The sequence below is a fragment of the Nannobrachium achirus genome (assembly GCF_963921795.1).
Source record: "Nannobrachium achirus genome assembly, chromosome: 2".
NCBI classification, from domain to species: domain Eukaryota; kingdom Metazoa; phylum Chordata; class Actinopteri; order Myctophiformes; family Myctophidae; genus Nannobrachium; species Nannobrachium achirus.
This window is the reverse complement of record NC_137811.1, coordinates 66,037,902-66,171,214: the sequence shown is the minus strand read 5'-3', so window position 1 is coordinate 66,171,214 and position 133,313 is coordinate 66,037,902. Positions and strand designations below refer to the sequence as shown.

The 133,313-nt window shown below is 42.8% G+C and overlaps 5 protein-coding genes across 5 annotated transcripts in view; 3 read left to right on the top strand and 2 right to left on the bottom strand.

Moving 5' to 3' along the window:
* Positions 1 to 15,799: 15,799 nt before the first annotated feature.
* Positions 15,800 to 22,576, top strand: josd2 (Josephin domain containing 2). Its single transcript, XM_080748821.1, has 5 exons — positions 15,800 to 15,933; positions 16,074 to 16,205; positions 18,090 to 18,215; positions 19,539 to 19,733; positions 20,392 to 22,576. The coding sequence occupies exons 2-5, from the start codon at positions 16,084 to 16,086 to the stop codon at positions 20,501 to 20,503; spliced, it is 555 nt and encodes a 184-aa protein (XP_080604947.1). The 5' UTR covers positions 15,800 to 15,933; positions 16,074 to 16,083; the 3' UTR covers positions 20,504 to 22,576.
* A 2,378-nt stretch (positions 22,577 to 24,954) lies between these two features.
* Positions 24,955 to 66,869, bottom strand: ttyh1 (tweety family member 1; the record flags this gene model as incomplete). Its single annotated transcript, XM_080744774.1, has 14 exons — positions 24,955 to 26,152; positions 27,907 to 27,985; positions 30,699 to 30,866; positions 33,897 to 34,036; positions 35,926 to 36,018; positions 36,583 to 36,675; positions 37,192 to 37,247; positions 37,827 to 37,902; positions 45,300 to 45,372; positions 46,528 to 46,623; positions 48,066 to 48,412; positions 52,233 to 52,344; positions 59,573 to 59,802; positions 66,735 to 66,869. The coding sequence occupies 14 exons, from the start codon at positions 66,867 to 66,869 to the stop codon at positions 26,066 to 26,068; spliced, it is 1,785 nt and encodes a 594-aa protein (XP_080600900.1). The 3' UTR covers positions 24,955 to 26,065.
* A 16,438-nt stretch (positions 66,870 to 83,307) lies between these two features.
* On the bottom strand, positions 83,308 to 98,876 carry leng9 (leukocyte receptor cluster (LRC) member 9). Its single transcript, XM_080744785.1, has 8 exons — positions 98,816 to 98,876; positions 97,955 to 98,099; positions 92,007 to 92,100; positions 91,294 to 91,430; positions 90,225 to 90,566; positions 89,232 to 89,412; positions 86,387 to 86,513; positions 83,308 to 85,612 (listed from the first exon to the last, which is right to left on the bottom strand). Exons 2-8 carry the CDS (start codon positions 98,079 to 98,081, stop codon positions 84,965 to 84,967), a joined length of 1,656 nt encoding a protein of 551 aa, XP_080600911.1. The 5' UTR covers positions 98,082 to 98,099; positions 98,816 to 98,876; the 3' UTR covers positions 83,308 to 84,964.
* A 617-nt stretch (positions 98,877 to 99,493) lies between these two features.
* Positions 99,494 to 128,970, top strand: flcn (folliculin). The gene is made up of 12 exons (XM_080747463.1): positions 99,494 to 99,731; positions 101,102 to 101,311; positions 102,493 to 102,639; positions 103,418 to 103,639; positions 106,515 to 106,681; positions 115,976 to 116,067; positions 120,927 to 121,090; positions 121,888 to 122,001; positions 124,580 to 124,703; positions 125,092 to 125,220; positions 126,314 to 126,416; positions 126,663 to 128,970. The coding sequence occupies exons 2-12, from the start codon at positions 101,102 to 101,104 to the stop codon at positions 126,868 to 126,870; spliced, it is 1,680 nt and encodes a 559-aa protein (XP_080603589.1). The 5' UTR covers positions 99,494 to 99,731; the 3' UTR covers positions 126,871 to 128,970.
* Positions 128,971 to 131,837: 2,867 nt separating this feature from the next.
* LOC308302315 (uncharacterized protein) overlaps positions 131,838 to 133,313 on the top strand; it is a 3,659-nt gene continuing 2,183 nt past the window's right edge. The window contains exons 1-3 of the mRNA XM_080746571.1: positions 131,838 to 131,939; positions 132,222 to 132,290; positions 132,900 to 133,049. Coding sequence (XP_080602697.1) covers positions 131,904 to 131,939; positions 132,222 to 132,290; positions 132,900 to 133,049 — 255 coding nt within the window. The 5' untranslated portion in view covers positions 131,838 to 131,903. The remainder of the gene's footprint in view (positions 131,940 to 132,221; positions 132,291 to 132,899; positions 133,050 to 133,313) is intronic.

The window sequence follows — 133,313 nt, the reverse complement described above, 5'->3', positions numbered from 1 at the left end:
CCCCATCATTTTGAGGGTCTCTGGTCTGAAAACATTGAAGACCCCTGTTCTATAGTTAGGGTTACCAACCGTCCCGTAAAATACGGGATCGTCCCTTTTTTGGAAACTAAAAGACGTGTCCCGTATTGAACTGAAACGGGACGCTCTTTGTCCCGTATTTTAAGGTTGGGGGATAAATATGAATGACGGGATGATTTAATTGAGAAATGACAGCGATTCTGCCTGTCAGAGAGCTTCCACTTCCACTCTGCTCTCTCTCCTCTGAGACAAGTGCTGCATCCCATTGCTGTGAGAGGCACTGCGCTGTTTGTAAGCAGCTGATTGGCTTATTAACATACGGCTCTGAGTGTTGCTAAGACACAGTCTCCGCCCCCTACACACTCCCTTCCCAAGCATGGGCTGTAGGTTCACTCCACACAAGTTGCCTGCGAGAGACGAAACGAGTGCGTGCGAGCGACCATACGACAGTGCTCGGCTCAGAACATTGTTTAATGTCTTAAAAAAACGTGTGACAGAAGATTGTGTACAAACATATTAGACATGAATTCATGATAGGTGATAGGCTAAACAAAAAGGTGAAAAAGCAGGCAAGCAACAGAAAATAAGCCATGGATATTGGTATTCCTGGGAACACTACAGTAATCTTGTCTGCCAACTAAAGCGACCCCAGACAGGCTGGTATGTGAAATAACATAAGCATGCGTTGATTTTGTTTTTAAAACCTAATGGTTATTGTTGTATGCCAATATGATTAAACTAGTGTTGGGTAACCAGAGAGTGGGCACATAAGGACCAGGTAGACCTAGGCGATATGTTTTGGAAAATTGAGAGACACCCGAATTAATATTGTGAAAGGAAAAATATGATTTAATAGAGGAAAATACACATTTTAGCCAACTTTATAACCGAAAATATCCTATTTTTCGGCCCAAAGACACCCGAATTAATATTGTGAAAGGAAAAATATGATTTAATATAGGAAAATGCCCGTTTTAGCCAACTTTATAACTGAAAATATGCGATTTTTCGGCGCCGCCTTTGGCGGCGCATGTTTCCTTAGAAAGTGTCCCGTATTTGAAACTCTGGGAGTTGGCAACCCTATCTATAGTGTAGTTGCTTATTTGGGCTTTTAATTTTTTAACCAGTGCATGGTTCTTCTCAGTGGTGGTACCAATGATTTTTACTTGAGTAAAAGTATCAATATACAGTATCAATTTTCGATCAATTGAGTAGGCCTACAAATGACCCCATGGAAACAAACCATACTTAGGTTTTCTTGGAAAAAATATTTTTAGCAGACCGTGTATTGTACTTCTCCATACCTGTCAATTTATAATCTTGCAAGTTAAGATCAGGATTTTTTGAGCGGTAGGCACACTCAACACTCTCTCCCTCTCTCTCACACACACACACGCACGCACCCACGCACGCACGCACGCACGCACGCACGCACGCACGCACGCACGCACGCACGCACACTCTCTCTCACACACACACACACACACACACACACACACACACACACACACACACACACACACACACACACACACACACAACCTCAATTATCAACATTCTTCATTCTTAAATCAACAAGTCACGAAAGTCCCTCTGCCACTTGCAGTCTTGCAGAGAACAGCACGTTTTTTCCCCTGAGCAGCAAGTAGGCATAGGCCTACCACAGATGCTTTTGCTGACACAAAGAGGTAATGTATGGTAATTAGGCTACTTTATCATCAATCATAACAAGTTGGCGAAAACTTAGTAGCCTATCTTATAGTTAGCAGGTCGACTCGAGTGCTTTCAATCATTAGTCTATATTCGAGTTTCTTGAGGCAGGTCGAGTGCTTTTTCACATGTCTGTAGGTGATGTAGGCCTAATCTGTTACAACAAGTAGAAGTTTTCACATATCAAAATAATAATAAACAAATAATCCTTCGAAAATAGAGGATCTACAAGCTCACAATCCGTCCACCCGTCCAGCATTAGCCTATATTCGAGTTTCTTAAAGCAGGTCAAAATAATAATAAACAAAATATAGCTGCAAGCAGCGATAAAGTGGCCAAGCCAGAAAAAGCAAGAAAGCAAAAAAGCAGCAAGGGAAAAGTGGGAAAAGAAATCAAAGAAAAAACTAGAAGCAGTGCTCTTCAGAGCACTATAACATGCAATTTAAATAGTCTGCATGAGGTGAGACTTGAACCGGTGACCATCGGCTTTAAAGACACAAAAACACTGACTGGAACCTGTAAAATAACCTCGCTAAAATATCTTGTGCAAATTACGTTTACAGGAGGAAAAATACCTTAATAGTGAGAGTACCACTTTTTTTTATGTAAACCTGACAGTGCTTAGCAAGTATCGGCAATTTATTTTATGTTCTTATTGCTTTCATAATACAATAAACGTAGGCAGATCAAGCTACAGGGGAACAGGGGGAACAGGTGTGTGTGTGTGTGTGTGTGTGTGTGTGTGTGTGTGTGTGTGTGTGTGTGTGTGTGTGTGTGTGTGTGTGTGTGTGTGTGTGTGTGTGTGTGTGTGTGTGTGTGTGTGTGTGTGTGTGTGTGTGTGTGTGATTAACGGTTTCCAAAGTGTATGCACGCATACACACAACCTTGAAATGCATGGACACCACCGCTCAGTTCACACTGGTGTGATTTTTTTATCTTGGTGAGGAGGTGGTGGTGGGGAGCCCATATCAAGAGGTTTCCTCACTATCCTGTTTACCAGTGTTGCCAGGTATGCTTATAACACCCCCCATTAATACAGTGTTTTTATCTACTTGACGCCTAAATACCCGTTCAAAGATATGAGCTCCGAAATTATGTGCAGTGTGTGGGTTATGGGGTGTGCACTGTGCACACAGTATATGAGGGATGGAAAGTAACTTTAACTGGTGCTTGCATGATAATATGTAGGAGCATCAAAGTAAGAAATACCCTTTTCGTTTAATGGCTACAGAGATACTGTGTACCGATCTGCATGATTTTTGGACAACATCTGTAACAGGGCCAGACAACCCCCCCGCCTGCGCACACACACACACACACACACACACACACACACACACACACACACACACACACACACACACACACACACACACACACACACACACACACACACACACACAGCTGGTTAAACATGTTGCCTCGTGCTAGATGTAGAATAGATATGCAGAATAGATAGTAGATAGTAGATAGTAGTACCATAAAAATGCTAATATACAACATATGATTTGTGAAAGTGACAAACGGGCTTCACAGTTATGTCAGGTGTGTTCATATGCTAATGGTGATGCGATTTCAGATCAATTGCTCCAGCCACTGAGGAGAAACGCTCGGACAGACACTCAGACAGACAGACATACACTCAGACATTTGGAAAATTATATGTTTGATGTGTCCTCTGCATTTACCCATCCTATAACTACCAGGAGCAGTGAGCAGCCATTGTGTGGAACTCCGGGAGTCTTGCTCAGGGACACATCACTGGCCTGGAATTGAACCTGTGACAACCAGGGCCTCTGGCTGCCCCGGCAGGCTCACTGACCACTCAGCTATGGCCTTGCCTACATTCAAAAGTAAGTAGTTTGATCCCACAGGAACTCCCCTTCCCATATAGGGCATAGCAGTGGTGGCCATTTTATGGCACCACAGATAGAAAACCCATTCATTATTTCCATAGAACTTTCTGAAATATTGATATAAGTTATTTTAAGTCTGGAAGCTTGCCATCCAAGCCAGGCACCTGGTGAATCATGACCATAAAACATTTGATTAGTTATCAGTTACATTAGTAATTTAATTAAGCATCCTTTGAAGCTTCGGCAATGAGCCAAGTGTGGGACATACATACATAATTATATACATGCATAAGCTACTGTACATACGTAGCCAGATGTAGGAGCGGCTAGCATTACTCAAAAATGGACACAGAATCAAATGTTTTATAGTCATGATTCACCTTGAGCCTGGATGGCTTGGTTCCAGGCTTAACATAATTCATATCAATATTTTCAGAAATCTCTATGTGAAAAATGAATGCGTTTGCTATGTGTGGCACCAAAAAATGGCCTCCTCCGGCTTTGGGGTGTTGGTAAAAAAGGACTGTCATTTTTTAAGGCAAGCTTATCCGGAATTATGAAGGATTCTTCCGCGTGTGTCACGGAAGGGGACGTTTGGTAGGCCAATCGGCCTCCCTCTTTCCCAGAGGCACTTGCTTTGGCAATGTAAACGTTTGTCTCCTCATGCAAATAAAGCTCATTTTAATTGAAAGTAAGACCTGGAAAAGACACTCTGTGATTGGTCAGTAGTCACTTTGAGTGGCAGAGTGCCTTCCACACTTCTGCCAGTCCTTTTTTACCAGTCGTGCCAATGAACTGCAGCGGTGGATGAGGTATCTATCTTTTTATATCTGTGTATACTATACTGTCGCTGCCTGCTCTAGGCTCCCAGATCCTGCCCACATAGACTCACCCACAACTTATGTTCATTCCACTTAGCTCGAGCGAAACACTTCGTTGACCAACACCGGCGATCTCTTATTGACAATGTGAAATGTGTCGATGGCATCACGGATCTGCTCCTTGAGGGGGGTTTCATCACCCCAGAGGGCTACTCTAATGTGAGAACATACAAAACCAATGAGGACCAGATGAGGGAACTCTATAGACTCCTGAACTCAATAAGGGCCAAAGACATGTTCTACCAAGGTCTTGAGGAATATGAGCCGTGTCTTCTTGATGAATTAATGATGTAAGTAATGTACATTTAAATTCATGTTAAGGCTGATCATTGTATTAGTAAAAGAGAATGCACTTCTTCAGGCCATTATACTTTTAGTGTCATGTATGACGTATCCTCTTTCTGTTTCCTCATGTTTCTCCTCCTCCACCACTCAGTGTAACACAACCCAAAGGAGCTGCTGCGTCTGACCCAGGTGAGTGCTTCAAAGACAAACGTTGATTGACATCACAAACAAGTTCATATATTGATATATTATACAGGCATCAGTCTGAAGTCATGTAAATGGAACACAGTCCAATATTTTTCATTACTATTCTTCTATTTATTCTGCTGTTTCTCATATTCTGCTAATGTACATAATGACTTGACTCTGTTTCTGTGAAAAGTTGACATTCATCAACAGTTTTAACTCATTGACCGGACCACCCGAGCAACCCGAAAGTTTTGCTATGTCTTTCACTGCCTGGCTTCTCTTACCTTTTAACGTGGGCGCTAGAGTTTCCATCGTGCGCGATCGGACACGGACTATGCATCGTGTGTGTGCAACTACACAGTTGCCAATTTCCCCCACGATGCACCCGGATTCACCCACAATTCACCGGAATTCAGCTACTTCTGCATGCTTCAAAACGCCACTGAGCATTGAAATGAATTGCTGGGGGCGGGGCTATCCGCTACCATCCTACCATCCGGTTTTGGCCTCAAATGTTAATCGGTCCGTCTCCATAATGGGTCCGTGTTGAAACCGATTGTGAAGGATTAATTCCGGCCTATTTTAGTTTCGCTGCGTCTTTCCTTTCTTAAAGTGCAGGTGCCATGATTTTCCCCTCTATAAAACATGATTATCTACTATTATGATTATACTAGGAGGAAGAATTTTTCCAAAAAGGTGTACAGAAAATGATGTTTTTATGTGGCCACACCCACCAGTTCATTGGTATGCGTGGTTGTCATGGTGGGTGGTGACCCAGCTGAAGTTATAGCCACACCCACATGTGTTGGGTGAATGGTAATTAGGGGAGGGGTTGATTCTATGATGTAATAAGTATGGGTGTTTTTGGAACGGCACGTCTGACCCAGCAGGTGGCATCCTCCAGCTAAAAACCCAAATAAAATAGAGAATGCATAATTTCTCATAACAACCACACCAGGGGGTCTAATGAAGTACTGTCAGTCAACCTCCTAGACACATGAAAACCAGAAAAAGTACAAAACTATGGCACCACCTCTTTAAGTCTTTCCATTTTATCTTCTCTTTTTCAGTGTCTGGTTCTGGAAGAGGCAGATTCTGCACATGGATCATACTGCTTTTAGTGCTTGGGATGTGCTTTGTGGCGTTGATAGTCGCAGTTTACTGTGAGTAATGTTATAGATACATTATGCAAAAGGAAATATTGCAATATTAGAATGTGTATGCACAGTTGCACACCAGATGGGGATGTGGACCTACAGTAGGTGCCTAACATTGATCAAAGGTGGGGTATTGGTCCCCTTCCTTACTTTCTTCACAAGTGTTGCCAATTATACTGATTTAAGCTCCATTCTGGTCAAACAGAGTCAGGGTGCTGATATTGTGCATGTTTGATTGAAACGTCAAAGAGTGGTCTAGGGACCCTCATGGTTCCTTGAGGGGGTAGCAAATGCCCCCTCATGGTTGTGTAACTCTCAGAGTGTACAAGTACACTCTCAGAGCTATAAGTAAGGGCCCTTGAAATTAACACGTTTGGGAACCACTGCTACACTAAACGAACTGATGTGAAGGGAGTAAGGAAGGGGCCCATGCTTGATCCAATATGGCTGCTGTGTGTGTGTGTGTGTGGGTGTGTGTGTGTGTGTGTGTGTGTGTGTGTGTGTGTGTGTGTGTGTGTGTGTGTGTGTGTGTGTGTGTGTGTGTGTGTGTGCGTGCGTGCGTGCGTGCGTGCGTGCGTGCGTGCGTGCGTGCGTGCGCGTGTGTGTGTGTGTGCGCGCATGTACGGGAGCTGGGACATTGATTACCCCCACAGATCTCATATCCTCTGTTGCCAAATACTAGCCACAATGATGAGTCTCTGGAACAGGTTGCTGGGTTTTCCACCCAACAGGGTGGCTAGCCAAATGTTTTGTATCTGTCTGTTGAAGGGGAATGGGTCTCAGAAATCTTTGATTTATTACCGGAATGTAGTCCGGAAGAACATTATTTCCAAAGAACAACTGTTAACGTGGAGGAGTATAAAAACATTAGTTGTGCTAAATGCATACAAGCTTGGGCAGAAGACATTTGGGAAAAAGCTCAAATTAAGAACTTATTGTTTATTTGTTAAAAAGTGAAACAAATGTGAAAAGATATACAGTATTTTGTATAATTTGGTCAGAGGTCACTTTGTGAGCAGATAATATGTGACATTCTTCTATTACATATCGAAAAAGGAAGATACTGAGGAGGATAGAACATGTGAATGCTGTGATCTTAGTGATGTGAAGAATGAAATCCATTTTATTTTATTTTATTTTGTCCTTTGTATCATGATCTGAGAGAAATAAAGTCCACACCCCGATCTAAACCTGATTATGAGAAAGGTGCTTTAATTAAATTTCTTAAAAGTCATATTTTAGCATTTTCTGAATATCAGTGGATATTGGATAGTGGATAGGAGGAGAAAGGTGACTTTAGACTATCATTTTGATTAACTTTATATATTTATGCAAAGGTCTACCTTCGTACATACTGTACATACATTCTGTACGTACATTCTGTTCATATAGACTTTATGAATGTGTACTCTATGTGTTTTGCTCAAAATCAGGTTGTATTGTGAGTTGCTGGCTGAGTTTACACTGCAATGTTTGTTTTGTTTTTTTATTTCATTGATGTGTCTGATAATCCCATGTGGGATGTGTCAAGAAATTGTCCGGATACAGAAATAAAATCTCCATTCATTCACAGTTCAACTGAGGGAGAGTGAACTGGGTCAGAAAGATGAAGACCTGAGGAGGATAAGGAAGGAGTTCAATGATCTTGGTGAGATTCTGTTGACATTTTTTTGTTGACATTGTTACATTTACATGATGTAGGCTATTTTATTCAGAGTGATTCACCAACAGCAGATTAAACACTTGCTTTCTGGCAGTGAGCACACACTCGTTCTGGGGGGCGCTCTCCATTCCGACATGTCGCCACTCCGACAGTGACTTCTTATTGTCGGAGTGGCAATACTTCCATAGAGGTTAGGTTTAGGGTTAGGTATAGGGTTAGTGTCGGAAAGGAGACATGACGGAATGGAGAGATGCACTCGCTTGTTCTTATGGTGTGGCTCAGTAGGAGGCTAGATCAAAGGTCGCGCAAGAATTGTAAAATGCGGTCACAGTGTCCGGAATGATTACAATGTATCAGACATCTGATCAAAATAATGGACGTAATCATTTTTAATGCATGGATGATACGCAGGTATATAAACGTAGCCAATGGCAACAATTAAAGCATTGTATTGGGGACTGATTTGGCGATTTGAATGTAACAGAGTAAACAATAGAAAACATTTTACAGCTTCATCTTGCATTATCTATGGTTCCAATTGCAGAGTTTGTAGTCGTGGCTGCATGCGCAATGATTCTTAAAGTGTTGCATTCGTTTCATGGTCTTCAGAATAATGAGCAATAGCCTAAAAGTCAGGTCCACACAAATCTTGCATAAGGTTGATTGATTCATCTGGCCTGGCAAGCCAGCAATGAATCAAAATATAGGCTATATTATATGTCAGGATTGTGTCCATGCATCTGTTAGATCCAATACCCTACCCCCAAAACAAAAACAAAAAACAAAAACAAAAAAAGACCTACAAATATCGAATGAAAAGGTTAAATGCTCTTTAAAATCAAGCCAAAGCTGTCAACACTAATATGTTAGGCACATTTTAGAATGTTAATGTCACTGCTTTCATGCTTTTCATTTGAGAATGTTATTGCTTTTGTACTTCTTTAGATTTAGAGCTCCATGCATGTCCTTTTCGTAATAGATTTTTTAGTAGGTAGATAATTGTATTGAAAGGCCTTACCAGGGACTGGGGTCGCCAATTAGCCTCAGCTATAAACCCCATATACAATGCAACAGTTTCATGTTTTTATAACTTGATACATTGTTTTTTGTATTGTCCCCTTGTACAGTCTCACAGCAACAGCAACAGAAACTGACTCAGGACCTGAACAACCAACTAGAGAAGCTCACAGTTCAACTGAAGGAGAGAGAGAGTGAACTGGAGCAGACAAGGAAGGAGTTCGATGGTCTTGGTGAAATTCTATTGACATTTATTTTTTTACATTGTTTTTGAGCAGTGCTAACCGCTCCTACAAGTATTCTGGTGTTAGTGCCATTCATAGTAAACCTACTGATCATAAAAGCATACAAAGGTATTCCATCATTAGAATGTCAAAAACAGCATGTTAAAGGGATAGTTCACCCCCAAAATGACTTATTTTCTTTCAATTACAGACTTGAATTCATGGATTTCTTTTCTTCTTTCACATCCCTTAGACAAATAATTTGAGGAAACTCTTTGTATTTCCATAGGCAAACACTGCTTGTCATCAAATTATTGGCTGAGGAATGCGATATACCGGTATATAAACTGTGCACAATAAATAAGGAAACTTGACTTCGCTCCGTTGTATCTCCCCAATTGGTATTGTGTTTTATATCATTTTTATTAGTCACTAGCATCGGGCATTCGTGGAATGAGCAACACAGCCAAATGTGTGGGTAGCGCCGACCCAAAATTTGCCAAAATGGCCTGTAATACTGTTCTGTTGGTGTTCACCTTTGTTGCTTGAAGCATTGAAGATTGCACTCTACCACAGTAATAAGGAAAATAAAATAAAAACAGTGTTCGCATATTGTATGTATACACTTTATTAATTTTACACTCAGTGTCTGTCAGGGACCCCAGTAGCACGTGGAATGTCCATACGCAGCCACAACAGCTTGACACCTCCTCATGCTGGTCAACAACCTAGACACATTTTGCAAGTCATCCAACGTGGTTCTGATGGGTCCACGTCAATATGCAGACGGGCCGGTATGCTGTACAGTATGACGACCTAAACAACCTAACGACCTATGACGACCTAAACCTAACCTTAACCCTAACCTCAGTAAAACTAACGCTGCTGAATGCTAACCTGGTGAAATCTAACCTGCCGACGCTGGTGAGTAGCTAACCTGCCGACACTGGTGAGTAGCTAACCTGCCGACGCTGGTGAGTAGCTAACCTGCCGAAGCTGGTGAGTAGCTAACCTGCCGACGCTGGTGAGTAGCTAACCTGCCGAAGCTGGTGAGTAGCTAACCTGCCGACGCTGGTCAATGCTAACCTGGTCAATGCTAACCTACTCGGACCAACGGACCCTCGGACTAATGAGTTCCCACCCAGTTTTGTTGGTCACTCTAGCACGTACAGCTCACCCAAGCTGATCCCACTAGTGTTCAATTGGGTTGAGATCTGGACTCACGGCAAGTCATTCTATCCTCTCCACTCCCAAATTGTGTGGGGGCGAGCGTTGTCATCCTGGAGGATAGCATTAGGTCCCAAATTCTGGCAGAACCCATGCTCAGGTGTTAGGCACACACCTGTGACTGGCACACATCTGCAAGCACTTGGAGACCAAGCCAAGTAGAACAGTATTACAGGCCATTTTGGCAAGTTTTTGGTCGGCGCTACCCACACGTTTGACTGTGTTGCTCATTCCACGAATGCACAATGCTTACATGCTGTACCTTGTTGTAAAGGTGACTAATCAATGATAAAAAATATAAAACACATATAATGGACCAAATTCAATCCATCCATGAATGGGGGGGGGGGCTTTTTTATTTATTTATTTCCATACAACTCCTCTAAGGTATATATATTAATGGCAATGACATAGTTCAGTATTGAAAATGGGTGTTCTTCCACTTTAATGGAAATGTTACATCCAGTCAACATATTGATATACAATCTGTAACTATGTAATTGACAGGTCCTGATGGTTTGAAGGTGAAGAGGCCTTTGACGATAACATCAGATGCAGTTTGCAAGCCTGGTCTATACATCGTTCAAAGAGGTTAGTCTGCTTCTATTGGGTTTAAATTTAAATGAGGACACAATTTAATAGGCCATTGTGATGCAGGATCATAATTAGGATTTAAAAAGCAAAAAAAAAAAAAAAAAAGAGATCTGCCACAATGAGCTTCTAGGTCTGCTATTTTCAAATATTGGCCTATTATTACATGCACAGAATAGTGAAGCTATGATTCATGTGTTAGCATGTTCCTTTGCAAATATGAACTGAAATATTAATAAGTATAGGCCTATATTAATAAGTGTTTTCCTTGTATCTTGTGTTGTGACTCTGTTTTGTTTTCATTATAGGAACATACTATACAAATACAGTGTGTGATGCCTGTACTGGTGATACATATTCAGATGGTACATTCACAACTTGTCAACCACACACAGAGTAAGTGACATTTACAGAAACATCATTATAAAAATAAAAATAAAAAAAACATAAAATTAACACTAATTAAAATTATTCCAGCTGTGAATCCATTGGGCTTCATCTGATAACACCAGGAGATCATTCAAGAGATTCTACATGTGGAGAGATTCCGTCTTCAGCCTTTTTTGTTTGTGTAATTTGTCCTGGTACTTGCTTCCTGTTGTACTTTTCTTTGGACTTCATTATTAAGAAGTGTGGTTTTGATGGTGGTTATGTTGTGTTATTTGGTGTTTGTGGTGTTGTATTCGGTTGTGCTGCTGGTTGGGGTGTTGACGTTGTCCTTGGTGTTGCTGTTTTTTGCGCCGTTGTTGGTGTTCTTAAAGGTCTGGATTTTCTTGATGATCGTTTTGGTGATGATGTGACATATGTTATTGTTGTTGGTCTGTGGAGTGTCGTTAGCGGTGGCGTGGTTGCTGCTGTCGGTGGTGGTGTTATTGGTCTTATTGCCGTTGTTGTTGTTGTTTTTGTTCTCGGCGTTTTACCAATGTACTTTGTTCGTACAAAGAGATCTGTTTGGGGTTTTATGGCGTCATGTGTTGTTGGTGGTGCTGTTGCTGGTGTTGGTGTTGGTGTTATTGGTGTTGTTGTTGTTGTTGGTTCTGTTGTTGGCGGTGGTGTTGTAGTTTGGCGTCGTTCTGATAAATACTCTTCTGATAGATTTGACAATGTCTTTATCTGGGGGTTTTGTGTTGTCGGTGGTTTCGCTTTTGGTGTTGTTGGCATCAATTTTTGTATTGTGTTGGGTTTGGCTTTGGCTTTCATGTCCCTCTCTGACAGAGGGAGCCAAAGCATTTATTATTATTATTTATTATTTGTATATGAATTATTATTACAGTCCTACATACAGAGAGTCTCTGTATATTACAACAAGCTGATAACACAACCCATTAAGACAATTATGGGTAAATTCTCCTTCTACAACACTGCTGCCATCCAGGTGTGGAATTCCTTGACTGCTGCACTGGCCTCCTTCAAAACTGCCCTGAAAACTCACCTTCCAGGAGGCAAGAGGCGGAGATGCTTGCCATCTTTTTCTGCCCCGCCCCCCGTAGCCCCCGCTAGCCCCCGCCTACCCGTAGCCCCCGCTAGCCCCTGCCTAGCTGTAGCCCCTAGCCCCCGCCTCCCTGTAGCCTCCGCTAGCCCCCCCCTCCCCGCTCTCCAAGCGAAACCGCACACAGGACTCAGGAGAACTTCGGAACGTTGCAGGAAGAGAACGGAGAGGGGAACGAACGCATCACACGATCACACAATATGAAAATAGCAGATCTACAAGCTCACAACGCGTCGCATCCCGGCCAAAAGTGATTATGGCTGCCTGAAGTGTTTTGTAATAATAATTAAAATCTTCAAATGTGGTGGCTGTGGCTCAGGAGGTAGAGCAGGTTGGCCAATGATCCATGGGTCGGCGGAGACGGCGGTTCAAATCCCGGCTCCTCCTGTCTACATGTCGAAGTGTCCTTGGGCAAGACACTGAACCCTGAGTTGCTCCTGGTGCTTTGCGTTGTTTCCACCGCCACCGGTGTATGAATGTGTGTGTGCAAACACAGCAGCAAGAATCGTGAGCTGCTGTGATAGGAGAAGGATATCAAATGGAACCCAACCACCTTAAAAACTATTGTATATATCCCTGCTCTACCTGCAAGTAACCGTGATGCATGAAAACTGTTTTCACCTGTACATATTTTGTTCTGATTGTATTGTATTTGTTGTATTGTGTAGCCTATTGGCAATGTAAACATATGTTTTCTAATGCCAATAAAGCCCTTTGAATTGAATTGAATTGAATTCTCCCCTTTGCAAATCCCGCCCCATTCTGCCCTGTTACTATGGTGGTACAGATGACCCTGGGCAGATTGTTTTTATAGTGGCAGTGAATGGGGGGAGAGGGTATTTTCATTGCCTCATTATTGCAATTTAAAGTACCAAAGGAAAAACATCTAGGTGATATTAATAAAAAGGGAAGACAAAGGTACAGTAGTTACATTGCAAAACAGGGGGTTTCCCCGAAAATATATGTTTTAATTTGTTTAATCCCAGTGGGACAGAATCACCATTGCAGATTCTTTTATAGTGGAAGTGGATGGGATTTTTCTTTTTTTCATAGCCTCATTACAGCTATATAAAGTACCCAAAAAAACACATCTACGTGATATTAATAAAAAGGGAAGAAAAGGGTACAGTAATTACATAGCAAAACAGTAGTTTTCCCCCGAAAATATATGTTTTAATTAGTTTAATCCTCTGGATCAGAGAGAGAATAGAAATAGAAAGAGAAAGCGCAGTGCATCTTGGGTAGGAAGATGACAGCCAGATTATAGTTCTCCTCACATAATAGGCTGGCTTTCGTAATTCTGCCCATTTAAAATATATGTACCCAATCGTAACTCTTAGTTATATTGATAAGGTCCATGTGAACTAGTTTGTTGAAGCTTATTCATTATATAGATCGAAATCGCGATCACCTCGCGTGGCCGTACTAGACGCACGCCGTGTCGCGCAGTGCGGACCGTTGTTGAAAGACTGAAGCAACATTCTCCACTGCACAAACTCCACCCCCGATAGCAAAAAGTGAATGTTTTTTTCTGGTTGGCCAGTCAGGGAGTCTCAGGGACCAATCAGAAGGCTGACAAACGGTGGATTGAATTGAATTGAGTTGAATGGGTGCACATTGTAAAGTGCTTTGGATGAAAGTGCTATATAAATGCACCATTTACCATTTACAAAGTAACTAACTAAAGTGTTCAAATATTTTAATCCGATATGGGGGCGAGCATGTGCGAGTAGAGGACAGAGACTGCTTGGAGGGTGAACGGGGAGGCGGGGCAGAAAAAGGTGACAAGCGGCGGAGGTACCGGTAGTTATCACTTCCCCCTCTTACCTTAGCCCACCCCCTTGTTTCCCCTATCTTTATATAGCGTTTTTTATAACTCTGATGATTTTTGAATGTTTTCTTTTTTTTGCTTGCTATTTGTTTTGTTCGCTGATAACATCAGCTTTCCTGGTCTCGAGCGAGGACAAAATGCAAGTTGAGGAAGCTCTCAGTTATGAACTCAGTATAATCCGACGATGTCCGTTACTTAGGCTACTTGGCTTTCCGATAACAAACTGCCATTACTCATCATCATTCCTTGGCAAAACAGAATCCATTCTTTTTGGGTCCAAAAATATTATAGTATCCTAATCTAAATGCAAACTAGAACTGCACTCTGTCGAGGCGCCTACTTGCGCCTAGTGCACAAGTAGGCCATGTATGGCCTCCTTGTGTGCCAGCAGAGCGCGCCATAAGGTGCACTCACCACTGGCATCACTAGGAATGCTGGTCCCTCATTGGCTGTTAATGATGACGTTGCCAGAAATGCTGGTCCCTGATTGGACTACGGGCTTAAACACACACAGCTTCCTACCAAATACGCAGGCGAACGCACTGCAGTACTTGCGCACTCTGCTGGCACAAGTAATAATTTCAAGATATAGCCTAGTAATCTCAAGCAAAGAAGAGGTTACCTATTTGGGCTGTGTTCTTGACAGCGAACTGACAGGTGAAAAAATTGCATCAAAAGTGATCAAAAAAGTCAACAAGAGTTTGGGGAATAATTTCTTCCCCAAACTTCTTCTTTTGTCAACAAAAGTGCTCTCAAGACTCTTGCTGGAGCCCCCATTCAATGCCACTTTGACTATGCTTGCACCTCGACTCTCCAACATCTCAATGCCACTAAAAACTAAGCTTCAGACCTCAAAAAACAAACTGAATCGACTACTTCTTGGCCTATAGCCTACCTAATTCCAAAACATTTTGCTAATCTGGGATGGCAATTCAAAATGGGATTGTTTTTTAGAGTCAAATGGGAATTGCTCTCAATGCCCTCAATGCCCGCATATACCTGACTAACTCATAGAGTGTAGAAAATAGGGCTAACTACTTCTCCAAATTGAGTGACACCCACAGCCATACTATCTGGTATATTGCAGTGCCACCCATCATGATCTATAGAACAAACATGGGGAAATTCTCTCCTTCTACTACTCTGCCACCAAACAAAAAATATGGATCACTGGCTTCTTTCAAAAGAAACCTATCTTTCAGGATACAACAAGCCACAAGGGGAGGTAAACTCATTTTCTCCATAGAGAGGCGGCATTGACTGCCGACCCCCACCCGCCTATTCAGTCAGACAGACAGACAGACAGACAGACAGACAGACAGACAGACAGACAGACAGACAGACAGACAGACAGTCAGTCAGTCAGTCAGTCAGTCAGTCAGTCAGTCAGTCAGTCAGTCAGTCAGTCAGTCAGTCAGTCAGTCAATCAATCAATGATTCAATCTATCTATCAATCAATAAACTGTAATTGCCTGCCAACCAACCAAACTGGCCAATCACAACGCGGTACGTCCTTCTGGGCTATGGGATGTGTACTCTGTGACCGTGGCACATATGGGGCGTGGCGGCCGCACACAACAACAACAGCTCTACTTCCGGTGTGTCTGTCAGTGCAGCTGCATCTTTTCAAAACACATCGCTTTGTCAGCAGCTTTAAAAACACTAGATTCATCTCTCTGGCTGCAGCCAGCGGTTGATTTTACCACCTTGTTGTGGATTTGGAAGCGTGAGGTTATAGCCGTTATTAATAATAATAACCGTTGTATTCATTCACCCACGGACAGCTTCCATAACGGTAAGCAAATGGCTTGTACAACTTTTAGTGAAAGCAATGCAAGCTGTGAATTCACTTCACGATTGTTTTAGTGGGGTTGTTTGAGAGTTTTTGTGTGCAACTGAGCGGTACAGTGTTGACTTGTTGTGGTGTGCATGTAGGTCTAGTACTATGAGCGAAGGGGAGGTGTTCCATGAGAAACAGAGACTGGAGCTGTGTGCCATCCATGCCTTGAACAACGTGCTGCAGGAGCGAGTGTTCACCAAGGAGACAGCCGATGACATCTGCAAACGGTGAGCTGACTGACTGACATCTATTGAAGAAATGCATGAACACATCATGTACATGTCTGTTACAGTTTAGGCCAGGGGTCTTCAACGTTTTCAGGACAATAGTTGAGAGAGAGAGAGATGAAGCAGGGACCCCCACAACCTTTTCATAGTTTTCATATAGTTTCATTGCTTGATAGCACAATCATCAGTGTATTTTGGATTCATGTCAATTTGTGTTTTCAGATATTTAACCACTTGAGCCGTCTTTACCTAATAAACTTGACCTTTTACTGTAATTAGTCTGCTCTTTTTCCCCCTCTACACCAAACCTCTTTGCCAAAAATAGCCAATCTACTGCGAGGCGTTGTGAGCTTGTAGATCAGCTATTTTTGGCTAAGGTTTTCTGAATAAGGACACTAAGATTCAAGTGGTTGATATAAAAAAAGGAGAAAAAAACTTTCTATCACTCAAAGGTTTGGAGGACCCCCTGTAGTACTCTGAGGACCCCCTAGGAGTCCTGGACCCCTTGTTGAAGACCCATGGTTTAGGCATTTAGTAGACTTTTAATCCAGAGCGATTTACAATAAGCAAGGTAATCGATACATCAACACAATAAGCAAGTCATCAATACATCAAATGCATAGAAATATCAATCTAGAAAAAATAATGTAGGCAGACCAAGTACATAATCAGTAAAACCTAAGAATGCTATCTAGTTAAAAGGATAAAACACGATAAAGCTTGAGGGTTTTATTGGATTGTGGTCCTCTTTACACACACACACACACACACACACACACACACACACACACACACACTGTTACTTGATTAATAGGCATCTTTATTGACAAGAATGCGTATACAACTTGTGTTAGTGACATTATGGTGGTGACCTGTCCTGATAATGATGACCAACACATTTACTAGACTGGGTCAGTGCAGGACAATACAATAGACAATAGACTCTATATATCAGTCATCTCTAAATGCGTTCAACAGTGACTGTCATTAGCTTCCATACACAGTTGAGAAGAAGAGCAAATATCTGTGCATTTCTAGACGAGTAATAGTGCACATGTTTTTTGTTGTTGTAGTTGTTAACGTTCAAGTTTTGATCCACGTATTCCCGGTTGGCTTTAAGGATTTCTCTAGATCTTAGCATTGCTTCCTATGAGGGGGTGGCATTGGCTCAGGGGTAGAGAAACCGTCATTAGAACACGGAGGGGTGGAAGTGTCCTTGAGCAAGACTCTGAACCCCTAGTTCAGGGTTCCCCAATAGGCGGCCTGCTGGCCATTTGCAGCCCGCGGGGGGCTACTGTCAGGCCCCCACCAACCCCAGTAATAATGGTGGTATAAGAGCAGCAACAACACTAGTATATCGTCGTTGTCAGGTGGAAACCTCGTATCTCCAAATTTGGTAAAGCCCTGCTTCATCATTCAAGGCCGTCTCACAAAAGTAGTGAAAACACCAGATCTACAAGCACACAACGCCTCGCGGTGCGAGGCGTTGTGTGCTTGTAGATCGGCTGTTTTCACTAGTTTAAATCATTTTTAAAATGATAAATGCCAAACGAACGGTTTTGGACAAACAAGATTTTCACCCGACAACGACGATATCTAAACTGTCGCTGGAGTAGCGGGAACGCCACCGTCGCCCCCTGCAATGTTGTGGCCCTCGGCTTGGTACCCTAGACATAATTCGGCCCTTGGGGAAAACTAATTGGGGAACCCTGCCCTAGTTGCTCCCTGGCGCCCTGCATGGTTTCCTCTGCCATCGGTGTATGAATGTGTGTGAATGGGTGAATGTAAATATGTAATGCACATTATTTACAATCTATGTAAAGCGCCTTGGATAAAGGCGCTATATAAATGCAGCATTTACCATTTATGATTGTGCTCCTGCAGGCTAGCTCCACAGTGTGTGGTGAACCCACACCGCTCTGTGCTGGGAACAGGGAACTATGACGTGAACGTCATCATGGCAGCGTTGCAGAGCAGAGAACTGGCAGCAGTGTGGTGGGACAAGCGCAGGTGAGTCTACACATGTAGGCCCGTCACAAATTACATGATCGTCTAATCGCAGTTATTTGACATAATCGCAATTATTTTGTCATAATCGTCGTAATCGTTTCCATGTTGAAAAATGTTCAACATCTACAAGCTCACAACGCGCCGCGTTGTGAGCTTGTAGAATGTAGATCGTCTATTTCCACCATCAATGTTCTTTTTTGTTAAGTATAAAGTTGTCAAATATGTCAGTCATGTCTTTGTATATTTAGGTTATGTGTCATATCTGCCATGTGCATCTTCAAAGCCTACTAGCCAAACAGAAATGTAATTGTCAAAAAAGACAAAAAACACAATTAAATTGTTAATCGCAATTATTTGAGTGACAATTAATCAGCATGTAAAATGTCATAATCGTGACAGCCCTATACACATGATGGGCTGACAACCATAGTTTCACAACGTGGGGTCAAGACCGGCAACATAGACTACTTTCAACAACATTCCAACACAATCTACATCCAGTATACATTTCTATCCCGGATTTTGTAACACATTTTTCACCCGGTGCCAATTGCCTAAGCTACTGTAATCCTGGGCACTACTCTCCCTCTGCCAACCTGGGTTGAGCCCCGAACTGAGCTCATGCTTCCTTCAATGCATGAGTGAACGGGCCGCTGCATATCACCTGACATGCAAACTCCACACAGAAATGCCCTTTTGCCAATTCCACTATAGGGTATGGGCAGTTGGGCACTGATGGCAAGAACACGCTACCCCAGCGTCGCCGGCGGGTATCGAACCCAGGACCTTCTAGCTGTGAAGCTAGAAGGTTGAGTTCATATTTCATGGTCAATATAACATTTGGGTCTCAACCTAATTAGCAAGTTGAGACACTTGGCCTACATATTGGATATCTCTGTTTGTGAGTCTTGACCAGAACGTCCCCAGTTAAACCCATTTTGGATGGGAACCCCTTTTGGGGTTCTTGCTACAGTACTATGTACAGCATACAGTATATCGTCGTTGTCTGGTGGAAACCTAGTATGTCAAAACCGTGTTTCGTTATTTTAACGGGGTGGGCGATTTTAAAGTAGTGAAAACAGCCGATCTACAAGTACACAACGTCTTGCATCGCGAGGGGTTGTGTGCTTGTAGATATGCTATTTTCTCTACTTTTGTGCTACACTTTTGTATGATGAAGTAGGGATTCATTTTACGAAAAAAAAAAAAAACATACAAATTTGAAACTTCAAGGTTTCTGCCTGTCAAAAAAAATTGAAAGATAAAGAAGTTGCGTTGGATGTTAACCCCCAGACCGTCTCTCTGCCTTGTGTTGTCATCCAGGACCGTACAGAGTCTTTGCATGTCGAAGGTTCAGGGCTTCATACTCAATGTTCCGTCGCGCGTGTCGCTGGGGATTGTGTCCCTCCCGCTAAGACGACGCCACTGGCTGGCGGTGCGACAGGTTAATGGGCAGTACTACAACCTGGACTCCAAACTAAAGAATCCCGTCAACATCGGAGGAGAAGCAGAGTTACGGTAAGAAGTCTGTACTACAAGCATAAATACTTTCACGTCCACTGCTTATTTCAACAAAGTAATCCACCTAAATCAACTCATCTAGCTTCCCATTTAACCTGTGTTATTCAGAAGTAAGACTCAAGGAAGTGCTAATAGGGAGAAACAGTGATATGCAATGACATGACATTTTTGACGATGTATAGCATTGTCAGTTAAACTCTTATTATACTTAGTTGACCGGGTCCTCTCAGGGCTCTGTACTAGGTCTGTACTAGAGGCCTACTATAAGACAGAGTACTACTATAGCAGTCGTAAACAAAACATTGTGAGGTAAGCCTCATGTGACGACCCATATGGGATGAGTCACTATGAGACACAGGCCATGAGGCCATACATCACACCACAGCCTGCTCTAGCTCTGCCATCAGCCTCAACTCAACTGCACACACACACTCCTTCTAGGGCAGGCTTTTATTCCCTAACCCCATTAACTGTGCATAGGGATAGGGACCTAGTGAATTTTTTTTTTCACAGTTTTTAATCATTTTTAAAATGATAAATGCAAAACGAACGGTTTTGGACATACAAGGTTTCCACCCGACAGCAACGATGTATTTGTATTTCTCTCTCTCTCTCTCTCTCTCTCTCTCTCTCTCTCTCTCTCTCTCTCTGTCAGTGCGTTCCTCAGTGAGCAGCTTTCTCAGGACGTAGCAGAGATGCTTCTGGTGGTTCCACGGGACGTAGAAGAGGACGGTTCATGGCTGAACTCGGACGACACCCCCAAGTGATTTTAGTTTTATTTTTCTGTTTTTTTGGTTTGGAACAATGCCATTACCGGTACACATGACATGGGACATAACCTCCTACTCTGGGAGACAAAACAAAAAACAAAATGCTTCTTGACAAATTCTTCAGGGAATGCACTACAACTACAATATTGACATGCTATGCTCACCAGTGCGCGCACACACACACACACACACACACACACACACACACACACACACACACACACACACACACACACACACACACACACACACACACACACAAAGGTTCCAAAGAGAATTGAAGACGGGGTTTTTTTCCCCCTGAAATGAAGGATTGCTTTGATTGTACCATGGTAGCTCACTTCACTTTCTTTTGCTCCGAGATGACATTGGAGCCAAAATGTCTCTCTGTGCATTTTGTTTGACACTAGGAACCCAGTTGTAAAAGTATGCGGTAAGACTTGAGTTGTTGTGACATACGACTGACCCTTCTTTGACCTCTTTATGGAGAAATTGCGAACTTTGTACATGCATGAAACATAATCCATTTTGGTGCCAGCCTGCTCTTAACGTTACTGAAAAAAGTCCTCAAGCGTGAAGTGCAACCCGCTTCAGCCAAGGTTTAAGTGGAAGGGTTTTTGTGCTCAACGGTAAAGTACAGCATATAAGCAAAAACACTTTACAAATCCGACAAATAATTAACAGGCCAGCCTATAGGCCAGGGTCTTTGCGAGGGCGGAGCTTTGCCTGCACGTTAAGTGTGTTTTGGGGGTGTGTTTTTTAAAGTGGATTTACTTAAAATAGCCTACACAAATTAAGTCAGTGGAGATGTATTGACAGGCGTCTTAGTTCCTCAGTGTCAAGCTACTTGTCGAAACGTCAGTCAGTGATAGATTTAACCTCTTATACACTTCAGTGACCAGTGTACAATAGCCAATTTACAAGCTTGTAGATCTGCTATTTTAAGCAAATGCCTTTGCCTTTTATGACATGCTTATTATGGGATGCTAGTGCTCCAGTGTCACATTTGGGTAGCCTGTGGTAAGTGCCCATGTAAAAGGTTTTTGCTTAGCTACTAAAAACACAATATGCTTCAAGAGAAAATGGTTGAATTATCTTATCCGTTTAGGAATTCATTGGGTCTGACATATGCCAAATCACCATGTACAGTACATACGAGTTGATTAGGGTTTTAGCTTGAGTAGCACCTGAATACACTCTTAACTAGGGGTGGGCGATATGGAAAAAATACGCTATCACGATATCCTTCCAAGCTGTATCACAATACACAATCTTATCAAGATTCTTTTTCATGTTGGTTTTTATGGTTATTTTTCAAGTTACTTAACAGCACAGCCACCTACAAGGTAACAACAACTAAAAAGAAAAAGGAGTAACAGACTATTTAGACCAGTGGTCCTCAAAGTGGGGTCCAGGGACTCTCTGGGTTCCTTTTGGGAGGTCTAAATTGACCCTTACAAGAATGTATGGGTCCATTTGCTTTCATTTGTATACTGTCAGAGTTAAGGGGAGACCTTGACATTTTAAAGTTTGAGAACTACTTATTTAGACCAAAATGCAGGTTTAAATGAATTTTCTGTATTAACAATTCAACAGGATTTGAATGCTCCCTCTGTATCACATTATATACGATATCTCTGAAAAGGCATATTGTGGAGACATTGTATCGTCTCAACGATATTTATCACCATATCGCCCACCCCTACTCTTAACCCTTGTTCTCTTTTACTCATCTATGCACTACAGAGGTTAGACTGCTTTAGGACCGGTTGTCTTCCTGATGGTCTATGCACACAGGTACTATGTACAGTAAGCACTGGCTGCTGGATATGTTCATTGTATGTTAGTTCCTGTTATGTTGTTTTCTGTCCTTTCCCCTCTCCTATTAATCTATGCATATCTAAGTCTTTATCATCACTGTCGGGCAGAAACCTTGTACGTCTAAGACTGTTACTCTTCTGGAAATGGGGGAAAAAAGAACCTGTGTTCCAATGGATCCAATGTAGTTAACATTTACTCACAAGCTAACTACTTTTCATTGGTTGAATATTTATTAAAACTGGTTAAATATTAATAAAAACCATAAGACGCACCGAACCACTTTCACTTTAAACAATTTTAAAAAAGTAGCCTCTAAAACATCCACAAGCTCACAATCCGTCGCGATGCGGCGCATTATGAGATTGTAGATCGTTAAATATTTGCATGACCGTGTCATACAGTACGATGAGTTGGGGCATTCATTAATGAAAAGGGGGGGGGGGGTTGGCTATGAGGTTTCTGGCCGACTAGGATGTTACGTTGCAGACTACAGACTGGAAACACACCCAACCAAACTCAAGAGGTTCATCGTGATACTGAAAGCATATTTATATTAAAGGTTTGATCTGTTGTTTTAAATGGGTTATTATTATTACATTGATTAAAGTTCTCAGTCGCCACGACTGATTTCAGTCATTTGGATTCCTATGGCAGTGGTTTTCAACCTGTGGGACGGCACCCCCAGGGGGGTCCCCAAATTATGGGGGGGGGGGGGGGGGCAGATGATTAACTTAAAGGAGCTATAGTCAACTTTTTCATTGTAGGTGTACATCCTAGTCTACAGACTAGGATGTAAACAAAGTACGGGCCCTGTAAATGTAAACAAAGGGCCAAAATGATTATTTTATCATTATTTTACGCTTTTTGTGGTCATTTTTTAATTGAAACACATATATGAAGCTTATTTTTTTATAAAATATTTTCGAAACATTATTTTTATTTTAGCATCCGTTTTTCAAGAAAAAGTTGACTATAGCTCCTTTAATGTGCAACATTGGGTATATAGTATGCACATTTCTAAAGTGACAATTTAAGGACTTTGATGACAAATAAATTCCCCAGTTAAAATATGATTAATTTGGGGGTTGCGGCCTGAAAAGGTTGAGAAACACTGATCTATGGAAGCTTGTTGTGCATGGAAAATAACAGATGTATAAGCTCACAACGTGCTTGTGACATGTTGTGGGCTTGTAGTTCGGGTATTTGAAGTGTTTAAACTAGCAATATAATACATGTTTTCTTCATGAAAGCCTCAATCTGTGATTTCTTCAAGTGGTTGGCTGTATGTAAAACGGCAAGAACATTAGGTTAAGAATGGCTGATACCTAAACATTTTACATACCGTTGATTGTTTAGCACAGTGGTTCTCAACCTAAAGTGACGATTTAAGGACCTTTAAGACCTTTTTATTACGTCAAAAAGAAAGAAAAGTAAAAGGCTATTAGTGCATCAAAAGTAATCCAAGTATACTGTAAACACTGGTCAAACAATGGCCAAATTGTCAAATAATATAAGAAAGAGGCAAAAGAGCTTGTAGATAGACTATTTTCACAATATTTATCTTAGAACTGAACGCCTGAAAACTTCTACACTCCAAGTATTATTATTATTTTGGGGGGGTCATGGCCTGAAAAGGTTGAGAACCACTGGTTTAGTGATATTGTGTGTGCGCCCCTTTTTAAAAAAACAGAATTGGCCTAACAGTCATGAGATTTTATTTTGCTTTATTGGGTTACATTGGAGTGTTTGGTAGAGCAGTGGTTCTCAAACTTTTCAGGCCGCGACCCCCAAAATAATCATATTTTAACTGGGGACCCCCTCACCCTGACGACCACTAAGAGTTGAGGAATCACATTTAACAGTGTTATAAAAATATATATATATAAAATAGCAGATCTACATGCTCACAATGTTGTGAGCATGTCAATCTGCTATTTTCAAAATGTTCTGCCTCTAATATTTGACAATTTGGCCAATGTTTAATTTGTCATTTTAGAAGAAGTCCTTCAATTGTCACTTTAGACATGTGTAGATACCCTCTATGCACTTAAACTTTATGTTGGTTTGTTTACTGTTGAGTGAGAAAACAACGTTGCACAATAAGTTAAAGACGGGGTGAAATCAAAAACATGTTTTTCACACTTTTAGAGCATATCTGTAGTGATAATATGGCCATACCTAACACTAGATACCAAAAAAATAGAGAATAAACTATTTTTGTGTATATTTATATCAAAGGTCCCTAAATAGGCCATTCTTAATTACTTCCTGTGAACAGAAATTCAAAAAGTGATGACATAGAGTTTTTGAATATAAATGAACCTTTGATTACATTCACCTGTTTGTTTCCCATTGCTGGCTCCCATTACTCCCATTACTCAGATTTTACATCCCATCGCCTGAAGGGCTGGTCCCTTCTCATTGGTTCAGAAACACACAGGCTTCCTTTTCAGACTGAAACTTCAAAATAAAATACCCAAAATAGTCATTTCATTGGGTCTTTAATGACCTGGGGGACCCCCCAAAATAATTCGGGGACCCCCCGACCCACAGGTTGAGAACCACTGTGGTAGAGTGCGGGCATGAAGAGGACCAGTCGTCGTTGAGGTTATGGTAGTTATTTTTATTATTTATATTAGACTCTTGAAGTGTAAAAGGATGCCATTCAAAAGGAGCATTGATATAATACCTTACAAACTCAATTTCAGGGGTTACCAAGGTCAGTAGGCAAGGAGGGGGATTCAATGAAATCTCCGACATACCATTACCATAATATATACACAAAAACAGCCCATAGAGATCTCAGAAACCCACTGCTATACAATAGTTATTATTGCTAGTTACGGCAGGGCTACTGCAGCACCAGTAGCAGGAAGTCGTATTGCTAATGTACCTGCTGTCCAGTCGCATGGGAATTGTAGTTCTTCCACTCACGAGACCGACTGGGGAAATTGTAGTCCCTCTTGTTTGGTCTTCGTTAAGGGGGCTCGATGGCCCCTCGAGTATTGTTTTGTATTTTAAGAGCAAAGGTTTATTCAGGTATTATATAGACAGTGAAATGTACAGTAGAATAATATCAGAAGATATAATATCCAGAAGGTAATACAAGGGAAATACAGAATTGCCACCTATAAAAAGTAAAAAAAACAAAACATTTGTAATACCAAGTGAGGGAGCTGCATATCCATTCACAGAAAAGAAAAAGTGTCTTGTTGCTACGTGCCAGTGTTCTTTTTTTCTACAACAATAGTTTTTTTTTCTCCTTTTTTTAATATAAAAACTCGAAAATAAATTGGTGATACAGATACATTTAAGAATATAAAACTACAACGCAAGTAACGTCAATACCATTTTTGGCTCGGCCTCACAGTTAAAACACAGACTTTGGACAGATAAAAGTGGAACAAAGGGGGGTTACTTTGACTGACGGATACTCGGTGCGTACCTTTTGCATAACCACACACGACCCTATGTGCCATGATAGTCGAACGTGAGTCCCCCATAACGGTGCTTGCTTCTTAGCTTCTTTTCAAGTGCTTCTAATCACAATAATTGTCAATGGTACTGACGTTACACGCCTTGATTTCACGCCTAGCATTCCGTTTTTTATTTATATTAGTTCTTTTTTTTTTCTCTCTCTCCATCTCAGTAAAGTGTCCATTCATAAGAAAATGTATCTTTTTTTTATTTATTTTCCCTCTACGTTTTTTTTTTCTTTTTTTTCCTAACAAAAAATAATCAACGTGAATACAGGTTCCTTGAATGGGAGGAGGGGTTGGGGTGCGATTGACTTCCCCCGTAACCAGTCAGCATGCTGGGAGAGTACTGTACTTTCACAAAACCCATGTGTGATTCGTCAAGACGGGACATTGTTGGTGAAGGTCCGAAGGTGTGGTGTAGAGTAGACAGAAAAGAACAGGGAAAAATAAGACAAGAAAATACAGTTATTCATCCAAGTCACAGAGATCAACAAAAAAATTGGAATGTACATGCTGGTCACTGTGTAGCCAATTGGCCATCATCCAAGATGAATGATTAATAAACTACATTAGGGCAAGGAAGATTCTGAATTTGAATCACTATAATCAACCATATCGTCGTTGTCGGGTGAAAACCTTGTATGTCCAAAACCGTTTGTTTTGTTTTTATCATTTTTAAAATGATTTAAACTAGTGAAAGCAGCCGATCTACAAGCACACAACGCCTCGCGGTGCGAGGCGTTGTGTGCTTGTAGATCTGCTGTTTTCACTACTTTTGTGCGACAGCCTTGTCTGATGGCTTTACTTTGCAGAAAAACTTACAAATTTGAAACCTGGAGAAACAAGGTTTTGGCCCGACAGTGACGATATACAGCCCTGTTTCCCAAACACTGGGTCGGGACCCATTTGTGGGTCACAGACCGATTTCTATGGGTCACGACTCGAATCCCGTTTTCTTTTCCTACATTTAAAAAATATATATATCAAAAGATCCCCCCTCCCCTTTTCTTTTAGAACATCTTTTTCATACATTCAACAAACAGAGACATCTAAAAAATTCCATAAATGTAAGAAAATAATAATGAAGAAGTAGGGAAAATAGCCAGATCTACAAGCTCACAACGTGGCGCGAAGCAGCACGTTGTGATCTTGTAGATATGCTATTTTCCAGGGCAAACGTCTGATGTCTCTTTTGGGTCTTGAGCTAAAAGGTTTGGGAACCACTGCTATACAGTATGTTGTTGACTGGGCTCTACAATTGCCTCCCTCCATTATTGCCTCTACATCAAGTTTCCTCAGTGAAAATAGCCAATCTACAAGCTCACAACGCATAGCAAAGTGACATGTTGTGAGTTTGTAGATCTTCGACGAGCCACTTAGAGATAACTGAGGATATGCTTTTGTTAATGACAGAGTTAATCGTTGCATTCATGCCAAGTGGGAAATGCTTCCTACATCAGAGCGCTCAAGTGTTTGAGGTTGGAAACAAACCAGACACCTGTGAGTCTGTCTTGAAAGTCTGTCTACTGTCTTGTTCAAAACTTTCACTAATAACATCTTCATGTTGCTACTGGGGTTTATATGATGCCAGAGAAGTCTCTGACATCATGAGAAAGCCCTGAGAGTTACCGACCAGGAATTCAGAGTTGGAGGAACGTTCATGTAAATTTTCCTACTGGGAAGCCGGACGTTTCCCAGTTTCCGACTCGGCATGAAAGCACCCTTAACCACTTAAACCGTGTCTCCCAGGGATCTGTACTTGGTCCCCACCTGTTTTCCCTCTACACCAAATCTCTTAGACAAAAAATATATCTACAAGCTCACAACGCGTTGCAACGTAGATATGGTATTTTCACAGAACGTTCACCTGTTGTTGGGATGATAGGGTTTAAGTGTGAGCAGATGAAGAAATAGTGATGCCAACAAGAAAGAAAATAAAAAATAAACAGGCCAGCCTACAGGGTCTTTGCGAGGTTGGAGCTTTGCCTCCACGTTGAGTTTTGTTTTGGGGGTGATTTTGGTTTTACGGATTTAAAATGGGCATCGTTGTACACTAACAGTAATGATCGATGGTTATGTGACAAGTACAGAGGAACTCACAGAAGGGGGTGGGGACTGTCTTTCAGTCAAGGGCAGGCTCTCATAGCCAGGGTTGCCATTGGAGGAAACGTTTGGAGTCCTGCATAGAGACAGAGAGAGATAAAGGAGAGAGGGAAGGGGAGGAATGGAGGAATGAACGAGAAGAAAGGGGGGAAAACGGGTGAGACACGTCGAGAAAGACAGGGTTGAGAGAGAAAGGAGGGGCCGGACGGTGGACAAGAGGCCGAGGAGAGGTAAGAAGAGAGAAGAAGGAAGAGTGATTAGAGAAATGATGTGGAGTGATATATATATGTATATTACAGAGTGATATATAAATGTATATTACAGAGCTAAATGAATATACAGTCATCTGCAGATGCACTTTAAAGTCAGGACTGCAACTCACCAAATTCCATTTTGGAATCGTACTTATTCTCAATTAGTCTAAATACCTGCATGCGAAAGCACAGCAAGCACTTGAACAACGCCAAGCCATTCCTTTTAAGAGGAGCTGACTGTAAGTGTAGTGTTGGTTTGATTTCAAAGACTTTGGTATCTCTGTAAAGCGGTCTTAATGGCGGATGTGGGAGCAGTCAGGGTGTTAAATAATATCGAGTTATAGGCTTTCTAGAGCAGTGGTTCTCAAACGACTTTCATTCGAGGATGAAAGGTGTACAAAGCCTATAATGGATCCTGTAAGGGTCCATTTGGTTCTATTTGTACGCTCTCAAGAGTTGCAGACCTGTAAGGGTCCATTTGGAACCCCCCACAATGAACCCTGGGGGTCCCTGGACGACCCCCACGTTGAGAACCACTGTCCTAGAGTGTGTGAGCTAAACTCCGAAACTCCAAGGAGAGACAGGGGGAAAGAGTTGCAGAAGTGTGTGGTCGGCGTGAAAATGGGGAAAGCAAAGTGAAATGGAGAAAAAGCAAAGCGAGCAGAGGAACAAGGCATGACTAAAGGAAGAAGTAGAGACCGAAACAGAAAGGAGAGGACAAGTCCAGAGGAACAAACTGGAGAGATCTTGATCACGTACAGTATGACGATGACAAGGACTTTGGACGCCATGATGGTGCAGATGAGGAGATGAGAGTGATGATGAAGGTGGCTGGACGGGCGGAGGAGGGGTTGGGGTGGGCTGGGGGGGGCGACAACCTGCGCCTCACATCACCGAGAGAGGGAGGGGGTTTAACGAGCGCAACCTCGTCACTGACACCTCCCCCAACGCCCTCTTAGTCGACGTAGCAGTAGGAGGAGCGGTCGCGGTGGTCTTACTACCGTCGAAGTCGTTCGAAACATGGACCAGATCTGTGGGCAAACGTTTCGAGCGGAAGGAAGGGATTGGGGAGGGGGGGAGGGGAGGAGGGGTCGGGGCGGGGAGGGGGGCTACGTCCGTCGTCTGTCTCGGAAATCGCTCGACAGACGGACCCATGGGTCCGACAGACGGACCCATAGACAGACACACAGACAGACAGACCTCGGGTAATTGTGTCTGTTTCTCCCCCTGCCTGCCTATACGCTGTTTGCAGTCCACATTGACCTGTCTGTGTGTCTGTCTGCGTTTGCATGTGATTGTGACCCTGGCAGCTTGCTGGCTTTTTGCTCTGTCCCTGCCATGTGTTCTATGTAACAGTAAAAGAACAGTATGTGATCCTAGTTAGCTCTTAGACCACCCTCGCCTCTCTCTATAGCCACAGTAGTTCTCCAACCTTGCCTACACTGACCTTACTGTACTTAAGTTAGGGTGTGTGTGAGGCTATGTTCAAAATCGTGTAGTTACTGTATTTGTCTTCGATGCTGATGTGTAAGTGCTGCCAAGCTAACATGTTAGCGGCTATTATGTCACTTATTTCAGCCAAGCCAAAGTGTCTGCTGCATTACTGTTATCCGTACTGCGCGTTGCCATACTGCATGCTGTTCCTAGCCGTATAATCCTTGCTCTGCGGGGGTGGATCTACATATATATGGATATTTCACCTTAGCTAACTGATCTAGCATCAGCTGAATACAGTATGTCTCCAAGCATGAATGTGAGTAGCCCTGAAACATGACGGTCGCTGATAACATGACGTACGACCATCATGGATGAGGATTGGTTTGCGGAGGGGAATTCGTCAGCCTATACAAACTACACAAACATTCAGATTTCACAAACAAAGTGCTTTATAAAGTCTCAAACCTGTCTAAATACTGGCCGGCATTGTATAATTACCCGGGTACTCTGTGTTCTATAATAAGAAGCCTTTTTATCAGATATCTTTCTGTTTTCCCATGTATTTCCAGACCCATTTTTGCAAGGCCACGCCCCACATCTCAGTGTTCAATAGATGGGGTTGGTGCGCATGGGGAACAACAGAATAAAAAGGCAACAGGATAAAAAAGGCTTCTTATTAAAGAACACGGAGGACCCGGGTAATTATACAATGCCGGCCAGTATTTAGAGAGAGTGTGAGACTTAATAAAGCACTATGTTTGTGAAATCTGAAAGTTTGTGTAGTTTGTATAGGCTGACGATTCACCTCCACAAACTCAGGTAAATCCTCACCCATGACGGTCATACGTCATGTTAACAGCGACTGTCATGTCTCAGGGCTAGAATGTGAGATGCAGGGAGACCAAAACACAGAACTGATGTCAGAACAGTGTCTAAAAAGCATCATTTATACTTCATCGTACGACCGGTATCGGCAGTGTCGCGTACGACAGCGTATAAATTAGGCTTCAGTCTTCCTATCTTGGGGGGGGGTTGTGTGGTTCGGGGTGCACTCTGCCTGTCTGTCTGTCTGCGTGTCTGCGTGTCGGTGTTACTCACGGGAGCGGCGGCGCGCTAGAAAAGGGGGGTGTCCAGCCGGCCCCCGGGTAATTATAGAAGGGGGGCAAGGCCCCTCGCTGAGACCCCGTGGCCGTCTGTCTACGTGCCTGATGGGTGGTGAAGGGGTCCTCGCTCTCGCTGTCCGAGTCTTCGTACTCCTCCGAATCGCTGTCGCCGCCGATAACAAATATAGAGAGAGAGAAGGAGACAGACATGTGAGTAGAGGAATAATAGCGAAGCACTGCCGTTCACACCCTGCAGCAAAGTAACTGCATATTATATTATGTTTTAATCCCTTGTTTACAGTTAATGTTAATTGTAGTTACATTATAATTTTGGTCAACAAAAGATTTAGTGTACAATTATAGGGCTGGCTTGTAAAGTCATAGACTTGTGGACTAAGAGACTAATACATTTTTTTCTTTTTCTTTTTTTAAAGGAGAGAAAAAATCTGCGAAGAGAAAAGCCTGGTGAAAATATGAGGCAGAGACCGTTCTAGGAGGTGGGGCTGAATTTTCCCGGAAGTTGTATTTTTTGTATTGCGGTGTACGCACCGCATGACGAAACTTCCGTTAAACGCAGCACTTCCGCTAGAAATCTTGAAACCAACCGGAAGGCATATTGTGGCCAGGGTGGGTGGTGTGTGGGAGGGTTGGGTGGTATTTTATGAATTGTGAAAGCAATGAATACTTTTAAAGAATATTTATGTTGTGAGTCTGGCGTAGAGGATCTTGTCCTGTGCCAGAATTATTTTTAATAAATTACACAGTGTACAAAATGGAAACTAGGTGGGAAGTACAGGTATAGCCACCAAGATTAATGACAATACTGTTCAAGTTTGTTCTCGTAACGTGGTCCCTATTTTGGCCGTGTCACATTATAGGCAAAGCGTTTGCAAATCTTTCACAATTTGTTAAAGGTTTTCAAGATCGAAAGAATTTTATACATGGAAAATAGACTATGCACAAGCTCACAACGCAACATTTTGTGAGCCTACGTATAAAATAGGGCTTAAGTAATGAATTAACTCTTCAGGGAAGCCTACTGCCCTGAAGAGTTTGTTACTGTTTGCTAACAAACAAACTCACACGCACGCACGCACGCACGCACGCACGCACACACACACACACAGGCAACAACGATTAAAATACCCGAAGACCGTCCTGCTGACTCATCCACAGCGCACATACCACATAGATTAGAAACACAAACGCACTTGTAAAGTCATAGGTTTGTGTTCATACTATGGCCTAAATCGAACACTTTTTACCTCACTGTCTTGTCCAATAGGCTGTATGCCTTTAACCACTTATAGGTCCTTTGTACCGTAAAGCCCGTATCAGAGTGTACGGTGGAGACCTATCCACCGCAAATTTGAGGTGGAAAGCTTTCCACCTCAAGTCAGAAAATAAGTGCAGGCCATCATAGTCACGGCCCACGGTGAAGTCCTTCACCCTGTCTAGACCGGTTCAGGTCGACCAATCAGTGAACGGGGTGTAGAGCCTGTCTGTCTGATAGTAAAAACAGAGAGATGTGTTGGGACTCACGGTGGAAAGCTCTCCACCGTGAGGAATGATGTAACGTTGTAGTTTCATGACTCAAAAAGACTCGAAAAGACTACACCGCGGTGTAAAGCCTTCCACCGCGGACCCGACTATGATACGGGCATAAGTGGTACAGTATACTGACAGTAATCGTTGCTAGGAGTGTTTTGGTCTCCCTGTCTCTACAGCTCTTTAATAAACAGATAATAGATTTTCAGGTTGGGACACCAATTTGATCCAATCGAGAGAGAGAGAACTCACACCAATCAGGAGAGAACTCGTATAAGATACAGTATAGACAAGTGAAATTGGAAGTGACTGGTTGGGTAAAATTGGTATCCATATTCCTGACCAGAACATTTTCTGTTTCCTGAAGCGCTGAAGAGATAGAAGACCCCTGCCAATATACTTTGTTGCATGACAAATAGCAAAAATAGCAATCCATATATATATATATATATATATATATATATATATATATATATATATATATACTTTTTTTAAATTATTATTATTATTCTTTTTAGACAATTGCATGTGTATCGATTTCTTTCCCCCCATGTTTGAAAAACAGTTGACATGACGCGTGTGTCTTCATACTATAGCAGTCTAGCTAGTTTCCGTTTTAGTGCTACTGTCAATGCAGAATGCAGATACACTGCAATGGGATAGGGCTATTCACAGACAGATTAAAACAAATTAAATACCCTTCTTGATCCTCTCTTAAGCGTTTGCTGCATGACTTTAAGCAGCTGTCTGTGATACAAAAAAACTGCAGGGGGGGAAAAAACACTGTCACAAACCTGCGGTTTCGGAAATAATAAGCCGACAATATAAAGGGTCATTCCTGCAAAATATACGATAACTAAAAAATCACCCCATATTTATACTAGCAAAACATGCATGGCTTTCTCATCAGTTTCACTGTCTTCCTCAGTTGTTCCTGTCCGTGAGAGATACGGTAAATGAAACCATGTGAAAAGGACATTCATTGTGCGCTGGCTATTATACCTCACTTTCACGATATTATTGAGCCGTGCGCCGTAAGACTTTAATTTGATCTGGAGTGTTGCGTGCCTTCTGTTTTGCAGTCGTTTCTCTCAATTGAAAACAGACTGCACTAGTACTGCCATTCACGTGCAGCACGCACGCACGCGCACACACACACACACACACACACAAGAAATTCGTTCTCCTGCTATACCACTAAAATGTGGAACGCCTTAAAGGAGTGCCAATCCCTAACATCCTTTAAAACCGCCCTGAAAAACAACTTACAGGCGGCAGCTGCTCGAAACTGGAAACAACAGACCTAGCCTAACCTTACCCTCCCCCCTGACACTCTTATTGTAAATAACTTTTATTTTGCACTGTTTTTATTTAATTTTTATTTATTTTTCAATTATCTTTTGTTTACAAGTGCTTTTCTGATAAACATCTACTGCATAGTACTGTGTTTTATCCGTCTGTCATTCAATGTTATATGAGTTAAAGAGAAGGATCTCAATGGAAATAAGCTTTGCCTTACCTGAGCTTCCTTTTCGTTGACCTTGCTTGTATCAGTGAACTATGTCATGAAACTGTACCTTTCCTATGCAAAACTTCTAATAAATACTTCAATCAATCAATAAATCTATCTATCAATCAAACACACCTGGGGAAGCTCCTCCAGGCCCCGGGCAGGGAGCAGAGGAGGGCGGTGAAGGCCAGAGCAGACAGGAAGGAGTAGAGGGAGAGGTACAGCAGCCCTTCCATTCCATCGTAGCACAGACCTTTCAGTGAATCTATGTAGTCCTAAGAGCAAGAGGGGCGGGAAGTACTTAAAAACCAGTGTAGTGTAGGTTCTCAAACTAATTTTATTTTATTTCAAGAACCCCCAGTTTGGTAGACATTGGAACCACAGACCCCCCCCATAACTCCGACCAGTGTACATTGTACACTGGGGGTCCTCAGAGTTACAACAGGGTGTCCTCCAAATCTTTGTGTGATTGTTTCTACTTTTTTATATTAACCACTTGAACCTTAGCGTCCATATTCTGAGAACTTTATCCAAAAATAGCAGATCTACAAGCTCACACCGCCTTGCGCTGCAAGGCGTTGTGATCTTGTAGAACGGCCATTTTTGGCAAAGAGCTTTGGCGTAGAGGGGAAAAAGAGCAGACAAAGTACTAAGTATAGGTAGAGTGAAAGGTCAAGTTTATTAAGTATTGACAGCTCAAGTGGTTAAATATCTGAAAACACAAATTGACATGAATCCAAAAAACTGATGATTGTGCTGTCAAAATTTGAAACTATATGGAATCTATTAACAGGTTGTGGGGGAGTGGGGGTCCTTGCTTCATCTCTCTCAACTAAGGGGTCCTTAGACTGAAAATGTTGAAGACCCCTGGTGTACAAATGGAACAATGTGGTTCCATATGTACACTCTCAGAGTTACAGACTTGAAAAGATTCTGTTTGGTTCCTAACTACAGTAGCAGGTAGGGGACCCCCTGGAACACCCTCAAGGATGGCCAGGGGTCTCCAGACACAACTTTGAGAACCACAGACGGAAAGGGACACCATCACGCTTCTGATGTGCATTTCAGTCAACTGTTGATGATGCCCATAGTCTGCCGGTGTCTCTGTCCGTCTGTCTGTCTGTCTGTCTGTCTGTCTGTCTGGCACGCAGACATGCCCATAGATGGGCGTATTTGCGCTGATGTCAGACTTGTCTGACGTCAGTGCAAATTGCCGTTGTTAGGCAGCAGTGTTTTGTGTGATGTCGGACACGCGAGAGAGAGAGATGGAGAGAGAGAGAGAGAGAGAGAGAGAGATGGAGAAGATGAGAGACGCACACACAATAACCCAGCCAATACTTAAGTGTGATTCTCAGGTACATTTTCACACTGCATGTTATGAACCACACTAGTCATTACTGTTCATACAGTCTATGCACTCGTTCCTCGAATTCTTGTGCAGATATATAGCCAGAAAACAAACGCTTATCTTATTTTTTGTTTATCTTTGGCTCGGTTCTTGATTCTTACTCTTACCTGTGCCTCTCCTGTGTTTCATGTCTTACTGCTGTTGCTGCTATGATGATGACTCCTGAATTTGACTTTGGGGATCAATAAAGTTTTATCTTATGTAAAGCAGCATGTAGTCTGTATAATCTGTCATGTGTTGCTGGAAGTCATGGACAACGGGAGGTTGCCAGGTGACAAGGTCATTGGTACACATAAATGTGTTATTAATATATGCATTAGTTTTATACAGTTGTGAAGGAGGAGGTGCCGGCTTCTTCCCTTCCTCGCACAGTAACTTGTTTTCTTTGGTATGTATTGTTTCTTTTTTGAATATATATAATAAAGTGCTAAATAAACTAAACTAAAGTAGGATGACTTATAAAAAATACTGCAGTGCATACGTACAATTTATCCTCAAAAATAGCATGGTGCGATTTTAGTTTACACAATTAAGAAATGCAGAATATTCCCTCATGAGCCAAACCACAGTGGAACTGAAGTTGGAGAAAATATATTTATTTCCTAAATAATTGAGCTAGTAATGGACAGAGTAATCACACTATCGATATAAAATAATCATAACGATTGCCTATGTCATCATCATAATCACATATTATAATATTAGTCCAGTCCAGTCAGTGTGAGCATGCCCTACAGTAGCCTAGACTAGAGTTACCTTGTTGAGACCTCGGCAGTTCAGTAGCGCCACCAGCTGGTGGAAGTTGCTCTCAGTGGAGTTGAGTATCTGCTGGACCTCCCTGAGAGATTTCTACATTGACAGACGTCATGTCATTTGCACAGTGCACGATATCAGAATGATTCATACATGTCATTGAGCATTAGGGATGGGACGATATGAACATTTCATGTCACGTTTATTGTGACCAAAGAATTTGCGATTTACGATATTAACGCGATAATAAAAATATCCCCAACATCCATTATCCTGGGGCAGAACATTTGCCAAAAAAATAGCAGATATACAAGCTCACAACGCGTCGCTGTGATGCAAAAAAAAAAAGCAGACAAAAATAGCAGGTCTACAAGCTCACAACGCACCGCGTTGTGAGCTTGTAGATCAGCTATTTTTTGAGTGAAAAAGTGAAAAAAAAATATATAATTACAGGTCTGTTTTACTAATTATAGAGGGTTTAAGTGGTACCAGATAATATGCAGCTCGACAAATAAAAGGTGAATTGATCCCAGTGCATGAAGAAGGACGATTTCACAATAAATGAAATCTCCACGACGCAATTATCATGAGGGTTTTTTTATCACGATAAAGGATATTATCGTCCCATCCCTACTGAGCGTGCAGACAGGGTTACTGTACCTCAGCTTTGGGGAACTGTGGGAGAGCGTTTCTGTCCAGACTGGAGAGCTGTGTGTGCATGTTGGACAGAGCCCTCTGTGACTGCGTCAGCAGCTAGACAGACAACACATCGCTGGGATTAGACTTCCTATCACATTTTGTAAAAGAAAGCTTTCTCAAAAATAGATTCTTATGATGTGTTGCTAAAAAGAATTGGGGCCCGGTCGGTAATCAGTTATGTTATGTGCCATGCTGATGTTTTGCTATATTTATGTGTATTTTGATTTGGAGTCCATGTAATTTCTTCAGTGTTGTATATTATTATTATTTTAATGCAGATCTAAAAAAATTAAAGATGCAGATCTACTGTAAGAGCTTCTAGTTGGGCCATTTTTGAATAGCCGGAGTATAACAGTATATTATCACAGCAGTGGTTAAACCTAACTGATGCTAACAACCAGATAAAAAAAATATATCGTACATAGCAAAATATTAAAGAAAAGACTGCAAAAAACAAAAATACTGCTGTGTCTCCTTGTATTTTCTCAAGAGATTCTCATTTTAGAATAATATCTAATTAAATTTTTATCAGCTTACAGGAACAGATGGTGTTCCTACAGGCTACTGTACCTGTTGGAAGGGACTGTTCATGCGTCTGTTGCAGGTCAAGTAGTAGTCCAACACATCTGTATGCACACAAACAAACACACCAGCAGAGAGCTACTTGGATGCACATGGAACAAAAGGAAGAGTAACCAATGCTGCAATTTGGAAGTGAGGTTTTCAAAGGAATACAACATTAAAAAATAGGAAAAAAAGAAAGAAAGAAAAGAAAGAAAGGGGGTTTATTCAGGGGTTTCATCATCTCGGGTTGGGATACCAATTACCAATTTTATCCAATCAGGTGAGAGAACTCATACAGGATACAGGATAAACAAGTGAAATTGGAAGTGATGAAGAAAGAAAATAGCAGACAAAAAAACATCCCAAAACAAATGTAATAAATAAAATAGGGAGACCAGGGTTAAAGTGGGTAACAAATGTATTATTAAATAGTGCTATTATCAAATATATCAGACAGACAGTCATGTTTTTACTTCAGTGTGACCAGAAGCAGGGATAAAACGTATCCCCACCGGCCATAAAAATGAATGAAGTGTAGAGGCAGAGGCTAGCAAATGGAGCCATGACTTCACGGCTGGACTAAAAAGATGAGACACTTCACTCTCATCACTTTGTGTCATGAGTGTGCTACAGTACTTTACCTGCGCTGGTCCCAGAGTTGAAGTTGGTGGAATTGAGAACGAACGTGTTAGGATCCGAGCAGAAGTCACTCAGAGCCTGGTGATGAAGAGAGTGTGTGAGGGAATGAGAGAGAGGGAGGGAGGGAGGGATGGAGAGAGAGGGCAGAAGAATATGGTTAGACCAGGTGGTACGGAGAGAGACGCATCAAAATCACATTTAATTTTACATTTGGGACTGCTCTCTTTTTCAATTTTGGCTCTCGAGCTGAAAATGCTTAGGAACCTACTGTAGAGCAGCAACAGGGGGCCATGAGAGTTACTATGGGGGGTCCTCCAAATCTTTGTGTGATAGTTCAAGTTAACCACTTGAACCCTATAGTGTCCTTATTCTGAGTACTTTAGCCAAAAATAGCAGATCTAGAATAGTAGAATAGAATAGTAGATCGGCTATTTTTGGCAAAGAGGTTTGGCGTAGAGGGGAAAGAGAGCAGACTAAGTACATAGTGAAAGGTCAACTTTAATAAGTATTGACGGTTCAAGTGGTTAAATATCTGAAAACACAAATTGACATGAATCCAAAATACACTGATGATTGTGCTGTCAAACAATGAAACTATATGGAATCTACGAAAAGGTTGTGGGGGTCCCTGCTTCATCTCTCTCTCAACTAAGGGGTCCTTGGCCTGATAACGTTGAAGACCCCTTACTGTAGAGTGTTACAAAAATGACGAACAGAAAGTTAACACACATGAAAGGTCAGCTTTGTCGATTGTTTCTCATCTGAATCCTTTCGTTTCCACTTGTGAGGACACGCGAAATCTGACACAACGGTTCACAGTCGTCTCTCTCTCTGCACTGGAAAATCACCGCCGGCCTACCTACCTACGTAAAACAATATTCCCACTGAACGAATTAGAAATCAATTTAAATGCACTCATTGGGGTCAGGAGAGTGGAAAAAGGAAAGCGATCGCATGCGAGGAGTGAGCGGTGGCACACTGACCAGCTGACACACTTTGTACTGTACTACATCATCTGACTGCCGGCGGTGGCTGAGCTGCTATCGATCAATCTGCTGACTGACGCATGGAGCTCTTCCAGCCCAGATTAGACTCTGCCACTCTGAGCGCCAAAACATCACCGCTGTCCAGGTGGCGTCACAAGGGGGAGAAAAACGGGACTGAGTTACTAGGGCCAAAGGTACTTTAGCTATTGAAAAATAGCAGATATACAAGCTGCGAGCTTGTAGATTTTCTATTTTTGAAAAGTCGTGAACATGTGTTAAAATTTTGCTTCTGGGGTGTCCCTGGAACTAAATATTTTGAGATGGGGGTCCGTGGCCAAATACATATCATTTTGGGGGTCCTTCACATGGAAAAGTTTGAGCACCACTGACATAGAGACATAGGTTTTTCAAAAAATAATCAAAATGTTCTCGATTTTTCAAAAATAGCAGATCTACAAGCTCGCAGCGCGGCACCTGGCACTGTCTCTCAGAGAAGAGCGGCCCACCACTCCTGAACCTTCTCCATGTGTGCAGACAGTGTTGTTGTTTACCATGTATGTATGGTATATAGGGCGGCCATAGCTTAGTGGGCAGAGAGGCAGCCTGGTGGTAATCACCATGTCACCGGTTTGATCCCCAGGCCTCCCCCAGTGTACGTGTCCAAGGCTCCCTGAGCCACCAGCAGCTGGGTTTAAAGCTGAACCTTTAATATCACCCGGCGGGATTAATAAAGGTCTACCTTCATCATTCAAAACGCGTAACCTCTGCTCCCTGAATCGTTCCATTCATTGGATCATTTTAGCACAGCGTTGCTGATGTGCATTTTCGATAAATCTATCTATAAATCGAGTTCAGGATGGTTCCTGAACTGTTTTGTGCCATGGAAATGGGGCCCTAAATCAGGGGTCTTCAACAGGGGGTCCTCAGAGTTACTACAGGGGGTCCTCCAAATCTTTGTGTGATAGAAACCTTTTCTATTTTTCTTTTTGTATATTAACCACTTGAACCCCAGCGTCCATATTCTGAGAACTTGAGCCAAAAATAGCAGATCTACAAGCTCACAACGGTGAGCTATCGGCTATTTTCGGCAAAGAGGTTTGGTGTAAAGGGGAAAAAGAGCAGACTAAGTACAGTGTGTACTAAGTTCAAGTGGTTAAATATCTGAAAACACAAATTGACATGAATCCAAAATACACTGATTGTGCTGTCAAATAATGGAACTACTGTATATGGAATCTATGAACAGGTTGTCCCTGCTTCATCTCTCTCTCTCTCTCTCAACTAAGGGGGTCCTTGGCCTGAAAACCTTGAAGACCCCTGCCCTAAATAATATACAGCACACAAATCTCAGTCAGCATGAGGTGGCCCCCCACCAGAAGAGGGAGTGAGAGCCACACAGACAGAGCAGTCAGCCAGGGAACAGAGGACCAGAAGAGGAGGAGGGGAGAGGACAGAGACAGGGGTGTCGCACCAAACTCTGGGCCCTGGGTACAGGGATTCACTGCGTTATTTTGTGCTTTAACTATTGAAAAATAGCAGATATACAAGCTCACAGCGCGGCACAGAGTGCCGCGCTGCGAGCTTGTAGATCTGCTATTTCTGGGAAAAAAAATTGAAAATCTGTTGAAAATGTTTCTATGTCAGTGGTGCTCAAACTTTTTCATGTCAAGGACCCCCAAAATGATATGTATTTGGCCACGGACCCCCATCTCATAATATTTAGTTCCTGGAACCCCCCCCCCCCCCCCCCAGAAGCAACATTTGAGTTTCAAATATTCGCTTCAAAAATACATATATTCAAAGATTTGCGCACATTTTCACGACTTTTAAAAAATAGCAGATCTGCAAGCACGCAGCGCGGCACTCGGTGCCAGATATTTCTCATGTGAATATCTGCTATTTTTCAATAGCTAAAATATAAAATAATGAAGCCCCCTCCACCTTGGGCCCTATAGTAACTCAGTCCCACTTTTCCCCCCCTTGTGACGCCCCAGAGGACAGAAAGCCCAGCCAGGACAGCAGAAAGCGGGGCAGAGTGAGGGCCTACAGCTGGCCCATTGTTCCACTGTCAGTAAGCACGGACAGAGCCGCTCTGTTTTGGGGTGCACACACACACATAAAGGCCTTGGGACATCTCCCAGAGGCTCCACATGACACAGGAGGACACTTTAAACCAAGCCAACACCCACTAGTCAGAAGCAAAACACCCCTAATATGGAGACACTTGTCACTTTTGGCAAATAGGTTAAAGTTTCTGCCCTGTGTGTTTTGTTGCACCTTATGTCTAATCACACACATACCTGCTGCTGCAGCAGCATGCGAACGAATGTGTTAGCAACTTACAGTATGCTTAACCTCATGTCATGTACATACAGTATCCTATCTGCTGGTGCTATGTACATTATGTATACAGGGGTGTCTCATCAAATTCTGGGCCCTGGCCCCTGGGTACAAGGATTCACTGCAGGCCGGGCCCCCCATGAATGTTCTTCATAGGGAGAGGGGGTTTTAACCCATTTAGACTGGGAATGCATTATGTTGTGCTTTAACCATTGAAAAATAGCAGATATACAAGCTCACAGCGCGGCAAGCTCGTAGATCTGCTATTTTTGAAAAATCTATAAAATCTTTTTCATGTGAAGGACCCCCAAAATGATATGTATTTGGCCACGGACCCCCATCTCAAAATATTTCGTTCCAGGGACCCCCCAGAAGCAAAATTTGAGTTACAAATGTTCGCTTAAAAAATACATATATTTAAAAAAAAATAATAATACATATATTCCAAGATTTGCACACATTTTCACGACTTTTCAAAAATAGCAGATCTACAACCTTGGGCCCTAGTAACTCAGTCCCAGTTTTCCCCCCCTTGTGACGCCCCTGTATGTATATGCAGGTGTAGGCCTATATATCACTGTCTTGACCAGAAATGCAGCATAATATGCTGCATTCGAATTTTCTGGTCAAGACAGTGATATATGAATTTATGAATACACGAGACAATTTATGATCACACCGCAAACGAGAATGCACGAGGCGTACCGGTAGGACAATTAGCTTACAATAATGTGCGACGGGGCGTCCCAGGCCAGGGTAGGAAAACAACTTAGGATGATAATGTATGACAGGGTGTCCTCGGAGAGGAACTCCACAACAACAAGCCCCCTCCATCCTGCTGCCCCATCTCCAAAAACAGTCACCCTTTGCCTCTGACCAAAACAATACCCGCCTTCAAATACAGTGATCCTTATACCAGAGCTATCTGTTCCTTCACTGCCAGGGAAGGGAACTGTGAACTGTGGCCTGGGGCCATGAGCTCTGATTGAAGAGGCAACATCATGAAAAGTTCCCTATCTTCATTGTGTGCTCTGACAAAAATGTCAGCGTACAGAGAGAGATGGAGGGTGGGGTGGGTGGGGGACATTATTGCCAATGAGAAAAGGCGACACACTGGTGGCGTTATTTTGGTGTTGAAAGCATCTTTCAGCGAGGGCCTCTCGGGCTGAACACGCTACAACAGTGGTCTTCAACAGGGGGTCCGGGACCCCAAGGGGGTCCTCAGAGGTACTACAGGGGGTCTCCGAATCTTCCAATCCTTTTATCCAATCCTGCTGCGAGGCGTTGTGAACTTGTAGATCTGCTATTTTCAGCAAAGAGGTTTGGTGTAGAGGGGAAAAAGAACAGACTAAGTACAGAGTAAAATATCAAGTTTATTAGCTCAAGCGGTTAAATATCTGAAAACACAAATTGACATGAATCCAAAATACACGACGATTGTGCTGTCAAACGATGAAACTATATGGAATCTATGACAAGGTTGTGGGGGTCCCTGCTTCATCTCTCTCTCTACTAAGGGGTCCTTGGCCTGAAAATGTTGAAGACCCCTGCGCTACAACATCCGTGCTACTAGTCGCGTTGCAGAGATTTAGCTTTTTACTACCTTTCACTCTGTCACACACCACTTAGCTATGCCCCCTTCCATCCCCGTCCCCATCCCCATACAGCCTTATTCTTTCTAAACCTCTCTCTGTCTCTGTGACGGTCCCCCCAGGGCCCTGCAGGCTTCCACCACCTCAACATTAAAGCCTCTCCCTGGATGAGTTGTTCATTTACCCTCACTCACTTGCTTTTGCTGCCTTCTCTCTCTCTCCCTCTCTCTCTCTCTCTCTCCCTCTCCCTCTCTCTCTCTCTCTCTCTGCCACTCTCTATCCCCGTCAGCTCCCTGTTCTTTCTTTTCATTCACTCCCCCTCTCTCTTGCACGCCCTTCTTTCTCCCATTCAATTCTTTCATTTTCTTCCCCCTCCTTCGGTTGACTTGCTTGTCTTTTTCTTTCACCCCGTTCGCTCAAATTCCGTTTCTCTCTCTCCCTGCAAATTTCTCTCTCTCTCTCTCTCCTTTATATCAACAGTCTCTCTCCAGTTTCGCCCCTTCCCTTTTTATATTTATTTCTATTCCATTTAATCCTGTCTCTCATTTTCAACATCTCCCTCTTCCTCCTCCCGTTCCCATGCACTTGTGTTCTTCTCTCTGTTTCAGCCTCATCTCTCTCTCTCTCTCTCTCTCTCTGTCTCTCTCTCGCTGATGTTGAAGCGAGTTCCCATTTAAAGCACTCGAGTCGTCGTGTTCCATCTTCCATCTTTGCTTCCCGGAGCTGAACACCCACACACATACACACGCAACGCACTTAGATAGATACACAAACACACAGTGCTCTGATGATGCACCAGTGCACTTTTCCACTCGCAAACACACACAGAACAGAACCACACACAAACACACACACACATTGCATCTTTAATCTCTGCCCCATTTTCCTGCCTGTTTGGTGATTTGCCACGACTGCAGAGTTCCCTGGGAGGCTCCAGCTCTTTTCACAGTTTAGCACAATGAGCACATTAACGCACACGCGCGCACACACACACACACACACACGCACACGCACACGCACACACACACACACACACACACACACACACACACACACACACACACACGCACACACACACACACACACACACACGCACACACACACAGAGTGCAGTGTGTTCTGGATTCCCAGCATCCTCTTGGCCTGCCATGGAGGGTCAGACCCCTGAAGGTCTCTTCTCTTCCTGCAACCGCAGTCAGCCAAAATCCCCCCTGTTTGGTCCCCCCATTCACTTTCCTTTTGTTGGAACCCCCCCCCCCCCTCTCTCATCCCCACATCTCTGTTACCCCGCACCCCATCCCCTCATTTCTCCTCCCCCCCCCCATTAGAGCATTAGTATTGGGGTTAGAGTAGTTTGGAAGTTTAGAGCAGTGGTTCTCAACCTTTTTCAGGCCACGACCCCCAAAATAATCATATTTTAACTGGGAACCCCCTCACACCCTGACAAGCTCTAAGAGTTGAGGCATTACATTTTGTATAACACGGTTCTATTGTGAAAATAGCCAATCTACTATCGGCTATTTTCACATCGGCTATATATATATGTAGTTGTGAGCAATCTGAGCATGTTGTATTGGTGTGTTGTGTTGTACAGTAGTTCTGTGTGTGGCATGACAAGTACTGTAAATAAGATAATACATCAATTTAAAAGCATTTGACTGTAAGGGAGGAGAAGAACCTTGACAGGAAGTGTCTATTTGTCTACCACGGACAGCGGAAACCAAGACTGCAGACTGCCCATTAACCACACACACGCTGTATAAGTGCGTGTGCGTGTGTGTGTGTGTGTGTGTGTGTGTGTCCGACAGAGACTGACACCTGAGAGAGTATGGTGATGAAAGGCAGAACATCTGTGCAGCTGCACAGTCAAATCTGGTCTGGTCCCATCAGCCCTGAATGTTTATAGATGCGTCTGGGAAATGGGAAGTCCAACCCTAGGCTAGCCCAGTCTACGTGTTTAAGAGGCCCCTTTAGCAAGGCCCTTAACCCCTTAACGGCTGCCCCCCTATCTACCGCAGCGATTCCCAACCTGTGGGCCGTGAGGATGTTGCAAGTGGGACCACAAGATCACAAGCCCAACGACTGCCTTGTTGAGTGGGCAGCTTTTGAGATTCTGCAAGTGGGCCTTGGTCCAGGTAAAAAAAAAAAAGGTCGGATCCCACTGATGTAGATGTGGATTAATGCATAAACCCATGAAGACCGGGAACGCATCTGTGTCACATAACCACTTTAACCATTATTTTGAATTATTTGGCTATTCAAAAATAGCAGATATACAAGCTCATAGCGCGGCAATCTATGCTTGTAGATCTGCTATTTAAAAAAAAAAAAAAAAAAACTTTGCTTCTGGGGGACCCTGGAACAAAATGAGATGGGGGTCCACAGTCAAATACATATAATTCTTAGGGGTTCTTGACATTGAGCACCACAGATAAAGAAACATACGTTTTTCAAAGAAAAACAAAAAATAAATAAATAAAAAATACATTGTTAGGATTTAGAAGACATTTTTTGGGTATTTTCAGAAGTAATTTCCCTTTCCCCCTGTATTACTCACCACCACGGTGGCTGTCTCCAGACCCAGGGAGCCCCAGCTCAGGAACAGAGCCAGCCAAGCCAACACTGTCATCCTGGGGAAAGCAGCACACATTTTAATTCTTTATTTGAATCCACAAATTACAATTAATTTACAAGGAAACACATTTAACGGGGTTGATAGTTCATGTACACTAAGGATACACATAGCACCATCTCCTCCACACAGACAAACTGCCCATAATTGCTGAGACAGGGCAACATTTAGCGAGTTGTTTGGCCTTTCACTTTGTCATGCCAGCGATTGTTAGGCCACGTACGCACGCACGCACGCACGCACGCACGCACGCACGCACGCACGCACACACGCACACACGCACACACACACACACACACACACACATACATACGCACACGTCAGTCAAGAGGCCGCTTTGATGCGCCGTCCAATACCGTGTCTGGTCTGTCCTTTTTATTGTTATTCTAAATGTCTGATTTATGTTGCGCTGAAAAGGAAGTGGATAATGCACCTTGCAGTGTGTGTGTGTGTGTGTGTGTGTGTGTGTGTGTGTGTGTGTGTGTGTGTGTGTGTGTGTGTGTGTGTGTGTCACAGGGAATTCGCACATGTAGGTCGTGAATCTTGGTCCTTTTTCGGGCGTGCGGCCAATTTCCTTCAGCACTTTCTATTTTTATTGAGGCATTTTATATGGGCGTATAGTGGAGAGTGGAAACCAACGGTGTAGGAGAGCAGATAACGCACCGCTGGGGTTCCCCCGCGTCACCAAACTACTGTACGCGCTTACAACATCTCCCTGTACAATGCGTACAATTTCATTGTGCTTTTGTCGTTGACAATTACATTTGTGTTTGGCTTGTAGTAGGCTTTAAAGTTGCACATGGCAGATATGGCACATAACCTTAATATACAAAGAAATTACCGAAATATTTGACAACTTTATACTTGGATAGTGGGAATAGCCGATCTACAAGCTCACAATGCGTCGCATCACAATTCTTTTTACATGTTTGAAAATATATGAACATTTTTCAACATGGAAACGATTATGGCGATTATGACAAAATAATTTAATTGTGATTAGACGATGATGTAATAATTGTGACAGGCCTGTGTGTGTGTGTGTGTGTGTGTGTGTGTGTGCGTGCGTGCGTGCGTGCGTGCGTGCGTGCGTGCGTGCGTGCGTGCGTGCGTGCGTGTGTGTGTGCGCGTGCGTGCGTGTGTGTGCACTCACAGTATGAGCAACCAGCGTGCTTGCTTGGCCAGTCCCAGCAGGATGAACAGCATTATGATCAGGTCCAGCAGCAGCAGCAGTACATAGGACAGCCACCTGCAATTTACAATGTAGGCATTTAGCTGACGCTTTTAATCCAAAGCCATCCTGCAATAAGCAGGTAATACATCAATATAATAAGCAAGATAGTACATCAACAACAATACAACAAATGCATAGGAATATTAAAAAAAAACAATAACATAGGTGAACACGCACCTGATCAGTAAAAAAAAAAGATTCCTAAAACCTAAAAATGGTATCTCGTATCTCCAAATTTGCACGCTCTTTCCCAAATCATACAAGGCCGTCGCACAAAAGTAGTGAAAACAGCAGATCTACAAGTACACAACGCCTCGCGTTGTGTGCTTGTAGATCGGCTGTTTTCACTAGTTTAAATCATTTTTAAAATGATAAATGCAAAATGAACGGTTTTGGACATACAAGATTTTCACCCGACAACGACGATATCTGAACTGTCACTGGAGTAGCGGGAACGCCACCGTCGTCCCCTGCAATGCTGTGGCCCTCAGCTTGGTACCCTAGACATAATTCGGCCCGTGGGGAAAACTAATTGGGGAATTTTATCTGCACTGTAGCACTTTGAGGTTTGCTGTCAAATGTAAAGTGTGTTACAAATAAAATGTATTATTATTATTATTATTATTAACCCTGCTGTATACAACAATACAACTGCTTGTTAGAATAATTATTACACAATCAATGAAAGCATGTTGCGATTGCCGCAGATAGCTTCTCACTCAGCAGCATGGGCTGTGGCTACTATAGGCCTGCTCTGGTGTCGAAAAGGATGCAACCTACATTTGTCGTTTCCTTGCAACCAAATGTCTGACATGATAAATCAAACGTCCCTGCATGCCTTTTGTGATTATACCTAAGCAATTCCACGAACGAAACCCAGGCTTTCGTAGCCAAACGCTACTCTTGCAGACGAGTGAAGTAACCAAAGATGCGTCTATGCTAGGTCTTTACTCTGTATTATTGTGGTTTGGATTTCGATGAAACCTGCCGTGCATCTCAAATACAGGCGCGTGTGGTTGAAACCACACAGAGGTACTGTAAGTCGAAGGCTGAAGAATATGCGACCATTGTTTTCATTTCCTTTAAGAGTCTGTCATTCGCTTGTATATGCCTTGTGTTGTGCATATCTCTGCTTTCGTGCAGAGACCAGCATATATTAACCTTTCACAAAATGTTTTTTAAGAACAACACTACTGCCTCATAAAAGTTGGATATACAGGCTGCGAGCTTGTAGATTTGCTATTTTTGAAAAGTCATTTGAAAATGTGAGCAAATCTTTGAATATACCGGTATGTATTTTTAAATACGTTTTTAAATGTAACTCTCATTTTTTTTTCTGGGGGTCCCTGGAACTAAATATTTTAAGATGCGGGTCCGTGGCCAAATACATATCCTTTTGGGGATCCTTGACATGAAAAAGTACCTGTACAGTATGTCCAGCTCACAGCCTCTCTCACCTGTAGTCTTCGTTGACCATCAGCGTGTTGGCTGCCCAGCCAGGAGAGAAGGGGCTGGGCATGAGGCCGCCGGTGGGCACCACCGCCGTGGGCGCCATGGAGGGGGGCACCGGGGTGAGGGCGTTGATGGGAGACACGCTGCTGTCGTTCCCAAAGCCTCCGTCGGCTCCCTGGCCCGCGCTGGCCCGGGCCAGCGAGATGGAGGACAGCAGGTTGATGATGTTGTCGGACAGCCTGCGGCAGTTCCTGGTGGACACCAGGAAGGGCTTACTGCCCATGAACAGCTCCTCCATGGAGGTCAGAGGGCCCGAGATGGACAGCTGCAGCCCAGAGACGGTGTCTGAAATCTGGGGGCAGAGAGAGAGACATGCAGCGAGAGGAGAGGGGAGTCTTTTAGTTCCCCTAGGGGCGGCAGTGGCTCAGGGGAAGATAAACCATCTTTGAACACGGAGGGTTCCCAAAGGGTTCCCAGTTCGATCCCGGGCTCCCCCAGAGTTAGTGTCGTAGAGTCCTTGAGCAAGACTCTGAACCCCTAGTTGCTCCTGGTGAGCAGGTTGGTGCCTTGCATGGTTTCCTCTGCCATCGGTGTATGAATGTGTGTGTGAATGGGTGAATGTAATGCACAATTAAATCTATGTAAAGAGCCTTGGATAAAGGTGCTATATGAATGCACCATTTACCATTTTAGTTCCAGTTAGGGATGGACGATATGGAAAAATACAATATCTCGATATTTTTTCCAAGCTGTATCACAATCTTATCACGATTTCTTTTTCATGTTGTTTTTTTATGGTTATTTTTCAAGTTACTTAACAGTAAAACCACAAAAGCTAAAATAAAAAGGATTAACAGACCATTTAGACCAGTGGGCCACAAAATGGGGTCCAGGGACTCTCTGGGTTCCTTTTGGGAGGTCTAAATTGACCCTTACAAGTATGTAACTCTGACAGTATACAAATGAAACCAAATGGACCCTTACGGGTCCATTTGGTTTCATTTGTTCATTGTTTCATTTTGGTTTCACACTGTCAGAGTTAAGGGGAGATCTTGACATTTTAAAGTTTGAGAACTACTGATTTAGACCAAAATGCAGGTTTAAATTAATTCTGCATTGAATCTCTGTATTAACAATTCAACAGGATTTTTTACAAGGCATATACGATATCTCTGAAAAGGAATATCGTGGAGACATTGTATCGTCTCAGCGATATTTATCACATTATCGCCCACCCCTCCAGTGTTGGAAATCTATTCAAGTACTGCACTTAAAGGAGTAGTTCACCAAAATTACTTATAGATGAAAAGGACCAAAATTATTTTCTACCAATTGCACACCCCATGAAGTCTTGTATTCATGGATTAGTTTTTGTTTTGTTGCATCCCTGAGCCAATCATTTGACGACCGGGTGTATTTCCGTTAGGAGACACAAAGAGTCTACTGCTAAATATCTGCTAACTATTTGTTGTGTTCTATTATTATTATTAGTATTATTTGTTTCTCCCAGCTGTAGCTGTGTCACCTTTTCTATCTGTCTCACCTTTTCTGTATCTGTCCCTGTGTAGGCCTGTCACAATTATGACATAATCGCCCAATCGCAATTATTAGGGATAATCAGTTTATATGGTAATTATTAGTGATAATCGCAATTCCTTTTAGCATAATCGTCACAAATGATTTCCATGTTAGAAATGTTCATATATTTTAAAAAAAAATATGAAATGTTAAATAGTGGAAATAGCACATCTACAAGCACAAAATGCATCGCGCTTAGAGCTTCTAGATCGCCATGTCCACAATTAATGTGTTTATTTTTTTTAAAGATATATTTTTGGTTTGTTCTGCCTTTATTGATAGTGAACAGGTGAATAGTCTGACAGGAAATGGGAGGTGACACACAGCAAAGGCCGTCGGGAGTCGAATCCAGTGGAGCGCATTAGCAGCCTACCGTAGGTGCCTGGAGCACTAGACTAGTCGCCCGCCCAGGCCTAATGTTTATTTTTAAGTATAAAGCAGTGATGTCATTACGTGCGCATCCCGCATCAAAAACTCATTCAAGTCACCCAGGGACTCATTCATGTCATGGTCCTGGGGTCCCGGGGATGCGCCTCCATTGGAGTCCATGTTAAAATAATTTACCGCATCGCGGTAAAAAAAAAAAAAAAAAGAAATTCCACAGACACCACCATTGTTCATGGGTGAAAGCATCCTACTTTACCCTATGTTAACACAAATAAAATCCACGTAGAAAGTCTTAAACAGGCGATAGAAACGTCAATGTTTTGATTCCACCGACGTCCGACGCCATTTTGCGCGCGTAAACTTTATATTGAGGACTCATAAAACTTTTCTGGGACCCATTTGAATGACCACCTGTGGGTCCCGGGACCCATTACATTGAAAACCTAGTAACATCACTGATAAAGAAATATGTGCTATTTGTCATATCTGCCCAGCGCACCTTTTGTTTCCAAGCCTAAAAAGCCAAAACAGAAATGTAATTTCTATTCGTAAACGTTCGACAACAGAAACGCAATTAAATCCTTAATCGCAATTATTTGAGTGACACATTCATTGTCAAGTTAAACGTCATAATAAATGGTGACAGACAGCCCTATACGTATAGTCCTGTGTTTCATAACTGACGTGAAGCCAAGACAACTGAATGAACCCCAAGGGATCAATGAAGGTCTATCTGTCTTTATTATCTGTGTATTGATGAATACATGAATAAATACATAAATACATGAGTGTCTGTGCAGGACATCTGTCAGCGGGACACAGATCAGTGTCTGACCACAGCTATTCACAGTGGATCAATACACCATGCAACACTTCATCCTCATTGTTGGACAGAAACCTCGTATCTCATTAGGGCTGTCACAATTATTACATAATCGTCTAATCGGGATTATTTGACATTATCGCAATTATTTTGTCATAATCGTCATAATCGTGAATGTTGAAAAATGTCAGAAATAGTGGAAATAGCAGATCTACAAGCTCACAACGCGTCGCATCGCGATGCGTTGTGAGCTTGTAGATCAGCTATTTCCACTATCAATGTTATTTTTTAAGTAGTAAGTTGTCAAAAATGTCAATATGTTAATTGTAGGAAAGGATAGTAATAGGATAGTAATGTATTTGTATGTGTCATATCTACCATATGCAACTTCAAAGCCTAAAAGCCAAACAGAAATGTAATTATCAACGACAAATACACAATTAAATCGTTAATCGACAATTATTTGAGTGACAATTAATCGTCATGTAAAATGTCATATCGTGACAGCCCTATATCTCATCATACAAGAGTAGGGGGGTCTACTCTTATCTACAAGCACAAGCACACAACGCCTCGCAATGTGAGGCGGTATAATCTTTTACTATATAATCTTTTAATAACTAGCGACCTCGCCCTACGCGCCAATTCTTGGCTATCTGGCCAGTGATGTATATCGGACCAGTTACCCAATCTCAACAGTGCCTGTTGAGATTGGCAGAACATGTCCATATATGGGCATTACCAAATATGGGCATTCCCAGATGCGCCCTTAATATTGATGACATCGGGACAGGGGCATAGAACAGACAAGGACGTAATTAATTTGCAAGTGTGATCTGGGAATGTCCATATATGGGCATATCAGAACAACATATCCCAGATATGCCCTTAATATTGATGACACTGGGACAGGGATCTCCATATATGGGCATAAAACGGACAAGGATGTAATTAATTTGCAAGTGTGATCTGGGAATACCCATATACGGTTTTGGACATACAAGGTTTCCACACGACAGCGTCATTATACAACACACTTCTGTGTGTGCATGTGTGTGTGTGTGTGTGTGTGTGTGCGCGTGCGTGCGTGCGCGTGTGTGTGTGTGTGTGTGTGTGTGTGTGTATGTGTGTGTCTCTCTCTCTCTCTCTCTCTCTTAATGACACACATGTACAGTACAAGAGCAAGCACACGAAAGTGCACACGCATGCACACACACAGAGGTACAGGTATATGTACACTGAACACAATGCTTGCATGGACACACACACACGTCACACACGTCTCACACACACACACACACACACACACACACACACACACACACACACACACACACAGAGTGCGTGCGTGTGACATGTGGTATCCAGAGAGAACAGGGCTCACCAGCAGATCGATGGAAGCCAGCGTATAATTGGCAGTGAGGAGAGACGAGGTCAGCTGATACATCCCATCATTAGCCTCGCTGTTGCCATAGAAACCAACACCTATGGCAACACTGCAAAAGACATGGGGGAAAAGAGAGAGAGAGAGACAGAGAGAGAGAGAGAATGCAAGATGAGATGGGAGAAGCATAAAGGTAATGTTTTATTCAGTGTGTATATGTACATATAAAATGGATTTTATATACATAGATAGAGCAGGGCTTCTCAAAAAAAAAAGTCTTCTAGATCTCAATAGTTCTCTTAGAACAGACAAGGACAAAATCTATGTTTCTCTGCTAGTGGTTCTCAAACTTTTTTTATGCCAAGGACCCCCTAGAATTATATGTATTTGACCACGGACCCCCATCTGAAAATATTTAGTTCCAGGGACCAAGAGAAAGAGGGATTTGCGTTACAAATGTCTGCTTTAAAAACATATATACGTTGAAAGATTTGCACACATTTTCAAGATTTTTCGAACATAGCAGATCTACAAGCTCGCATCACGGCACTCGGTGCCGACTTGAGTTACAACTGTACCCAACACATTTTTATTTAAATGTCCCCTAAGCTTCCTAAATTTTGTAGGAAATGTATTATTACTTACAAAATATTTTCAAATATTTCCTAAAAAAGATCTGCACACGCACGCACACACACACACACACACACACACACACACACACACACACACACACACACACACACACACACACACACACACACACACACACACACACACACACACACACACACACACACACACACACACACACACAGAGAGAGAGGACAGAGTCCGGTTGCCAGATTCTGTGATTGAAACAAGCGACCAGGTCTATGAAATACTGCATCCCCCGCTGCACCCACCCAGTAGTGCTGTTTTGCGCAGCCTCCACGACCACCACTCAGTTCACACGGGTGTGATTCTTTTCCCCACTGGTTTGGGCGGGAACTGGAAAGACATAACATTTGTCTTTTGGGACTCGAGCTATACAAGTTTGGGAAGCACCGCTTTAGGATGTTGAAAGGGTCCCCAGCAGAAATATATTTGAATACGTTTGAACATCTTATGGGGGTCCTTCCCTGGCAAGAGAATCCTTTCAGATGGGGGTCTGCGACCAAATAAATGCATTCAATGGGTCCTCCTCGACATGAAAATGTTTTAGAACCACTGACTGAGATAGAGAGCTGGTGAGGATGAGAGAGGATGTGCAGCGGGCGAGCGAACCAACCAACGGGAGCAAAGGAAAGAGCGGGGGGGTGGGAGGGTGCTTCGGCGAGACTGAGCCTGAGGCGTGCCAACCTCTGTGGGCTTCGAGCGGGCGAAGGTAGAACGTCAGAGGAAACGTTGCGTACATACCATCATATTTACACATCTTTCCGTTTATTCACAATATTCAGATTAAGGCCCCGGCACAGATGTTCGCCAAATCCCCTCATGCAGTCCCCCTTGAATGGGAATGGTACGACCCAATCTCCCACAAAGTATGTGACCCAGATTAGACCGCAGAGGGGGAAAAAGCGAGGTGTGTGTGTGTGTGTGTGTGTGTGTGTGTGTGTGTGTGTGTGTGTGTGTGTGTGTGTGTGTGTGTGTGTACATCCATGCCTCTACAGTACACGGTCCCTGGCTTTCTGTTGCAGAGCTGCCTAATGTACACAATCCATAATGACTGTGCTGTGGCTGCATTTCAACACACGCACACGCACGCACACGCCCACGCACGCACGCACACACACACAGAGCTGGGGGGGGGGGAGTCACATAAAATGTATTTCAAGAGGTAAACTAGATCATTCTTCTACTCGCTCCATCTCATCCAACAATGAGCAGAGATGCAACACATGAATTATGAGGTGATATTATCAGGCATCCGTCATTGCAGAGTTTATTGTGTTGTAATGCTCAGAACACACTACATACTAAAACCTTCTAGTCTTGTTCTCTCCTCCGTGTCATCAGCGCCCACACTCTAGTTGGCAAAAGGGCCTTCTGCAAAAGGGCCTTCTGTGTGGAGTTTGCATGTTCTCTCCGAGTCTCCTAGGGTAGATACCCTTTTTATTCGTCGTCAACACTAAGTCGCATCGCAACACTTTATGAGCTTGTAGATCAGCTATTTTCAAATGGACAAAATTATGGCTGAAGTGGTTAGTGTATGTTTTGTAATAATAATAATCAAAATCTACAAAGTAACTAGTAACTACCTTAGTCAAATAATTGTACTTACTAGAGTAAAAATGCCTGAGAAATGCCTGTGAAATGTAGTGGAGTAGAAGTAGAAGTACTGAAAATTGGAAATACTCCAGTAAATTACGAATACCTCAAACTTGTACTTAAGTAAATCTACTTAGTTACTTTACACCACTGCCTGTTACTGTAGCATGAGGCAACCACTGGACACCATACTAGTATGTGGCAGTGATTTTATGACATTTTATTATTTTGCTTTTTAACCCTATTTCTCGCCAATGTAGCGCAGGGACTTACCCCCCAATTCAGCCCTTAAAAGAAGAAATGTCAGGCATTAGAATTTGACAACTCCGTTTACACCTATGAATGAAGTACAATGGAATCAGATTCAATACTCTTATCATTACAATATGAAAACGTGTGAATGGATTTGAAAATGACACACATGCATAATGGCAGTGTTGAAGCTACAGTAGCTGTCCTACTCCTGTTAAACTGAACCGCTATTTGACACGTCATTGTGGCTTGCAGTTGTGATAAAGTAAGATGGTATCGCCTGCAAGTCAAAATCACATCTGGTCCTGATTATTGAGAACATCAAAGCTAGCGCTGAGAAATAATGTTCCTGGATATAAACATTGAAAGCCAGCCTTAATGCCAGTCTTAATGCTGGCCAACTTAAATGCCTATAATATGCTTTGAAATATTGGTTTACAAAGCAATATGGCATTAACTGGGTATCCAAACGCCAGACAGTGGGTGCAGCGATATGAAAAACTAATCGTGGGAAGGGGGAGGGGTTGAATGAATGGAATGGAAATATAATAACATAACTGACAGGGCAGAAGTCTTAATGCCACTAGACTGTGGATACACGTTGCAATTTTACATATCGATTTACAGTTCTGGAAGTTGCTGACGTGGCTGCGGCCAGGACATCCACTCAGTCACTCTGCTCACACCGACCGGGGGTCCGAATGGACCCCCTTTTTTCTTATTTAACAACTCCTAGGTATATTAATGACATAGTTCAATGTTGAAAATGGGTGGTATATCCCTTTAAGTATAGTTGTTGAGTAAATGTACTGAGCTTTACACCACAGAGGGAGGGTGTGTAACAAATTGACCATACATTACAGCCGACAACATTATTTTATGATCGCCGTCCCAACGATAAAAATTCATTTGTACACTCCAAGAGTTACAGAGCGTAAAGGATGGACCCTCACACGGTCTGTAACTCATGAGAGTTATGGAGGCCGGGTCAGTGGTCGCAATGCTTATGAAAATGGGGGTCCCTGGCGGGGCCCCAGACCACACATTGAGAAACAGTGGCATTGATTCAGTGGTTCTCAACCTTTTCAGGCCGCGAACCCCCAAATAATCATATTTTAACTGGGGACCAACCACACTGACGAGCACTAAGAGCTTGAGGCATTACATTTTGTATAACACGGTTCGATTGTGAAAATAGCAGATCTACATGCTCACAAGCTTGTGAGCATGTAGATCGGCTATTTTCACAATTTCTGCCTCTAATACTTGACGATTTGGCCAATGTTTAATTTGTCATTTTAGAGGTATTAAAAGTCCTTAAATTGTCACTTTAGAAATGTAAAGATAGGCTAGCCTCTATACACTTGTTTACTGTTGAGTGAGAAAACAACATTGCACATTAAGTTAATCACCCCCGGCCGGACCCCCGCAAAATAATCTGGGGATCCCCCTGGGGGTCCCGACCCACAGGTTGAGAAACAGTGGCCTTGCAAACCACACGCTGTTGAACAGACGTCAAGTGGCGTTTCTTTTACGTAGCTCAGTGACCTGACTGCATGACTGCACGGTCACCCGCTCTGCAGTGACCCCGAAGAGAGAGAATGACGGACTGTAGGTGGGTCATCATAAACACTGCCCCCCCCCCCCACACACACACACACACACTCTCCATCTCCCTGTCCACTCATGTCATGGACCTGTGGTCAGTGACACACTGTGACCACTAGCAGTCATCTGGTCTTGTGACAGTGTCACTCCCCTGCTAGTGGTACTCACACGCTCACACGCACGCACACACACACACACACACACACACACACACACACACACACACACACACACACACACACACACACACACACACACACACACACACACACACACACACACACACACACACACACACACACACACACACACACACACACACACACACACACACACACACACAAGACATCCCACCTCTCCCGGAAGTTCCGGGAGTCTCCCGGGAATTAGCGTCCGTTCCCTGACACCCGTGAGCGATCATAAATCTCCCACAAATGCTGACCTCAGGGAGAAAAACTAAAAACATAATACAGTATGCCAATATATGCAGAATATATGCTGCATATATGCCACATTCAGGTTCATATACAGTATGTGCATATATGCGGATTTATAGGAAATATAGGTGTTCATATATTTTCAGACCTCCCTGAAATGAAGGGTGGGATGTCTGCACGCGTGCACTTGCGCACGTGTAAGGTCCTCATATAAGGTATATCAAATAATCAGATGCAGATATGTTTTGATATTTTCTTTTTCAAATCTTTCATTAATCAAAATCAGGGCAAAAGTTTGAAATAACGGTGATATTGATTTGTACGGTTTAATATCAAAAAGTGCACAGTACACCATATCAGGTGCCAGCCAACGGAACAAACACTAAACAATAAAAGAGTATAGCCGCACACTCGTTGCTGCCGATGCAAACGTTTTGTTTGAACACAGAGAGGACCAACGTTTCGCACAGACACGCTGCCTTCTTCTGTGTTCAAATAAAAGGTTTGCATCGGCAGCTATACTGTACGAGTGTGCGGCTATACTCTTTTATAGTTTGATATTGATTTGTAGTCATGTCTCCCAGCCTAACCTAACCTTCTACAGCTCTCCTCCGCTCCTGTCTCGTATTTCCTGTCCTTCCATGATCATTGTGTGATCGTGAAATTGACTACTGCTCTCTGCGCTTTACAAGCGGTCGTTTGTCATCTTGTGGGATGTTAAGCTTAGGGTGTCACTGCCCACGTGGTGGGATGCTGAGGAAAACAGCATCACATAAATGACTGAAATAGTGAAAGTGTAAATGGATTTGGATCCTGAAAGAATGACTAAAATGCTAAATGTAAAAGACTGTATAATGTTACACGTACAAATCAGTGTCCTCTCTTGAATGAGAAGTGGCTGATACATGTACCAGTTCACTTTGATGTCTAATGTGTCATATAATCCCATATGGGATGGGCCAAATTGTGGCATGACACGTACATACAAATGTCATTCATTCATTGTACCTCTCTAGCCTACCTGCTTTTCCATTTGTCTCTCAGCTTTCCTATTGTCTGTCTCTCCTACACTATATATATAGATTTTTATTTTTCCATGTCCATTGCTGCTAAGAAGCAAGCGAAACATGCTTAGATGATTTTGATTCATATTAGGATACATTTGCGCGACTGTAAAGAGATGAAACGGAAACGGGGAGGAGGTTTCACATGCGCTTTATCGCCTGATCGTTTTCAGAGCTTCCGTTGCTCCAGACTGTATGAAAACTGTGGGAGGCAACAGTCTGGCTCATGAGACGACCTCTACTCTCTCTCGCTCTCTCTCTCAGCTCTCCTCCCGTCTGTCTCTCCTACACCGTCTCCCTTTGGGCTTTCCTAAACTGTCTGTATCCCTCTCAGACTCTCTACTGTCTATATCAGCTACACGGCCTCCTTCTCAGCTTTCCTTCTGTCTGTCTTCCTCTCAAATCTTCTACTGGCTATATCGGCTACACAGTCTCCTTCTCAGCTTTCCTTCTGTCTGTCTTCCTCTTAGCTCTCCTACTGTCAATCTCCTACACAGACTTATTCACTTAGTATTCATTAACCGACTTGTATTATCACTGACTTCATATTATTCACTTAGTATTCATTCACTGACTTAATATTCACTGACTTCATATTTTTCACTTACTATTCATTCACTGACTTAGTATTCACTGACTTAGTATTCACTGACGTATTCATTCACTGACTAAAGAGCTGTCCATACTGTCTCCGACCACCGAATTGTTCGTCGGAAAGATCCGGTTCAACTACAAAATGACGTCACTTGTAACTTCTGAAAAGCATTACCACGAATTAGAGTTCGGAAAGCTGCACGTTCGGTTCGGTGGTTGGAGACAGTATGGACATCCCTTTAGTATTCACTTAGTATTCATTCACTGACTTAATATTGACATTATGGCCCTGGCTGCATATCAGTGGGATGTGACCACCTTTGTCTGAGTTGTCCAAAATGAAGGATATTTCCAGGAGAACAATTACAGTTAAAGTTATATAGCACAGCAGGAGAAAGGGTTAACATTCAGGAGTGTTGGGTGGTACAGTATGCATGCTCTCAGCCCTCCTAGGTCTGTCTCAGTAAAGATGTTAAAGAAATATTCAAAATTATACAACAGGTAGTTCTGATGAAGCAATGAAAAGAATAGTGCACGCACATCCGTGGCCCAGGTGCTAGACAAGCAGAATCATGAAGTACAAGTAGAGTCTGCACACTGGTTACGCAGCTTACGCTCCATAAAGTTTATTGCGTCAACGTTTCGATCAAAAGATCTTCATCAGGACAAAAGTTTATCCCCTTTTGTCCTGATGAAGATCTTTTGATCGAAACGTTGACGCAATAAACTTTATGGAGCGTAACCAGTGTGCAGACTCTACTTGTACTTCAGTTCTGATGAAGCAACCTGTTGAAATAGCTCTCTACCCGTGCAAATAATGAGCACTACTGCACGGTCTCATCAAACAAAGATATCAGCTGTGCTGGTTGTGAAAAGAGCTGAAGCGCTCCCTCTCCCAACACTATGCTAGGCGGCTAGGCTAGCAGTTTTCATGTGAAGTTCAGGGACATAAAAAATACAAATTTATATCAAATATCTTAATTACAATGAAATTAAGTTGATGTGTTTTTTTAAGTACGGTTCTATGGGTAAACCACCGCTCAGTTCACACGGGTGTGATTTTTCTATAGTTAAAGCATTCAATAATCTCAGGCCTAAATGGGTTAACAGGTTGAAACAACAAACGAACGCTCACCAGCACAGAGTGACGGAGGCCACGGCCACCCACGTGACGCAGCAGATGCCCCGCCCCTTCCTGCCGCCGTATCCGTGGCCCGTGCTGGCGTCCTCGTCCTCCTCCTCCTCCTCGGAGCTCTCGCTGCGGTCGCCACGGTGACAGCAGCAGTAGTGGATGAGGAAGGAGAGGACCACCAGGAGAGAGAGGACCAGCGCGATGGCTGAGAGACTGGACAACACCAGCAAGGTCTGGAGAGAGAGAGGGGGTCGGGGTCAAGGTCAAGGTTCAAGGTCAAGGTTGTACTTTATTGTCTTTTGTACAGGTCCATACTGTAAGAGTAAAACTTGTTTTTGTTTGGCTTCCTTCAGACAATGCAGTGGTATATATAATAACAGCAAACAACAGAACAAAACAATCTGAAAGGATAATAATACAAATAATAAAGACAGAAAGATTTGAGAAAAGAAAAAGTGCAAAAGGCAAAAGAGCAAAGAGAAACATAAAAGAGCATCCTCAAATGTACATGTGCATAAAGTTTGGCATATTGTGTGTGTACACCGACAGCATTTTTCCAGTAGTTGCTACTGTACTTAACTTTTTGTAAACATCTTCACAGTATGTTCTAAGTGCAACAGGTCAGTATATTCAACTTCACAGTATACATTTATGTACAGTATAGGTGCAATTCAACTTCACAGTATCTCTTTATGTAAAGTAGGTGCAGCTCAAGCATAATAGTGCAAGGAGTGGAAGGCGATTCCTTTTGCCCTGGATCTTTCTCGTTCTTGACAGGGGGGGGGGGGGGAGACACAGAGGGGTAGAGAAACCGTCGTTAGAACACGGAGGGTTCCCGAATGGTTCCCAGTTCGATCCCAGGCTCCCCAAGAGTTAGTGTCGAAGAGTCCTTGAGCAAGACTCTGAACCCCTAGTTGCTCCCAGTGAGCAGGTTGGTGCCTTGCATGGTTTCCTCCGTCATCAGTGTATGAATGTGTGTGTGAATGGGTGAATGTAATGCACAATCTCTGTAAAGTGCCTTGGATAAAGGCGCTTTATGAATGCACCATTTACCATTTAGGGAGAGAGAGAGAGAGAGAGAGAGAGAGAGAGAGAGAGAGAGAGAGAGAGAGAGAGAGAGAGAGAGAGAGAGAGAATGAGTGTGTCAGAGTGTATATTTAACTCGGACTCTGAGAGTGTACAAGTGTAGTGGAACAAAAGCCCACTACTCACGCGGTAGATAATAAAATAAGGGACCAAGAGACTAAACGCCCCACCAGGCAGTCGTGGGCCTGCAAGCTAATGGTCATTAGATATTTTAGATGTTTTATGCGAGTGGACATTTTGGCCAAAGGCTAGCGCAGGAGGACAGGCCATGGGGATACACGTCAGTAGGATCCATCCTCCACCATGCATAAAAGCCAGTAATTTGATGGCCAGCAGCGGTTCCCTATGCCTATGGAGACAGAAGAAGAATATCCATGAGTAATCGATAGAAAAAACTGTCATTTTGGGGGTGAACTATCCCTTTAAGCTCGAGACCCAAAAGAGAATGTCTCCCCGGGATCCAAATTGGTGAAACTAGTCAATCTACAAGCTCACAACACATTGGGATGACACGTTGTTGGCTTGTAGATCTGCTATTTTCACTACTTCTTAACATTATATAAAAATAAAAAAACGGTAAGATGCCTCAGGGTGACAAGCGACCTCGCCCTAAAGGGTGAGGTCGTGCCAATTCTTGGCCATCCGGCCAGTTACCCATACTATATATATGGAGACCCCTGGTGCCCATACTGTATATGGAGATCCATGTACTGTATATGGTATATCCCTTTTATGCACATGGAGATCCCTGTCTGAACCAGCCACACAGATTATGGGCTGTCTTCCTCCATATATTATGGGCATTCCCATATGAAGTCCTGTTAGATATGGGCTTAATATTGATGACATCAGGGATCTCCATATATGGGCATAAAGGGGATTCTGTTAGAGTGGTTCCCATGACATCACAACATACAATCCCTTTTATGCCCATACATGGAGATCGCTATCTGAACCGGCCACACAGATATGGGCCATGTCTTGGCCATCTGACCAGTGATATATTGATCTTCATATATGGGCATAAAAGGGATTCTGGGGAATACCCATATATGGACCTTTACATACTGTAGGTGATGTCACCTGTGATATCACCTGTGATGTCACAGTGATGTGTCAGGGGAACCACAGTGTCAGGCGTTATAGACAGACAGACAGACAGACAGACAGACAGACAGACAGACAGACAGAGATACAGAAAGATGTGCCGGTTTTCATAGTTAACTGCGGACCTATGGTCGCAATAATATATATATATATATATATATATATATATATACTGTATATATATACCCATCCATACAATAATAACACAGAGAGACAGCATTAAAACATGATTATTGAGATCTTTCTCATACATGCAATCCATCCTATGTACTTAGTACTTACTCACAGTATAAGTATATCATCTCAAAGGGTTTAACCCATGAGTGTACAGTATCTACCGTACTCCCTCTGCATCATCAAGTAGTGAATATTAATGCGCTTTGATCAGTATCCACCATGACGCAAAGTCAACAGATAGTGCTGAAATGCACTTTACCCCACTACACACGCACGTGCCACGCACACACGCACGCACACGCGCACGCGCACACACACACACACACACACACACACACACACACACACACACACACACACACACACACACACACACACACACACACACACACACACACACACACACACACACACACACACACACACACACACACACACACACACACACACACACACAGCTTTATCCCCGCATCCATCTGCCCGGGTTTGTCACAACACTCCACTCCTCCACCTTAAAGCCTGGTTTATATATACTTCTGCGCAACAGTGTCGCGCACCGAAAATAGCAGATCTGCAAGCTCACAACGCGTCGCGGGGGCGACGCGTTGTGACCTGGCAGATCGGCTTTTTTCGGTTACACGACACCGCGCGCAACCAACCAGGGGTTATCCTCCTCTCTCTCTCTCTCACACTACCTCTTTCTCTCTCCACCCCCCCCCCCCCCTCGCTATTCCCCCACATTCTCTCTGCCCCTCTCTCTCTCTCCCTCCCTCTCTCCCTCCCCCCTCTCTCTTTCTTTCCATCCGAGCCACTGAATCTCTATTAATAATCTGTGACCTACTTAAATACATTCACTGCAACTCTCTCTTTTCTCTCTCTCTCGCTGCCGTTGGCTTCCCCCTTCTCTCTCGCTCTCTCTCTCGCTCCCCTTCACATTCCCTCTGCTTCCTCTTTCCCATTCCATCCTCCTTCTCTCTCTCTCTCTCTCTCTCTTCCATTCCACCCAGGGGTGTCGCACCAAATTCTGGGCCCTGGGTACAAGGATTCACTGCGGGCCCCCCCATGAATGTTCTTCATAGGGGGAACTGGGAACGCATTATTACGCATTGTTTTGTGCTTTAAGTATTGAAAAATAGCAAATATACAAGCTCGTGCTTGTAGATCTGCTATTTTTGAAAAATTGAGAACATTAAGTGCAAGTCTTTGAATATTTATATTTATATGTTTCTATGTCAGTGGTGCTCAAACTTTTTCACGTAAAGGACCCCCAAAATGATATGGATTTGGCCACGGACCCCTATCTCAAAATATTTTGTTCGCTTAAATATAAATGTTCGCTTAAAAATACATATATTCAAAGATTTGCACACGTTTTCACAACTTTTCAAAAATAGCAGAACTACAAGCTTGCAGCGCGACACTCGGTGCCACGCTGTGTGCTTGTATATCTGCTATTTTTCAATAGGTAAAGTATAAAATAATTAAGGCCCCTCCACCTTGGGCCCTAGTAACGCAGTCCCACTTTTCCCTCCTTGTGACGCCCTTGGTTCCACCCCCCCTTCCTCTCTCTCTCTCTCTCTCTCTCTCTCATTCTCTCTGCCTAGCCCTGCGTTCACCCACCTCTCTGCATTACTCACACACTTTCTCTCTCTCTCTTTCCCTCTCCATCCCCCTGTCTCTCGCTCTTTCGGCCCCTTTTGTCTTTCTCTGTTGGAGGATAATTTGCTTCCCTCTCCTCTCCTCTCTCTCTCTCTCTCTCTCTCTCTCTCTCCCTCTCGCTTTCGTTGTGTGTGTGACATGGCTTGCTCGAGCACCCAAAGCCTGTTGGGAGAAACGATTAACCACTTTCTTTTTGCGCAGCGGAAATAGCCGATCTATAAGCTCGCAAGGCGTCGCAATGCGACACGTTGGGAGCTTGTGGATCTGATATCTACAATAATACTTGTTCTCCCCCCAGCTACAATGACATGCCTAAAATAAGGATGTTAATTTGAAAGCGGTTAAACTTCACGATTTCTACAACACTGCAGACCGAAAAACATACAGGCTTCGTCATCAAGCCTTCATCAGCGTTGTACGAAACGTGTACGTTGTTGGGTCTGCAGTGTACCGTGTCAACTTATAAATAAAACCTATTTAGGACGGGAACCCATTATAGTGTTTTTACGTACCTTTCAACAGGCACGTGCACACATAGACATCAATGGCCCCTGCCCCTTTATCCCTCTGTAAAAAGTGCCCTCTCCAGACCATGAATGCAGTTTTTACTATGGTGAAAGAAATGCAAACGCCCTCTTTCCATGCCATACCTGCAGGCAGCATTCAAGAGAATTGCCTTGTCCAAACTCTCCCGAACTTGAATGCGGCATGAATAGCCCTCTCTCTGTAGAAATCCATGCTGTACACTACATCTCCAGTATTGACTTCATTATGCTTAATTCACTGTGGTATCAAGCACCGAAAATAGCTGACAACGCGGCTATGGCGCGTTGTGAGCTTGGAGGTCTGCTATTTCCAATTTTCTCCACGAAGCCCTTTTAGAAATGTCATCCCTGAACATTCTCTGCTCGTCCCTGCCTTTCAAGACGGGAAGCCCTTTTGGGGTTCTTGTTGCTGTGTAACAACATCATTTCTTTGTCATTTTTGAATAAATATTTGAAGAATGAATGCGTGGATAACATTACTTCTACATCTCAACTTGTACTGCAGCTGTTAAAGACAGTTCCGTGAGTGCTGGTAGTCTGTTATTGTAAAGTAACCGTGGCACCCGTCCGGCAGGGATCACATCACATTATGCATATTTTGAGAACGCAGTAATATTGAAACTATTCTGAGTGATGCTCGCATACCTTGCGTAAAAATCTGCATAACGAATAGCAGTTTGCATGACTGAACGAGGCAGTCAGTCTGATGTCACTAATGGCTCTAGCCACAGCTGAGATCAATGTTAAAAGATAATTAGGCAACAACAGATGTGGCGTAGACTTAGGACAGGTGGTGGATCTATTGCAGATGTGTTCATGTGAAGCGGATGTCAAGAGGCATTCTCGGAGCTATCTGGGCTCGTTGGACTACAAATAATTAGGCCAATAAAATGTTGGGTAGCTCAGGCAGCATCATTATGACCATTCAGCAGGTCATCAGAGTACATGGTACAGGACCTGTCAGGAAATACAATGTAGGGCAATTATGGCCGGCTGCCCATTAGGCCCGACGGCCAATTATTCACACGTCCCAATAATCTGACAAATGTTACATCAGCGTGAGGTTAGGGATCGGCATGGATTTTTTGCGAGGTTGGGGTTATGGTTAGGGATCGTTTTAACACACACTGTGAGACCAACGGTACATCGGAACAGTGTACCATTAGACTAAGGGCATGGAACCCAATTATAATTCCGCTCACACATGTCGAGACAGACATATGGGCTCCAGTAAATATTCAAACGCTTCTGGGCTAACAGCCTGTTGTTTGGAGGTTCTGGGAATAGGTAGAAAGTAATGCCAATGCCCGCTATAGGGCTTACGATGTTTAAAGGAGCAGTTCACCCCCAAAAGATATTCTATAAATTACAAACCTCATGAAGCCTTGAATTCATGGGGATCGTTTAGTTTTTGTCACATTAGTGAATCAATAATTTGATGACCTGGTATTGGCTTAGGAATGCGAGTAATTATTTACTCCTTTAACTACTCCTTTAAGCCCATTACAATTAGGCCACGGCCCCCACAAAACTGTGAAAAGTGATGATTCAGAATCATGAAAAACCCCTAGTTTGACCCCTCATATGCTACTTAAAGCAGATTAATCTTTTGCATTTTTTTCCTGTATAGTAACGTTAATGGGACACCAACTCTAGCGGCTGATAACACCAATTTAGCTGTGTCTCAGAAAGGGTTATCATACCAAAATATAATCTACAGATATAGAGCTTTTCAAAAATGCATAGTATGCCACCTTTCGGAGAGCGACATCTCGTATGGCCCATGGACTAAATGTATATTATGCCTCACATTCACACACTGAGACAGCGATTCGAGGCGTGTTCAGTGTCTCGCTCAAGGTCAACACTTCAATACGATAGCAGGAGGGGCCGGGATCAAACCAGGTATCTCTCCGGGCCAGCTGCTGCCGACGACCGGGGTAGAATATAAATTGCTTCCAATGTTGCTGATCTACTACAACGTGAAGGTTGTTTTGCCAGTTGACTTCCAACGCGACACTCGCGACTTGTGATTGGATCAGGAGGCAGGGACGTGCTGGCCATTGGGAAAAGCGGGCCAACTCCCGAACTAAAAAATACAAATAAAATGTCAGCCTTCGTTCCATTTTGGGGGCTGGGCGGCCAACAAAGTAAATCGTCACTGTCGCGCAAAGTAAAGCCCTGCTTCATCATACAAGGCCATTGCACAAAAGTAGTGAAAACAGCTGATCTACAAGCACACAACGCCTCGCACCGCGAGGCGTTGTGTGCTTATAGATCGGCTGTTTTCACTAGTTTAAATAATTTTTTAAATGATAAATACAAAACAAACGGTTTTGGACATAAGGTTTCCACCCGACAACGAAAAAATATAACTCATGTAATTGGCCCACTGGCTTGTCACTTGTCATGATCTGAAATGGAAAATCTTTGAGTAGCAGCAGCGCTATAGAGAGAGATCTCTCTCTATAGCGTGCAATGAGCGCCTCTCCAACTCTTTTTCCCGGGCTGAATCAGGGGCCCAGCACGTCCCTGTCAGGAGGTGACCTGCTGCATGGTGGTGCGTGGCCGGTGATTGGCTGTCCCTTTACCTGCTGGTACTCCCAGCTGTCCGGGACGAAGAAGTTGTCCCTCATTTGCATGGTGAGGTCGAGCCGGGGCAGAGCGTGACACACCTTCACCCACACCGACGGGGCATAGCTGGGCACTGTTGCCATGGCCGCCATGTTCTACCAGCCCGCCTCTACCACCCTGTGTGAAGGAGGGAGGGGGAGAGAGAGAGAGGGGGGGGGAGAGAGTCAGTCAAAGCAAGGAAACAGCTGGTAGGACGTCAAGGTAATGAATGAATGTGTGGATTTGCATCTGGAAACATTACTTCCACATCTCAACTTGTACTGCAGCTGTTGCCAGCTTTATTCTGGTCCCAGCACATGTTCAGACTGGTTCAGCCCAAAGGAGATCGTACGTTGGCCCATCCAGACTTTGGATGGGCCAAAATGGTTCCGCTTGGGCCAGATACCGTAGGTCAGATTAGGGCTGGGCGATAGTGTGATAAATATCGTTGAGACGATACAATGTCTCCACGATATGCCTTTTCAGGGATATCGTATGTATTGTGATACAATGAGGGAGAGCCTTATAAAAAAATCATGTTGAATTTTTAATACAGAGATTCATTGCAGAATTCATTTAAACCTGCATTTTGGTCTAAATCAGTAGTTCTCAAACTTTAAAATGTCAAGGTCTCCCCTTAACTCTGACAGTCTGGTTTCATTTGTATACTGTCAGAGTTACATTCTTGTAAGGGTCAATTTAGACCTCCCAAAAGGAACCCAGAGGGTCCCTGGACCCCACTTTGAGGACCATTGGTCTAAATGGTCTGTTACTCCTTTTTTATTGGAGCTTTTGTTACCTTGTAGGTGGTTGTACGGTTAAGTAACTTGAAAAATAACCATAAAAATCAACATGAAAAATAAGATAAGATAAGATTGTGTATCGTGCTACCACTTGGAATATTGTGATATTGTATTTTTCCATATCTTCCACCCCTAGGTCAGATCGTAAAAAAAACAAAACAAATGGAAACATATTTTTGCAAATCAGATCTTAAACCACATTACTAGGTATTTGAATGTGATTCAAATGTGGTTTCTGAAGATGTGTCTCAGTCTGGACACTCAAACATTGAAACCTGATTTACACTTGTATAGCTCACAATTATATTGTTCAAATAGAATAGAAAGGAAGAAATACTTTAATGATCGTCGAGGGGAGATTGAAAACCACAGCAACCAAAGCAGATATTCATGTCTGAATACACAAATCCAATTTGATCACTTACAAATAACTATAGGCAGACAGTCAGTCCTAAAGATCACATTTGCCGGCAGTCTGAACAAAGCCTATAGGATAACATGTCCGGGAACCACATTTCTGAACTTGTACTGCATGCTGTTGGACTTCCAGTGAAGCTTAGAATACACTCACACTTACACTTCACACTTGTAAGCAGCTCTCGATGACTCATGAGTGTCAACCCCCTGAGAAAGGGAAGCCGAATTTATACTAGTACCTTGAGAGGGTTCTCTTTTCCCTTCCCCAAGGTTTCAAGTTACATGACAAACTATGCTATGCACTAGTAGTGCAACGATGTGTAAATGTGTACGGCGGGCGGGGGAGAGATGAGGTACAATGAAAAGGTCTCCCTCAGCCCCTGGCAGACTGCAGAGGTCAGAGCAGTCTCTGCTACAGCGTTACCTGCCGGGCTAAAAGCACTGCGCCTCCAGCCACCCTGGATGGATGGATGCTACCACCACCCCACCTCCACCTCATCCACCCCCAAAAGGCCTCCAGCCACCCTGGATGGATGGATGCTACCACCACCCCACCTCCACCTCATCCACCCCCAAAAGGCCTGCAGCCACCGCCCACCCTGCTACACCCCCACCCACAGGGGACAATTTACAACCAGCAACCACACAGGGGCAAAGCAAAGGTTAAGCATGTCACCCACGCTTAAGCCTGATTTACACTTGGTTGTGCCGGTGTTGTGCACAGAGAATAGCATGTCTATACAAGCTCACAACAACAACACCACCACTGTGTGTGAGCTGTGAGATTGTGACTGTCGATCCGGCTATTTTCTGTGCATGTGACATCTGCCCGCCAAAAAATAAATAAAAAAATAAAAAATCAGGAGTGCTGTTGACTTGAGTTCTCAAAAACATTTACAATTTAGGCATTTAGCAGAGCGACATCAATACATCGATTGCATAGGAATATAATATAACATAGGTAGACCACCAGGCACCTACGGTAATCAGTAAAAATTACTTTATAAACTACAAATGCTATCTAGTTTTCATGTCTGGTCATTGAGGGTAGGCGAGTGCTATGGGCTTACATTTTATTTCTGTCATCGTTTCATTCAGTAGAAATCACATCAACTTGTGTAAATGCATTCACCTTCTTTAGGTTTAACTTTAGGGTGTTCTTTCGGTGTGGGTTGTTGTTGGTGGAAAGATTATTTATTTTCCTCTAAATGCCTTTTATGCCTCTTGAAGTCCTAATGGGTGGCCATAGAGGTGGGCGATATGGAAAAATACAATATCACAATATTTTCCCAAGCTGTATCACGATACACAATCTTATCACGATTCTTTTTTGTCATGTTGGTTTTAGGGGTTCATTTGGTTTCATTTGTATACTGCCAGAGTTAAGGGGAGACCTTGACATTTTAAAGTTTGAGAACTACTGATTCAGACCAAAATGCAGGTTTAAATGAATTCTGCAATGAATCTCTGTATTAACAATTCAACAGAATTTTCTATAAGGATCCCTCATTGTATCGCGATATATATACGATATCTCTGAAAAGGCATATCGTGGAGACATTGTATCATCTCAACGATATTTATCACCATATCGCCCACCCCTAGGTGGCAATAGCTGAATGGATAGAGATACTGCCTTCATAGAACCATAAGGTCCATGTGTCAAAGTGAGCAAGACACTTAACACCCAACTGTATTAATAGCACCCACTGCTACCAACAGTGAACACAAACAGTGACAAAAACACCCCCCAAAGGAGTGGGAACTAAATGAATTAATGATGCACAGTTGCACACCTGCTCCGTAGATGTATATGATGATATTTATACTGTACGTGTTCTGTATTTAACTGCTGCTGCTGCTGCTATGAGCCGCTATCCGCCTGGAGGTGGGTTAAACTTATCTCTTATTTGATAAAGTTAATTTAGGCCTAGAATTATTGAATGCTTTAACCAGTGAAAAATAGCAGATATACAAGGTGCCGCGCTGCAAGCTTGTAAATCTGCTATTTTTGAAAAAGTCGTGAAAATGTGTGCAAATCTTTGAATATATGTATTTTCAAAGCGAACGTTTGTAACTCAGATTTTGCTTCTGGGTGGTCCCTGGAACTAGATATTTTGAGATGGGGGTCCGTGGCCAAATAAATATCATTTTGGGGGTCCTTCACATGAAAAGGTTTGAGAACCACTGACATCGTAGTCTCTCAAGAACAGACTAACTGAGCTCCATTTAAGTGAAAAGGACCTTTTCTTTGACGATGCTGGCCAGATTGCTGACATAGAAACATAGGTTTTTCAAAAAAAGAAGGATTCAAAAGACTCTTATAGAATCGTGTCAAAATTCAAATTTTCACAATTAAAAAATAAATAGCAGATCTACAAGCTCGCAGCGCGGCACTCGGTGCCGCGCTGTGAGCTTGTAGATCTGCTATTTTTCAATAGTTAAAACATAAAATAATGATACACAATAATGTGTACCTGTTCAGCATCAGTAGACACACCTCAGGCACAGGAGGCGGAGTGAGCGGTCGCTGGGTTCAGTTTGTGGTGTTTTACGTGGTGTTTTACAGCTCAGGTAAAACAGGAATTTGCTGAATCGAGATCTCTGGATACTTTTGTGTCTTAATGGTGGAATGGCCTATAATGAAATCCCAACAGGGCCTCCTCTCCTGTGTCTCACTTTTCAAACTATCTTCATATAAAAGGTCTTCACTAATGTTCATAATAAAATAGCAAAAGAAATCTACTCAGTCCAAGTCTGTGGGAAGTTAAGAAATCCATAGTCTTGTGACATCATCGTTTGACAGATTTATTTTTTAAACAATATTTTGAAAAGATATATAGATTTTTATTATCGCGAGAACAATGGCTTCCACTTTTAACATTGGAAACTTTTCAGGAATAGAAAGCCTGCATTTTCTATTAGCTTGGATTCTCCATCGATGATTCAGAACAAGACGATGGGTTTCTGACCTGCCCGCAGACCGAGGAGAAAAAAGTTATGCTATTTAATCCAGGAACATTAGTGAGGACCAATTATATGAGGATAGTTTGAAAAGTGGTGAAGCCGTCCTTTAACCTTTGAACACTATACTTTATTGTCCCCCAGGGCTTTTTTACCCTCTATACTAAACCTGTTCTCCCCAGAAGGATGCTAGGGTTCATATGGGTAAGGCCCGATTATTATACTAAGCCAAATCTGCATACCGGTAGATGCAATGGGCGGACGCAACGTCGCTGTGATTATACTACAATTTGTGTCTGCAGACGTGCATGTGTTCAAGGGCAACACAGGCTGCACTCAATACAAAGCATAATCCAAAGACTTTTAAGACAACTGAAGGATTTGCGCTGTGGCAAGAGGCCATTGTGAGAAGATCTTACGGTCATATGAGACTCCGTCTTGTGTCATTCCTGTCATTATTCTCAGAAAACTTGCTCCAACGCACATCTCTACTTTAAAGTCCCTTATTGTCACACGACATAATACAGTGGATAACAATAGCTCTCGTCTCTCAACCTTGCCTCAAACAGAGCATGCATTTTTCTGTTCTAGCACACGTGCAGTCCAGTGTACTCGTGTACGCGTAAAGAACATGCAGTCACAAAATCTGGGTTGCAGGCCGATGATGTCCCTGCGGACATGCGCATGGGGCCGAAATGTCCGTCATATGATGAGGGCACGCGGACGACACGAGTATAGTTTTATGCTGGGCTCCTGCACTTTCAGTACAGTCTGTGTAAACAGGGGCGTCACAAGGGGACTCACCGAGTGCCGCGCTGCAAGCTTGTAGATCTGCTATTTTTGAAAAGTCGTGAAAATATGTGCAAATCTTTGAATATGTATTTTTTAAGCGAACATTTGTAACTCAAATTTTGCTTCTGGGGGGTCCCTGGAACTAAATATTTTGAGATGGAGGTCCGTGGGAAAAATGCATATCATTTTGGGGTTCCTTCACGTGAAAAAGTTTGAGCACCACTGACATAGAAACATAGATTTGTCAAAAAACCTTAGAAGGATTTAGAAGACATTTATAGAATCGGGTCAAAAATATTCAAAGGCTTGTATATCTGCTATTTTTCAATAGTTAAAGCACAAAATAATGCGTAATAATGCGTTCCCAGTCTAAATGGGTTAACCCCCCCCCCCCCCCCCCCCCCCCCACATGAAGAAAATTCAGATGGGGCCCGCAGTTAATCCTTGTACCCAGGGCCCAGAATTTGGTGACACACCCCTGTGTGTCAATACAGAAAGACAATCATTTCTGGAAGACAAATGAAGTCACCTTTACCTGTAGCCCCTCCTCCCCCCAGTGAATTATGAGAAACAGACAACCCCTTGTACAGTGTGTATTGTATATGGCCATACAAAGACACAGAACACTGCTTGCTGTACAGAAAAGCATCATCAATCTTCTATTGAACCCAGGGAAGTGTATATCCTATAGGAGGAAACTGGATTATATAATGGGACTTAAGGAGGAGGCTTCGCAGCAGGACAGACACAGGGGAGATTGTGTATTATTCAGTCTCCAGAAATAGGATAAAACAGCCGATCTACGAGCACAAAAACGTTTCATATCGTGACACGCAGTGAGCTTGTAGATCTATTTTTTCCGGCAACTTTGACTAATTGAGCATTAGTCCCTTGAGCTTTCCCAAAAGCTCCAAAAGCCAAACAACTGGGGGAAAGGAGGGTGTGTGTTTGTTTAAAAGAAAAACACACAGGAATCCTTATTACAAAAGAATGATGTCCTGGGGTGGGGGGTTGTTCTAAATCCTAACAGTTTTCTTAAAAAACGTCTGTTGCTATACAGTAAGTGGTGCTCAAAACCTTTTCATGTCAAGGGCCCCAGAATTATATGTATTTGGCCGCCGCCCATCATCTCAAAAAGATTTGCACACATATATACATTCAGGCCCAAATATTTAGTATATATTCAAAGATTTGCACACATTTTCAAGATTTTTTTTTAAATAGCCAAAGTATAAACTAATGGTTAAAGTGGTTAAAATAAAAAATAAAAATGCTTTCCCAGTTTTAATGTAGGAGAGCATCGGCACTTTCCCACTGAAGACAGAAGGGGTTTGATGCCAGATGAACGGGAGGATTCACCGCAACGCCACTGGAGCTCAATGGTGCCGATGACGAGGGGACACAATGGCACGTTTGACCCCGCCGTTCAATGCATTCACATGGACGCTGCGTCCGTCTGCCCATCTTGGGTTTTATGGTTGTCGAGTGCAGCTGTTTATTTTTGTTCAATGTCGACGTTATCTATTCTACACAGGCGTATTGGATCGCAGAACTACAGTCACAGGGAATTATTCATCTGCTTTTGTATATCATCTGGACTGGACTACTGTACTGTACCCTACTGTACCTCGAGCAGCTGTACAACTCCTCAGTGCTTGCATTCTGCAGCTTGGATTTCTTTTTAAAGATGCTAGAACAGGGGTCCTCAACGTTTTCAGGCCAAGGACCCCTTAGTTGAGAGAGAGATGAAGCAGGGACCCCCACAAGCTTTTCTTAGATTCCGTTTCATTGTTTGACAGCACAATCATCAGTGTATTTTTGGATTCATGTCAATTTGTGTTTTCAGATATTTAACCACTACTTAATCAATTTAATCAATACTTAATAAACTTGACCTTCACTCTGTACTTGCTCTGCTCTTTTTCCCCTCAACACCAAACCTCTTAGCCAAAAATAGCTGATCTACAAGCTCACAACGACTCGCGCTGCGAGGCGTTGTGAGCTTGTAGATTGTAGAGCTTGTAGATTTTTGGCTAAACTTCTCTGAATATGGACGCTAGGGTTAAAAAACACTGTCTGGTTATATAAAAAAGGAGGAAAAAAAGTTTCTATCACACAAAGATTTGGAGGACCCCCTGTAGTAACTCTGCGGACCCCCTAGGGGTCCCGGACCCCCTGTTGAAGACCCCTGTGCTAGAATCATCATTTCACTGGCTTCCAGTCCAGTCCCGGGTTAAGAAACGCTTTATTTGTACTGCCAAAATTAACGGGTACTTTGAGGTCCAGTTGGCCACATGTCTGACCTCTTGCCATCCTATGAACCAGTGTATGAAGACCTGGTCCATCCTATGAACCAGTGTTCAGTATGAAGACCTGGTCCATCCTATGAACCAGTGTTCAGTATGAAGACCTGGTCCATCCTATGAACCAGTGTATGAAGACCTGGTCCATCCTATGAACCAGTGTTCAGCATGAAGACCTGGTCCATCCTATGAACCAGTGTTCAGTATGAAGACCTGGTCCATCCTATGAACCAGTGTTCAGTATGAAGACCTGGTCCATCCTATGAACCAGTGTTCAGTATGAAGACCTGGTCCATCCTATGAACCAGTGTTCAGCATGAAGACCTGGTCCATCCTATGAACCAGTGTTCAGAAGACCTGGTCCATCCTATGAACCAGTGTTCAGCATGAAGACCTGGTCCATCCTATGAACCAGTGTTCAGTATGAAGACCTGGTCCATCCTATGAACCAGTGTTCAGTATGAAGACCTGGTCCATCCTATGAACCAGTGTTCAGAAGACCTGGTCCATCCTATGAACCAGTGTTCAGTATGAAGACCTGGTCCATCCTATGAACCAGTGTTCAGAAGACCTGGTCCATCCTATGAGCCAGTGTTCAGTATGAAGACCTGGTCCATCCTATGAGCCAGTGTTCAGTATGAAGACCTGGTCCATCCTATGAGCCAGTGTTCAGTATGGAGACCTGGTCCATCCTATGAGCCAGTGTTCAGTATGAAGACCTGGTCCATCCTATGAACCAGTGTTCAGTATGAAGACCTGGTCCATCCTATGAGCCAGTGTTCAGTATGAAGACCTGGTCCATCCTATGAACCAGTGTTCAGAAGACCTGGTCCATCCTATGAACCAGTGTTCAGCATGAAGACCTGGTCCATCCTATGAACCAGTGTTCAGTATGAAGACCTGGTCCATCCTATGAACCAGTGTTCAGAAGACCTGGTCCATCCTATGAACCAGTGTTCAACATGAAGACCTGGTCCTCTTGACTGGTCCACAGTCCAGGCTACACAGACTAAAGGCTGGGATCTGACTGAGTGATCATGATCCATCATCTTTTAACCAGTTCATTAGCCTTTTAAATCAGTAGTTCTCACACTTCTAAGATTTTTCAAAAATGTTCAAAATTAGCAGATGAACAGATCTGCCATTTTTGAGTAGACAACCTTCAAAATCTCAAATGACACGGATGCTTTCCCAGTTTTTAATGGGTTCATTCACTTCTGAAAACATACCTTACGGTATATTGAAAAGCATTTTTTATAACATCTAATGTATTAGTTATTTTCTGAACATCTTGGTGGCTCTGCAGAAGGCTAGCGATATATGGGGTCCTCCCTATGTTCCCAAGGTTTTATGTTCCCATTCACCAGGTTAGCATTTACCAGTGTCGGCAGGTTAGCATTTCACCAGGTTAGCATTCACCAGCGTCGGCAGGTTAGTATTTCACCAGGTTAGCATTCACCAGCGTCAGCAGGTTAGTATTTCACCAGGTTAGCATTCACTAGCGTTAGTTAGGTTAAGGTTAGGTACAGTCCCCGATATATGAGAGGGAGGATCTGCGTATCTCTTGGTCTGTGTGTTCAGAGCTAATCTAAAGAGGGCAGAGAGAGGGGAGACATGAGACACAACTCCTCCGGAGTAGGATTCAAACCGTCTCCCTGCAACTCACAAGGAGCATCACCAGGCAGGGAACCTCCTGTTCCTCATTGACTTTTTTGTTGTTGTTAAGCCAGGGGTTGTCAATATTTTCAGGTCAAGGATCCCTTACTTGAGAGAGAGATGAAGCAGGGACCCCCACAACCTTCTCATAGATTCCATATAGTTTCATTGTTTGACAGCAAAATCATCCGTTTATTTTGGATTCACGTCAATTTGTGTTTTCAGATACGTATTTAACCACTTGAATCGTCAATACATAACTTGACATTTCACTCTGTACTTAGTCTGCTCTTTTTCCCCTTTACACCAAACGTCTTTGCCGAAAATAGCCGATCTACAAGCTGTTGTGAGTTTGTAGATCTGCTATTGTTGGCCAAAGTTCTCAGAATATGGACACTAGGGTTCAAGTGGTTAATAAAAAAAAGGAGAAAAAAGTTTCTATCACACAAAGATTTGGAGGACCCCCTGTAGTTACTCTGAGGACCCCCTAGGGGTCCCGGACCCCCTGTGGAAGACCCCTGTGTTAAGCACTTTGTGACATATGTTTCAACAGGTGCAGGACGGTATAGATTTATTATTATTACTACTACCTCTATCCTTTTGATTGACTACACGGCCCGGGCCAACTGTTACAATCAAACCCTGCATTTAAACGCATTCAACTCAAGCAATTACATTTGTTTCGATTCAGCAATCTGTCCCGACACCGGGCCAGACTGCTTTCCTTTCCTCATTCACAGTTGGGGCAGTCCTGGCACCACAGCGAGTTAACAACTGGCTCACGTGCCAGACAGTCCGTCTCTCTAAAGCCCATTACAGTAGCTGTTCACCTTAATGGTTCCAGCAGCACCGGCGCTCACAAATCAAATCAACAGCAGCGCTCCATTTCCCCAATTAAAATGCATGCTATGAATATATGGGTTCACACACACTGCAAGCACAATGTTAGCCAAGTGGGAATAATCAAACGATCTAACTAGACAGGTCTACATACGAGCACTGCCACTGCTAAATACAACAAAATAAATGTATGTATGTACGGTTATAAAACCCTATATACTTTACCCCAGAATAGAGACAACCTAGCATCCCTGTGGTTAAATGACCATTTCATAATAACGTAGTATGTCTGTGCACGCATAGCTGCCAATGCAAGTTTATTGGAGACTGAAATCACAGATGTTTGATTTGATTTTGAAACTGTGATTTTTATGTCTCTGTGTCCACAATAAACTTACATCGGCAGCTACGAGTGTGTGGCTAACTGGCTATACTCCTTTATTATTTAGTGTTTAATCTGTTCAGTTGGCTGGCATCTCACAAGGACCGGTGTGCTGTATACCTTTAGTAACCTTAAATGACCATTTCAGCCATTATACCATAATTTAGCTAATCCTTACAAGGCCATCATTTGAAAGTTTGAAAGGCATGTGGTGCCAGCAGTATCGTTCAACTGTAACTAAGTCAGGCTATTTCCTAATATCTGGTCTGTATTTAATACTGAAGAAATATGCTTGCCTTTTTCACTGCAGCCATATCATGTCGACAAATAGTTATGCAATGTTACTCCCTTCACAGGTGTTAACAGGTCAAACAGAGTCAGGGTGATGCTATTGCACACAGGTTGACTATAGGCCAAACTCCTTGCAACAAGGCGGTTTTAAGGCCAGTAAATGGTGCATTTATACTTTTTACCAAAGCGCTTTACATAGATTGTGCATTACATTCACGCAATTCTTGCTCAAGGACACTTTGACACCAACTCTGGGGAGAGCCCGGAATCGAACTGGGAACCTCACAGTTCCCATCCGTCCGCTCTACCCCAGAGCCACTGCCCGCCACCAGTCCACACCAATGCAACCCCTTGCAACTGCCATGGAGATGATGGTTGCAAGTAGTTACATGTTGCAAGGAGTTGCAAGGAGTTGGTGTGGACCAACTCCTTATTATGCCACAAAATGGAAAAAAATGGCCTATTATGCCACAGAATGGGAGAAAATGAAACAGAGCATGGCAGGAATTTCTCAGAGGCCATGAAGGTCATTGCCGTGGCCCCCTCAGTTTGGCCTTATGCCCTTTGAAAAAATCATCTGCCCAAAGCCTTAGGGGCATGGCCACAGTGGCCTTGATGCCCTGCCCGCACCGCCTCCACCGTTTTCCCCTTCTTTCCAGTCAATACTGTTTTTAGAATGCTATGATGCTTAATTCCCTTAACTCCCCTTCCTCATCCACAACTTCAAATGTGTCCAGTGGCAGTGACCCTCCAGGGCTGAGCGTGTATGGACTATGGAGTTTGTACAGTTTGTAAAATTATTGCCCTGGCATTTGGTCTTTGTGACCCTAAAATGAGGACATTCCAGGTCTGGATTAGCACCATTGGTAACACCATGGGAAGCAAGTATCATTACACAGCTATCCATGTCAATATGGCTGCTGTGAAATAGGCCCTTCTACATAGTGACAAATGGAAACTCAAAGTTTAGAGTAGAGTCTACTCTGTGGCATCATGTGCAGAATAAATCAACTGGTTGTTTTTCTCTTTTTTGGTACAATGCATCTCAAATAGATTTCTTTCCTTGTGTCATCTAATGGAGGATAGTAGACGTGCGCTCTAGCCTATACCTTAAATGTACAGTACATCTACTATATAAAACATAGCGATCCAACAAAAGATCCTACGCAACTGAAAGGAGAACGCCAAGAGAATTCCAATCTTTCCTCATGTATTATGTAAGATTCCTTGTCCTTGAAAAGTACTGTATGAATGTTACTATGGCTGATATTATAGTGGTCATATTCTCAGCAATTAACACAAACAAGCAGCTCATATCATATATTTTGACAGAGGTGGCGCGGCGTTACGCTAGTCAAGCATTAACAGGGCAACGTACTGTAACTGTGGGTGTGTGTTTGGGGGGGAGGGGGGAGGATGCAGTGGCTCAGCAGTTGTCACAGAGGGGAGGGGGGTGAGGGGCACAAGTTTGACGTTGATGTCTCATGCAGCTTGTTATCATACCGCTTTATGCATTGCATAACTGAAGGCAAACAAATGTGATTCTGAGCTCACGTGACCGGGGCTGTGTGTGTGTGTGTGTGTGTGTGGGGGGGGGGGGGGGGGGGGGAACAGGAGAGCTACAAGAGGAGGAGGAGAAACCACACGAGTGTCTAAAACCCAACCAACCACAGTCACTGAGGAGAAACAAAGAGAAAGAGGGAATAATTCTACACTGACTGAAGGCTCTCTTATCTCTCGTTGCGCTGGGCTCAGATCAGCCATGGGAATGAATGGGAATCAATGGACAACAACAGTAGTACGAGACTCCATAATGTCCGAATGCGAATGCACACACAGAACGAGGCCATTTGTAAAGAGAGAGTGGCAGCAAATCAGAAGAACAGAAGAAGAAGAAGAAGAAGACGAAGAAGAAGACGGTCGGGAGGGATGCATCTCTTCCGGCAGGGCCGACTGTAAAATCCTCTTTAGCACAGGGTGGGGTGGGGTGGGCTGGGATGGGATGGGATGGGATGGGTGGGGGGCTCTCTTTTATCTGCCTTCATTGACATTGCACTGTGCACAGCGGTTAACCGCAACAATAATCGCTATATGAATGAGAGAACGTGAAGGAGGATGTAGTTCCTTTCATGATGCACAACGTTACTGCACAGACTGACTCGTAAAAATCTGCTGTGTTTGAAATCGAGGCCCCAAATAATCATTTAACGGCCACTTAACGAGGGTTCTTAATGACTGCAATTTTATGAGACGGGCTTTGCAGCCGGAGATGCACCACCACCACCACCACCACCACCACCACCACCACGGTACACATCACACATTAACACCCATTAACCAGAGTGAGACGAGCCTTCAGTGGATCATATAACATACATTATATAGGTTCACACTTACAGTATATAAACCACCTGCTCCTAGTCTGAAGCCATTATGAGATGCATATTTCAATGCCTTATATGCATATGAAAATATATAGGTATATATATCGTCACTGTCGGGCAGAAACCTCGTATCTCCAAGTTTAAAATGTGTATGTTTTTTTTGTAAAGTAAGGCCCCACTTCATCATACAAGACCATCGCACAAAACTAGTGAAAACAGCAGATCTACAAGCACACAACGCCTCACGATGCTAGGCGTTGTGTGCCTTGTAGATCTGCTATTTTCACTCGTTTAAATCATTTTTTTTAAGGTTTTGGACATACAAGGTTTCCACCCGACAACGACGATATATTAAAAGAAAGAGCACATTCAAGAGTACATTAATCCATTTGGACTCCACATCATCATCAGCATGAATCAACTGCAACCCATCAGCCCTCACAGTGAGAGCAGCCTGGTGTACAGTAGGTGAAGAGTGTGAGTGCTGTCCCAGTCAGCCCAGATCTCTGCTGCTCCTCGTCCTGTGCAACGAGTCCAGTCCAGCCCAGCGTGACAAGTTGGTGCTGCTGACAAATGCTTTCACACTACTGACCTATTTGGCAACGCTACGCGGAACAAACTATTCAATCATCAGGCAGAATTAATCACTTAAACGCTCTATTCCCAATAAAACAGACCCTGGGTTAACATCTGTACTTCTTGGACGCTTCCCACCCCTCCCATCAGCACCAAATGTCCCCAAATAGCAGATCTACGCGGCACGTTAGTGTAGTGCGAGTGTAGATCTGCTATTTTTGGCAGGACGTCGCCCCCAGAATATGGATGCCGGAGCAAATAGTCCAGGGACAACTGACACAAATGCATTAGCGGAGAAAATGAGTGATCTCTTTAGACGAATGCTATAATAATGTCCTTTCTCATTTAGGATGCGAGGGTGTAGCCTATAGACTAGTCTTTACACACCATCTAGTAAGTCCAATGGAACACGTTCAGCTGCTCATCCTAACTGGTCGCAGAAATGCATCATCCAAAATGCATTAAAACACGGCATTTGCATTTGCAAAGCTGCAAAAGGTTTCCATGTCGGCACTAAACACTTTAAGCTGCCCTGATGGGTCCATTGCACTTGACTCGATCGTTAATCTTTGCGACCGCACGGACAATTAAGACGTAATGGAACGCTGTCTGGGAACCTGATCCGTCTCTTACCTTGAACTGTAGAGTTGGGAGGCGTCCTCTCTCTCTCTCTCTCTCTCTCTCTATCGCTGTCTCTCTGTCCGTTCTCCCGCTGGTCTCTCCGGTGCTGTTGAAATATTTACCCACTCAGAGACGTAGTATTCTGCCAACCGACAACGCTTGATGGTCTTGACAAAAAAATCATCCTGAAAAATAGGCTTGGATACATGCCAAAAAAAACAAAACAAAAAATACAACAATGTCAAAATGTTGAAAAATGACTTAGGGGGGAGGAGAGGAAACAAAACGACAACGGGGAATGATTTCTTACCCCGGGCTCTGAAATATTAAATAGCCCAGTAATTGTATGGTTGTCTGACCAGAGTGGAGGAGAGGTGCTTGTGTTGATGGATGAGAGAGGGAGCACTCAGTGAGAGAGAGAGCGAGTAAGCAGGGGAGAGAGAGAGAGGGAGAGAGAGAGAGAGAAGAGAGAGAGAGAGAGAGAGAGGGGAGGGAGTGAGAGAGAAAGAGGTTGAGAGAGAGAGAGAGAGAGAGAGAGAGAGAGAGAGAGAGAGAGAGAGAGGAGAGAGAGAGAGAGAGTGACAGAGCAGGAGAGAGAGAGAGAGAGGGGGAGAAGGATTATGATGGAGGAGACACCCCTAAGGGATCCTTATCGCTGTGCAGGAGCCCCTCGTAGCTCAACGCCAAAGCGACTTCACACAACAAGGCAACGACACGATATTGCCCAAAGATAATTACTCCGTTAACGGGGGATTAAAGGGGGGAGAGGGCGGGGGGCACACTGTCCCTTCACACACTCTGTAGTGAGAGATAGGGAGGGAAAGCTGTCCTGATACCAACCCAGCCCCACAGAACACTCCCATTCAACCAACCAACCCAACCACACACACACACCCCTAACCAGATTATCAAGACAAAAAGATTAAACACATAATTAAAAAAGGGAGTAATCACCGGCCAGTTAATTGTGCACCCGAAAAGCAGGCAATAGAAAAAAAAACGAAAAGAAAATCACTAATTAATAAATCCACTCACATAATTGGAAGCAAAAAGAGTGAGCTCCTGTTTGCAAAGCGGCAGCAGAGAGGTTGGGCTGCGCTTGTGTGGAGGAGAGCCGGGGTGAGGTGTAGATGCACATGATATTAGACACAGAGAGACAGAGAGAGAGAGAGAGAGGGATGTGAGCCGGCACACTTAGAAGATGGATATTAAGTAGCAAGGACAGGAAGGGTGGTGGTGATGGTGGTGGTGGTGTGGTAGAGAGAGAAAGCAACAGAGATATTGACAGTCGGGGGGAAAAAAAGGCTTCTCCGATGAGCGCACGAGAGAGAGAGAGAGAGCGTGAGAGAAAAAGGGAGAGGGGGCGAGAGGGAAGGGGGGTGTGGTGGAGTGAGTGATGAATAGAGAGAGAGAGAGGGGGGGGGGGGGTGGCATCATTCACTGGTTTCTTTTGGATGGCGAAAACCAGTTGCCAGCGAGAGGGTCAGTGAAAATGGCATCGCCTTGCGCCCCGAATTGGGGGCAAGGAGGAAACGTCAACATGCACACAGGGCTGAGGGATGATGGCGTGCGAGGATGAGGAAGGTGTTATTAACTGACAGAGAGACTCCCTCTGGGGTGTCTCCTGTAGCAGCAGCAACAGCAACAGCAGCCTCCAGGGTGTTTCCACTTAATGACACGGCGTCGGAAAAAAAACACAAACGTTCTCTGTAAATCAAAGCCGAGGGAGAGAGCAGAGCATGCAAGAAAGAAAGAGAGCACAGTGTTTGTTGTCTGCCATTGGAGAGAATGGAGAATGGAGGGTGGGTGGGTGGGTGGGGGTGGGATAGATGGAGGGAAGAGGAGGAGGGGGCGGCGTTAGTTTTTCTGTGTCACTGAAAAGGGGGGGGGGGATGGGGGAGGGGAGGGGAGGAGGCAGAGGGAGATAATGCGAGCGGGGGGAGCGGGTTGGGGGCAAATAGAAGGGAGAGAGAGAGTAGAGAGCGCACGGAGAGCAGAGCACTCTATGCCTGACTCATAGCGTGGTGGTGGTGCGTCCGTATCTAGCGGGATAGAGAGAGACGGGAAACTAGATTATGTATGCAAGAGTTAACGCAGAGAGCATTCGCCCAACCTCCATGTCTCCTGTGTGTGTGTGTGTGTGTGTGTGTGTGTGTGTGTGTGTGTGTGTGCGCGCGCGTGTGTGTGTTAGGGATGGGACGATTCGCGATATTATCGTTTATCGTGAAAAAAAACACTCACAATAATCGTATCGTGGAGATTACATTTATCGTGACATCGTCCTCCGTCATGCACTGGGTTCAATTCACCTTTTATTTGCAGAGCTGCATATCTGGTATCACTTAAACCCTCTAGAATTGGTAAAAGGTACTGTGAGCTGTGAGCTTGTAGATCGACAATTTTTTGGCAAATGCTCCGCCCCAGGATAATGGATTTTAATTATCGTGATAATATCGTAAATCCCGATTTCTTTTGTCACAATAATCGTGACATGAAATGTTCATATCGTCCCATCCCTGGCGCGTGCGTGTGTGCATGTTAGACCGTGGCATGGCAACAGCAGCACCACATTCCAGTCCTCCTGTCACATCATCGCTTGATAGAGAAATATCACCACTCGCAGGATTTTTGAAATAACCAGTTCAATATTTAATGTCCTCCCATAATTTCTCGGTTATAATTCATAAAAAAAAAAGAAAAAGAAAAGCATACCGTTCTCGTTGAAGTGCAATCCATACAACATGGATACAAATCACAGCCTATGAATCATGAAATACAACCGTCGTTGGTGGCCAGGCCAAAAATAAAAAAGGTGCTATTTTTACCTCTTATTAATCATTCAAAACTATTACAGTACATAAGCGTTTATTCAATGCAGGGCGAGTTACCCTGTCGTCTATTAGTATCAACACAATCAAATCATTGTAGTGCATTTTAGACGTATTACAGAAACTGGTTAAAAAATACACGGTAAAAATGTGGGGTTTTGGCAAATGAAGGGCAATTTACTGTACGCTTTGCGTGGCAAGCATCGGACGACGTGTCTCGCGGCAGGTTTGAGCATTCATAGTTGTTTCTACATTGTCTCTATACTAACCTGGGAGCTAACTTTACATCAGGGGTCTTCAACAGGGGTCCTCAGAGTTACTAAAGGCGGTCCTCCAAATCTTCCAATCCTTTTTATATTAACTACTTGAACCCTAGTGTCCATATTCTGAGAACTGTAGCCAAAAATAGCAGATCTACAAGCTCACAACGCCTTGCAGCTGTAGATCGGCTATTTTCGGCAAAGAGGTTTGGTGTAGAGGGGGAAAAGAGCAGATTAAGTACAGAGTAAAAGTTCAAGTTTATTAGATAATGACGGCTCATTACCTAATAAACGGTGGTTAAATATCTGAAAACACTATTAACATGAATTAACATGAATCCAAAATACACTGATGATTGTGCTGTCAAACGATGAATGAAAAGGTTGTGGGGGGTCCCTGCTTCATCTCTCTCTCAACTAACGGGTCCTTGCCATCTTGGCCTGAAAACGTTGAAGACCCCTGTTTTACATGGTTGACAATATGGCTCACAGTGTTACAGTGTATCCGGAGGCTGATTTGGATATGGCAGAGGAGGGCTTTTCTGACCGCTCACTCCATTAGGTACTAACAGTACAGTGGAGAGAAGAGAGACAGCATGCAGAGAGACATGCAGCAAATGGTCCGGCCCGGCCGGGAATCAAACCGGGAACTTGATGTCAGTCATTAGAACTGGAGTCGTAACCACTCGGCTATAGGGTTGCCCTGAATCAACTTTTTCTGAGAGTCAGGGGGAAATAGTCGAAATAGTCACAACAACGTAATCCCTATTTTATACTTCATTGTACTCGGGGTGAAAATAGCCGATCTACAAGCTTACAACCGCGATGCATTGTGAGCTTTTAGATAGGCCATTTTCACTATGTTTTGCCACTAAACACCCGTTGCAACGATCCTGATTTTGACATTACTTTCACCATGATGCAACGTGTTGTCCGACACCTGTCGCACAAAGCATAAATTGCACTTGAGGCAGCGTGTACAGTACAGTGCAGTATATCAGTCACGCATGCTTGTTTACATGTGCATGTGAACGTGCATACTAACGGAGACTGCCTTGCCAGCCTTCTTTTCCTTCCTTCCGTCCGTCCATCTACCTGAGGCTCACGGAGCACAGCGTGTGATAGAACCCGTCCGCCACGGTCATGCCCATGGCACACAGGTGCAACGTGTTCACAGGCAGGCGCCCGAAGTTCAGACTCTTCCCGACCTTCAGGTCGCCGACGCCCTCAAACAGCCGCTCCCTGCCCTGCTTCTCCACCTTGGCCAGCGTCAGGTGGTAGCGGGGGTTGAAGGAGTCGCGGTGCAGCCAGCCCTCCTTGCGGAAGGCCTCCTGGAGGCCCGCGTTGAGCTGCTGCAGCAGGTTCTGCGGCTGGGGGCTCAGGTACAGCACCTTCCCGTAGAAGTGCTTGGGCTTGACGGGGAGCGTGACGGCCACGGGCGGGTTGCGGTCCCACTCGGCGAAGCGGCGGAGGACGTCGGCGGCCGCGGCCACCTCGGCCGGCCCGGGCAGCGTCAGCAGGCACAGGGTGATGTGGAGCTTGGAGGCGGGCCTCCACAGCTGGGCGGCGGCGGCGGGGAGCAGCGCGGTGAGCTCCTCGCGGAGCTTCTGGAAGGCGGACAGGATGGACGGCGTGTCGGCCCGGAAGCCCACGAAATGGGTGGGCCGGCGCTTGGGCGGCCGGCTGCCGCGGCCAGCCTTCCCCCTCTGGTCAGCGCCGGGGCTTTTACCACTAGGACTCTGCGTGTTGGACAGGGAGACAGTCACTAGAACACATGCTGTAAACAGTAACTGGATTTTTTTTTTTGAACATTTTATTCATTTGTTCTCACATTTCTGTGCCTTTGTTTTATCACTGTGATACAAAAAAAAGAAATTGTCCAAATTAAAAATACAAATTCGAAGATTTTCCACACTAAATCAACATTTTCTGGCAAAAAATACTATAATAAAAGGTGCCTTGATAGGGCCCTAAAAATAGTCAGACACCCCAGCCACCCTGGCAACGGTCTTATGACCCTGCAACCTTTAGGCAGTCGCTACCGTTGGGAGCGCTGCCCTGACAGGAAGACGAAGCATAGGGTTCGTACTAGCAGGCTAGTAAAGAGTGGTAACATTTTTGAATAAGTAGCACTAATGCACTTTATCCTAGTATGGTTTAAAGTTGTTGCATACTTTTTATTTGCTTTTTTATACAATGATGCACAGCACTGAGCCGATATGCTGATTGACCCTTGTCTTATTCTGTACTATTTTATTTTTTCCGATCGCCAAAATAAAAGCCTGGGTTCCCGAGGCTAATTATGTACTGTCCTGTATGTATTCTTTTGTTTCCGTGTGTGGCTTGTGAACAGGAATTCCAAAGCATTTTAATGTTTTTTTTTTATGTAAATGGCGAAATAAACTTGAAACTCGTATGTCATAGGCTATTTATTTATTTTTTGCCACAACATATTAATCTCCTCACATCAGAACAATGGGATTTAGATGGGACAGGTTTCCCTTTGCACCCACCTGCTCTTCTTCAGTCTTGTCCTCGCAGCTTTCATTACAATCTTCCAGACTCCCTCGCACACCATTGCTCTCTCCCACCTCTCGCTCTCTTTGGGAGAGAGACATTCGGTCTGTTAGAGTCTCGAGTCTGAAATCAAACAGGAGTATGTATTAGAGGGGCAGGCGGTTTCACGCTGCGAAACATCAGCTACCATTACGGACTTCTGTTTTTTACGGACAAAACTGACAGAAAACACACAGCACTCGTAGCGTCACTTGACACAATTACTTTTTTGTTCAAAGTTAACCACTTAACCCATTTAGGGCCTAGAATTATTGAATGCTTTAACCAGTGAAAAATAGCAGATATAAAAGCTTGCATCGCGGCACCGAGTGCCGGGGGGTCCCTGGAACTAAATATTTTGAGATGGGGGGTCCACGGCCAAATAAATATCATTTTGGGGGTCCTTCACATGAAAAGGTTAGAGAACCACTGACATAGTAGTCTCTCAAGAACAGACTAACTGAGCTCCAGTTAAGTGAAAAGGACCTTTTCTTTGACGATGGCTGGCCAGATTGCTGACATAGAAACATAGGTTTTTCAAAAAATCTTAGAAGGATTCAAAAGACAGTTATAGAATCGGGTCAAAATTCTAATTTTCACGATTTTTCAAAAATAGCAGATCTACAAGCTAGTGCCGCGCTGCGAGCTTGTATATCTACTATTTTTCAATAGTTAAAGCATAAAATAATGATACACATAATGTGTACCCATTCTAAATGGGTTAAAGCAGTATTTAAAAATGTTTTAGTGTTGAGAGCTTGTATGTTTTGTTGTTTTAAAGGAAATCCCTAAAACAGGGATGCGTGGTTAATGCGTGGAAGTGGTTAATAGTCAAACTGTGAATCTCTGACCATATGTATGTAGCAGAACAGAGAGGGCGCTGTTTTCCCATTCTTTCTATTTTTGACAATGGGTTCCCAGATTGGTAGTAGAGTTGCCCAGAGACTGCATGAAGATAAAGCCCAAAATCAATCAATCATTTGACATAAGTGTTCTTTCCCACAATGGAGACCCGGGTTCAAATCACGGGTGTTACACATACATAACAGAAAACCTACAAGATTACTTTCATACAATAATACAATAATCATAAACAACTACAGCAGGGATCTTGACGGTTTTAGGCCAGGGACCCCCAAACTAATGTGGAGATGGAGCAGGGACCCCCTACCTCGTAGGGTGTGGGTGGGGGCTACAAAATATATTGCATAAAATTGTGTTTCATGTGTATAAATATACCATGTTATTGTGCATTAGATTAGATAAGATTAAAAAAATCATGCTTTTATTTTAAACAAGCATGTACAAGTGGCCGTACTACTGCCATTTATAAACATACCTTATTAACTGAGAACCAATGTCAACATCTATCACTAACAATGTCAATTGCACAATATTAATCATGTATATCAAAAGAGACAGAATCACGTTTTTTTATATTTAAAGACTTGGAAATAAATATAACAAATATATATAACACTTTTCTTTCGTCCAACAATTTCGGGGCCCCCTGCAGTACCCCCGTGGACCCCCTAGGGGTTGATACTGTAGTTCAGAACTACAGTATCAACCATTTGGTCATGTCCATATATTTTTCTAAGGATATATAAAAACTTTCAACTAGCCACCACGATGCAGAATATTGTGAGCTTGTAGATTGGCAATCTAATGATGTGACACATAAAACAACTCGTAACAGCTTAGCGGTTAATTGGATTCTGTTAGCTGCCCAGTATTGAATCTGGCCTTATCTACACGCCTGGTAGCTGGCACTATACTGTCTATAGTTTAGGCTTTAACTGCCCCCCACTGCCTTGTTTTTACTGTTTTTACCTTTAGACACAATTTATTTGAGCAAATAATGTTTTTCCCCCATGTCAGGCGACTCAGCTCTCTATAAATCTGAGGTATTTTGATTTTGTTTTACACCAACACTGCACACTGGGCAGTGATTGGAGAAAAAGTGGGAAACCCCAAACCCATGCAACAACGGCCCGGAGCCAAGTCTGACAGCAGGTTGTGATTATGTGGTTGAGCACCTGTAAAACTACCTCCTCAGATAAAGCAATTCCTTCCCTACTCTGGAGGTGAGGACAGAGGAGGCCACTCAAAGAGAATTCAATAGACTACTGAGAGAAGGGACCAGTCCAATGATCCAGAGCCTCTCTACAAACACAAAGAGCTACAATCTAAAAGTTGTTCTCCACCGCACTGACAGTGGCGGCGGTAAGCGATGGAAAGCGTCTGTTGCCCAAAATCTGCTGTTAAATGGCCGGTGGGTACACTGCCCGGGTCGGGTCGGAAGTTGTAGGGAAGCGAAGAAGGTCGAACATGTATACGACTTTCGGGTAGCAGTGGGCTGGTGAAGAGGAGACAGAGCTCTCTGGTTGGCTGCTAGGGACCCTCAAATGCGGTACATTTACAGTAGCATAGGACTGTGCGTGAGTGTGGCTCGTCTCATTCAAACACCAACTGCCTTTCTCTAATATGAATATAATCAGAAATAGTTTGTTTGGTGGAGAGCTACCTTAAGAAATGGGAGGACACTCAGTCACACAGCCTGTGAGATGCACAAAAAGGCAACAGATGTCCTTCCTCCCTCGAGCATACACGCTCTACCAGAAGTAATATAGAGTGATTTGTGCTTTTTAAACGTTATGTTAGAGCGGTCCACTTTAATCTGTAAGAAACATCATAATGCATACTGTTATGCAATGATGTTTTCTAAAACAAAACTTTAAACTTGAATGGAAAACTGAGCATCAAAGTTCAAGTCAAGATTTAAAAACACAAGATTCTGACCTTTTGGCAGTCTCTTCTCTCTCTGCTTCCTGGTGACCTTGAGGGGCGCTTTCTGTGTCATTAGGAGCAGGTGGTGTGGAGTCAGGAGGGTGAATGTTTGCATCGCTCTTCTGCTGTCCTTCCTCTGGCGGTATGGTCCCAGCACTGCTACACTGGTCTAGGTCATGATGAATAGAAGGACCTAAGGATTTGGACAATAACATTATTTAAAACCGACTGTCTATTCTAATGCATATAAAATGGGTTTTGGTATTTCCATGAAACAACGCTGTTTGTTATTTTATTATGCGCTACGTCACTGAGCAGTATGGGTGGGAGGGAACGAAGGGGTTATTTTTAATTTCATTTGTCATTATGCTCTGTATCTTTATGTCTTTGTTGTTTTGTATTCTTTTCTTTCTTCCTTTCTTTTTTTAAATGTTATAACACTCTATAATCTGTTAGCAATAAAACATATTTGACACAAAAAGACTGGTCTAGGTCTCTCTGCTCAGCTGCTGGATGGAGGAGATGGTCTGGTGTTTTTTGTTGCTCTGTATCTGGCATTCAAACCAGGAACCTTCCGGTTCCCTGCCAACCCCTTCTATCGACTAAGCCACTGCCATGTTTGTTTGTGCGTGATGTTTAAGAACAAGTGTCATTTTCATGGTTAAAATGTATTTTTTATGGTTGGGTTAGAATTAGGAAAATGTTCAGGAAGGGGTTAGGGTTAAGTTTAGGCAAGTAGAGGTTAGGTTTGGGCTCAGAGTTATATTTTGAGGTTAGGGTTATATTTCATATTCATAATAATAATAAAAAAGACTGCTGTTCTTATTTTGTGTGTGTGTGTGTGTGTGTGTGTGTGTGTGTGTGTGTGTGTGTGTGTGTGTGTGTGTGTGTGCGTGCGCGCGTGCGCGGGGGAGGACTGTGGGAAAAGTGCTGATAAGCAACACTTGACCTTCCCCTCGACCATGTATTTGATCCCTCTTTCATCCCTCTTTCGTCCCCTCTTACCCTCCACTTCCTCCTCCCCTCCAAAGGGGGGCGCCAGAGGCTGACCGGTGGAGCCAAAGACCCGGTCGGTGCGGCTGTTGCGGTCCCAGACGCGGCGGCCCCGGTGTATGAAGTACTGGATGCGGTGCTGCGGCAGGGCCAGCTCGGCCGCCGTGGTGTTGTCCCAGTCGCAGGGGTTGGCGTCCCAGTTGAACTCAGAGAAGGGACGCTCCAGCACGCCCAGGAAGCGGTCCACGTAGCCCACCACGAACTCAGAGCCCTGCACCGACGGGTCCCACAGGATCCGGTGGATCACCTCCTCGGCCGTGCGCATGCGAGGCTTCTTGTTTGACCCTGCTGAGACTGGAGGAGGGAGAGAGAGAGGTGCAGAGAGAATACAGAGAGAGAGAGAGAGAGAGAGAGAGAGAGAGAGAGAGAGAGAGAGAGAGAGAGAGAGAGAGAGAGAGAGATGGAAACAGAAGTACAGTAAATAACAAGTAGGGCAGACGTGGTTCTCAAAGTGGATTCCAGGGACTCTGTGGGTTCCCTTAAGGGGGTCTAAATTGACCCATACAAGTCTGTAACTCTGACAGTGTACAAACGGAACCAAATGAACCCTAAATTTGCATGGGTCCCTTTATTTTTTTTCCAGAAATTCCATAAATTAGAAAACAAATGTCTAAGAAGAATTGAAAATAGCCGATCTACAAGCTTATATTTCTGCTAGTTTCACTAGTGTGGGTCCTGGGCAAAAGCCTCATTTCTCTTTTGGGTCGCGGCCTAAAACGTTTGGGAACCACTGGTTATATGTGTACCATATTAACAGACTATAAATAACCATACTGAAATATAAACATTAACAACCCCATCTATAAATGTTACAATGATGTTGCTGTTTTGTTTGCCATCATTGTTTTAACTGTTTATGGATTAAAATGAGTATTTCCTCTTGCTTGCTTTGTTGTTATGTCTGTTGGTTGGGTGTCAATTGTTTTAATGGACCACGATGGAGACAAAAGCTTCTGCTTTTTTGTGGGTTTCTTGGGGGCATCCAGTGCACTCAAGACAACGAAGGAGCCGTAATACTTACCGTTTTCCTCACTCTCTTTTGGCTTTGCTGCACTGTAATCTTTGGATTTCCTCTTCTTGTGCTTTCCCTCATTTTCTCCATTCTTCACGCCTTCTTGGTTGAGCAAAACAACACTGGCCTCATCTAATGTAGGGATGCTAAGACATGAAGAGAGCAGACATAGGGTCAAAGGTTGAAGAGAGACAGAATCAAAGTTTGACAAGTGGAATGTAGAATGTACAGTCGGTGAAAGAGGGAGAAGAAGCCTTACCATAAACAAGACACAAGTGTTCAAATCAAAGAAGGGTGCTATTCTTTCTGACTGATTCCAGATCTTGCATTATCTGGCTTATTCAACACACATTTACATCACTCTGGATACGCGTTTTAACTAAATGCCTAAAACTATGTAATGTAAATAGTAGTTATGCATTTGATTATCTGATCAATGTTTCTTTTTGTCAGAGCTTGATAAGCACTAGATTGCTAAAGTGTTGTTCTACTAGATAAGTGTTGACTGTCTCTCAAGACCAAACCTCTTTGGCGAAAATAGCCAAATGTTCACCCCAGAAACAGTCATGCAAGGTTCATGTGATTAAAATCCAAATGTATACGATGGTGTTGCTCAGGGGCACATATTTAAAGTTAACAACGCTTCACCTAAAGGTGGCTTTTGTGTGCTGGAGGAAACAAGTAATGAATTCTTCAGTGAGGAAGAAGAGGGATTTATGAACCTGTGAGACAGGCGACATCTGTGGCCAAAACGGCACTTTCCTTTCAGGAAGAACTGGCACACGCCGACTCCGCCTTCCACCGGTTCTGCCGACTCTGCGAGCAACAAAGGGAAAGGGAGGGCGTTTTAGTTCATCACAACATCACAAAAACAAAACAGTAGACACAGATTGTAGGCAATGGTTAATAATTACCAGGTGATGGGGAGACAGAAGCAGGTGTATTATGAGCACATCTCATATCGAGGCAAGCGAAACAGGAAAGAATTACGGAGAAGACACAGAGACTGACTGCAGAATAAGGATGGACACTGGACAGTATATAAACGGTATTGATATAGAAGGTAGAATTTTTTTTTTAAGTCTTAACTTAGTTTGAACTGACTTGAACTCAGTTTTTATTTTCACTTTCTGCAGCTTGATTTTATGGTATTTCATAGCGTTTTTTTTCCAGAAATGGAAGTTACTTGACTTGAGTGCTACAAATTATAATGCAATATAAATTTTATTCCACACCACCCAGCCCATAATTTAAGAAAGTTGCCCAAGTAGCTTCTAAGAGCATGACAGGACAAAGTAGTCCACTACCACACTGAAAACCTAGGCCTGCCAGTGTGGTCCAATTAATCAAAAGTCCTTGAGCTTACATTCTCTGTCCTGTGACGCTCATACAATTCAGTTGTTCTGTCCAGGTCTGTAAATAGTATATCCTAATATTAGCCAAGCTGTTGCTTTTTAAACAAATGTGTTGTATAATCACATCCCATCATATAGTCCATGGGCCAGACGAGATGTCGGTATCAAAAAGGTGGCAAAGGTTATCATGCATTTTATAAAAGCTCTATATCAGTAGATTATATTTTGGTATGATAACCCTTTCTTAGACCCAGCTAAATTGGTGTTATCAGCCGCTAGAGTTGTTGTCCCATTAACTTTACATTACAGGAAAAAAAGCTAAAAATGAATCTGCATCTGAATCTTTAATTAGCATAAGAGGGGTCCAACTAGGGGGTTTTCATGATGCTGAATCCATTGCAAGCATCTGTTTTGCACAAAAAACATTCATTGGGCTAAAAACTGTCCCACAAGACTATGGTTTAGTGATGAGTCATCACTTTTCACACTGTTGTGGGGGGCGTTTTAGCCCCACGGATGTTTTTCGTGCAAAACAGATGCTTGCAATGGATTCAGCATCATGAAAACCCCCTAGTTGGACCCCTCTTATGCTAATTAAAGCAGATTAATTTTTAGCTTTTTTTCCCCTGTAATGTAAAGTTAATGGGACAACAACTCTAGCGGCTGATAACACCAATTTAGCTGGGTCTAAGAAAGGGTTATCATACCAAAATATAATCTACTGATATAGAGCTTTTATAAAATGCATGATAACCTTTGCCACCTTTTTGATACCGACATCTCGTCTGGCCCATGGACTAATAGCTGTTTGCATAGCTTGCTGGGAAATTCCCCAAGAGAACCAAACCCAAAACATTTTTATTACCAACTATAAAAGCGTCCAGTGTTTCCCCTACCGTACTGTCGCCTGCCCACTGCCTCCAAATGTTATCTACGAGGTAAAATATGTCCCTTCTCAACTCATTCCGAAAGTACTGTACTTTAGCTCACCCCCCACTTCATGCAGCCCTCATCCATCCAGAGCCATAATGTTGAAAATTACTTCTTAGGCAATTATTTGCATTGTGATTTGTACATCTCTGGTGTCGGTGTAGAAGATTATATTATTATCATGATTGATTATGTGTGACGTTATTAGTTCTTATGATACATCATTATACAGGATAGCTTGTAAGGGTCTCACTAGGACTGAGCACTGTGAGCAGCTATTGTTTTGGTAAAGCTTATCTAGTTATGGTTCAGCTTGTACTTTGAGTTCTAACTGTGATCCCTGAATAGTGCCTCTTGGCAGAACTACTTTACCACTGACCGGAGTGTAAACTGTACTTCTGTCCATGATATCATGTTACATAAACTTAACCTCCACCACCACCACCTAATACATTGTCTTGTCTCCTCATTTTCTCATTGATTATTGATTGATCTGAATTCATCCACATCGGCTATTAACTTTTCAGAAGAAAGGGGGGACTGCCCCATGGTTCGAACTCCCGTTGTTTCGAAGTCCCGTTGGTCCGAACACCGTCGGCAGGTTAGCTACTCACCAGCGTTAGTTTTACTGAGGTTAAGGTTAGGGTTAAGGTTAGATTTAGGTGGTCGGACCAAAGGGAGTTCGAACCAAGGACATGTTACCAAAAAAAGGGTCTTGAACAACAAAACACTGCCTCATCAAAGCTGGTATGGTGACTTTATACATTGTCAATGTCAGATACTTGAATGTGTCCTTAAATTATCATCACTTTACCCAAACACAGCTCAAGTGGAGTTTTTGGTTTTTGACCATTAATGTGGAGATGGGTCTTTTTTCACCACAAGTTGGAGTTAGGTGGTTTGTCCGACAGTTTGAGGATCCAATGGCGTAAAGAAGTTTAGTCCGAAAAGTTGTTCAATAGCACTGATTAAAAATCAATGAAACTCTTGACTGATTGGGTACGTGCTTAATTTTCCTGTACAGATCAAAAACTGCAGAAGGGAAAACACATTACAGGCTATCAATGCAGCTGCAGCTAATAAAGATGTATCCATTTAGAATGGGTACACATTATTGTGTATCATTATTTTATGCTTTAACTATTGAAAAATAGCAGATATACAAGCTCACAGCGCGGCACCGAGTGCCGCACTGCGAGCTTGTAGATCTTCTATTTTTGAAAAATCGTGAAAATTCGAATTTTGACCTGATTCTATAAGTGTTTTTTGAATCCTTCTAAGGTTTTTTGAAAAACCTATGTTTCTATGTCAGCAATCTGGCCAGCCATCGTCAAAGAAAAGGTCCTTTTCACTTAACTGGAGCTCTGTTCTTGAGAGACTACTATGTCAGTGGTTCTCAAACCTTTTCATGTGAATGACCCCCAGAATTATATTTATTTGGCCACGGACCCCCATCTCAAAATATTTTGTTCCAGGGACCACCCAGAACCAAAATTTGAGCTTTGAAAATACATATATTCAAAGATTTGCACACATTTGACTTTTCTCAAAAATAGCAGATCTACAAGCTCGCAGCGCTGCACTCGGTGCCGCGCTGTGAGCTTGTATATCTGCTATTTTTCACTGGTTAAAGCATTCAATAATTCTAGGCCTAAATGGGTTAATGATGGGTGTCACTAAGAATGTGCAAGCATAGAAACGAAAGAAAAGTGCTTTTAACCCCCCGCCCCGTTTACATCATCGTCTTGTTCGAAAATGATGCACTCTGCAACTTCATCTCCTACCCAAGAGTCTAACCCGGGTTCATGACATTTGTACCACTGCTCTTATAGAGCAGGGGTTCTCAAACTCTAATATATTTTGTGGATTTTTTATCTTTATAGTATGATAGTAGAGATGGACAGGAAATATTGGGAGGGACATGGGGAGAGACATGCAGAAAAGACCATCGGGAACGGGGCTCGAACCCATGGTGCTCTGTCAGGCTGCTTATTATGAGCCTAGGTGCCCGGACGGACCTCTAAGCCAGGTCCAGGTAATTTCAAGGAACCCCTTAACTCTCAGAGTTACAGACCCATTTGGAACCCCTTCAAGGAAACCATGAGGGTCCCTGGACCTCACTTTGAGAACCGTTGAACACCACAGAGAATCTGTGTTGTGTTGTCAAGAGGAAGATGAGAGACACCAGACTCAACCACACAGATGAGCTTAAGGCCTCTATCAAAGCAAACCTGGGCTTCCATAACACCTCAGCAGTACCACAGGCAGACCACCTTCATGCCATGCCCCAGACCAAGTACTGAGTGCATAACATTAACATAACGTTTCAGAAGTTTAACATTTCTGTATTATAAATCCTTCTTTTGAAGTAATATTCTAATATTATGAGATAAGGATTTTAGATTTTAATGAGCTGTATGCCATAAAAATCTAAATTAAAACAAAAAAAGGTTTTGAATATTTCACTGCATGCACAATGAATCTAGAATAGCCTAAATGAAAGTTTTAAAGAATAATTATATTACAGAAGAAAATGTACTTATACACAATATTACATAGGGCTGTCACGATTATGACATTTTACATGACGATTAATTGTCACTCAAATGCGATTAATGATTTAATTGTGTTTTTGTTGTTGACAATTACATTTCTGTTTGGCTTTTAGGTTTTGAAGTTGCACATGGTAGATATGACACATAACCTAAATATACAAAGAAATTACTGACATATTTGACAACTTTATACTTAAAAAAGAACAATGATAGTGGAAATAGCTGATCTTGCGAGCTTATAGTTCTGCCATTTCCACTATTTTTTACTTTAAAAAATATATATATGAAAAAATGTTCAACATGCAAACGATTATGACAATTATGAAAAATAATCACGATTAGGTCAAATAATTGCGATTAGACGACTATGTAATAATTGTGACAGCCCTAGTCAAAACATCATTGATCATCAGTGGTCTACTCTTAGGTCTAGGACTCTCCTAAATGGGGATCGGCATCACATCTGACAGGTGGTCAACCCCAACCCCAAACCTCAGGCCTCCAGACAGATAAGGTCACTTCCCGGAACAAATATCCAGCACTACCACTAAACAACAGCTCATCAGAGCAACCTCCGAAGAACTGATGAGTAAAGACCAGATGACCAAAAAGAAACATTCTTTGCATCCGCCGGGGAGAAGCTGGGTCAACAGCTGCAAGCTGCATGCTGTATCACTCTCTACACACACACAGGCCTCTCTCAAACCTTTTCATTTCACAGAACCCAGCTTGTGTCTGTCTGGCAGCTATGTCTTTTCCACACAAAAATAACATGTTATATACCAGTAAGACGCCTCAGGGCGAAAAGCAACCTAGGTCGCGCCATGTCTTGGCCATCTGGCCAGTGATGTATATTGGACCAGTTACCCATATATGGAGAGAGACCCCTGGTACCCATATATGGAGATCCATGTACTGTATATGAAGATATACTGTGAGAGCCCAAACATGCTTACTCAGTTAGTCGTTATGTGAAAGTTCTATGATGTCTGTCTGTGACATCTGACATCATACCCTTTTATGCCCATACATGGAGATCCCTGTCTGTAGAACCAGCCACGCAGATATGGGCTGTCTTGGCCATATATGGGCAATTGGGCATTCCCATATGAAGTCCAGTTAGATATGGGCTTAATATTGATGACATCAGGGAACTCCATAAGTGTGACATCACAGTGAAGTCAGAGTGTGATGTCAGAGTGGCAAACCCATAGACTGTAAAAAAGTGTACACATCCGGACGGACGTATACGGACAAGCTGTGACGGTTCTGATGGTACACTGCGATCTATGGTCGCATAACAATACTAAACTGCCTCATCAGATTTGCTACGGTGACGGTGACTTAATACATTATTTGTTATTATACAGTAGTAACCATGATCTATTTATATGTGATACATAAAGGGGTTATTATACAGTATTATACAGTAGCAACCATGATCTATTTATATGAGATACATAAAGTGGTTATTATACAGTATTATACAGTACCATGATCTATTTATATGAGATACATAAAGTGGTTATTATACAGTATTACACAGTAGCAATCATGATCTATTTATATGAGATGCATAAAGTGGTAAGCCGTAAAGCTTACCAGGATCTCCTTTTAATTGACCTTGTACCAGTGATTTGTGCTGTCATGAAACTGTACCTTTTTCTATTGCAAATTGCTAATAAACTCTTCAATCAATCAATCGGATCGATCGATCGATCAATCAATCAATCAATCAATCAATCAATCAATCAATCAATCAATCAATCAATCAATCAATCAATCAATCAATCAATCGATCAATCAATCAATCAATCAATCAGCATTCACCTGCTGCTGTGTCCAAGGACACTTCTTCATTGACTAAAGCATCTGCCTGTGGGCTGGTCAGACTGTCCTCCTCTCCCTTCTGCTCTGGTGCGGAATCCAAAGCCACAGTGGACACGTCTGAAGACATAGTGGGTCCACGTGGAACCTAAAGACACAAAGGTACTGATCACCATGGCACCATTCAACAACAACACTTACTGTCAGACACACATGTGACCTACCACAAGGTTCTTCAACAGGGGGTCCTCAGAGTTACAATAGAGGGTCCTCCAAATCATTGTTTGGTAGAAACTTTTTTCTTCTTTTTTTTTTATATTAACCATTTGTACCCTAGTGTCCATAGTGTGAGAACTTTAGCCAAAAATAGCAGATTAGCAAAATAGCAGCTATTGGTGTAGAGGGGGAAAAGAGCAGACTAATTACAGAGTGAAAGGTCAAGTTTATTAAGTATTGACAGTTCAAGTGGTTAAATGTCTGAAAACACAAATTGACACGAATCCAAAATACACTGATGATTGTGCTGTCAAACGATGAAATGGAATATATGAAAAGGTTGTGGGGGTCCCTGCTTCATCTCTCTCTCAACTAAGGGGTCCCTGGCCTGAAAACGTTGAAGACCCCTGACCTACCATTATAAGACAGACAACATCATGCAGTAATAACTTATAAGGAAGTGTGTGGCTCGCTTATAAGAAGCCATCGAATTGAGGAATGAAAATACAAGTTTTTTTTTTTTTTTTTAACTATAAGCCAAACCAGTTGAATGTGCATTCGTTTATACAGTATCATATACACACATCATGGAAGAAAGATAACTGCGAGAGAGTTTTATAAAATACGGAGGAGACGGGTGGACATTACCTGAAGAAGCACTGCACTATGTTATGTTGTTATCTCAAGCAGCAGCCCTGGGCGGCGCAGGGCATCATGGGAAATGTAGTGTTTTATTCGGTCGAGTTGCGTCATGAATATGTGAAAGCGCTAGCGATGGGATTTATGGTTATTTGAAGTGAGCAGGATCTCTGGGACCCGTTCCTTTCAAAGAGCCGTTCAAAAAAACTGTCTCATTTTAGTTACTTTGTAGATTTTGATTATGAATTTATGATTACAAATTAGGCTACTTAAACCCTATATAGCCTACATTTTTGCCATATATACATTTCTGCCATAATTTGAAAATAGCCGATCTACAAGCTCACAATGCGTCGTGTTGCGACGCATTGTGTGCTTGTAGATCTGCTATTTTCTAAGGATTTTTCTACATTTTAATTAATTTAATTGAATTCCGAACTTTCTACTTGACTTGTGTCAGAGTATTTCAACATTGCAGTATCGATACTTTCTACTTACTGTAAGTAAAGAATTTGAGTACATTTTCCACCACTGTTCATTTAGAAAGTAACGGCTCCCTACTGCGAACCGGATCCCATCGTTCATTTCAAAGAGCCGTTCAAAAGACTCGATTCGGCCGCGAACGTCCCACCGCCAGAAAGAGCGCATGACTCCGCAGTCACATGATCCCGGGTGTTGTGTTGTTGCTAAACTGAGCTCAGCTGTATTATTATAGAAAAATAATAATGCACACATTAAACCGTGTGTAAATAAACGGTTGACCGCCGGTTAAGATTGAAAATGATAGTGAATGATGGGATTTTGAAAAGGAGAATCGAAGACATTTGACTTTCTTTCTCAGAGAGTGTCTCTGTTTTATTTGGAGCAGATGAATGTCCTTCGCTGAAGTGTCACTCGCCAGTCATTTGGTCAGAAGAAGCTGAAGGTAAGAGAGTTGTTTAACCACTAACCACATCATGGACCTCCTAATACCCCCTATGCTGGGCATGTGATCATTATGATCATTATATTGAACATTGAGCCGAGCGACATAGCAGATGATCTACAAGCACAACACAACATTGAACTTGCAAACTACTTGATGTATTAGTGCAGTCAGTGTTTCTCAACTCTGACAGTGTGCATTTGGTTCCATTTGTACACTGTCAGAGTTACAGACTTGTCTTGAATGGGTCAATTTAGACCCCCATAAAGGAACCCACAGAGTCCCTGGGATCCACTTTGAGAACCACTGTATTATTAGTGCATTGGTTCTCAAAGTGGGGTCCGGGGACCGCCCAGCCAGGGGTCCTTGGCTTGAGGATGTTCCAGGGAGGTCCCCAGTTAAATGATAGTCAGGAACCAAATGGAATGGACCCTTATGGTTCTGTAACTCAGTGTACAAATGTAACCCCAAACGGACCGTGTTAAATTAACACTAAATTGGGATCCCAGAGCTAGAAATACCATTATCAAATGGTTGTCCGTAGCCTAATGTCAAACTGGGGGTCCTTGAATTGAAAATGGTTGAGAATCACTTCTAGAAACGTAAAAAATATTCTCCATATGGGGTCCCTGGCATGTCTTTTCAAATGGGGATCAGCGGGTTAAGTGTCAATGTCGGGGTCCTTGGTATGAAAAAGTTTGAGAACCACTGTAAAAAAGGTACATAATGAAGGGTTTAAGTGGTTAAATTGGTATAATACCCTTTAATGATGCTGTTCCAGCTGTACTTGATGTCTGTGCTTCACTTATGCAGCATACAGCAGGGGTTACTTGCCCGTCGGGGGGGTCAGGGGCGTCGGGCAAGTAACTACTTGCCCAAATGTCATGCCCACTTGACGGAAAAGTCAAATAGAAATTTAATTACCATTCAATTTAACACTTATTTAGTGTGACTTTCTGGGGCTGTGCGATAAAAAATGTCATATCTAAATTTTTATCCAAATAACTACATAGCTATGATTGAATATGACTATGGGTTCACACCTATTTTATATTTTTTAAGTATAGCAACATTGAAAACAGCACATTATAGGTAAACAGTGCTTTTATTTGACATTCCACAGACCAGAAGACAGAGCGTTCTGGCCATGTTCAGGTATTTTAGACAGATATCTCGAGTTGTGTTTATAAACGGTTGCGTCTCCGCTCTAACAAGCACTTGCCCAGTCGGGCAACCTGAAAGCAAACTCCACCTGACCCTAAAGTTTTATTTACCTGCCGGGAGCAGGTGGGCAAGCCTTAGTGTCAATGCCTGTACAGAGTACCACACAATAACACAACGACCCCTTATCTTCTCTCTCTACCCCACAGATGAACGCCCTGGTGGCTCTCTGCCACTTCTGCGAGCTCCATGGCCCTCGCACTCTGTTCTGCACCGAGGCCTTGCACCCTCCGTCCCCCTCCCCGTCCCAATCTGGGGCCCCGGTGCCGGGGGACAGGGACAGGGATGGGGACCGTGAGGGAGAGGGACTGACCATGAGGGCCAACAGCTCCGCGTCACAGCGGGGTGAAATGTGTGAGGTGAGCCAGGGGCGTCACAAGGGGAGGAAAAGTAGGACTGAGTTACTAGGGCCCAAGGTGGAGGAGGGGCCTTAATTATTTTATACTTTAGCTATAGCTGCGAGCTTGTAGATCTGCTATTTCTGAAAAGTCGTGAAAATGTGTGCAAATCTTTGAATATATGTATTTTTTAAGTTTTGTAACTAAACGTTTGCTTCTGGGGGTCCCTGGAACAAAATATTGGGGGTCCGCGGCCAAATACATATCATTTTGGGGGTCCTTCACATGAAAAAGTTTGATCACCACTGGCACTGACATAGAAACAAAAATATATATATATTCAAAGATTTAAAAAAAAATAGCAGATCTACAAGCTCGCAGCTGTGAGCTTGTATATCTGCTATTTTTCAATAGTTAAAGCACAAAATAACGTGTAATAATGCGTTCTGGGTCTAAATGGGTTAAACCCCCTCCCCCTATGAAGAACATTGGGGGGGCCGCAGTGAATCCTTGTACCCAGGGCCCAGAATTTGGTGCGCACCCCTGAGGTGAGGAGCTCTCTTCAAGTCAAGGACAACAAAATACTCCCATTGAACATCACAGAAAAATACTTCACCTTCAATTCAATTAAAAATGTGTTATAGTGACAAATATCTAAAGACACTTGTCTAAAGACTTTACATATAGAACCGATATTGTCCCACGACTGAGTAAGCAATTGCTTCAGGGAGGCCCAGGCTCTAGGGTGGGCTCGACCGTGTCGAGGGTGGGGTAAAGAGCGAGAGGAGAGAGCTGGAGAGAAGGAGAGATTTTGTGCCCTCAGTTTCACTGCATAAACACTTGATAAAAAGGATTGGTTTCCATAACAATGGAGCCAGCTGTAACTTTGGTACTTTGGTCTCTGCTGCCTACAACAACAAGACCGATACAGAGGTATTGTTTTGGGAACTTCTACTACTTCATAACTGAAGACGTGTTTTACGAAAATACTTGAGTCTTATTTCAGTGTGAATTATGGGAATAAGATTTAAGAACTTTAAATGGATATTCTTATCTGTTTAGTTATTATTTAAATATTTATATCAAAGACCTTTCCTCACCACTCTGGGGATTTGAACCAACAGCATTTTAGCCACAAGGCTTATTATTCCCCAAACATGTACTGTAGTTTAGTGTTATGTATGTTTTTTCTTGTCTCACAGGGCTGCCGGTCACTGCCTGCTTCTCACCCTGGTTTCGTGAGCATCGACGACGAGACGGGCATTCGCTTCCTGAGCCACCAGCACCCCAGGCAGCCCCAGCTGTTCAGCGTGGTGCGGCAAGCCTGTGTACGCAGCCTCAGCTGTGAGGTAAACGACAACGTACGTTTGCTTGTTTGAGTCCCATGTCTTCAATTTAGTTTACAGAGGAATTGAAATGAAAGAGACTACCAGCTAAGATGCACAAACATATTACTCCAGTTTTAGCGTAGCTACACTGGCTCCCAGTTATTTTTATGATTGATTTTAAAATTCTTTTACTTGTTTATAAAGCTCTCAATGATCTGGCACCCTCATACCACTATGAATGCCTGCCTAGATAACGGTACATTCCAAACCGCACCCTCAGGTCTTCTAGTGCAGACCTGCTCGATGTGCCTAAAATTACATATGGTCAAGCAGCATTCTGCTTCTACGGGCCGACAGCTTGGAATAAACTCCCGCTACACCTAAGATAGACAGGCAGCCTCTGTGGATAGCTTTAAAGCACATCTCAAGACCTATTTCTTCACTCTTGCTTTTAGCTGAACTTTTAAATCCCTTTGCTGTTATTCACGTCCGCACTGTTCTGAAAATGTTTTCCTTACTGTTGTTTTAAATGTTTTTTAATGTTTTATGTTTTTACTTTTCTTTTCTGCTTTATTGTAATCGTGTACTTTCTGTTAAGCACTTGTGCTTCATTTCTGCTCTGTAAAGCGCTTTGAGCTGCATTTCATGTCATGAAAGGTGCTGTACAAATAAAGTGTATTATTATTATTTATGCTGCATGTTGCTGCCTCCCTCCCTCCCCCCTCCCGCCTTCGTCCCCTCACTCTCACCTCCCTCGTCTCGCTCTCTCTCTCCCTCTCTTGAACTTGGTGTTCCTCAGGTTTGTCCGGGCCGCGAGGGTCCCATCTTTTTCGGGGACGAGCAGCACGGTTTTGTGTTCTCCCACACGTTTTTCATCAAAGACAGCCTGGCCAGGGGTTTCCAGCGATGGTACAGCATCGTCATGGTGGCGATGGACAGGATCTACCTCATCAACTCCTGGCCATTCCTCCTGCGACATCTCAGACTTACCATACACAGTCTGCAAAGCACAGCTCTTAAGGTAGCCACGTGTACACACACACACAATTACATTTTCAATTCAGAGGGGTTTATTGGCATGAGAAAACATACGTTTACATTGCCAAAGCAGAAGTGTACACAGTACAATACAATCAATCAATATAATTCAATCTAAATAAAATATGTACAATTTGAAGGGGTGGAACAGTTTTCATGTATGGAGATTACTCGATGCAGACGGTGCAAGGATGTGTACACCATGATCAGTAGTCTTTAAGATGGTTGTGTTCCATTTGACATCCTTCTCCTATCACAGCAGCTCACAGATCTTGCTGCTGTGTTTGCACATTGTCGTACCTCACCCAGTAGATACGGGAGTTTTTCATCATTGGTCATGTTTTCAAACTGTCTTTGTGTGGTTATGATCTGTGGGAAGTATGTGTCTTTGATCTCTTGGTACGGTGGGCAGACGGTTAGGAAGTGTAGTTCAGTTTCCACTTCCACAGAATCCACACACACACACATCTGACTTTCCATTCATTCAGATGACTCACAATAAAGCGTATAGTTTGTTGGCAGGCGCGAGGCGTAAATGCTCAAATAGTTTGTCAATGGTGTGAGTCAGCATAGAGGTATGCTTCATTATGATTGATCCACAGAATGTGCTCCTGTTTCTGCCACTATGTCTGTTCAGAGACGGCTTTGGCCGGCCGCATGGCGATGATTTAAGCTTTGTTGGGATGGGACTAGTTTTCAGGACAACATCCTATCATTTAATTGTTATTACCAGACATCAGTTATGTTAGACACCAATTCGCACAGGATGAGAGCTCTCTATAAATATACATCTTGCAGAGATGGGAGTGTATATTTATGTGCTTTCATCAAGTATGAGAAGTAACTTTAGATAAATAACAGGCTGCGCGGTGATAAGTTTCATGAATATAGGGCAGGCTCTAGTCTAGGCTGCTGACAACATATCTCAAACTGACAGCACTATTGCCCCTCTGATAATTAAGTACTTTAAGAGCATCTTCTTCTTTTTTTGGGGGGGGGGGCTTTTTGTCTTTAATGACCAAGGGAGGTCCAGTAGACTGACAGGAAATGGGGAGAGAGATGGGGAGTGACATGCGGTAAACGTCGTCCCGATCGGGAATCGAACCGGCGACGCCGCAGCAACCATGCCTATGTGGCAGTGCCTATGTGGTATGCGCCTTGACTAGTAGGCCACCGGACGCCCCAAGAGCATCTTCTTTTGATGTTCCGTCTTATTATGTTCACTCGATGTTGAGGTGGGCCAGAAACTATGAGCAGGACTTGACCTCAAGTGCCTCCATGTTTGATGAAAAGAGAAAAAAACGTGTGTGAAAGCTTCTGTCCAATGAATAAATAACATGCACACAGGACTGCTATTATCAGCCAGCGTTTATTTTTATAGAGCATTTTATAATAGGTCAAATACAGCAGAATCTTTACTGGCATCATGGGAGTACGCCTTCCTTTAAAATGTCTGACATGACCAATTACAGCGGGATTACAATTACCCCACCACCTCCCCTAATAAAACTTGTCTCTTCCGAACAGGGCTAAAGTCAGTTTTGCCTCGATGTGGTATTTGTATGTTGCTTAAAAGTGGAATTTCCAGATTACATAGGCAATTGGCACTGGGTGAAAATGGGTGGTAAAAAAATAAAATAAAAGTGGAATTTCCCTTGAAGTTGTAATCTGCACACAAATATTTGTGTGTTATCTTCCCCTGATGAAAATATCATGGTGATTAGAAGCATCTGGTGTGTATCAGAGAAAGTGTAATGCCGGGATTCGAACCCAGGTCTCCTGCGCGAAAGTCCAACATCTTAACCGTCAGACCAAAGGGACATCCCTATGGACCGGGGGAGATGCTAGACTTTCGAGGCCATCAGGCTTAGGCAGTGAGTCACTCCACTACGCTAGCCCTGGGGGGTAGTGGGGGTTGGCAGCACCAGGAACCACATTACACATGGGAGCCATCAGCAATGACCAAATTTGGGAGAAAATTAATCTGGGCTCTGGACAGCCCATGAGGGGACAGAGGTTAGCATTTCACCAGGTTAGCTTTCACCAGCGTCCTCCCGTGGGGACGGGAGGGCGTGTCCCCGCGGGGGGACGGAGCGTCGGCAGGTTAGCATTTCACCAGCGTTCATTTTACTCTGGTTAGGGTTAAAGGACAACTTTGTTTTTTTACAACAAGGGTTCATATTTTAGATTGAAATTAAAGAAAAGAAAAAGTGGGTGTTCAAAGTGTGTTTTAATTTGCTTCATTCTATTGTTTTATCGCGTTTACCGTGCTAAAATGTGGGGCATGCGTACGCATGTCGCATGGGGACATGCTAACAAGTGGCTAAATATGTCTTTTTAGACACAATAAGCCAGCAGTTTTACTGCTATTTACAGTAACACTTCTAGCCCCCATAAGTCACATCCAACCATGAAAGGTTGCGTTGTATCTTGGGAATGGGCTTATTCTGTGTAAAATGACATATTTAGCCACGTGTACGCATGCCCCCAACCACTGAAATAAGAATCTCTAAAACAATAGAAAGAAGTAAATGAAATATTTTTAACACTCATCTTTTATATTCTTTAATTACAATCTAAATTATGAACCCTTGTTGTAAAAAAACGAAAGTTGTCCTTTAAGGTTAGGTTTAGGTGCGACCTGCTCACGCTCCGGTCTCCCGCGAGTCACGTCCCCACGGTGGGGACGGAGGTTAGCATTTCACCAGGTTAGCTTTCACCAGCGTCAGGTGAGGGAGGGCGAAGAGCTTGCCCTCCCTCCAGCCGCAGGGGGAAATAATTCTTACCGAGGCCTTGAGCTTAACAGTCTGACCTGGCAGCCTGGCATCATCTGGTGTGCCCTGTCTTGTCTCCCACAGGTGTTTGACAGCGAGCAGGGCGTGTGTCCCCAGCGAGCGGTGAGGATGAACAGTGTGTTCTCCCCGGCCGTCTTCCCCCACCAGAGGAGTGGCAACGCAGCGCGCTCCCTCACCTCCCTCACCCAGCACCCAAACCTCTGGGCCAGCCTGCACTCTTCCTTCAGCTGGTGAGTGAGTCCACCTGGCTGCTTATATACCAAGGGTTCCCAACCTGGGGGTCCCCAAATTATTGTGAGGGGTCCCCAGATGAATAACGTAATGTGCAACATTGTTTTCTCACTCAACAGTAAACAAACCAATATAACATTTAAGTCCATAGAGAGGGTACATGCACATTTCTAAAGTGACAATTTAAAGACTTTTAATACCTCTAAAATGACAAATTAAACTTTGGCCAAATTGTCAAATATTAGAGGCAGAAAGATCTGCTATTTTCATTATAGAACCGTGTTACACAAAATGTAATGCCTCAACTCTTAGTGCTCGTCAGGGTGGTGTGTCCCCAGTTAAAATATGATTATTTTGGGTGTCTAAGCCTGTAAAGGTTGAGAACCACTGGCTTGTACAAAGGGTTCCAAACCTTTCAAGGCCTGTGGCCTGAAAACAAAGTTTTCTCACCCCCAGTTTGGGAACCATTGGCTTATAGATGCCTTACAGATGGGAGCATGTACACGGTTAGCCCTGTGCACAACTAGGCCTGTTAGGTAATCGCAATTATTTGATGATCATAATTGTTTCCATGTTGAATACTTTTCATTATATTTTCAAAGAATTGTAAAAGTTAGCCAATCTACTACCGTAAGCTTGTAGATTGGTTATTTAAGCTATTTTCACATTTGTTTGAAACTATTAAACACTATCCATGTATAACTGATTAAGCTAAAATAAAAAATAACAAAAATAGAATATTATAAAATATTATATATAATTGTAACTCATGCAATGCTACAGTATGCAGCTCTAGCAGTGCTACACACTTTAAAAACGTTTAAAGCAACCGTCTACAGTTGACAGACTGGATTTAACACATTAATTCATTCTAATGCTTATTGTTGCTATTCTGGGACGCACTCTGCTTTTTCTACCACAGCACGGTGCTGACGTGCACCACTAGTAGTGACAGTGGAGCTTGGTCTAGACTCTAGACGTATGATATTAATTAATGTTAACCTAATCCAAAATGTCATCAAATGGATCTGGATCAAGTATCCAGTAAATATTAACTGAAAAGCAAGCAGCACATTAACGTGGAAGGGCGACATTCTATTCTACATATTACGTTTCATTTTCATTTTGAATGGCTTGACTTTTAAAATAAACTAAAGCGTTAACTAAGAAGCCACATGGTAAACATTTCCAGAAAGACAAATGACTGTTTAACTTTATGGGTCCCCAAATGATTTTTGGGCGGGTCCCCAGATGATTAACTTAATGTGCAACATTGTTTTCTCACTCAACAGTAAACAAATCGGCCAAGTTGTGAAATATTAGAGGCAGAAATTGTGAAAATAGCTGATCTACATGCTCAATAGAACCGTGTTATACAAAATGTAATGACTCAACTCTTAGTGCTCGTCAGGGTGGGGGGGGTCCCCAATTAAAATATGATTATTTTGGGGGTCGCGGCCTGAAAAGGTGAGAACCACTGCTCTACATCAGTGGTACTCCGATGGTTTTGTCTCAGGTTCACTCCTGTAAATAACTTTTTTTTTTCACCCCTGAGTGGTGTTGTTAGTTTATAGCACCATGCATTTTTTCATATTACGATTAGGCCTGGCCGCCTGTCACAAGTATTACATAATCGTCTGATCGCAATTATTTGACATAGTCGCAATTGTTTTGTCATAATCGTTTCCATGTTGAACATTTTTCATATTTTTTCAAACATTTTCAAAAATATTGTAAATAGCAGATCTACAAGCTCACAGCATGTCGGATGATGTCGCGATGCAACACGTTGTGAGCGTGTAGATTGGCTATTTCCACTATCAATGTTCTTTTTAAGTATACACAAGTACACATATGTCAGTCATTTCTTTGTATGCCTAAAAGCCAAACAGAAATGTAATTGTCAACGACGAAAACACAATTAAATTGTTAATTGCAATTATTTGAGTGATAATTAATCGTCATGTAAAATGTCTTGAGAGATTTTCCGTTTCCATTTGGACAGTTTGAAAACAACTTGAACCCCAGCATCCCCATCCTGGGAGGATGGTGATGTTATTCACCAAATAACAGATCTTTTTTAGTTTTAGTTTTGTTTTTCAGTAGATTGAAAAAGAACTCACCTAAAGTACAGTGCAACTAGACCCTCTAGAGAGGGTCTAGTTGGTTAAACTGAAGTGATATTGATAAATTCAAAATATTAATTTATCAAAGTATTCTGCACACCCATGGCACCCTAGAAACACTGCTCTACATATAACTTGTAGAGGCTCGGGATGTGCACGCCACGGCAGTCAGTGTAAAAATATTTTTAACCATGAATAACTGAACACTTCTCAAAGTTTACTGTAAATGCTGACAAATAAATGCTCATCCCTATTATTCATACAAGTGCAGCACTGTGGAATGTGGAGTATTTCCTAGCTACCGTTTTCATATTGTGTTAATAGTTGTAAATACTTGGAAGTTGTTTCTGTACTGTTGCTTTCAGTACTGTATAATACACCAACCTCAGCGAGGAGGACATAATGTGTAAAGTTAAACGAAACAAAACAAGCTGTCAAAACTAAAAGGATTTCTGATTGCCATGAAGATTAATCCCATAATTATAACCCTGATTTGGCACTATATATATTCAAGATCTGCACTGATCTGTGGCTCTACTCAAATTAGGGAAGGTCACCATGCAAAGTAGGCATTCAGACCAGCTGGAGCCATCATGATCATATAAACATGTTTGATGGAATCTGGACAGCTCTGAATGCTATCCTGTAGTTTGTGTTGCCCAACCGTTGCTTGGCGGCAAGTGTACAAGTGACACACTGCCTGTGTGTGCTTGCAAAAGATGGCCATTACAACGTGTGTCTTTATCAAAGTTGTAAAAGCCTTCTGGTTTGTTAAAGGCACAGAATAGTGACTGTCCCCTCTCGTCCCACCCTAATCTGTAAACGTGCTCAACTACAATCACTCTGCTCCAAGTCCTCATACAGAGATATGAATACATAGAGTATTGTCCATACTGACACACATGACCATGACATGTTTACATGGACCCTCATATTCCACTAATAATAATGGAACACATTTGATCATGTTTACCATTTCCACTATACTGTGGGAATGAGAGTGGGAGAGCGGTATTAAGACCTCAATAATTCCATACTAGTGCTGGGCAATATATGGATATTATATTGATATGACATGATATGATACGAAACTATATAATTGTTAATTAACAGAGGAATGCGTTGTTATACGTTGTTAGCTATTTGAATTTTAGAGGGTTGAAATTTGTTTTATTTGACAAAACCCTTTTTCGCCTTTAGATGTATTCAATGAAATCAATTATTAAGTGGAAGCTAAAATGTAATGTTTCTGAACATATATGTGGTCATATATAAATAAATATATGACCACAATTATGTTCGGAAAAATAATGACACATTGTTTATGTTCTCCGGACCATCCAGATTCCTCAGAGTCAGAGAGCCCTTATAAATGGGTCACTGGCTACTGGCTGTATTCCATCAAACATGTGTTTACTTTGTTCACTTAATCAAGTTACAGAATGAGAGAAATGTTAATAAACAACATTCCTGTAAACAGTTTCTGTTAAACCTGTTGGAACCACTTGAACCCGAGCATCCCTATTCTGGAGCAAACTTTTTTTTTTTTAATAATAGACTGGGAGCCGTGGGGGTGAAAAGTGGTTTTGTCAGTAAAAGTTTATTTTTCTCAAATGATTCTTGTAGCATGGAGTCACATCTTAAGAATACTTGCTTAACCAGTATTGTTTTTGAGTGGTTCTTAAACTTGTCCATTGAGAATGCAGCTCTCAACTAGAAGCAGTGCTCTTCCGAGCACAGGTCTCCACCAGGCCACACAAATCGGCCTGTTATAGCGCCACCATGAGGCTGATTTAAAAAATGTGGGGCAGAGGTTCTGAATTAGCATCCAGGGAGTGTGTGTGCTCAGTTTGGCAGCGATCGGGCCAACGGCGCCGGAGATTAGCTGGTAACAACCAGGCCACACAAATCGGCCTGTTATAGCGCCACCATGAGGCTGATTTGAAAAATGTGGGGCAGAGGTTCTAGATTGGCATCCAGGGAGTGTGTGTGCTCAGTTTGGCAGCGATCGGGCCAACGGTGACTGAGATTAGCTGCACACAAACTGCGAGGACACACGGACACACGGACACACGGACACACGGACGGACGGACGCACGGACGGACGGAGGGGAAAACATACTCTCCCTCAGCCTTCGGCTGGTGGAGACAATAACAGTGAAAGAGCATTCCATACCTTTTTTGTTTTTGACTTTTTTTATCCTGCAGTGCAGAGAATGTTAAAGAGGCAGGGGCTGAAATATCTAAGAGGGCCTTTTGGTTAAGATATTGAAAATAGCAGACCTCCAAGCTCACAATGCGTCGCGCTGTGTTACGTTGTGAGCTTGGAGGTCGGCTATTTTCAGTACTTGATACCACACTAAACTAAGCATAATAAAGTCAATACTGGAGATGTGGCGTAATGGCATGGATTTCTTCACCGAAAGGGCAATTCTTTCAACATAAGATGCTGCATTCAAGTTCAGAGTTTGGACAAGTCAATTCTCTTGAATGCTGCCTTCAGGTATAGCATGGAAACAGGGCATTTGCATTTCTTTCACCATAGTGAAAACTGCAGCATGGTCTGGAGAGGGCACTTTTTACAGATAGATAAAAGGGCAGGGGCTCAAGCCCCTTTTGATGTCTATGGGTGCACATGCCTGCGCGGGGGAACTTCAGTTTTCAGCTTCACCCAGCTGAATGCTGCCCACAGAGAATTGAGGAGGAGGGAGCAGTTAGGGATTAAGTGTCAGGGACATGTTGTCATTTAAGCTCTTTTAAAAAAATAAAATAGAAGATCTACGAGCTCACAACACATCACAGTTAAGCTTGTAGAGCTGCTATCTTCACTATTATTTGTATTTTATTTACATTTCTGAAAAGGTTTTGGAAACTGTGAAAATATCAATACAGAATGCTTTCTATTAAAAATAAAATATTGTTTTGGGCGCTCGCTGGCCTAGCGAGCGCGTGTTTTGCTGCGAGTCACTCCCCATCTCTCTCCCTGTTTCCTGTCAGACTACTGTCCCGTCAATTAAGGCATAAAAGCACAAAAACAAATCTTTTCTAAGGAAATGTACTTTTGAAAGCACATATTACAATACTTTAACTGAAAACTTAATTTGAATGACTAACAAAAAGGTATGGAATGTATTAGGTTTTCTATGTGAGAAGTGCCATACAAATGTACATACATACTTATTTCACCACACAACACGTTCATAAGAGTTGTTGAACAAACGTTGCACTTTCCTTATGAAGGTGAACTCTATGAACTGGTTGGTCCACCGAGCATGTCATGCTCCAGCAATGGGTGGTGTCACATGTTGTCCCTAGAAAAAATACCTTTGGTCATGTGGAGGTAGCTTTTCAGGTAGTAAAGGCCAAAACATCAGATGGAGAAGTCAGTCATCTCTTGCTCAGACTAGATGTATGACATCAGCAATTGCAATCTGATCCAGTGCTCTCATCAGGTCCTCTTCATTCTGAAAATAATCATCTTTGATCACACTCTGTAGCACTAGGGAATGGGGGGATGTCTGAATGGCAGCATGTCGGAATGGGGGCATGTAACCCTAGCTCAGATATTAGGCTATTTAAGTTTTGTACGGCGGCGGCATATGACAACGGCAACCGGAAATGATCAGCGCTCGATAGATCAACCTTCTGCCGTAGCAGCCGTCTGTACTACGCCAGAAGGTCCCTTTCCACGTTGTGCCTAAAACGTCTGCTCCATAGACGCGTCGCCATGGGAACCAAAGCGTTCAGTGAAAGAGGTGGGACCCCGTCGCCGACGGCTCTTTGCTTAGTAGAAACGGGCTCCTTAAATTCCCCATTAACTGCAGGGCACGCACATTCTGAACGAATTTCTTTCCCATTCAACATCATGGCAAAAACTTCTGACAGTACACCAGAAAGCCCACTTTCAGTGTTTTTTAATTTTGGTGGAATAATAGTGTTCTATAGTTGTATTTATTTAATGGGGTTAAATTACTCAAATCCCACAAAGGAGTAAATATTCATTTATTTGGAACCAAAAACACTGAACATGCCACATGTTTGATGAATACAACTTGGAGAAAGTAAATTCGATGGTTTTGATTGAGTTTATTATTTGCATGTAATCTCTATGCAACCCTATCTTTGTCGGAAATGTTCTGTGGATGTTTGGTGCAAGATGCTCAAGATAGATGGCCTGAAAGTAAATATGCAACCACAATAGGAGGGAGACACTGGAGCAGCTCAACAACAATTAAAGCTTTTTATTTAGGTGCTAGTACAAAAGATAATGGCTTTAACCCCTAAACCCTAACCCATAAGTCATTATCTCTGCATTCGTCTGTCCCCGCTCCTGTGAGGCACCGTCTGGCCATGTAGGCTGAGGCGCGGCATAAAACCCCTTGCTTAATTTGCAACCATCTGAATGGAAATATGCTACAGTTTCACTAATAAAGATTGTTGAAAGCAGATTTGATACATTTCACTTGATTGTTGTGCATAAAATCTCAATCTTTGTTATTGGGCATAAAGGGGTTAACATCGTAAGGTACAGAACTATAGCTCAATTTTGATTCCATTCCTGGTTTGTAAACTTTCATCCAGTGGCTCTTGGTCCCTGTTGGAGGAAGGGGCCCGGAGTTCTTGGTAAACTGTAAAGGTGATCTTTCACTCCACTTATTTTTAAAGGTTGCAGGAGAAATATGAGCTGCTAGGGACGTACTGACCACTGGGAAAAGTGGGACAATTCCTGAACGACGTCCAGTCCAGGCAGAACCAGGCCTGCCTTTAAAAAGAAAATAGATAGATAGATACCTTTATTATCCCAAGGGGGAAAACCTGTTGCCCAAATAACCCTAAACCTAACCCTGTCACACACGGTTAAGTCGGACAGAACTTCTCTGAGCATTGCTGCTTGATTGGGCATAGTAGCAGAACCACATATATGGTTCAGTTGGTGGAAAAACTGAACCAATTCTTCTCTTGTTATATTTCTGAAAGATAAGATTCAGATTTAGTCTGCACCTTTTTTTTGCAGATGTCAAAAGTTATATTCTGATTAAATGCTTTGTGGCATGTAAGCAAGGATTTATTTTATTTAGCGTCCATGTAAACGGTTAACTTGGAAACTGAACGGAATTAAATATTGTCCATGTAAATGCAATTAATGACAACAAGACTGTCAATGTTTGCTTGTTGGAACACACGTTGACTTGTCCTGACAATGTGACCAGCAGCTATACCACTGTACCAATATGGTATGTCCCTGGTAGAAACCTCCTATCCAGTCCATATAACTTTAGCTACTGATATGTCCCTGGAGTGCTAGAAACCCCAGAAACACATGGCAGTCTTGCTTGCCAAAAATAACTGATTTTCAAGCTAAAGAACACGTCTCAAGGCTTCTGATCCACACTATGGACATCAACTCTGGATTTCACTTTAGCTTGTATGCGCCTTGCTTTTGTACGGAGGCAGATACTTCAATTTCATTAATATTCTGTTAAAAGAAATCCCTTTTACATTTGTCTCCCCCGCATTATGCCTATTTTGTTTAAGTGTCTGCTACAGTATGTGTCCCTATCGTTTTTTTTGTTTGCTTGTTATATTCATACTTAACAATTTCATCTGTGCACTGCGTGTGACTGTGAACGCAGTGTATTGCATTTGAAACTATGTTGAAGTGTACAAATATTGTTCCTTTGGTTACTGTAGTTGTGGATAATGAGATTCTGATTGTTGTTGTTTTTTTTTTTTACCACTTTCTAGGAAGATTTACCAACCACTGAGATGCCCCAATATATCTATCAACCAGGGGGAGAGTTCCGCTGATTTAAAAGTAGCCCAATACGGAACTAAAACTTCCTATGATTGGCCGCTAGTTGCGCTGTTTTCCCCCTGGCCGGTTGCAAAAAGAATTGTTCTCCATTGGATCCCATTCATTTTCCCCTTTCGTGTTCTAACCTTAATTAACATTTTCATGAATACTTTATGGTTCCTATCGCTAGTTAAAATTTGCCTTTCAATCACAATGATTTGCGTTTCGTGAAAATAAGGTCCCATTTATGTTAAAATTGATGATAAAGTTGCGGGGGGCGTGGCCAACTAAACTGATACCAGCCGGCTGTGTTCTTCTTCGTGTGCTGTATTTCGGGAGGCTCCGACCACATTCTCCCATGTATCCCTGTGGTTGCACGTGACCGTTGGCAGCCAATAGCCTCCTCTGTTTGCATTTCAATCTATGATGGCAACACCCATGCCAAGGACCCATATTGTGTCATTTGCGCTGCATAGAAACCAATGGCTTGATTGGCTTCACTTTGTCCATATCTATATACAGTCTATGCTATCAACACATGTGCCAAATTTGGGGCTTCTATCACAAAATGAACTATCGGTCTGATATCTTGAGCTATGCCACCCCACTAGCTGGCTTCCCTATTTTAGGCATGTCATTTGTTAATGTATATCTCTCAGAAATGCTCACAAATCGGCAAGGCTTCAAAAACTAAATTTGCAGGTCTACATGCTCCAAATGTGTCTCCAAGACTCTCCATGCAACAGGTTGTGCCCTTACAGATCGCTATTCGTTGTGCAATAAAGTATATGGGCCTTAACTCATTAACTGCCAAAAACGTGAATCCCTTAAAAATCCCGTTGTACCACCCTGCCACGCCCGTGAATCCCGTAAATAAAAAAAATAAAAAATATATTTTTTTTTTATTTTTATTTTTTTTCAAAAATTTTTTTTTGGACCCCAAAAACGTTAGTAGGCATGATAGCGATCGCGAAATTGCTTGTTTAACCCCCATACAACCCCCATACAACTCAGGTAGCAGACCTCCAAGCTCACAACAGTGTAAAACATAATGGCTGCTATCTCATGAATGCCTGAACGGATTTCCATTCGGATTTTTTTGTTTGAAAGCTGTGAGCAATGTGGACACACGTGGTGCATTATCTAGGCATGGGTGTGCATGATCCGTGCACTATGAATTACATGGAAGTCTATGGAGACGAATGGCAGTTAAAGAGTACGAAGGTATTGTTAAATGGCAGCATATGAGTTAAGTGGCTAAGACCTCAGTGCGCAACGCATTTTGGTTTCACATCTTTTCACGTCACTAGTAAAGTAATAGTATAATAATCCACTTGGTCTAACTGACGTATGTCTGCTCTTTGTATGGTCAGGTTGCTGAAAGCCTGTGGGAGTCGCCTGACTGAGAAACTACTGGAGGGAGCCCCGACCGAGGACACTCTGGTCCTCATAGAGAGACACACAGGTAGGCAAGAGAGATGCTGTTATACTGTAGTTAACTAACAAGATAACAAAACCTAGAATTTAAAGGCTTAGTTAACTGATATATAATAAATACAAAGCTTTACAAGAAACTATAACTACTGTAACTCGAACAGCATTATGTGTTTGCAACTAAAATCATTGAGAAAATGTCATTAGTTTCTGTCTTTGTCAAAAATCTTCAAATGTGACATGTTAGGAGCTTCTAAATCTGCAATGTTTTGCTATTGTTTGGAACTTGTTGAATCTTGCCCCTGCCCCTGACTATCATAATTATAATACAATTAAAAAAATATATATATAACACTAAACGTAATCCTTTTCACAAAATAAGAAATCACAGTCTGCTGTCACCCAGGTGGATGCGTGCACGCGCCCATGTGCGTGAGGTCGCTTCTCGCCCTTATCGCGTCTTACTGGCAGTGATGCTCATAGTGTGCTGAGTGCCAATACATGTTATTGTGCACCTGATCTCACGCAAATCCTCCAGATTAATCATTAAGTCCTGAGACATAATGATGCACATATTTTTAATTTGTTCTCTACAGAGACTCAGCATGCCCGCATGAGTAAACAGGTGACGACAGTGGCAAGGAATGCCCCTGATTTCATGCATTCTTGCAAGCACTTTCCTGCTTCCACCGAGGTTTGAGTCAAATGCACTACCAGTGAATAGCCTTATTCCGCCCTAATAAATCACCATAATCGTTGCTAGACAATTTCCAAATGAAGCTATTCCAAGTTGAGATACATTATCAGCATGCAGTATATCTGGTGAAATTATGTTAACTCCTACTTTTCATGTTGCAACACAGATTGCAATATATCATGATTGATGTCAATTCTTTCCCAAAATGTTCAGCCCTTATCGCATTAAGCCTTACTGTGTAATACTGCCAAGGAATGTTTAAAAGGAAGTATTAATGTCTTTTTTTTCCTTCCTCTAATAGGAATACAAATCAAAGCAAATGGTTACACATATATATATATATATATATATATATATATATATATATATATATATATATATATATATATATATATATGTATATATATATATTAGGGTGGATCTTAAATTACCTTTTTTTGATTTTCTTGAGTCTCACCCCCCAATTATGTTCCAATGTACAAAAAAATGCTTTGGTTAAAATTTGGTTGAATTTCAAGCATATTTAGAGGTAGCTCAATCAAGTCAAAGATTGTACATTTTATTGGTCAAAATCGAATTTTTTTAATGTGTTATACATTACACATTATTCTTATACTAAGCACAGAAATTATATTTTTAAGCTTACAAATCTAAACACAAATCTGATTACATGTTTGTCATATGTCAAACCAGAATTAATGTATTGTAGGAAATAGCAAAGCAAAGAATTACATTTTCATTTAACGTGCACAATGACATGTCTTTATTGCACACTCTTCAATCATACTCACAACACACAACAAGCACACAGCCCCACTTCCTTGATTACCCCAAAAAACCCCGAAAGTCACTGCAGTATAGTAATTCAGTAGTTACTGATCAATTAAAGTTTGTTTACGGCTATCGGGATACTTGTGCCGATGGTTCTGCACAATTTGCAGCACGTATTGGAGTTGGGACTCATCTTTAGTAATGAGACCACAATATTCTTGTATTAGGGCAACCCCACGCTCTGCATGATCATTGACAACATTCATCGCCTTCACTACAGCCAGAGCTTCTTGGTAGTCCACCCTGGGCTCCCACTCATCGGGCTCAACGTCAAGGAAGTCACCTGGGAGATCCATCATTTTGAAAAGCACTTCAATGTTCTTCCTTGCAATTGTTCCAAGGTCAACAGTAATTATCTTCATATGCCCCTGTTCATGATCTTCATTTCCATCTTTCATGGCTCTCACCATCAGCCTCTTCGTTTGCGCGCTCACTTGACTGTCAAACAATGCAAGTCCGACGATCTCTGGAGCCAAATACCATAAGTGATTGGAAAACTTTTGAGAAGCAGCTTTAGACACCTCAGCATTTATTGATGAATATTCCAGCAACAATTTTAACAGCTGCCAAGTCATTTAGTGGAGCGCTGACAGCAACAGGTGCCATCATCCATGCCTATGATGCCTTCACATAATTGTAAACTGCAAAAATGCACAAATCCATGCATGCTTTTTCTTCCCTGAAGGTCAGTTTGAATTGGCCATGAAACATCCAGATCTTCATACAATAAATAACCTTTGCCATCCAACGGGCATGATGGGTAGCTCCTGGAGCTCTGAACCGGATACCTCGAGCAGCGAGGTATCCGGTTCCGGTTCATCAATAAATGCTGAGGTGTCTAAAGCTGCTTCTCAAAGGTTTTCCAATCACTTATGGTGAACAGGGGCATATGAAGAGAATTACTGTTGACCTTGGAACAATTGCAAGGAAGAACATTGAAGATTTTTTCCAAGGTGCTTTGAGTGGGAGCCCAGGGAGGACTACCAAGAAGCTCTGGCTGTAGTGAAGGCGATGAATGTTGTCAATGATCATGCTGAGCGTGGGGTTGCCCTAATACAAGAATATTGTGGTCTCATTACTAAAGATGAGTCCCAACTCCAATACTTGCTGCAAATTGTGCAGGACTATCGGCACAAGTATCCCGATAGCCGTAAACAAACTTTAATTGATCTGTACTGTAACTACTGAATTACTATACTGCAGTGACTTTCAGGGGTTTTGGGGGTAAACAAGGAAGTGGGGCTGTGTGCTTGTTGTGTGTTGAAGAGTATGATTGAAGAGTGTGCAATAAAGACATGTCATTGTGCACGTTAAATGAAAAATTGCAAATTGTCATTCTTTGCTTTGCTATTTCCTACAATACATTAATTCTGGTTTGACATATGACAAACATGTAATCAGATTTGTGTTTAGATTTGTAAGCTTAAAAAATATAATTTCTGTGCTTAGTATAAGAATAATGTGTAATGTATAAATAAATGTGCCTGCAGTGCAATTCGATTTTGACCAATAAAATGTACAATCTTTGACTTGATTGAGCTACCTCTAAATATGCTTGAAATTCAACCAAATTTTAACCAAAGCATTTTTTTGTACATTGGAACATAATTGGGGGGTGAGACTCAAGGAAATCAAAAAAAGGTAATTTAAGATCCACCCTATATATATATATATGTGTGTATATATATATATATATATATATATATATTGAACTACAGAATAGTGAACAGAACAGTTCACATTATACTTTTTGAAATCTCCCCATTGTGGGCACATTCCTGCTGAAGTGTTCTGGGGTGACATTCTTTTGTCCTGACCACATTTGGGAGTTGTAGCTTAACTCATCAGACGGGCCTTGTTTCACTCCGTAAATGAGGTAAAAGGCTGAGCAGTTGGAGTTTCTCCTTTTAGTGAGTACTGAGGAAGGAGAGAGTAGGATTTGTGAGGGATCTGTTGTCTTCCGGGCAGCGCTTGCTTGACTCTCTGAGGTTCATGATGTCATCCCATGTCATATGGTGGGACAGTGGATCAGAGTTGAGACATCAGTCTGGAGCGTGTGTGTGCACTGCCTGCTGAAGACTCTACAGCGTCACACCACGAGAAAAGACTGTGATTCACACACGATTAATGCATATGACCAGTCAGTGACTGCTGCTTGTTTTTCTGAAAGTGGAAATTACATTTAATCCATGACTTTCTTGGGAATTCCAACCCGTCCCGAAACAGCACAGTAGGGATAGAAATATGAAACGGAAGCATTTTAGATTCTGAAAAGAATACTGTACATTATTCTGTGTGAAAATAAAATAATACATTTTCTACCCTCTGACCAATATTTTAATGGTATGGCGTCTCTAAACACGATTACAGTAGTTCTGCCACATCACTCATGTCAAAGCCAGATGTAATTATTATAAATATGTAATACTTTTGCAATACTGGGTTGCCAAAAACAACAGGAAATAGGAGGCTTAGTTTAAAGCATTCTGTATTTTTGGCAAGATGCAAAGCAGTGTCATGGAATTTCACAAGCGCTGTCTGCACTATGTGCTGCTAGTGCTTATAGTAAACCAAAACCTTATGAGTATAAACCACAGTTGTCATTTTAAAATATTCATTAGTTTATTAATAATCCGTTTGGTGTTCGATTTCAGTGTAGTTTAAGCATTCTGTATTTTTGGCAAGATGCAAAATAGTGTCATGGAATTTCACAACCGCTGTCTGCACTATGTGCTGCTAGTGCTTATAGTAAACCAAAACCTTATGAGTATAAACCACAGTTGTCATTTTAAAATATTCATTAGATTTCAGTGTAGTTTTTATTATTGCAGTAGTTTAGGTTTAAGAATTGTCAAGGACTTAGTTTAGTGTTTATTTTGTTTGGGTTTATTTCAGTTATTATGAGGAAAGCCTTGATTCATAGAAACTAAATAGGATGGAAAAAATGCCTGACATCTGATATGACGGTGGGAAAGCTATAACGTATATGATTTTACAATAATGTTGCATTGTTATAGTAGTTTCGGAACCTGGGATGTTCAGTTCATCGTCCGTTTAAACTGGGTCAGACAGTTGGAAAGTTGTAGGGGCGAAAAAAAAACAAGGGGAATTGAAGCTTTGATCTGGAAGGGTTGGGTCATGTGACTGCAGAAACAGGAAAGTGGGGGACCCAGTTTTTATCTTCCTTTTCACTTTCAACAACGCGCCCTCCCTAGTTTGGGGCATGCCATTATAGGCAAACATAAAATGTCAAATACCTTGGAAAATAGCCAATCTACAAGCACACAACGCATCGCAGTGTGTGCTTGTAGATCGTCTATTTTCGAGGCTGTTAACACACCGTTCCATGTTTGTTCCTGAAGAGCAAGAGGAGGAAATTAGCTGCTGGGAGGGAGCCGAAGGAGGCGGGGCCAGACCACAGCGCCACCAATCAGAGACTGAGCTGGGCAGGGACTTGCTGTCCGATGACGGGAAATTAGAGGACTTTCCCGGTCCGAAGTTCAAGTCCCTCAGACATCTGAGGCAGGTGAGATTATGGTTCTGCTGTTTGTTCTGGGTAATTACCTTGGGTGTTTAACCACTTTCAGACGCTGGCGTCCACCACGTTGAGTCATATCATGTCAAACATTGTCCATTGTCCATTCAGTGCTCAGCTCACCTCCTCACGATTCTACTGATATATTTTTACTTTGTTTGTGGAGGAATCTTGTGCTGTTCTGCTGAAGCAATGCAGTTAAGTGGGGGCAGTGCCTATTGACAGTGTTTGTGTGCGTGCGTGCGGACGCGTCTTATTGAGGCATACATTTAAAGGACAACTTTGTTTTTTTTACAACAAGGCTTCATATTTTAGATTGTAATTAGAGAAAAGAAAAGATGAGTGTTAAAATGTTTTAATTTACTGCTTGCTATTGTTTTAGCGATTTTAGTATTTTGATTTCAGTGGGTGGGGGCATGCATATTGCATACAAGTAAGCCCCCATAAGTCACATCTGCCCATGAAAGATTGCGGGGCATCTTGGGAATGGGCCTATTATGTCTAAAAATATATAGTTGGCCACTTGCATGCATGCCCCCAACCTGGGAGCATGCATGCAAATCAAAATAGTTAAAATCACTAAAACGATAGAAAGAAGTAAATGAAAACATTTTAACACTCATTTTCTCTTTTCTCTAATGACTATCTAAAATATGAACCCTTGTTGTAAAAAAACAAAGTTGTCCTTTAAGGAGAAGGAATGAACGACACAGGAGAAGAGATTTAGTTTTTCGGGTGACATGAGGGTCTTCACCAGCCTCACACTGCAGTCTGTTTGATCCATCCAGGTCCTTGGGGCGGCGGAGTTCCGTCAGCTAGCATGGCACGTGCTCATGGGGAACCAGGTCATCTGGAGAGGCGCTGACCCAGGCCTCATCCAGTCAGCCTTCTCCACCTTGAAGGTACTGCCCATGCCTAGGACTGTTAGCTCTAAAGGAGACCATGGGGCCAAATATTACCGTAATTCCTGGACTATAAGCCGCACCTGAATATAAGCCGCACCAGCTAAATTTAGGGGGGAAAAAAACAAAATGTTTACATATATAAGCCGCACCTGACTATAAGCCGCAGGTGTATCTCCTGCTTCCCGCCGTTAGCTGTATAAATCTATATATAAATCCTTGTTAAAGACCATTGTAAAACGAACAAACTGGCCGTTAGCTGTAAAAATCTTTATATAAGCCGCACCGTTGTATAAGCCGCAGGGTTCAAAACATGGGAAAAAAGCTGCGCCTTATAGTCCGGTAATTACGGTACATTCATAGATTAGATTATTCTCTACTCAAAATGCCTTCTCAACCTTCACATCAGTCACTTGTGCACGTCATGAAAATAAAAATGTCATTCTTTCGAACAAATTACAAATGCTTTTTAGCACATTCATACAAATGATGAGAAATAATGTAAAAAATACCAGACTATTGTACATACTCTAAGTACAATTGTCTGGTGTTTCTTACATTATTTAATACTTATGTCATATAATATGATATTATGTATTATAATGGTTCCCTGTTGAATAGTCTTATCCCCCCCAATATTCCCTATATATTTCCTATATTGCAATGACTTGGTCTTTCAAAAACATTACAGTACTGTTAGTTTGAGTCCTTCCCAATCTCTTGTACCCAGTCTCCCAAACCTTTGCCATAGTTTACATCAGATAATACTTGCAGAGCGTGCACCGTTATATTGGCAACATAGATAAGCATTTCACTATCTTGTTAGTAAACAATGATGCCATACTGATGGCACTGACATGTTCATTGACATAAATATTTACTTTTGATATATAATTTAAAGATTTTGTGTAATCCACAAAAATACTAATCTTGCAAACCACTCACTCATAATAGCATTACTTAAAAAAAGTACAAAACCAATATAGTATCGCTATATCCAATCCATACTATAATTTTAAAAGCATAACACAAATGGGTAAAATATGGAACACCATGGCTAAAGCAGCTGCACCTGTAGGGAAAGTATCAGCTCATTCAAATTACCCTCTAGTTTAAGTGCTCCAAGTGTCTCAAAAACGTTGTGCACAAATATTTGATCTGTGAGCTGGCCTGCAGCTCTATGTTTGAGTGTTTTTGAGGCATGGTATGTGTGCTTGCTACTGAAATCTGAATGTTCTGGTTCCAAACAACTTTTACATCGTATAATTATTGCGCAGGAGAGAATGCTCTAATCGTTTGTCAACATTTTTTACACCACCTCAGAAAATGTTTGTATACAGAGAGAGAGAGAGAGACAGACAGACAGACAGACAGACAGACAGACAGACCGAGAGAGAGAAACACACACACACACACACACACACACACACACACACACACACACACACACACACACACTCGTTTTTGCTACATACTGAGGACTTTACATTGACTTCCATTCATTTTTATGCAAGTCCTGTGGCCTTACCCTAACCCCTAACCCTAAACCTAACCCCTAACCCTAACTCTAACTCTAACCCTAACCCTAACCCTTAACACAACCCCTAAATTTAGTGAGGACCGCAACTTAGTCCTCACTTTCCAAAAATGTCCTCACTCAAAAAACCTCACTGTAAACTCAAAAATGTGCTCACTGGGTAGTAAGAACGGACACACACACACACACACACACACACACACACACACACACACACACACACACACAGCTAGTGTGAGAAGTTTAACTTTTTATATAGAATTAATGGTTCTGATCATAATATACCAAAAACGTGATTATGATGCCTTGAGATAGTCTAAAGGGGAGCACACACTGGACGCGGGTGTCGCCACACAGCACATCCATTTCCCCCTGTGGGGAGAATCATGGGAGAACATGTTCACCGCGCGGCAACGCTGGAAAAATAGAACAGCTGCGTATCGGCGCGGCAGACCCGCGGCTGCGCGCGTCTGATTTATAGAATCGGTTAAAAAATATTGAAAGACTTAAGCCCTTTGCACACAGGCGCGTTTAACCGCACGGATAAAACGGACAATATATTTTTTTGAAAAGAAAACAATGATTCTCTATGACCTCATGCACACCGGCTCCGAATTAGCCGTGCGACGAGTGGCTGCCGCCGTGCGTTTTTTTCTCGATCGAACCCAGTTCGATTCGTGCGTCTTGTCGCATGCGGTAAAAAACTCATCACTCCTTTTATGACTCCTTTTTGGATCCGCAGCGCCGATTCCGCACAGCCTTGCACACCAAATCCAATGCGTTTTATTTTATGCAGCAAACGTAAAAAACGCAACTGTCCTGTGTGCAAAGGGCTTTAGACTTCACGATTTTTCAAAACATAGCAGATTTACAAGCTCGCAAGCGCGGCTCTCTGTGCCGCACTGTGAGCTTGTATATTTGCTATATTTTAATAGTTAAAGCATAAAATAATGGTTAAAGTGGTTCAGTTCTAAAGTGACACAGATTTGCGTTCAGGTGGTTAACTAACATGCACCTGTGGTCCTCCTGTGTTTCCATCAGGCCTTGCTCCCTGTGGGCTGTGTGCGCTCGGTGCCATACTGTGCCCAGTATGAGGAAGCTTACAAATGCAACTTCCTGGGTCTCAGTCCTGACGTGTCCATCCCTGCCCACGTCAGTTCATCAGGTAGGGGGAAGGAACAACAAGGTCTTTCACATTTATAATCTGGTCAGTTACAGTATAATTCAGTAGAGCATGGGTCTTCAACAGGGAGATGTTGACCGGGGAGAGCAGGATGGCAACAAGGGAGCCAGTAGGGCCACAACAGCAGTGGAATGCCACAGAAATGTGTGGGAAAGATTTATTGGCATAGTGACTACATTGGGAGAATATAGGGTAATAAATACAGTAAATACTTTGAAGATTATTTGGGGCACTTCCTTCCAAAAGGCTATAGCTCCGCTAGCTGTGAAAAAAGAAAAAGAAAAAACAAGTTGTATAAAAAGATTTCAAGGCATTTCTCCACATTTTCAAATGGAGTGTAAATGTCTTGGTTTTGTGTTGCTTCCTCCAGAGTTCTCGGTGCTGGTGGATGTGATGAATGCAGAGAAAGGATGTCAGTACATGGCCGTTTGTGAAGACGATGTGGCCTCTGTCTACCACTTCACCATCAGCAGTGCCAACACACAGCCCACAGACAGGGGTGAGGAGGAGACGAGAAATACGTAATCCTATCTATCCCTGCATGTATTAATAGTTCTCTTTGGTAAACTCATTGCTTTCATGTTCCCACTCTCCTTTAGATCAGTGGTTCCCCCATAATTCGGGGGTCCCCAAATTATTTGGGGGGGGGGGGGGGTCCCCAGATGATTAAATGAACGTGCAACATTGTTTTCAGTAAACAAACAAAAAAAAGGGAATTCTTACATATTGCTCACTTTATAGCTCAGCTCAGACTAGCTCTATCAAAATGTATGTTTGTAATGTAATGTAAATGTGAGAGAAAGAAGGAAACAGTTTGTCATTGCTAGGGATGAAAGTTTCATGTCATGATTAAACAAAAACATTGTGATTTACGATATTATCACGATAGTCAAACTATCTCCAACATCCATTATCCTGGGGCAGAACACTTGCCAAAAAATATCAGATCTACTGCAACAAGCTCACAACGCGTCACAACGAGATTTGGTAGAGAGCGGAAAAAAAGACTGTCTAGTACGCTATTTCCAAGTCCGCTTTACCTTGAGGGTTTAAGTGGTACCAGATATGTAGCTCGGCAAATAAGAGGTGAATTGATCCCAGTGCGTGACGGAGGATAATTTCACGATACATTTAAATCTCCACGATACGTTTTTGATTGATTGAAGAATTTATTAGAAGTTTGCAATAGAAAAAAGTACAGTTTCATGACAGTACAAATCACTGGTACAAGGTCAACTAAAAGGAGATCCTAGAAAGCCGAGGCTTATTTCCACAGGAACCACACTTTAAGTATCTCATATAACATTGAAAGACAGACGGATAGAACATAGTACTTTATCTAGGATAATATCAGTTTCAAAAGCATAACATCAAAAACAAAAAAAGAGGAAAGAGGGGGGGGGGGGGGGGGGTGGGGAGCATGGGGGCTTAGTCTATTTACAAGTCACGGGTAGCACGTGAGTGTTTTTTATCACGATAAACAATAACGATTATCGTCCCATCCCTAGTCATTGCTCTGAGAAGAGATTACAACAACAATGTCACCTGACAGCAGACCTCTCTCTCTCTCTCTCTCCTTCTCCACCTCTCAGGTCCTACGTTGTTGAATAAACTGGAGGTGGCGTTGTCAAATGAGAACCTGTCGACAGACGTAGTGTCTCACTGTCTCCTCTGTCTGAAGGAGGAGTGGATGAAGTGAGTCAAAACCTCTACCTCCTCTTCTTTCAAAGACACCTTTGTGAATCATTTTGCCACGCCTGTTCACGATGTTTTTTGCACTTAAGCATGACTAATCCAGCAGACCGTACAATGATATTAATCACTTAAAATCCAGGGTTCATATATCTAGTTGTTTTGTTTTAGTTTTTAGTTTTACATTTGATCTTGATTGTCCCTTTATTTCTGTCCCTGTATCTGTGAACTCCCTCCCTATTAATGCAGCAAAGTCAAAGTGCTGTTCAAGTTCTCCAAGGTGGACGGCCGCGGCAGGGAGGACACGCAGAAGGTGCTGGCCCTGCTGGGGGCCACGGGCCCCGGGGAGGAGGACAACGTCAGACTGCTCAAGTTCTGGATGACGGGACTCAGCAAGACCTACAAGAGCCACCTGATGACAGCCGTCCGCGGAGGGGAACGGAGCCCCAGTCAGTGACGGAGGGGAACGGAGCCCCAGCCAGTGACGGAGGGGAGACTGAGGAAGGAGGTAGACCCTGGCGCGTGTTCATTTGGTCCCATTTGTACACTGTCAGAGTTACAGACTTGTAAGGGTCAATTTAGACCCCCATAAAGGAACCCACAGAGTCCCTGGAATCCACTTTGAGAACCACTGTCCTAGCACCTTGATAATGAGTTAGGAATGTTTCTACTTAGGTACCTGTATGTTCCAGAAGACTGCATGAATTGTCACAACCTAGAAATGCAGCACAACGTGACTTAAGTAGGATTCTATGAAGTACGGTGCGTCCAGTTTCCATCGTAATACAAGCCTCCGACACAACAGGTGAACTGACCGACACCAACAAACGCCACTGACGGACAAATTTATCTATGGATAATGTTTTGAAGATTTGTACCTTTTATTTGTCATTTTAAATTATTGGGGAGAAGCTGAGGCTCAGGAAGTGGAAGTTAAATAAACCATAAGCTTCATGTAAGGGATGCCATATGGGACATACAGTATACTACACAGCCAAAATGTTGCCACATCAAGAAGCCTAACTAGGATGTTTCCTATGCTTCCTACTGTGATGAGACTGACTTAAAGGAGTAGTTCACCCCCAAATTAACTTTTTTCAAGTTACTATGAAAAGCTCCACCGGCTGTCCGTCTGTCCGTCCGTCTCTCCGTCTGTCCGTCACGTAACACTTTTGCCCCACTCTTATCTCTGGCACCGTTGGCCCTATCGATGCCAAACTTTACACACACACTCCTTGGATGGCAAATCACAACCTCCGCCCCTGATTTCTCACATGGCCCTCTTCTAGTGCCACCATGAGGCCGTTTTTGCAAAACACATTTTTGGACACTGCTCCTACAGATTTTGCCCTAAAATCACACAAAGCGGTACACAGTATCTCTAAAGTCATGTCATCAACATGGATCTGTCCCATTTCCCATATTCCCTCCTGATTGGCTACGATTGCCTTCTAAAGTTTGTGTATGCGACGTGGCGGTCGCTCATCTCCCGATTAGGGACTTACTGGTTAAAAATGTATTATAGTAAACTTACCCTGACGATTTCCCAATCCAGTACCATGCATTCGGGTCCCCATCCGTAATCAATGGTGGTAAATTTACCATAATCACATTTTTGTCTTAGGAATGCGACAAATACCAAAAAGTATTATTGAACTCAAGTCTCTATGGCATGAGTAATCACTAGAAAAGCAAGTTCGTAAAAACGCTGTCTACCTTCCGGGAAACCATCCTCACAGATAAAAGGGAGCCAAAGAATTGCCTGTCAACAAAGAGGTCATGGGGTCAATCTCAACAGCAGTTACAGGGATACGTCACAGCAGGTCACACCGGGTCAGCGTGGTGTTATGACGGTTCACTGGTTATTACGTTTAATTAGGTCACTGCCTCCGTCCCCAACAAACAGCCCACGCCAGGAAGACGGTAGGAGACGTAGGGGGAAGGGAAAGGGAGACGGGTGCACTGCATGCCACGACCAAGTGCTAACAAAGACATTCCCGTGTCAGAAGGGTCACAGGGTCGGTCACTATAGGACGGCTGTAGTAGTAGTGGTACTAGAGAGGTGTTTCGGTAGCCAGAAGGTCACTGTTTTCAGCCCTGTATATACTGTATACGTGTATATACTGTATACGTGTCGGAAGTGTCCCGTCTTGACCATCTGAGCAGCCATCAGCTGGGTGAAGATGAGCAGCATTAATAAATGTCAGAACTTTAAGAACATGCGATGCCAGCGACGAGGAGCAGATGGAAAGGAATAAGAGGGAATGATTTATTTTATCATCACTTGATGAGTTTGTCAAGTTCGGAAAGACAGAGCTGTATCAGCTTATCAGTGATTCTCATACCAAGTATTGAGAAATGCATTGAGCATGTGTTGATGACACTGAATTATATCCCATCGCTATGTTGTTTGTTTCACATAAGATATGATTTTATTTTTCTTCTTATAAAATGTGTGTTAATACTAAAGATGTAAGTTATTCCAAAAATGATTAATGTTTTGTTAACTCACTGTACATATGTTTTCAAATTAAATTAAAAGTGCTTGGTCACGCTCCTCCTGTGTCCTCTTGCTCTGTATGGCGGCACCTTGTGGACAACTTACGGAATGGGAAGGGAGTTGGAGAGCGACCACCGCTTCTGCCAGCGCTCACTCAACAAGCCAGATTTACACTTAGTCATATGATGGTGTGTCACAGGCCAAAATGAGCAGATCTAGAATCTCACTATGGGTCCTGTACGCCACGCATTATGAGCTTGTAGAGCAGCTATTTTCTTCAGGCATTATATTTCTCTTAATTCCCTAAAGAGACGTGCATGGCTGTCTGCCAAGAATTTTCAAGCAATGAAAGACAACACTCTCAGGTCTTCTGGGGTTCTGAAACGGCTGAAAGGGGGTTGTGTAATGAGCCCCCTCTCACTGCAACGTTCCCTTGAACTGCATCAGCAGGGATTCTGTGCTTAACAAGCCAGCAACACTCAGCCCCTCTATATAGCTGCGTAGTTTTAGGATTGTTTTGCTAGATATCTGAGCCTGTTGCTTTGCTGAGTGTGCACAGGTCGGACAATAAAATTCACTGGTATGCAGCTCTGTTTAAATTGATGCCATGCTAGCCCCCCAGTCCCCTCACCCCCAACTTCATTTGTGCAGTACTTGTGTAAAACAACTGTAAAACACGACACTTTGCATTGGGTATTGTCTTATTGCACAGTAGGGGTACTTTGGTGGTTATAATTAAGACAGACTTACCCATTAAAGAAATATAGTGCTGAGCATTTGCAGAATGGCAGTGTCAGACTACTTAAAGGGTTAACAGTTCCTGGTATCTTTCCGGCTTCCCACTCAAATCTGACAGCTGTATTATGCAAGCCTCTGTAATACAAACAAAGAACAAGAAGAATTTTATTTCAGTGCCAGTAATCAGTTGCACTTACTTAAAACTGTCTTGGCTTGCATGCTTGGTTAATAAGCAACTGCAGGAATATAGTGGACAGTGGAAGGCAGCTTTGTGTCGAGATATTTGTGTTTGATAAACACAGTATGGGTGAAGAGGTTTCAGTTTTGATCATTCCTCGGGGAAAGGCCAGAATGCTATGTTCTAGACTTCTAGTTTCCCTTTCCCCCTCTCTAGGGACCTACCCCTCTGGAAACGACTGCACTGCACTGCTTGTCTTGGCCTGCATCCACTAAGGATATACTCAAGAATGAAAACGTATTTAAGATTGACATAGGAGAAATACATTTTCAACCTTCCCTTCTGCTGATGAACTCGTGTCTCCCTGAAGTACATCTGTACATCAGCGGAACACAATGGGGCAGTTTCAAAGGGTTATAAATAGCCAGACAGGCCCAGGCCAGCAGCCCAGCACAAGACGGGACGGGAGCATGGGGAGCGGGGTGACGAGTCATGGCCACGGCTGCACATCAAGTCGCGTCTGTGAATTACAATTATGTCATCTGCACATGACTTGAACATCACCCGCCGCACTTGAGCTCCATTTGAACAAGTCGACTCCTCTCTTGCACGCTCAAGAGTGACTTATGAAGATTTATTAACTGTGGTGTTAGTTCAAATCCTGTACCACAACCATCTGCCCATTAAAAGACCCATTTCTCTTGTCATTGAATGACTAAACAGGATGGGTAATTACTCACGGGCACCGGAGACCCTCAGCCACAGTGGTATGGGACGGGTGTGGGGGTGTTCAGAAGAGTCCGGAGGCCAATGCCTGGTGGGGGCCTGGGGGGGGGGGGGGGGCAAATGAAAAACATATGCTGCGAATCCATGACTAAGCCCTAGGTTGTGCGTGTGTGAGTTGTGCGAGTGTATTGGGGAAAAGAGAGCAGGGGGGAGGGGGCCGAGACATTCAATGGTGAGGTAAAACGTGTAGTGATGGGAGGGGCCCACACTTAAAGGGGGCTAGACAAGCAAGCAGCACTTTCACTTTAGACTAGCCTCTGTCTGAGTGAGCACGCTCACACTCCGGCTGCCTAGAGGGGAAAGAAAGAGGGAGAGAGAGAAGATAAGGTCTGTGTGTCTCTCTCGCTCTATCCATTAACAACTGTCTATAGAGAGAGACGGAGAGGAGTGACTCGAATTAGGCCGGTCTGAAAAATACTGGGTCAACAGGGGAGAGAAACAATTTTCAATTCAAAAGGATCTTTATTGGCATTAGAAAACAGGGACACAGATAAGGGGGGAAAAAAGAGTCTGTCAAGCTTGAGTTGAGTAAATGAGTAAAAAGTCTGCAAGCGTGGGAGCAATAAGAAGATAAAGATTTGGGAAGTTCTGAAGGAACAAAAGGAGGAATGTAGATAAAGACGAATGTCAACAACATAGCTGGGGGACTGAGGAGCAGCAAAGAGAAGAGACGCAGCAACGATCTTTGTGTCAAAGACCTCAGCACTGAGGAGGGGGAGACAGTGCCTTTCACACAGACTGATACTGGAAGAAGCTTTCTGCAAAGCGACGACACGCAACAAGAGACATGGACAACTGTCCATTCTTATTCAGATAAAAGGATGTTACTGCCAGCAGGTGAGGAATGATCCACGTTGTGCATGTTGACAGCAGGGTTTTGCCATTTTTGTTAATAATAGAAGTTCAATTAATGAATTAAAAAATACATATAGGGCCTACTGTATATAGAAAGTATATATTATATGCCATTTTATTTGCAATTTTTACTTTTTACTTTACAAGTAATTCCAACATTTCACTGTGTATAGTATCAAATACAGTAGAATAGATGAAGCAGGGGGTAATTTAATTGTTGTGTGCTTTTACCACAAAGTTTCCATCGACATGTCTGAAACTCTCTCCCCATCTCTCTCTCTCTGTCTGTCTGTCTCTCTCTCTCTTTCTCTCTCTCTCTCTCTCTCTCTCTCTCTCTCTCTCTGTGTCTCTCCATCATGCAGTTTTATTGTTACTATCATTCTCAACGGTCCAATGTGGGGAATGTGAGTGGGAACGGGCGGGTTTCGAAAACATGAGATCAACCATTGACTCCAACCTAAATGGATTTGTAAGTACAATCTTCATCAAATGAACAAGCATGTTATACAGTACGTTATCTGATAAATATGATAAATGCACTGCTAATGTCCACTCTCACTAGACTAATACCAGAAGGTCATGCCGGGCCGTGTGTGTTGGAATTAGACAGATGTGCTACACATAATTGTGGCTGAATTGTGATTTAATTGCTTCCTTACTAGTTTACCAAAATGTGCATGTTTTCTTTTTACTAGTCAAGCTCACAGTATGGACATTTACCTGACTCTTTGGTTATCTGTTTCCCTTCTAGCGGACAGTATTTCCTAAAGATTACCGTGTTGACCACCACTACAAGGACAGCATGCTGTGTGCTGACCGGGTAAGTTGGTAATGAATTGCAAGTCAGCTGTTAAGAAGCAGTAATGAAACGTTAATGTCATGCTTGTGCCTTTGTGACTGCGTGTGTGCTTATGTGTTTGTGTGCGTGTGGGTGCGTGTTTGTGTGTGAGAAAGAGAATGTGTGTGTTAATGTGTGTGTGTCACACTTATCTTGACGAATGGCAGGGCCTATCATAATACTTAATCCCTCTCAGCCTATTTCCAGAGACTGCAAACATTAGTCGAACATTAGCTGATGCAAGATATTAATGTGAACACTTACTGTAAAGTATGTTTTATGCTTGACCTCACCAGCAGGGAAGTGTGTGTTATCTCTTGCTAAAAGGATCTACAACAGTATCATTCTCTTCCTGTCGTTCTAAGCTATGTCCACTTCCACTACAACTTTATTTGTTGGTGATCAACTGACACAAGTGTTCTTTTGGAAGTGTTCAAATTCCAGACTTTGTTGTCCTAAAAAAGGAATGTTGGTTTTCTCCGGGGCAAAAATAAATACTATACGGTCTCACAGAAAAACAAGTTACACATAGACATATTGTTCTGTGTGCAAGACTAATGTATATGTTTGGTGCTCTTGTGTCTTCTGCAGTGCTGCGTGTTCCCAGCTGCCGTTATCCTCTTGGATGCTTGGAAAACGCTCTCGGGAAAACTCTGGCCTGAGCATCTAAACAACACCTTCATCCACGAAGTCACAAATTCACTGGAAACAAAAATCATAGAAAAGAACACACAAGCAATGGTATGTCTTCTTAACCCATTTAGGCCTGAACACATTATGACGCAATATTTTATGCTTTAAATATAAAAAAATAGCAGATAAACAAGCTCACAGTGCCGCGCTGCGAGCTTGTAGATCTGCTATTTTTGAAAAATCGTGAAAATTGACCCGATTCTATAAGTGCCTTTTGAATCCTTCTAAGATTTTTGGAAAAAAACCTATGTTTCTATGTCAGCAATCTGGCCAGCCATCGTCAAAGAAAAGGTCCTTTTCACTTAAGCTCAG

Bases quoted from the DNA above. Each gene is read 5' to 3' on its own strand.
- leng9 (XM_080744785.1), bottom strand. From the start codon at position 98,081: ATGTCTTCAGACGTGTCCACTGTGGCTTTGGATTCCGCACCAGAGCAG. The intron at 91,431-92,006 runs GTTCATAAATCC...TTCATGTCTTAG, and splicing joins AGATGTCGCCTGTCTCACAG to CATCCCTACATTAGATGAGG. The intron at 86,514-89,231 runs GTCAGAATCTTG...GTTTGATTTCAG, and splicing joins AGAGAAGAGACTGCCAAAAG to ACTCGAGACTCTAACAGACC.
- flcn (XM_080747463.1), top strand. From the start codon at position 101,102: ATGAACGCCCTGGTGGCTCTCTGCCACTTCTGCGAGCTCCATGGCCCT. The intron at 103,640-106,514 runs GTAGCCACGTGT...TGTCTCCCACAG, and splicing joins TGCAAAGCACAGCTCTTAAG to GTGTTTGACAGCGAGCAGGG. The intron at 124,704-125,091 runs GTAGGGGGAAGG...TGCTTCCTCCAG, and splicing joins TGCCCACGTCAGTTCATCAG to AGTTCTCGGTGCTGGTGGAT.
- josd2 (XM_080748821.1), top strand. From the start codon at position 16,084: ATGAGCGAAGGGGAGGTGTTCCATGAGAAACAGAGACTGGAGCTGTGT. The intron at 16,206-18,089 runs GTGAGCTGACTG...GTGCTCCTGCAG, and splicing joins GCCGATGACATCTGCAAACG to GCTAGCTCCACAGTGTGTGG. The intron at 18,216-19,538 runs GTGAGTCTACAC...GTTGTCATCCAG, and splicing joins GTGTGGTGGGACAAGCGCAG to GACCGTACAGAGTCTTTGCA.